The sequence below is a fragment of the Gallinula chloropus genome (assembly GCF_964237585.1).
Source record: "Gallinula chloropus genome assembly, chromosome: 1".
In the NCBI taxonomy this organism is placed as follows: Eukaryota; Metazoa; Chordata; class Aves; order Gruiformes; family Rallidae; genus Gallinula; species Gallinula chloropus.
In genome coordinates this window covers 8,500,629-8,616,829 of record NC_140085.1, presented here as the reverse complement: position 1 = coordinate 8,616,829, position 116,201 = coordinate 8,500,629, and the positions used below count along the sequence as shown (strand labels likewise).

At 43.7% G+C, this 116,201-nt stretch overlaps 1 protein-coding gene across 1 annotated transcript; it reads right to left on the bottom strand.

Annotated features, from left to right (window-relative positions):
• Window positions 1–7,227: 7,227 nt before the first annotated feature.
• Window positions 7,228–104,128, bottom strand: ELAPOR2 (endosome-lysosome associated apoptosis and autophagy regulator family member 2; the record flags this gene model as incomplete). The annotated part of the gene is made up of 22 exons (XM_084279305.1): window positions 7,228–7,287; window positions 11,075–11,240; window positions 12,412–12,590; window positions 13,353–13,479; window positions 15,846–15,947; window positions 17,523–17,619; window positions 21,413–21,602; window positions 22,426–22,599; window positions 23,484–23,747; window positions 24,041–24,178; window positions 25,379–25,481; window positions 26,643–26,733; window positions 27,582–27,710; window positions 28,472–28,652; window positions 31,947–32,035; window positions 33,107–33,259; window positions 34,238–34,343; window positions 36,723–36,809; window positions 38,363–38,510; window positions 39,117–39,312; window positions 54,830–54,950; window positions 104,006–104,128. The coding sequence occupies 22 exons, from the start codon at window positions 104,126–104,128 to the stop codon at window positions 7,228–7,230; spliced, it is 3,024 nt and encodes a 1,007-aa protein (XP_084135431.1).
• Window positions 104,129–116,201: the final 12,073 nt, after the last annotated feature.

The following is a 116,201-nucleotide window of genomic DNA, read 5'->3' as shown; positions in this document are numbered from 1 at the left end:
CTCCCCTACGTATTGAGGCTGAGGGAGCTGGGCTTGTTCAGCCTGGAGAAGAGAAGGCTGCAGAGGGACCTCATTGCAGCCTTCCAGTACATGAAGGGAGCAGAGAAACAGGAGGGGAAACAACTTTTTAAAGGGCAGAGAATGGCAGGACAAGGGGGAATGGATTGAAGCTAAAGGAGGGAAGGTTTAGATGAGATATCGGGGGAAGTTCTTTACAGAGAGAGTGGTGAGGTGCTGGAATGGGCTGCCCAGAGAGGTGGTGGATGCCTCATCCCTGTGGGTGTTCAAAGCCAGGTTGGAAGGGGCCCTGGGCAACCTTGTCTAGATCATGCCTGAAGGTTGGTGTCCTTGTCTGTGGCAGGGTGGTTGGAACTCTCTTATCCTTGGGGTCCCTTCCAATCCAGACCATTCTATGATTCTATGATTTTCTTTGTGCATCCAGATCTCCATCAGCACATACCTCTTGAAGTCTACACTTCTGTGGCTGGTTACACAGGCAGCTATTTTAAGTCCCTGCATCACGGAGCTCTCTAGTACAAAATCCCTGTGGCTTTCCCCCAAATAAGAATTGCTCGGCCTGCATTACATGCAGCTTCTTGGTTGGATCCGATGATCTCTCGAGGTCCCTTCCAACCCCTAAGATTCTATGATTCTTTCTCTCCACAACCACTAGAATGCCTAAAGTTCTGGGCTTGGTTCCTACAGGGGCCAAGTTCTGACAGGTTCGGAGTCCTGCTTTCTAAATCAAGACCCCTTAAAGCATCTCAAGTTGAGCACCTATATTTATTTGACTTTTTTGGCCTTCTTTTTGTATCAAGAGGATTTGCACAGTATAAGAAAAGGTAAGAATATCTGAACATAATCCTGACATACCTGCTTCTACATTGTCTTTATGGAGCTTTTAAAAATGCCTAAGTCAATGACAACTTCTTCTCAATTTTTATAGAAACCAACAACCAGTGTCAAATCCACCTCACCTAACATTCATTAGTATAAATAGCTACACATGAGATTGTCAACCTCTTCTCTCTTGGTACTCAGTGGAGAGTAGTAGGCACAATTCCCCTAGTTTATCTCAGATAGCTACTTTAGGCTGAGATTAATCTCCCCAGACAAAGGCTAGCAGAGTCGGCACATATCGCAACGTTTGCACTGAAAATAAAGGCATTCTGTCAGATGAATTCCACCCCTAGAATCTCAATTGGCATCACTGAAGGTAATTGGTAGCAAGTGATGATCTTATACTCCCAGAACACTGATGGCACTATTGAGAAAGTGGCCCAACATCTGTGTCTGAACAGGTGTTGTCAATACCTAGGTGGTTTGAAAGTCACTTGGATTTGGCTTTTCATACAAAAAAAACCAACAAACCAAACAAAAAAAAAAAAAAAAAGAAAAGAAACCCCAACAACAGCAGCAACCAAAAAACAAACAAACAAACCAATCAAAAAAAGCCCCAAAGCCAACCAACCAAATGAGCACACCAATCAAACACATACATGTGGAGCTCTGGAGTTCCAGCCCCACCAGATGTTCCTGACATTCTTGTACCATACTTGGTTTTGTCTTGAAACCTTTCCACTACTTTCTGTTGGGTGTCCAAGGATGACAATTATCTGATATTGCTTGATGATTCAGGTAATGTAGTTTCAAACCACAGCAAAACAAAAAAGGAAGAAGTTAAAGTCTGGCAGAGGCTTTGCACAGCATGCAGAAGCTGTAACATCAAGAGTACCTCAGCTCTCTGACACAAATCAAGAGCACAGAAAGGTTTCTAAAAAATTATCACCTTTCGTATGTTGTCTGAGCAGAAAAATCATAGTAGGACATTGAAATAAACAAGGTTTAAATGAGTTTTGTCTTCATTCTTGGTAATGAACTGGGTTGGTTATTTTTTTTTAGGAGAGGTGTTTCTTTTTTAAGCCTTGAGTGAAGTTTGAAAGCAAAACCAAAATCCACCATGGTATAGCAAAACATTTTGTCTTCAAGTGATTGTTTTTCCTAATTAATTGAACACAACTGGGTTTAGTAAAAAATGATCAAAGCATATTTAATAAAATCTTGTTCTACCTAAACAAAACAAATCCTAAAAAAAAATCAGTGCAAAAAATCCAAAATAACCTTTCCGCAATCCTTCAGCTAATTAGTCCACTTAGACTAAGGGAGTCCAAACCAAACCCTTAACTTGTCACCAAGTGCAGTCTGATTTCTGTTTTTCTGATTTTCATTGCCTACTTATTAATGCTTTCACTCTGCAAGATAAAGGCAGAAGTTGTTTATCCAGAGCCAACTCAAAGCTTCTCAGCAACACAGGCAATGATGGGTTTTCTCACTGCAAGAAGAAAAGTAGCTGAGGACAGGCTAAGCTGTTCTTGCAATAGGAAAGGATGGACAGGAAACAAAGGCTGAGGGAGACCTAGTGTGCCAATCTTTTTATTTTCCCTGCCTCTAAGAAAATGCCAGAGGCAGGAAAAGCCTTCTCTCTCTGCAGCAGTGACACTCCCCTGCACGCACCAACCCCTCCTTTAGAGGCAAGAACAATTTTGTCACTGCCTACAACCAGATGGAAAACAGAGCACATTATCATTATATTATCATTATATTATTGGAGTACTGTGTCCAGCTCTGGGGTCCCCAGTACAGGAAAGATGTAGAGCCGTTGAAGCGAGTCCAGAGGAGGCCATGAAGATGACAGAGCACCAACCCAAGGTGCTCAGTACAAAGGAGGGACTTTAGAGTTTTCTTCCTGAAGAGATTCAACTCTATACACCAGAGAAATAACCAAAATGCAGTGGCAGCTTATTATCAACCCAATTTTTCTGTCTCTCTTGTTCCTGCTGCATGTATTCAGTGTGGGTACATCCAACCAGGTGTCTGAAGTTGTCATCATACATTGTGACTCACAGCATATATTATAGGATGTGTTCTTACACTCTTACCAAAGAAGCCCAGTTTACAAGAACTCAAATGCGGCAAGAAATATAAACAAAGGGATTCAATGAAAGAAGGGTACAAGGGGAAAGACTAAGAGACAACACTAGCAAAGACAAGGACAACTTACCAAGAATTTATCATTGCCTGTTACATTACCTAGCATAGCTTTTTAAGGCCTTCATGATAGCTGGGAGGAGAAAGGACTGAGAGCAGCTCTGAAAAGAACTTGAGGGTACTGATGAATGATAAACTAAACATGACCAGCCCAGAAATCTTGTGATCTTGTGATCCTGGGCTGCATCACAAGAAGTGTGAGCAGTGGGTTGAGGGAGAGGAGTCTGCCCCTCTACTCTGTTCTCATGAGACCCCACCTGGAATACTGCATCCAGCTCTGGGGTCCTCAGCACAGGAAAGCAGCAGGTCCAGAAAAGATGACCAGAGGTCATCTCCTAGGAAGGCAGGCTGAGATAGTTTGGTTTATTCCGCTTGGAGAAGAGAAGGCTCCCTTCAATACTTCAAGTTGGGGACATACTTTTTAGTGGGGCCTGTTGTGATAGGACAAGGGGTAATGCTTCTAAACTAAAGAAGGGCAGATTTACACTAAGTATAAGGAAGAATTTTTTTGTGATGAGGGTGGTGAAACACTGGAACGAGTCACCAAGAGAGCTGTAGATGCCCCATTCCTGGTAACATTCATAATCAGGTTGGATGGATGTTTATGCAACCTGATATAGTTGATGTCTCTGGTCAGTTCAGGGGGGTCAGACTAGGTGAGCTTTAAAGGTGCCTTCCAACCCAAACCACTCTATGACTCTCTGATACAGACCAACCAGTAGCATTCCTTGCTTAGGAAGAAATGTCATCCTATTTGTGAGTCAGCACCAACTGTAGCTACTTTTATTCTTACATTGAAGCACTTGGGTTGGCCACAGCTGCAGAAGAGTCTACAACCACTGGCTCCTAAATAGCAATATCTGCTGCATCCTGTCTGATTAAAATTATCTCCATTCCATGGGTACTGCTGGCCCTGGCAGGACAGACAAACCAAAAATTGCAACTTTCCCCTTTACTAACAAAGAGTCCAAGAACCTCTTTTTCAAGAGCAAATAGTCAAATCCTGTCTTTGAACAAAGATGACAGCTGCTTGAAGCTACTCACTAACTTCCATTGTGGTTCTAAGACACTTAATTTTCCTAAAACCTAGACTCTTAATCAATCGTATCATACATTACAAACATCAATGAACATAATCAGAGCCAAGATAGAATACATTCTTTGCACATTTCCCTCTGAGCAAGCACTGTCAAAGCTGAGACAATAACATTCTGCTAATTTGCCAATAATTTATACAGAGACACCACTAAAATGTGCTTAATCCTCAAAGACACTCAGTTGCTTGACTCCAGATTTCAAAGAAAAGCATGCAAATGCAGCAATAAAATGCATTCCGTTTAATCAAGTGAACACATAACAGACTGATTCACATTGTTTTATGGCATCAAATAACAGTTTTGGATGTGATTCCATGAGGGGGAAAATGGGGGGAGGTTGCTGCAAGTATATTTTGGCAGCATACTAGAAGAGGTCACAGACAGCTGATTTCTTAATGAAATATTAAAGGCTTCCAAAATTTGTCTCTTTCGGGAAATGGAAACTTCCCCTTTCCACTATATCTTCTTCACAGAAAGAGAAGAATAGCAGATCTCAGCTAAAATACACCAATTTTAGCTTTCTTAATTGTTGGAAAACACAGTTATCTTATTTTAAGGTAAATAAAGTCTACAGTATTGGTTCGTATCCCACTATGTCAGCACTGCACCAGATACACTATTAGATTGCCTGGAAGAATTTTGAACAACATGATGACAAACCATTTGGAAGCAGAGCTGAGAAGGGTCATACAGCAAAGTCTGTTAGAGCTGACAAAAAAAAATGCCAGTATCTGCTTTATTTGGAAAAAAAGAAAAAAAAAAGGAAAGGGAAGAGAGCTAAACAAACCCCCTGTGGTACTAAGCAAAATTAAATATAGTTAATAAAACTTAAGGCATTTTGATGTTACAGAGATATAGGACCAATGATGAAAGTAGAAATTATGTTCTGGAGAATGAACTGTAATCATGGGTTGGAAAACATATAGAAAGAGAAGGGGAAAAATTAAAGGAGATGTAAGCAGATACAATTTGGTGGCAGTGAGAAGCTCTAGCCACCACTGCAGATCTGGACTCTTCAGAAAAGTCTGCAGTTCCACCAAATATCTCAAGTCCAAAATTTCAAATATATTTTCACTTTATTTTATGAATGCCCATCAGATATATATCTTCGATGCTACAGCACACTAGTTGAATAAAAAATCAACAAAAACCCTCTTCATAAAAGATCCAAGTGAAATCCCAAAGCCATAACCATTTACTCCATGAGTATATCATCTTTGACAACCATATATAAATGACATCATGACAACAAATACAACGTACAATAATAAGTGTGCAATGGTACAAAATATACAAAAAGGAATGTGTATTTAATATACATTCAACAATACCCCATAAAAATCTTTGTTGGGAACATGAAGTGCCTTTTCAAGAACAACAAAAAATGTACACCACTTCAGTTAAGATGCCTGAAGTATCTCCATCAAAAGAGTAAAGCCTGTATTCTTTGACTGGAGATAAAATAACCAAGCTGAATTTTCCCTAAAGAAAAAAAAAATCTAAAATTCATAAAATTTTGTCCACATCTATAGCATAATAAAATATTTAGAGTGCAGAAAATTCAGTTTAATTTAAATTTTACTTAAAAAGTGGGCCCTCTTTTATTGATAGATCTAGCTCAGTCATATAAAACCAAAGAAATCTATATTTCTTATAGTAAAAAGACCATTTCTGCCCATCTGTCTTTTCTGGTCTTGATGCATTCCACAGTTCACAAAATTTTGCTATAATGGAAATGTAAATCTGACCAGTGATCAATACAAGAATCATTCCTCATTTTCTCCTGGTTCTATACAAGTCTTGCATAATTTTACTCAAATATTTTTTGCCTAAGTTTCAGATTCCTTTGAGTTTGACCTCAGTGGGAATTTCAGGAATTTCTTACCGTGACTATCACAAAGATCACATGCTCACTCGATTACAAAGGTCGTGTGGCTGATCTTATGAAAAGGTCCACCTAGACTGCAGTTTTCAAGGCACCATCCTGTGCCCTCCTTCCAAAGCTGGAACTTGCATTGAGAGCAGAAAGCATTTAGATGCTGAGCTGCACAAGTATGTAACCCATGCTCAGCTATGCTGGGTGTCCATCCTTGTTCCTTGCATGGGTCCAGGAATAAAGGTGGTTGAGTATTTCTAATAAGCCTCCCAACTGAGAAAGCTGGTCCCTGATCTCCAGAAGTAGAGATATTTGCTTCACCCCCAGAGTTCAGGTGTTGTTGGTTTGCAACCCAGGGAAAGGTTCCATATTGGTAGTCCAAGGGAGGGTACTGAAACTTCCAGCAACCTCTCTTGAAAGCAAAAGCTTCCACAGAGAGGAACAAGTGCAACGTGCACTTGAAGGTATCACTTTCCTTCTCTTTATAGAGATGAGCTTGCTACTGCCTGCTAACTCATGGGCCCAAACCTACAGTTCATACAACAGCAGTTAACACATTTCAATTTCATAGCACCAGGTCTTATCCCAACCCTGATCACCCCAATTTAGGCATCAGAATGGGTTCAGTTTGCAGGTGCAACACCACGCTTCTTGTATCAGAGGCCAACACCGACCATCCAGCCCTTCAAAGCATTAGCATCAAAAGCATTTTCCAAAGTTCAAAGCTCTCTCAAGGGTCATTCCAAGTACCATTAACAATTTTGATTTTAAGAGAGACTCATAGTTACGCTGCCAAAGAACAATACACAATCTTTGCAGGAGGTTTCAGGCCTCTCTGAAAATCATTTTTTATGAGCATGAGTAGAAGGAGTGATAGGAAATCAAAGGTACCTATAAATCATATGGCATGCCTGAATGATGCCCAGGTGAATGCAAAAAAATTAGTATTTGCAGTATGTATATCTCTTCCTGAGTTGAATTTCATTCCCAGTATGGAATCCAAGCATCTGCTTTCTTTTTTGGCAAGGTACTCAATCACATGGTAAGGCAATCCAATTTTCTGGTTTGCTTCCTGACTTCTTTCCTCCTAAATGGCCAAGCATTTCTCACCAAGATCACCACTACAATGTGTGCCAGAATATGTTTAAAATATGGTCCTGTAAAAATAGAAATTAGGTTTGTTTCTTTGAAGGCAGCATTAATTCTTCATATATTCTGGGATCTCGAAGATTTCAGCTGAACGGATTCAAAATGATCTTCCTTTTCCTGCAATGGAAAAGACAGGTCCCCGTCAATTTGGATTCCTCAAATTCACTCCAACTGTTACTACAGACATTTCTTCTCTTCATATCTCCATAGTAGCCTTTCCCAAAGACGACTTATTTTCACCACAGTCATTAAATGCATATCCTGACCTTTTCTTATTAAAATAAATACTGATTCTGTTAAAATTTGCTAAAAGAATGAAAATTCTGCCATATATATGGTTTGTGGCACTTGCTTTAGGGGGTGCAGGGAAAGTGTGTGTTTCATATTCATAGCATAGGATAGGAAATCAAAGCAGGGGAATTGCAAAGTAGCTACACCTATAGTTAAATTTACATATAAATGTGTTTCATACGTTAAAGAAAATGGAGCAAAGCCTGTGAATGCGAACACCACTTCCTCACTCCTGCATTCCCATCACAAACGTTCCTCTGGAAGCCCCACAGGACAAGTCTACAAATCGTCTGCCATCTTAAAGATCAGGACTGAAGGGTTGAGTTTCCCTTCTGGTTTTACTTGCTGGGTGACAGCCTTGGCCAGTTTTGTAATTCTTTACCTTCTATAGTCTCATTTTAAAATAACAGTCATTTCTTTCTGTATTACAGCCCCTGAATTCCTTGGGTACTCAAAACCACTAATAGCTTCATGAGATGTTTTGCTTCATAGAAATGCCATTGCCTGAAGCCTGAACACATAGTTAGGATATTTCAGGCTTTTCTTTATCTCTCCGTTTACATTTTTCCTCTTTTTCTCCTGTGTTTTCTCCACATATTTTTTCTGTATTTTACATGCATATGCAGCAGGAGATGAATTTCTTCATCTTCTGCATAAATGAAAACTGATGCCTATAACATTTGTTTTGGAGAAAGATATATTAAATTCCAGTTATCTGCCGGGATACAGGACACAGATTTCGGTAAGCTAATGAGGTGTTGAGTTTGCCAGCTATGATTATCCAACAGAAAAAAAGGAGAGAATACTCAGGGTGTCTGCTAGAATGGATACAGGAATTTAAAAAGCCCCTCTTTTTGGGTCCAAATAGACATTTGAGTGGTTTGAATACTGAAGTATTAAAGCTTACTTTAAGGAGAGAAAAAAGAAACCCTTCCCCCATGCCCTTGTCTCTGTGCTTCTAATCAAGAAGGAGCCAGCCGTTGATGCTCAAATGAAGTTCCCAAAGCTTTTACAGTTATCAGGCACGCAGCAAAACATGACCCTCACCAGCAGCACTGGTCATTACACTCAGCCAGAGCCAGCCAAGCCATTCCATGGGCAAAAAAAATCAGTATTTCAAATTTTATCCCTATAGGATTCAACAAGGAATCGACTTCCATTTTTTCTACCAAAACCACAAAATTTTAGGCAATTTGATTTTACTTACATTTTTAATATTCTTAATATTGAATTAATAATTAGTAACGAATATATGTCCCTTTCCACAAGGAACAATATTGATTTCACAAGACAAATAGTCAGGCTGAGGTCAAGGGCAAGTACCGCGTATTAGCTGTGTAGTGGTAACATCTCCTAAGAGGGAGATATAAGGAGCAGGTAGCATGGAAAAAGGACAGCAGTCTAACAAAAAAGTAAAAAAAAAAAAAAAAAATCAAAAACCCAAACCAACCAAACAAAAAAAAAACCAAAAAAAAGTTCCCACCAAAGAGAAGAGAAAACCAAGGGGAAAGAAAGGAGGAACACAGTTTTTAATTACATTGAACTCAATCACAGAAAGGGAAACAAGAAATAAAAGAAAAATCTTCACATTCAATGTGCTGAAATATCATTTCTATAAGAAGCAAGACAGAGACTTCGGAAAAAGTATTATGATCTTTCAAGAAACCTTCCTACTTTGAAACAACTTTCTTAGGCAAAACTGAAAGGGAAAATGTCATCCATCTTTATGCTGATCATAACAGATTCCCCATCTGGACTCCCTTGAAGACAATATTACCCTCCCCACTGACTTCAAGGCACTTGAAATAAAGACCAAAGTGTTTGCAGGATCTACCATGCCACATCCTTTTCTTCTCTCAGAACCATTCAAGGGACATCAAAGATCTTTGGGCTATGAAGTCAGACATTCAACAACCCACATCACATGTGTTGCAGAAAACATGCTTTTTCAAGTTGCTGGCTACTGAAACGGAGAAGGCTGGTGTACTGGGGAATAGGCTGTGGCTGATGCCTCCTCTTCAACTCAATCCTACAGTATTCAAAATTGTGGTTCCCCAGTCAGCCATGAAGCCAGCCCAATGTCGCAGTTTTGCGTGGCTGGGTTCTGGTGGAGAGGGGGGCTGCAGGGGTGGCTTCTGCAAGAAGCAGCCAGAAGCTCTCTGCAGGCCCAACAGAGCGAACACCAGGCAGCTCAAGGCTGGAGTTGTTGCTGACCAAGGCTGAGCCCATCAGCGATGGTCACAGCACCTCTGGGAATCACATTTAGGAGGAAAAATCGCAAGCAGCCACTTTTTGCCCCCAGAGAAGGGAGTGAGAATATTTAAGAAACTGTGCAAGCACCAAGGTCAGTGAAGAAGGAGCGGGGGTGGGGGTGGGTAATGAGGCGTTCCAGGTGCTGGAGAGAGAGAGATTCCCCCACAGCCCCTGGGGAAGACCATGGTGAAGCAGGCTGTCCCCCTGCAGCCCATGGATGATGATGATGGGGAGCAGAGATCTCATCTACAGCCCATGGAGGACCCCACGTCAGAGCGGGTAGAGACACCTGAAGGATGCTGTAACCCCATGGGAAGCCCACATTGGAGCAAGCTCCTGGCAGCCTGTGGAGAGAGTGACACATGCCAGAGCAGGTTTGCTGGGGCACTTGTAACTCTGTAGGGGAGAAGGCTGGAGCAGTCTGGGTCTGAAGGTTGGCACCCCATGGAAGGAAGCCACACTGGGGTAGTTGGTGAAGAGCTGAAGCCCTGTGGGAAAGGACACATGTTGGAGTAGTTCACGGAGGACTGGCCCTTGGGTGGGACCCCATGGTGGAACAGAGGAAGGGTGTGAGGAATGTGTGTGTGTTACCCTCCTGGCTAAGAAGGAAAACAACTCATCCTTCCAGTCCCTGCCCCTCCCCATGCCACAATGGGGGGAAGAAGGGAGCGAAATCATGACTGAAGTTCAGCCTGCTAAGAAGGGAGGGGTGAGGGGAGGTGCTTTAAGATCTGGTCACACTTCTCATTACCGGACTCTGGTGTCACTGGGTGTGCAGGGCAGTGTCATAAATTAGAGAGTTTTCTTTCTTTATTCTCTGTTGAGTCTGTTTTGCCCACGACACTGATTTTGGAATGAAGTCTCCCTGTACTTATCTCAACTCCTAAGCCTCTCAATATATATTTTCTCCCCTGTGCAGCTGGAGTGATAGAGCGACTGGTGGGCGCCTAGCCTCCAGCTAGGGTCAAACCACCACACCCAGCTAAACTGCAAGCAACCAGCTGTTGGCTCTATTCCCAGTGTTAATTTTCTGTATCTGTAATAGCTGTGTTTGCCTCAGCAGTAGAGGTGTCTGGCAGGAATCCGGGAAGCGAGGTTCCTGCCTCCATTAACTGCTCTTTTTAGGCATCACCCATACAATAAAAATGCTATTGAAAGCTCTCTGCAGAAGAGGGAGCATTTGCTCAATACCCTGTAACATTTCTTACCATTCTCTATACTGAGGATTTCAACAGATAAACTACGGACTAGGTGATGTGTGCGTGGGAGGCTGCACAAAGCAATTAGCATCACAGCCTCATTACATCAGTAATAAAGGTAATCATTCTTTTTAGTATTAATAGTAGTAATTACTACTCACCTTCGTTGCCAAGGACTTGAGCTTCCCAAGTAGTGACTGCTTATTTGAATATACGACTTCTTCTTCATTATCTTCTCCCTCCATTATAGCACAGCTGTCAGCAGCTGGCAGCTCACACTCTTTTGAGTTAGCTGTCATCACTAATTTGGAATATTTATACTCCAACCTGAAGATATAAAGCCAGACAGGTATAGAATATTTTTTTTTACAAATGTCCCATTTTCAAGGTTTTTGTAATTTAAATTGTCTGTAGTGCTTTCTCACAGCTATTTCTGAGGTATTTATTGGAGATTACATAATTTAAATCATTAAAAACATGTAACTAAAATAGTATTAACAACACATCGAGTTCCTACTCTCCAGATTAGCCCTCTATCCTTACGAAAGAGCCATATTTTCCAAAAAAAAACACAAGTAGGTTGAGAATATTTCCTGCATGTAGAACTGTGATCAGTGTGCAGGATGGGGCAACAGCAGATCTGACTTCCACCTGTATCAGGATCTGCATCACACCCCTGTCCAAGGAGACTATGGGGGAAAGATACATAACAGTGTGTGGTAGGATACAGCAAGAGGTAGGGACTGTGCTAGTTGAGTCCAGTTTTGGTGAAGCTGAATGTGTTATGGGGAGGGGGGACATGCCATTAAGGTGGAATCATGTTTTGAAAGTTTATGGCATGAGATTTGGGAAGCAGGGGACAATGGAGATGAGGAACAGAAAGAATGTTCAGTCTGAGAAGCAGGGATCTTTTGGGTGTATGCTAGACTTGTCCTGCCACATGGACCTAAGCAACACATTGTCAAGAACCCTATTTTAAACCATCTGAAAGGGACGAATTAGACTGAAGAGATCTCTTTCTGGTTTTCAGACCTTGAGAGCACTATATTGCTTCATGACCTAAGGTCAAATTCAAACTCTTGGGGATCAAAAAGACAGTTCCTGTTGAGAAGTCACCTTGTGGAGTCACCATCCATGGAGGTGTTCAAAAACCATGTTAGACGTAGCACTCCAGGACACAGTTTAGTTGACATGGTGCTACTGGACTGGCAGTTGGACTTGATGATCTTAGAGGTCTATTCCAACCTTAAAGATTCTATGATTCTATGAAATTATGCCATAACAAATTATTGTGGATTTCCTATACTTGTCCCACTGGCATTTATGATAGCCATTGTTGGCAGAAGAAATCTCATTTTGGTGGATTAACAGACTGATACAACATAGTATTTCTCATCAACATTGTCATATGGTCAGATCCATGAACAGAAGTGTCCTTCTGTTCACTACGCCAAGCTTTTAGCTCACTTTTATATGGAACACAATTTGAAGTACTTACTTCTGGTTCTTCTTCCAAAAATAGCAGGTCAAGGCTATAAGCAGAACGGCTGTGAAAGCACCAACACCAGCTCCAACTTTTAGCCAAAAGTCCACTGTTTCACAAGTGTTGGTCCTTTTTTCTGGCAAAGGAACCCCTTTAATGCAGTGCTTTGGCTCATTCCATACATATAAGGTTTCCTTTCAAACAGAAAACAGAAAGCACCAAAAATTAAGTGGCTTATAAGAAAAGAGAGAACTCTTACAGTTGATGAAAACAATCTGTTTTGAGGTAGACAGACTAGACATCTTTTCAATGACAGCAAACCAAAACATGCACTTCAGGTTTTCATACTCCAGGTTGAGTCATGCTGTCTATTGTGCTTGCAGGTTCAGGCATTGCAAAAGAATTGCCCCTTCCAAATTGCTCTTCACATGGCACAATATGGGTTGGGCAGCAACTGTGAATGTGTTGTTGCCTGCATTGGGACTGTTGATCAAGAGGAGAGTTCTAAATCTGTTAAAGGGCTTCCTAATATTTGATTAGACAAGGCAGCAGCAAAAAAAATGTGTAAGCAAGGAAGGATTAACCTCTGAATTGAAATTCTGAATCCTTTCCTAGCCTGCCCCTGATGTTTATGGCTATTAAAGGACTGAAGTCTTTTGGAACTCCGTTCCAAATAACGTGCCTACAAGTATGAATGCATACAAAGTTCATATCCCTACCACATAGCTGGTCAGTGCAAGCCAGTGCTTCTCCAGGAACCACACTGGCATTGGCCAAAAAACCCAAGTCTCAACGCAGCACCTCACTAATAAGGCTTCCACCCAGCCAGCTCAGACCCTAGCCTGAGATTTCCCAACTCTATCTGCACTTGGATATAAACTTGCACACTGAAGTTCAACGGAATCCCGAGTTGTGCCAAAGTGAACTCATCTGATTTGGAAACATGGGTCCTGTACCTGAAATCCTTTTTTGCAGGCTCCCTCGATCTCATGGTAGTCTTGCTCTGTGCAGAGGGGGCAAGCTTCTGCACTTTCCCATACAAAGTAGAAAATGCATCCATCGCAGGTGCCTGCAGGGCATGAGCTGGGAGGAGAGTAAAGCTTAGTTATCACTTAAGAAACACTGTGGGGTTAGCATCCTCACTTCATGTTCTGTTGCTGAAAACTGATCATGGTAAGCACAACAATTGGGTAATCATCCAGCAAGTCAGCTGATGGGGTAAATCTGGGGTAAGAGTTTTTCCCAGTTTGTAAAACGCTTTCTCAAGTGAAAACAGATGTTGGGCAGTCAAAGGTCTAAAGTAACTGTTCAGTTCCTAGCAATGAGTGCTACTCATGCACCTACAATGAAGAGAAGTGAAAAGAAAGAAGCAAGTCTTGGAGACCAGCAGAACTACTCCAGCGTTTCACCAGCACCACCTAGCCCAGCGTGGACCTCTACTGCTGTTCTCTTGCACTGGGTGACTGTTGCAGTTGAGTGCTGCTGGTTCCTGCTGTTGTTCTAATGATGTCTGGGTGATTTCATCCATATGGAATGGGCTTGTCCTGTCATTGATAATTACTAGAAAGATGTTCACCAGTTAATGAAGAGATAACAGTCTAAGAAAGACTAATGATGCTATTTTGTATTCAGCCTGCAGAGGAAAGTTGCCCTGGCAATGGCAGGACATTCTCACTCCTTTTGTTACTGACAAATACATCAGATCTTATCGCAGCAGTGGCCAGAAGTCCACTTTTGAAGAAGCTGGGCCATGCAAATGTGAAATATATCCATACATAAAAATTGATGTAAAGGCATGTTTCTGTATCACCTGGAAATCTGTTGTTCTGATTTGAAGGATTAAAAAATCCCCAGCCCAAAAATCCCATTCTGGGTTATCCTGATTTGAGTAACTGACAACTTTCTGGATTATGGAATGTTATTTCATTGACAGATCTTTCTCCTCAGCCTCTGTCATCTTTTACTGCAACTTCCTATGATACTAAACACCATGTCTAGAGGATCAAGGTGTTAGAGTATTATCTGACATGTATCACATACCTCACTGTTTGAAAATAGCTCTCTGACTGCTGAGCTAATCAAAGGGGGCTAGGAAGGGAGAAGTCAGCGAGAACTGAGACAAGTTACATGTCAGCTGTGTGCCATTTCTGTCCATGCTCACACTTTCCCAAGTAAGGTAGATTATTCCTCCCTCACTACTGGTGAGTTATCACAGCTCAGATCATGTTTAACTACGACATTAGAACACCTGAAGGATTTTCACACACCAGCTGAGAGATGGTGGCTTGTCACCCAGTGTAATTTGTAGTGTCAAGTCCCTAAGAAACAGGGGGGGAACATCTCCAAAGATGTTCAAACATCAGTTCCTCATCTGGTGCCTGTGGAGTAGATGCCTCTCTGCCTTCATCCAGGTGAGCATGATTCACCTCTCCCAAGAGGGACGGGGATCAAAGAGGACTCCACACCTCTCACACTGTTAGCTTTTTGGGAAGGGGACTTAACTTTTGGGAAGGAGGATCAGTGAAGGGGTAATCAGCAGATTTATATTAACATCCAGATGGACAAAGATGGGCTTTCACTGCCAAAGAGGCGGGTTATCAGAGTTGGGGGTAACTTCTGAAAAATCACAAGGTGCTGCAGAAGAGTTACAGAACAAATTATTTTATTGGGGTTTTTTTCTCTGCAAGTTTTCAGGTGCAGGAATAAACAGTATTTCAGAAAAAAGAAGGGGGTTTTGTAGTCACTTGAATCAGAGTGAAGGGAAAAAAGGTCAGGCAAATTAAACACAACTGGTACAAGGGATTCAGCGTAGAAACTGGAGTGATGAGACACATAAGTATATACATATGGCACTTGAACTAGACACAGTCAGGGCTCACAGAAGGATTGCAGTAGCTGATTTCATCATTTCTATGACAGGTTGTTCTTTTTAAAAAAAAAAAATTAAACAATCACTTTGTCCACAACCACTGCTGTAGGTCAAGGAAGAAAAATACCTCTCAAACCTCAGGCTAGGCAGTTTTAATCAGGAGGCCAAAGATCAAATTAAGTATATGAAGTGCAGAATTGGAGACAAGAAAACATTATTACATTTGCTTTTGGCTATAAGCTTGGAACAGCCTGCTTGAACTCTAACCTATCTAAACAGTGATATTTCCTAGGAAGCGTGCTTTGGCAGAGGGGTTGGACCCGATGATCTCTTGAGGTCCCTTCCAACCCCTACAATTCTATGATTCTATGAAACACACAGACTAACACAGCAGTTGGTCTGCTGGGAGGAGATGGACACACTTGTCCTTCCTTTAGGAAAAATGAGTGAGACCTCCTGGATGGCTGATGAGGGAGATAGCACTCCTCACTGCTGTTAAGTATAAAATTGCTAGAGAGTTGGTTTTGCCTGAGGAGAAAAGGGTTTTTTTGGAGCTTCTAGGATACATGTACTTAAATACCTGGGCACAGAAAGCTCTCCTTGGTCTGGTTTGTTGGGGTTGCATCTCATTGTCACAACAGTTGCACGGCCATTTTCACAGGATGTTGTCACTGTTGAAGACCTAAAGTCAAATAATAGGAGAAAAGTAATGTGTTTCAGTAGGCACATGTTGCTCTTCCATAGGTCTCTGTCTATTCATGAAACTTCAATACTTAAGAAATGCCCTTTACCACAGCACTTTTGCCTTTGTCAGCTGGAAGAAAAAAAGTAAGACCAACAGAAGCAGGGTAGGTTTCATCACTTCATTTAAATCTCAAAGTGTTCTGGAGTGCCACTCAGGGTACTGCTCTGTTTTTCTAGCTAGTTTGAATTCTGCTGAGGCAAGAAATAAACCTGTCCAAAAACCAGAATATAATGGTTAAAAGAGAGAATTGCTAGTGCTGTTGTTGAGCAACACGCTCTGCTAGAGAGCTTGTGATGGCTCTCTTTACCCAGGAATCTGAGAACAGCACTGTCCTGAAATAGCACAAGGCAAGGACAATAAAAAAAAAAATAGCCCTTTTTGCCTTTTATTCCAACATGATAGACACTGTAATCCAAGTGCATGATGTACTCAAAGTAGGGTCCCTGCTGTTGGATTCAGTTTGAAGAATCAAACCTGTAATCTAAGTGTTTACATATGCATCAAGTGTTGATGTACACAGTACTATAGACAATTAAGAGCTGACACTAAAGCCAACAAAGTCTAGAGAGACAAACAGTAGAACAAATACAGGTGTGTGTCTTAAAATAATACTAGAATCATAGAATCACAAACTGGTGTGGGTTAGAAGGGACCTCAAGGCCCATCTAGCTCCAACCCCTTGCCATGGGTAAGGACACCCTCCACTAGCCCAGGGTGCCCAAAGCCCCATCCAACCTGGCCTTGAACACTGCCAGAGATCCAGGGGCAGCCACAGCTTCTCTGGGCACCCTGTGCCAAGGCCTCACCACCCTCACAGGGAAGGATTTCTTCCTAATCTCTAATCTAAGACTACCTTAATTTAGTTTAAACCCATTCCCCCTTGTCCTATCACTCCCTGATAGAGTCTCTCTCCACTTTTTCTCTAAGCCCATTTAGGTACTAGAAGTACCCAGTAGCTGAACAGGCCCACAGGCTCCAGAGTCCAAGCTTAAAATCCCAGTTCACATGAAGACACCAGCAAGTAGACATCTTTATGAAGGTGATCTTTGAGACAATTCTTACCCAAGCTGAGGTATTCTTTTTATGGAGGAAAGTGAATAGGAAAAGCACACTAGTAACTTTTCAGCTTGGAATAACTATTTCCAACTTCCAGTAGTTCATTGTTGTAACATCAAAGTAAATACAAATGAATGTGAAAGAAAATATGCAACAGGATGTGAGCCCATCAAAGCCAGATATGAGAAACTATGGAAAGGAACAGGACACTCTAAGTGGCACCTGGATGAATCAAAGCTCTTCTATCATTCCCTACAGATCAAGTGTGATTTAGATTTGAGCAAACAGTGTTTGCTGATTTCATAAGATGTTCTTCAACATGTCAATCAATATCAGCCAGATACTGATTGAAGTGATAAAAATTACAGGTGGATTGAACATTTCCCCTCACAGTTTTAGTCTCCTTTAAATAAATGAAGAAATTTGATGTACCAACAAACAGTATTTTTTACCTACTTGTAAAAGAAATGCACGTCAGGTATTTTGCTTGGAGAGGGAGGAAACATATCTGTCTTGATGCTGATGTTTTCCAGCATCGTTTCAATAGTAGCTCCTAAAATTTGAAAAGGAAAAAAAAAAAGGAAAAAAGGAACAAGAATGGATTTCTGAGGGGTTCACATATAACATTTTCTCACTCTGCAAGGTATGGTTCTCACTTAGTACCATTTAATGACACTGCTATGTGTTATATACTTTCTTTTATTCTAAATAAACTTCACAGCTTTGTATGTTGCAGTCTGATTTCCTCAGAGAGACATAACAAAACACAAAATAAAGCAAGATGATTTTAAGTATGTTTTAGTCTTTTTTATGAATTTAAAGCAATCACAAGATATTTACAGAATAGTAAAATAATTTGTATTGGGAAAGGACCTCTAAAGATATCTGATCCAATCAATTGTTCAAATCATATGCCTTGAATGTATGGCCCTTACACATCATAACCATGTAACACCCTGAGCAATCTGCAGTGTTGTGGGAGAAAAACTCAAAGAAGCAATAACAAGAACCAGAAGAATTATGGAGTCATAGGCAAGCCTTGAAGGCACATTTTAGAACAGATGGTGGCTGGTGTAAAGAACAACACAGCTTATACAGCTCTGCATAGATTTTGGAGAAGAGCTGATAAGAGGAAATTTCAAGCAATTCAGGTTCTTAGGGATCCTTCCAATCCCATGGATCAGAGAAGGCAGAAAATATTGGTGTTGCACTGCAACATTTCAGATTAAGAGAGAGCTGTATTAATGGGACAGGCTGCATCCTTCTAGCAATGTGAACAATTGCTAGAATAATAAGAAAAAGTGGTAGCACCAGCAACTCTTGAGAAAATGGAGAAAAGTGAAGAAAACAAGTTTTCCACCTGTTCTTGCAACAGTTCTGAGAGCCTACCTGGATTCTTAGGACTTTGACTTAACTAGTATTACATCTGGGAGGGTGATTTACACAGCTGGAAAATCCCTGTCTGGTTATAGCCTTTTAGGTAAATAGAATAGATAGTGAAGGTGCACTAGATACTACTACCTGGTATAGGACAAGTCAGAACCTGGGATTGTGAAAGCACATGGATCCATGTACTCAGTAACATTTCCCAGGAGGGCTTGCAGGTGAGGGATGGCTACAGAACATCACATCAACATAGAAAGCAAAACGAGCTATGCCACAGCATTCAACAGGAGAATGTGCAGAAAGATGATCAGTAATTGTGAAGGGGCCTCTGTTCTGAGAACATATGCTGATGTCAGCAAGGATGAGCATTTCCTCTCATCAACAACATTGCATCAAACACAGGGCAACTGAAATTCAGATTGCAACACAATGGACAGAGATTAGTTACTCACTAGACTGGAAGATGATAGCTCCTAAGGACCTTATTCTATTCAACAGAAGCAATGAGAGAATTTTCCCATCCAACATGCAGTACTGTAGAGAAGACATCTCAAAGTGTAGTTTCTCAAAAATAAGATCACTAGAAGCAAAATCAAGTGTAAAAAAATAATAATTCTTCAGAGAATGTTAATTATATGGCTAAAAAGCCACAATGACTCTCTCAAGAATGACAATAGCTTTGACTAAGAGTCCACCTTGGATCAGAACAGCAGTAAAAGAGCAATTCAGATAGAAACATTGGCACAAGCTTAAAAGGAGGGGGAATGGAGAAGTTACGAGTTACAGAAAAATTATAATGGCTGTTAAAGACTTCAGGGAAAAGCCCATGTTTAGCAGCACCAGAAATATGTTATGTTTGGAGCTTTTTTTAGAAATAGTCAAAATAAAAGTACATCTTATGGATAGGAAAGGCGAACTTCAAGCATTTTAAAATATAACAATTGTGATAAATAAAAGGCAGCAAAAGAGCTTGATACCATTTCTCTGTATTAGGCAAAAAATCAGGACTATCTCCTTGCTGAACACCTCATTCCTTCAGAGGCAGGAAAGGGTACTGGCATCTACCTGGTACATATGCCTATAAACCGGCAAACCCAAACCTAAGAGTGACCTTTAATAGAGCTTTTAATGATAAGGAAATGTCAGAAGACTGATGGAGAGAGAAAATGTTGAGCCAAATTAAAAATCTGACTAACACAATGAGGCCAAGTAACAGAAATGGTAAGTGGAAGATGGGCTTCAGTTAATGAATAGATACATAATGAGTGACAGTCAAGATGAAATTTGGAGAACAGCTCTTGTTGAACAAATTTGATTTCATTCCTTGAGTGCTGATGAATTTGGTTGCTAAAGAAAATTATGTAAATTTGTAAAGTATTTCACTAATTACCCCATGATAGCCTAATTAAAAAGTTAGCAGTATAATATCATTAAGTGCACACTCTGGATTAAAGATTATTTAAGTAACTAATTATAGAATTATCTGGCCATGGGAAATTGTCATCAAATGTGTTATGAATCCAGGCTGTAGGTATTGATATTGCAGTCTAAAAACGCAAGATTACCATCAAGGATCTGCAAGAAACTATATAATCAGTGTTCATGAAGTGTGCAGATGAGACAAAGATTAAAAGAACAAGAATAAAACACAGAACAACTTGGTTCACTTGGTAAATTGGTTCCAGTCGGACTAAACATGTGCAGACAAGTGCATCAAGGGATGAAGGCCAGTCCAAAGGAAAAAAGATTTTTCCCTTAGAAACTGTAACTTTGATAAAGATCTAGAGTGGACATCAGATCCAAGAAGCCATCATGAAATCCCACAAATCTGGAGCAAAAAGGGGTCAGGGACTGCATGTGAATTAAATTGATAGTGAATTAAATACTGGAGTAGTATCCCATTCTGACGCCGGTGCTTTAAGAAAGTATAACAAGTTACAGAGGCAGCAGCAAGAGCCTGAAAAATTATTCAGATGCTTGAGAGAGCTGTATGATAGCAAGAGACCTAGAAGAACTTGGTCTACTTCATTTATCAGAAGAGCAGACTGGGGAGTGTGTGATGATTCTAGCACACAAAATATTTCTCCAAGGAGGAGAATGCGGTAGCAAAATGAATAAAGAACAAGAAGAAGCAGGAACTGAAAACCAAAGCCAGGCAAATACAAACAAGAAACAAGTCTGCTTTAAAACAAAATACAGAGACAGTGTTTGACCAGTGAAATACCAATGACTGTGGCAAAGGTTTTATTTCTGACAGTCCAGGTTGAATGTTCTTTCAAAGATGTGCTTTTGTCAAACATGAATTTCTGGGGTCAGTGCCAGGGAGAAAGTACGAACACTGAGAGCCTGTAATAGATAGGTGAGCAGACCTAATGACTTCATTGTCTAATCTGGCCTCAGACTCTGGGAACTTGTGAACAGGAGCAATGCAAGACTTAATGATGTGCATGGCCCCATGCTGCCCTAAGCCTACTCCTTCCTTGCCTAATTATGTCCCAACACCAGCTGCTGCTTCTAATACTGCCTGAGTGGGGCCTTGGCATGGGCAGAAACACTTGGACTAATGTGACTACTACAGTGACTGGTCTTGTCCTGCACAAGGTGTGTGGGAAGCAGGACAGAAAACCAATCCGGCCAGATTTTCATGCTGAAATTCTACACATCATGAGACACACTAGACCAAACGCAGGGAGGGTGAGTAATAGGGGCACAGACAACGGAATGAGGGAAGGTCTTACTCTTCACCTGCAGCCATCAGCTGAAATGAAAGAGCAGTGAAAGTAATGGCATCTGTCCAGATCTGGTCCACAGCTCAGGAGCAAAGTGGGACTGAATCATGGGCTTCCCCTTCACTCTTCCCCAAAGGTAATGCAGAACTGCTGAGCTGAGGATTTACCCTGCAGCCCTAAATATACAAGATTACATCCATGATGACAATAAGGAGAAGACAAACCATGTACCTAAGAACCTGTCAGCAAGGCTGTTGGACTGCAGAGCCAGGGCTGTTCGGAAGCCCTTGCTGTCTGATGGGATGATGGTGGACTGGCAGACAAAAGCTCCCACAAAGTTGGAAAAATCTTCAGATTCTGCAACCATGTCCTTCAGAGTAACATCTGTGATATTGTCAGTGCAAATCGCCATCTTCTTCCCCTGCGGACAATCAGGAAAAAGGGAAACTATTGGTGTTGATGAGACATGAAAAAGTTTGAGACAGAAGAGACAGAAAACATCCTGATTGCAAATTGGACAATTTTCATTCCTTCACCTTAGAAACAACTCAATGTTTCTCTCACAAGAGGGGCAAATTGCAACAACAAACTGTGCCACTGTGAAAGCTCCGATTAAAGCCTTGTACAGACCCTGACACACAGTGTCACCTCTGGTATATGTCTTATCAGAAACCTGTGCTGTGAAGCACTCTTCTTTGTTATCTTGACAGTACAATGTTTGCTTACAGAGCATAATAAAATGGCTTGCAAAGGAAAAACACATTACCCTTGCTATTAAATAAAATTTTGTAGAATACTGCTTTTGGTTGGGATTTAATACAGATAAAATATTTTCAAAGACCAAATACATGTAATCCCTAAACAGATATACAGCCTTCAAGTGTGTATTAATGTCACATGTCGAGACCAGTGCTGCAATCTCAGGGCAAAAGCATTGAAAGACAAATCACCAGGCTCAGTTGTCCTGTCAAAACAACAAGCACTTACAATCTAATCATATGTTTGGCACTACTAATCATATGATGGCACTACTGCTGTAGTACCATCGTGGTAGTTTGGGAAAATGAAGACCAGATCCACAGAGCAGTGAGCACATCTGTCAGCAGCTCTAAGCCAGGTGGCACTTAAACACACACTGAAGCTTAAAAGCATGCCAAGCACTGTAAAGAAATGTGACTACTTATTTGACTCAACTCATGCAAACCCTCAAAATCACTTCAACCCTCAATGCCAGCTGAGCTCACCTCATTCCCACACAGGCTGATGTTAAAGAAGTGGAAGAACTTGGTCCCTCGGGAGGTGAAGCTGGGTCCACTCATCAAGGAGCCCACTTGGCTGAGGTTACTAAAATCGTAACTCAGGCTCTGGTTATCCTTGACATATGACACCAGGCAGTCACTGAAGCAGGCAGAATGATCCTTCAGAGAAGGAGAGACATCCATTAAAGAGCAATTACAGACCAGCAGCAAACCATTCACTTAGGATTTAAGGCAAGTAGGTGCAGACAGGACTGCTTTCCTTAGTGAGGACTGAGGAGAACTTTGTCCTATTCCTGTAATTTATCTTTCCTTTGGGTTCTCCAAAGGAAAGTATCAAAAGTTTACTGTTCCCTAAGCCTGTACTTTCTGCTGTCCACTGCATCAGACAAGAAAATGCAGTTTCTTTCTTTGCTTTTGTTGTGGGTGTTTTTAGGATCTCGATGTCTCGTGTTAAAGCTGTATAGATAGAACAAAACATGGCTTCAGTTACACTTGCATCTTGCAAAGGAAACAGAAGAAAAAGCTCAAGATAACAGATGAACCCAGCTGAAGGCAGGCAGAATACGAACAAATTGGAGCATCTCTTCAAGTCCCTCTGCAGTTCCTTGCCAAAGGATGCTGCACATGATGAATGTTTATCTAGTCTGAGGGTTGTTTCATATAAGAGGAACTTGTTACAGATTTCTAAAGGCACAGAAACATGATCCAGGTGTGGAACTCCCTGAGTTTAAAACAGCAGGAGTCTGAGACAGTTTTAGGTGGAACTAACGCATACACACACCTTGCTCTTACGCTGTCCCAAGTACAGCTTCTTGAATGAACCTTTTTTTGAGCTGGTATGGTCAGTTTTATCTTCTTATTGCATATTTGCACACAGAAATTAGGCTAGGGACATATTTGGAAGAGTGGGATCATCAGCTATAATTATACTCCAATGCTCACAAGGCACACAGCTGTAGAAAAGCACTAAAACTGGCCCTCTGAGTGTTTATGTGCCAACCTACTCCATCTTACCATCTCTCAGAGACACTTGTTTTCTGTACCTTGGTGCTCTTGCTTCCAGGCCCACATGGGATGCAGGCCTCCCTGCCATAGACCTGGTGGATGGACAGGAAGGTGTTGGCTGGACACTCCTTGCACTGGCTGGTCTCCTTTTCAATGTAGTGTCCTGCTGGGCAGGGCACACAGGATGAGCCAGACTGCTCTGAGCCCAGCGCACAGGCTCGGCAAGATGAGGCAACTCCATCCACTGCATTGCTCACCGTGATGGAGTAGATCTTTGCCATGTCATTGATGAACTGTCTGCTCTGGAACGAGAGCCAAGGAAATCATGCTGGTGTGATCACACTATTGCCTTTGGACACTACCACAGCTCTCTGCACAAGTGCACTGATTCAGGGATTGACTTATGCCTGCATCTGTGATTCTATGATCTGTCTTTCAACACAGATAATTTACTCATATCTGCCTCCCAAGGGCTACTATTTGTTGACCACCCCTTGCCCATTGAAGCCTGTGAGCTTCAATGGAGGGCGAGCTCTGGTGGTGAGTGTCCAAGGAAAGCTGTGCTGTAAAGCCCTGTACATGAAGAAGTACTTACATCTTGGCCCTCGTTTATTCTCTGAAAGGCCCAGGTGAATGTGAAGGAAGCATTTTTGGAGATTATGTGAGTGTAGGATTGTTTCTCTTTACTTCTTTCCCATGACTCCACCACATTGGTATTTTTTCGATTAACATCCTATAAAATAGACATAATTTAAAAAAATAAAAAATTAAAAGTGTTCTCACTACAGATAAACAACAGGGGGTTTTAATATAGTGATTAATATATATAAAGGACTTAATAATTGCATTCAACATTTAATAAAGAAGAGGGAAAAAAATCATTCTGTTTTCCACCACTGGCAATTTTTAATTGAGAATGGTTGTCAATTCCAAAAGATGCCCTAGTTTACACAACAGTTAAGTTCAAAGTCCTATAGCACATTACAAACATTATTAAGCCAGATTCAATACTAGGGTTCTTTCTAAATTTGAAATTCTGTTTATGTATAAAGCATGTGGGGTCCAGAGCACAGGCAGGGGAAGGCCAACATTCAAACAAAAATTGTAGTTTCCACCGTCTTTGGATACCCACTTTGTTGGCACCTCTAGTGAAACAGAACTGAGCCCAATAAGACTGACAAAGTTGACACAAGAGAAACCTGTTCAGTCTATGTTAATTTCTTTTTCTCCATCAGCTGTAAATGTTCCAGTGAAGGATGCTTTTCCTTAAAAACAGATTCCTTTAAATTACCACCTAATTTCCAGTTAATTCTTTTTAAACTAAGACCACATTCCTTTAAGGTACCACTATTTTTTTTTTTTTTAAAGGACCAGCTTCTCTTTTCAGTGGAAGGGGTGAGGAAGCTGTCACAGCTCCAGTTATCTTCTTCAGCTGATGGACTTTCAGCAGATAAGGAATGTGAAAAACATGGCACTTTGCTTTCACAAACAAACATCCATCTACTGCCCACTGATCCCCCTGGTCATGGACAGGATCAAGTCTGACTTTCCAAATTTTCTGTTCAACATCCCTCTGTCCCACAACTTGATTTGTGACTCCATTTAACTTCTGGAGGCTAACTCAACTGCACGAGAGACACTGAGAATGTTATCAGTTGGTTTAAGGGGTAAATTTTGGCTCTTTGGTGTACAATGATTTCTTTTAAAATAAACAGACACCCAGGAACAGTTCACAACTCATGTGATGGAGGAATTTTGTTGGGTCATTCATTAAATCCTTCCTGCAAGGGCACCACAGATATTAAACTAATGTCACACTTAATCTTAGTCATAATAAACCAAGTGCAACTAATCACGCCTGTGTAGAGGTATTAAAGTGACATGTGGAATGCCAGGCTCAGTCCTCAGTCATGGAGAGAGAGGTCTCACTTACCGCCATAAAGTACAGCACACAATCTGCTGAACAGATGGTCTCAAAAATAAAAGTAATCCGTCCTAGTTCTGACCCAGTTGCTCCTGTCATCGATGTCGGAGGTCTGTTTAACAGAGAAGGAACAAAACATTTACAAGGTGCTCTGCAGACAGGCAGCAGTCAGTCCTTCAGATTGCTTCTCGTACAGCAGTGAAACCATCAAAGCTGTGTCACATAAAGCATGCCCTTGCCGAACCGTGGAGGCCAGGTTTGGCAGTGGCTCTGCACCGGGTATCGGCGCAGCAGGATTAGCTTCTGTCTGACTTCTTTATGGTATAGTTCCCTCCCTAAGACCAACACCCAAATTGGACCTTATTGGTAGGGAATCTTAGAACTTATATGCATCACATGCTTTAAGTGACTTCCACTGACTCAATGGCATCTGTCCTCCACTGGTGGGAGACACGTGGAAGAGTTTCATGCAAACCAGAAGTATTCAGTCTGCTCCTTCAAGAAGTACTAACCACAAAACAGTAAACTGAGCTTTTCCACAGATATGTTTCTTGCTTCTCTTTCATTTTTATTGCTGCTTGCCCACATTGTAAAAATCAGTGTTTGCTCACTGGGTGCAAGAAGTCACAACCCCCGTCCGCTAAGATACAACAAAGGGAGGGAGGGGTTCATTTTGTCATACCTTACCTGTCTCTATATTTGACAGCTGCTCTGATCTAGGAGTCTAAGCTCACTCTTTTGACAAAGACATACAGGGACCTCCAGAACCTAATCCATCCCACCCGAGGGTGCAGGAGAGGTGAGATGTCCTGTTCTCCAGTGGTGCCTGCATCTCTCCATGGGCTCCAGGGGAAGCACAGATTGCACAGGCTGGCTGGAGCCACAGCACAAAGTAGGGTGGGTTTCTTTAAAATACCTTCAGGGCAGGCATCATTATCCACCCAGTGGCAGGTGTAGCTGGTTTCTTTGGGATGATTTAGAAACAGAGGGATATGAATATCTTTTCTCAGTTTTCTCCAGTTTTCAGGCAGCCAACTGACTGGCATCTCAGACTGAAGCAAACACTGTTAAAAAACAAGTTCTTCCAGCATCGTCTGCCACAACGGGATGACTGAGGGCACAGGAATACCACCCTAATTTCCTCTTGTCTCTTACTGATTACATCATTGCACTTCAGAAAGGAAAAGTCAGTTCGCTCCAGGGGTAATGTGAAATAGGGGTAAGAGGCAGAGATAAATAAGAAATAGATGGGAAAAAAAATCTTATTGCTTACTTAAATCCTGGGATGTGCAGGTTCAAGATCAGATAGTCATTGTCAGAGCCTCCTGCCCCACTCTGGATGTGGTCACCAGCCACCTCCCAACCTTTACAGGACAAAAAAGGAAAAAAAAAATCAATAAATGGATGGTCTCTGGGCCATGTGGCAAAAAAAATTATTTCTATGTTACCATACTATTTTAGTGTTTCAGTACATTTTAAAGATGTCTGTTACAAACTACAGAACAGTATAACAAAGCTGTTGAATGAAAAATTTGAGTAATTGTATAAACCGTTGATTTTATAGACAAATGTCATCTTGAAATCAGCAAAGCCATTGAAATTTCCCGACCTGTGCTGTCCAGCCTTAAAAAAGGTGAATCTATTAATCTATGTGTTGAACACTAAAGATTACTTTGGTGCCTCTCTGCTCAACGTGGATAATTCAAGGCTTGAGGTGCGTCAGCCTGACAGGGCAGATCAGATTTAGCAAAACCTTTCACAAAGCTGGAGATGGGAGATTTCCTGAAAGGGACCGTTTTCACCAGTGAGCTGTGACTGCTCTCTGCTGCAATCTTAGCACATGTGCAGAGAGAAGGCTCTCAGTGCTCAGTGATCACAGACATAAGTTTTCCAAAAGAGTTATGCATGAGCTAAAATGGCACGGTTGTCACAAAACATGAGGGGAGAGGATCTAGAGAGAAGTCAAATAGTTGTTGGGGATATTCAGATGCATCAAAGACTATGGTGGCTTAAGTCCTTGGCCAAGGGAACTTCACATAGGCTGCATCTCCTGCCCGCTCCTGGTATACAAGAGGGGTTTCTATTTCTATTGTGTTATTCAGTGACACTGTTTCCTACAGGAATATATTCAAGACTGGTGTAGCTTAAGAGAAGGGTGGAAACTCACACAGGAGAAAGACAGGCACAGAACAACAGAGGAAGTTTGGCTCACCGTTCATCCCATCGCACTTTGAGTTGCCAACATTAAAGCAAGATGTCTTCATGTTGCCTGGCAGGATGTTCCACCACTTGTACTCAAACCCAAGAGCAGGTTCAGTCCCAGCAGGGCAGGCTTTGCACTCTACATGGTGAGAGGGTGGGAAAGGAAGTCACAAAGCCAAAGCACATCTCAAAGCGTGTTTTAAAGAACACAGGCATTACTTTTTTTGCTCTCTGTGGCAAGTAATGAGCAAAGAAAAAATTATTTCTTTATAAATAAACAGCCAAATTCTTATCAGGACCTGAAGAGCGGAACCAAGACCAGCATTTTATAAATTACATACCATAACCTTGTTGTAAGTAATCTGCAACTGATCCCCCAAGCCGCAGTTCTTTTTTTAATGGCTTCCGTTGGAGGTTTGACCATAGTGATAAAAATGAGTTCCCACAAAATGCTGGAGGTAACCAAGAAGTAGCTGCTGTGGGGCCAATACATCTCAAAATCAACAAGCCAGGGTTTAGGCTAGACAATGTTGGCAGGGTACTCCTTTGACAGAAATGAGATTTTCGCAGGGAAGAACTTGGCAGGGACAGGATAACGGATGAGGAGGAATTACTGACTGTAAAAGTTCTGATTCCCTGTTTAGAAAAAATAACCCTCAGGATGTTTACATCAGCCAAGAAATGCATCCAGAACACAGCAGGTCAAGTTAGAGCAGCAATCCCTGATAAGAAGGGACTATAGAGAGGAAACAGATAAAACAACTCCCTCTCTCTAATGTTGTTTGATAAGTATTTTATGCAAAGTGAACTCTGAGTTATGATGATGTTCCATTAAGCTAAATCACATGCAAGCAAACAACTGCTTTTGGGGACACAAGTAATTTCTTTGTGGACTCCTACCTTGTGTCCCATCTGAAAATGTGCCTGGTGGGCAAGGAGTACAGGAAGACGAGGCACTGTTGTAAAAGCCAGGATTGCAGGGTGGACAATCCTTCCTCTCTCCAGAAGGAGGTAGGGTCAACGCATCAGGAAGATCCTCTCTGCAGATCTTTGGTTCGATCCATTTGTACATGATCTGAGTCTGGAAGAAGAGGACACTGACCTCACATTGTATGTTAGGACACTTTAGGAATAGATGCACCAATCAAGGTCACCCTTATAAATTAAATTTGGGTATTCCCAATGTTTTAGGCCAAAACCAGACCTTGCATGACCAGGACAATGAAGGGAAGGGCAGAGAAGGGAAACAGAAGAAACAGGGTTCTTGGGTGATTTCAGGCCTTAAGTGCAAAGTAAAAACATGAAGCAATTTATGTGGTGGATTTTGCCATGAAAATGTTTCTGAGGACCATCAGATAAATAAATCTACATGCTTAATCAATCTCTGCATTTTGACCATACTAATCGTAAATATAACGTCTGCTTTATCAAATCCCTTTGGCAGAAAGGCACCTGTTAGAAGAGAACAGCACAAGTTCTGCATTTCCTCCATACTGGCCTGTTCTTTGAAAGGTCTTAAATTTCCCTCCAGCCATTTTCACTTAATGAGCAAATGACAAAACCACACAAGAACCATCCCAACCCCTCTCCAGTCCCTTCACATTACATAAGGAGTAGTCTATGAACATTAACATGAACCAGTCCTTGGTGTTACCATGTACAACAGCATCACCTCTTTGGTATCACCTCTCTTTGATGAGTTTTCTGAATTCAGGAAGAGGCTTACATGAGATTCATCACCGGTGGTATTGGGTTTCAAGCGTCATCTGACTTTGAGTCTATCCCTGAAAGGGTTTAATACCTCAAGACAAAAATTAGTTGAGTTCCAGAGCTGAAAAACCCAACTGGCAAGACTTCAATTTGGCCAGAACTCTCCCTTGGACTCATTCCACCCCTTGGTCCCAGCAGTGCAACCAGGGACCACTGAGGTCAGAGGTTAACAGGGGAGATTTCACCTTATAAATTTGGTCAGGGCTCTGACCACATGCCTCTGCTATCCCAGGCACTGAACTGCTTGCACTCAAGGATAGCTCCCTGATAAGCAAAGCTGTTGAAGAAATGTTGACCAGCTTTGAACCTGTTTGAAAAAAAATCTAGAAGAAACCTCAGTGCAGGCTCAGGCCTCAGCTTTGGGAGCTGCAATTAAGTTGAGGTTCTTACCCTTTGCACCTGCCTGAGCTGTGTTGCAGCCATGCCCGTGCCAGGTCATGCTGATCCACATCCTGACTGACCCAGTAACTTGATGCCCTGGCTTGACATTGGTCCCATATCATGAGTATGGCCCTGTCTGTCAACCTTGGCTGAATCAGGACACTGATACTTGTTCTGCTTTGCTCGCTTTTGCTCTGGAATTGTGGGACTGCTCCTGCTGTAAGTGGCATCTGCTTCTGCTTGCCTTGCTGTCACACTTGGCTTCTGACCAAGTTATCTTATGGGTCAGTCTCCCCTTGCTGCTCCCAAACACTTAGAGAAGTTTCTAGAGTATTGGTCCAGACATGCTTCAGCAGCAGCAGCAGGGTGCACAGCATTTAAAATAGAAAGGATGAGAAGCTAGTAACGAACCTGTGTGGTTGCCCAGAGCCCAGACACATTGAACACACCAAAATGATCCTACTGCCTCTGAGCAGAGAGAAAGCGGTCAGAGCATGCCCACAGCCATGCAGGTGAAGGTTTCTAAGACTAGGGCTGAAGCAATCAGCCTGGGACTTTTAGTGCATTTTCACAGATAGGTGAAAAGTCAATAGGAGTCAAGTGCCTAAATCTCCAGAGGCTTCTCCTGCTGTAGTGACAGCAGGAGGGAGACAACAATCTAATGTCCAGCAAGAAACCTGGCTGATTTTAGTAAGCTGTGGATCAATAGGCCTTTAGGCTGGTGTTTTGCAGCCACTATTCTCTTGAAGATGGGCTGTGGAGTCAGGCCTTCTCATTGGACTGCATCACATGGAGAGATGGCTGGGATTTCTAAAGATGCAGAGCACAAAGTGGTGAAAGCTGTCCTGAAAACCCAGCCAGTATCTGTGCATCTATGACATACATTCTTGTTGCAATTGGAAGATGAAAGGGGACTGCAAAAAGATACATTTTGTATTCTGATGATGTTCATCAGCGAAGGGAAAGGCCGTTGGGGAGGCAAAAAGAAGGTCAACGATGGGAGCTTATTCAATGTCAGGGGGTTTTGAATCGCACAGAGCAATGACAGGGTGATATGCAGAAGGCTGCAATTAAAGCAATACCAGGGGGTGTAGCAGTGAACAGTGCTGCTAATTCCTTGAGTCATTACAGGAATTTAATAGAGCAAGAATCAATGAGTCAAGACCAGGTGTCAGAGTGTGCCAGCTCTGGGGCTAAGCTCACTGGTGCGTTGTTATTAAAGCATACGAACTCTCAGCTGCCCTTTCGAACTGGCTGACCAGGAGACCCCAAAATACTCCATCCTGACAGCACATACCAGTCCAGCAACCTACAGGTGCTATGGATTTTGACTACTTGCCATCCCATCTAGATCTGATAATGATGGGAAAGGACAGAAAAAAGACAAAAAAAGGCCTGACCATGTGTCCACACCTCTGTGGGCTCCATATCCCAGGAAACAGGAGTTTCTTCTCCAAATCCCATTAAAAGTCCCATATCACTACTGGGACAAAGGGCAGGAGAGATCCAATGCCAGGCTGCTCCATCAGCAGATCACCCTAGGAGAGATCCAGTGGCTCTAAGACCTCTGGGTATAACAGTCTACTTAGAGTACAAGTATTTCTAGGCATCCCATGAGGTGGGCACACTATTAGCAGCTAAGTTCTGCTGCTGCACATGAACAAGCTGTGTATATACCATTATTCAAACAAATCATGGACTCTTCTTTGGCACTACAATCAAGGGTCATGATACACCTCACACCTACATAGACAAAAACTATTCCACCTGAAGTAGGTATGGTAATGTCCGATGCTCCTGCGCCATGGTAGCACCTGAATCATGCCAGAACATTGCTGAAACAGGGTAAGTTGGCATAAGGTAAATGTATGCCAGGAAAGATTGCCAATAACTAAAGAGCTGGGTCTATTCTGGAACAGTACTTCAGTCTGTGCTCCAACCCTGGAGTTTTATGAGCATGGAGGTAGTGCCAATGACCCAGTCAGACTAATCACAAGGGCAAGGAGCTTAACATTTTACAACGACAGATCCCTTAAGCAGACCCAAGACAGGCAGATTCTTACAGATGGATAAATGCTAGAGAGAAAGCAGCTAAAGGACAAGTCCAAAGCCTCAGAAAGACTCAGTTCTGGAAGCAAAATCAGGAAAGCGATTCCTACCTTGTTTTCAGATCAAGAGATCACAGAAATCTCAGTGAGGTTAAATTAAAAATAGTTCTACTTACTTTTCCTTCCTTATCACATGGGGTATGGATCTGGAAAAAGTCTTTGTTGGTGCATGGAGGACGCTGTATACACACACTAGATCCCTCTTCTAAAAAAGAAAAGAGTGAGGAACGGGATGTTAAACTATCAAAGGGTCCCTGGAAATGACCATAACGTGCTTAAAATCTGGAGAGTAAAGTGAGTCAGTAGAAAAATACAAAATAAGAATGAAAAATCAAACACTTAATGAAGTCTATGTGAACCTTCCCCTGAACTGGAGCAGAGGAACAGGGAGAATACCAGCTATGCTTGTAGAATCACACTGAAATTCATGGATTCACTATAACCAGGGAGTCACCCAAACCCAACCCTTCAGCTTCAAGCAGTAATTTGTAGTTTGCCAAGCACAAAAATATGTTCTCACTTGATAAGGAACAAAACCACTCTAACCCATTAAAAACTTCCTTACAACACTACCCCTATTTTTCCTCTCCCCAGATCTCTTTGCAAAATCCCCATTCCCATCATAAGCACAGGCACAGGTTCCCAAGCATTTGCCATCACCTGTAACAGCAGGTGCTGGGACTGATAACCAATTCCTCAAAAGCTTTCTTATAAAATACTTACAAGGAAGAAAGCTGAAGACATTTCGACCATTAAGAATGGATTTTGCCTGTTTTATTTGATGATCACCAGCAAACCACAACTGGGAATGGCAGAGGACTTTGGGGACTAGGGTCTGCAACTAGGTCGCCACATATTGTAACCACACAGGAGGCAAGGACAGGCCAGGAGAGGACTTGGAAAGGAGATTCCTCAAAACATGACAAGTCTGAAGGCAGCGATGAAGCCAGCTCAGGTCAGCACCTCGTAACACGAATTACCACGAGAGGGCACAGCACGGCTGCTGTTGTTCCCTTCCAGGCAATAAAGATCTCCCATCTCCTCGTGTTAGCATAGATGGCCTCAGCCAAGATCGACTGGGCCCCCATATGTATACATGTGCCCTCTGCAGCTTTTAGGATCGTCATTTTTAGATCGTCATTTCCCCTTTGCATATCAACAGGAGACTAAACGTCATTGTCAGGTAAAACCCCTTTCACATCTGCAGACAGACACAGCTCACCACCTCACATACTCAGACCCTCCCAGTTTTGCTTCACCCGTTTGGTTTATGTACCTGCATAATAGATTTCTTCATTACACTTGGTGCACTCTTTAGCTCCTTTCTCAGAATAAGTATTTCTTGGACACACCTGGCAGCCAGATGAACCTGGTTTGTCACTGAAGGTACCAGGCTTGCACGCGAAGCATTCAGATGTATATGCAACCCCTGTAAGATAAAGAACAGGTGAAAGTGCTGAAATAGAGAGAGGCAAGCTCTGTAACTGCTGCCACCCTGCTTACCATAGGATCATAGAATCATAGGACAGACAGGGCTGGAAGGGACCTTAGAGATCATCAAGTTCCAACCCCCTGCCATGGGCAGGGACACCTCTCACTAGACCAGGCTGCTCAAGGCCCCATCCAACCTGGCCTTGAACACCTCCAGGGAGGGGGGCAGCCACCACTTCCCTGGGCAACCTGTTTCAGGGCCTCACCACCCTCATAGTGAAGAATTTCTTCCTAATATCCAATCTAAATCTACCCCATTTCAATTTAAATCCAGTCCCCCTCATCCTGTGACTCCATGCCCTTCTAAAAAAATCCCTCCGCAGCTTCCTTGTAGGCCCTTTCAGGGACTCATGGGGAAAAGCAAGCCAGCTGGACAACACAGATTAAAAATCACAGGCTTTCACCACTCACTGTAGACACTTTGGTTTTGCCTCATAATTTAGGTCTTTAATCTTTGCTCCTCAATGCAAGTCTGACCCATGTAAGAACATTATAAGAAACTCCGAGTTTGCTTATACTTAGAACAGGACCAAAAGAGAAACCCTAGATTAATTAAATTATTTCAATAGGAATTCAACTGTCGCTGTTATGATATATATACAGAGAGAGAGATCCATCTATCACTTACAATAAGCATGTTCTTTATGTGCTACATGAAAGAAAATCCATTTATTCTTTTCTCTCAGTCTATTTGCTAAGCCAGTCTTCTCCAGTAGACGGCATCATTTACCAGCTAAATTAATTTTTCAGCCTTTTCCTGACACAAGTTTTGCTGTTCTGTTTCAACTCTTTAGAAGCAGAATTCAGGGCAGAAGGGGGCTAAAAAAAGCTGCTTCGGTGGCACACCAGTAGAAAGCACTTGGCAAGCACTGTGATGAAGGAGTCAGATAAGACCTAAAAGGCAAATATCACTTACCTTCAATTGTGATGTTTTTCACCAGAACTGGTTTTACTACTTTGGATCCCATGAGAATCCCTGTTGTTCTCCAGTATAATATATTGCTACCTGATTTCAAAGTTACCTGCAGCAATAGATATGACAGTCAGCAAGCAGCCCCTCACCAAGAAATTTCTTTCTTACTTCCATTACTCAGATTTCTTGCATCCTAGCAGCAATCCCGGCTTTTCCTAAGATGCTTAGTGAGTCAGAAGTAATGGGGTGACAGCTAGGCAGCTGTTGTAGAGACATCTCTGAGGAGTGCTGAAGCATGCTTTGTGAAGCTTTGTGAAAAAGCTTCTCAACACCCCAGTTTTATGGAAAAACACCGGGAGCTGTTTCTGACCTTGTCATCAGCAGAACTGGGGAAAAAATACTGTTTCTGCCTTTTTCCAGCTATCCTGGCACTCAGGAGCTTTCATCTCTAACTCTATGTTCAGATACAGTCAATCAGTTTGTTTCTAAAGCCTTGAGATACATGTTCATAAAGAAACCAAACATGACCTAGACTTTAAAAATCCAGGGTCACATGTGAGCTTTTTTTATAGGCTTTAAATATCAAGCTCTGCCTGTACCTAGCACTACAGTGTCCTGATCAGCAAGCCAGGCACAAACCATGAACATCCCCAGCAGCAGTCCCATCCCTCCTGCTCATTTCTGACCCCAAACAGTGAATGAGATGCATAAAACAACCCAGTTTCCAACTGCTTTGACCTACTTGTCTCCGCAGCAGAGTTCGGCAAGCAGCTGCATGGCTCCTGTGCTGGCACAGGAAGGGTGGTGGGTTGGTGGCATCATGGATGGGATGAGGGGGAGGAGGAAGACAGGACCACTTCTTTCAGCAGCAGTGCTGGTGTCTGCTGCCTTCAACTCACCTGCACAACTACATCTCTGATCACTAAAAGCCAAGACCCTGCCTGCCCTGCAAAGCTGTACCGTATCTACTAGCCCACTACAAGATGACTACTGCCACCACCATGATACTGGCCTGAAGGTGCTATATTTTCACATAAGAAGAGGGATAAACTCTACCAGCATAAGGGCCCAAGATACTGAGGTTTAAAGCAGTGTTGCATAGGCCTGGCAGTGTTATACAGGTCTGGCACAATTCTCTTCACCCAAGATAGAGTCCAAAAACTCAGCACAGTGGAAATACAGTATACTGTATCTCCCACTCCCCAAACAGCTATTATCCAGGGGGGCAGAGGAGAGCTTGGTTACCCCAGGTAACAGCCAAACTGGGACCATATTGAATTAAACTTCACATTATGTGGTGTAGAGACCCAACATCAGCCCTAGGGCAGCAGGACTAGTGTGCTAAAAGCAGAGGCTGCAGCAGCTGGAAAACTGGGCTTAGAGAAGAAAGCATGACAGGACTGGCAGTGTAGATAAAAGCCTCAGGGAGAGCCAGAACAACTCACCCAGCTCAGGTGTCTACATTTCGGCCAGTCATCCAAGCAACCTTAGTCTGTGGGCACTTGCACATCCCAGATGATGAGCTCAAATGGCAGCATCTCCTGTGCAGACACTGTCTACATCTCTTGGCTCACCCAAGTTGATGCCCTGGCCTTGGATCTACCTCTCAGCCCATGATACACACACCTCTCCTCACTCAGCTCTCCTGCCTCTTGATGTGACTTGCACAGGGCTTGCACCTGAGCTAACAGGCACAGCCAACCAGAGCTGGCTTGGGAATATGGTTTCTTCTCCAGGACAAGAAGCAGACCATGGAAAACAGAGACCAGGATGCTGTCTATGCCCATAAAAAGCCTTTTTTTCTTCTGGCATAATGTCACCTATGCTAGACCTTTTCTGGAACAGCTCTGGGAATTAGGGTATGATGCTGTAATGGAAGCCAGATGTCACCATGAGCTAATGAGTTGGTTTACATGTGGTCTGTGCAGCAAGAAAACTCAGCCAACTGGGTGACAGGCCAGCCAAAGGGCTGCTGCTCCCAATGCAGCAGGAGCCACCCCGGCGCTGCCAGCTTGCTTTGCAACTGGGTAAGTCACCACAGAGCACAAGCTGGGCACAGTGCAGCTCTTCTGCACACCCTGGAGAACAAAACGCCTGTCCTGCTTGCCTCCGAGTGCACACACCACTCCCGCTGCTCTGCTGAGCAACACGGAATAATCCTGTGTTCTCATGAGCAAACAACTGTTGTAGAAGATTTCAATTACAATCATGCAGAGTGACTGTGGCATGTGGATTTGCATAAATCTGTTTAACCTCATAAAGCACTTGATTCAAAGCCCAGGGAAATCAATAACACGTCTTGCATTTATACGCTTTGCTTTGGGATCAGCCCCTTAGAGAGCTCTTTGCCTTTGCCCAGAACTGGAGAGCTGTGCTTCTCCAGATGCATTCACAGGATCCGGCCCTTATTTGCTCACTCCTCAGAGGAAATCACAGACATTTATAAGTGGGTAAAAAAGCTTCACCAAGGAACCTTTTGCACACTTACAGAGTGAGAACCCCATTCCCCGTTGTCTGTTAGCTTCACCCACTTGTCTGCTGTGGACTCCATCTCTTTGCACTGGTCATTTTGTATCTGTTAATTAAAAACACAAGATCAGTGATCACAATCAGATGCATATTGCTGTCAGCATAATTGCTGCTAGCAAGGAATGATGAGATTCAGCTTTGTTCCTGATGTCTACATATTTACGACAGCAGATGCCTTATTTGTGACAAGAAACATGACATTACCCCAACTTTCAAAACCTGCTAGCAGCTTAACAGTGCCTCCAATGACCACCGCTGATCCAGAGGGGAAGATCTCAGCCTTGTCTACCCACTATCTGGTCAGACTCAGATACTGAGCATCTTGTCTTTCCTGCCTCTTCCTTCTGATCCCACCAAAACCTGGTTCTCCAAAATCCAGAGATCATGGGTTTCTAAGTCTGAGGGGAGGTAGGAGTGGATAGGACCAACCTAGAACACAAACTTCTTTCTCTGCAGCAAATATCTGCTATGTGTTTGGCTCCCTGACACTTGACCTCACTAGGGATGAGAGCAGTGTTATTAAGGGAGAGGCAACATGCCATAGAGCCTGCCCTAGCAGAGGTGTGAGGTTGACTGTCCCTCACCCAGGTCCAGCACAACTCAGCAGCTTTTCCTTGCAGCAGGGTTTGGTGCATGGCCTCACAGCAGTCGACTTCTTACTTCTCATAACTGTCTTCTCTGAAGAAAAAGTATCAAGTCCCTTTGAGGTACAAATTCAATTACCCAGCTTTTATTCCACCAGGCCAGTTCAGCACTTTCAGAAGACCTAGGGTCAACCCTCCTCCTCAAAGTTGCTCCATGTGAAGTCTGAAGTCACATAACCTCACATCCTGCAAAGCATCTGTACGCTTCATCCCCACCTAGACCAACAGCACTGAGGAAAAGACTTGAGAAGCATCATCTAAGCGGAACGTAAATCCCTAATTCTCTTGCACAGTCTGAGATACAGCATCTTTGTGCCTCAGTTCCCATCTGCAGAACAGAGATCATAATATATAGTCTATACTCACAAGGTGTAAAGGGCTTCAAGATGTAAAAAGAGCCTGGGAAGAGCATGCTGCAGAAGCACTGGGTATCTGACAAGAAGCATCAACATTTGCTTCTCATGATGGAGGGCATCTCCTCGCTTACCCTCACACTGGCAGTGCAGCCATCTGTGCTTAGCAAGCCCCAAAATTCCACCATTTCCTGGCAACCTGCAAGCCACTGCCACTGAAATGCCACTGCCCAGAGCTAAAGTGTCATTGTTAAAACATATTTAATCACAAAGATGTGCTGGAGATAAAACAAAGTTACTTTTAGAGGAGTATTAAATACAGTTTCCCAGAAACACTGAGGCTGACCAGGAATTATTTACATGGAGATTTCTATAAAGGACTGCACGACTCATTGCTTCATGAACGGGGAATGATAAATTTAAGGAGGTGAATGAGTGGGATGTGGATGAAAGTAATAATCAAAAAGCCATTTTCAAAGCCAGTGCTCAGAGAAACAATATATTCTCTCCATGGCAGGAGCAGATCTGTCAGCCAGTCAAGGAAAACCTGTAATCTGAATTCTTACAATACAATGTCAGATTCATCATATAAAAGGCCTTACAAAAAATTCAAAGAAGATGTTGTTGTCAATATACTGGTATTCAAAGAAGACAGAACCAGATTTCTTCAGGTGCACAGCATAGATGAGTGAAACTGTACAATCATCCCTGTTCGACTCTATGTAATTTCCTCGAGGTGTCCACGAAGAGCTGATGAACATAAACAGAACAAGCTTCAGCTGAGATCACAGGCACTGAGGAGACTTTTCTTAAACCACTGTACAAACACATGTTACTTAATAAAGAACCCGGAATCCTGCAATAGTTAATTGCAGTGAGTTTATAAAGTTATTTCTGGATTCTTATTCATTTTTCATGTAAATATACTTTTCATTAAAACTGTGCATGGGAAAAGGTACTAGAAATCTGGAACCCAGCCTATACAGGAAAAGTACATTATCCATAGGTCCAACATACTTACAGTATACTCAGAAACAGCCTTCTGCAGCCACCCTGGCTCTCCAAACAGGCTGTGAAAGTACCTTTTAGTCATGTTTACTACACAGTGACCCTGGTGCTTTCCAGTTACAAGTAAGAGCAGCTCCAGGCCAGTCTAGTCTCTTTAGCTGCTGATGAGCCCAAGGAGATAATGACAGCGAAAAGGTGGTTAAAAATTTTGCTCTCCAGACACTCTTGTTTGTCACTAATAGGGCTGGTCAGCCTCTGGAGAGCTTAGGTGAGTCATTAAGTTGGCTTAACGAATTGGCTCGGGTTCACCCATGGCTGCATAACCCAGATGCAAACAGATCTTCTTACTTGTTACAGCTGTCAGCTTTATTCTCAGCCGAGCCAACCGCCGTGTCCATGAAAGTCGCCACGTTGGAGAATCCTGCCGGCAGCTCATCCCACTCATCAAACTTGATCCCACTTCCCAGCGAGTAGGTTCCCTCTGCACATTTGCTGCAAACCTGGTTCTTCATCTCCAGGTATTCTCCAGAGGCACAGGAGAAAGCTGGGGAGATAACAGTTTCCAATATAGGAATTGAGAAATTAACAGCAATTAGTTTCCACTAATCTTTTTTACCACTTAATTAACTAAAAGTGAACTAACACTAGAGGGAACCAAAGAGGAATGCCCCAGTCCCAGGAATACAACAGCTGGACTACCAACACTGGCTGCAAAGCAGAAATATTCACCAGTGCCTGTTGTTTCACTGACGTGGCAGCACTGAAGCCGAGTCTCTGACAACAGGTCCTGACTTGCAGCTTGTCTCCATTGGCAAAACAAGGTTTTAGAAATTAAATCTTCACCCACAGGCTGTGTCCAAAAGCAATTTGTGAAAAAGAGGACTTGCAATGCTGTTCTCCTCACCCTTGCTCACTGACCTGTTATACTACGAACTCAATTAAAACCACCAGCACCTGAAAACCGGAGCAAGCTCTTATCACCCACCAATACGGGAACTGAGTGCACAGCAGCACGCTGCAGGACAACACTACAAACCTCAGCTGAGAGTTGCAGACCTAATCCAAGGCACTCTCCACATGGGCTGCTTACAAAACCTTGAATGCCTTGTCTGACCAAGACAACCATCAACGGGCCTGTGTCTTGGACATGCAGATCTCTGACAAGGGTGATATTAGCATGCTGAGAAAATAAACACCGCCAGCACAGAAAAGACGCTACTCAAATATCTGTAACTAGAGGAAGAATCATTTAGAAGGAATTTTCACAAAGGTTGTTTTTTTTTTTACTGATGTCTCAAAAACTACTTGCTCCAAGTAAATACACATCCTTTGTTCCAGTCTCTACCTGCTAAAGGAAGAATATGCCCATTACATAAAGGAAACCTGGACAGTAGCTAAAGTCCTTTATGCTCCTGGAGTCCCATGTTGTAACTCCAGCTTGGACACTTGTTTCAATAGCGGACCATCCCATTTTCCCCAATCCCACACCATCTCATGTCATCTCTGAGACTGAACATGCTGGGTGGAAAACAAATGAGCGCTTTCTGCACAACATAATACTTCTTATGCTGCTTGCAGATTTTTAGACTTAACTGTGCCAGTCTAGCTGAAACAGGATTCAGAGCAGCTCACATCCCAAGGAACAGCGGGATTTTTTTACTGCTTCACGCATGCCACGTTGTGCAGTGAGAGACATTTCATACACTCACTCTGAGAGACACAAATTCACTAGTCTGAGAAACTGTAGGATGAGACCAGACTGCTAGCCTAACCGGTGAAACTGGCCCAAAACAACTGACACCAGCTGAAGCTGCAACATATGCGGTTTCATAGATGTGCTGACATTCATCTAACTTCAGAGGAACTTGCTTGATTCTAAGAAAAGTTTGATAAAGTCATGACTGCATAACAGCAATTTCCATCTGAATTCAGGCTCCCATTTCTGTGCCAGCTCCCGCAGCATTTCTTTGTGTAACTGACCTTGATGAGCAGCACTGAGATGCAGATAAATGGTCTGTTTTGAGGGAAAGATCTGTCAAGAGATCTTTTTTCCCTCTTGGTCATGCCAGAAGACTCCAAATTTGAACCAGAGGACTTAAAGCCACCAAATCTCTTTTTCTAACCACATTGCTTGCTGGTGATGGACCACAAAGGAAAGTAGAAAGGAGATTAGCAGGGATGGGTGCTGAGGTGGGGATGCAAATGGATTTCCATGAAAGGCTGAGAGATAGGCAAAAAATCTGCCCTCAGTGGGGACAAGCAGTTTTCTGTGGGCAGCGGCACATGATGCAGCCAACATCTCATCTGGTGACCTCTGCAACCTCAGCTCAAGCTGTAGGATGTACCTGCAGCAGGGACTGGAAACACGGCTTCTTCAGAGCCCGGTGTCTGAACTGAGACCACACCTGGTACAGCTTTTCACCTTAAAAGCAAAAAGATGCCCTGACTCACCGCTTCAGCAGCATTAATAAATCCCACTTTATTTTTTTTCCCTTTCAAAGGGGGTGCAGAGGAGCCACCAGGAAGGGAAGTAAAATTTGAGCTCTCTCATGGCACATGCAAATCTGTAACGGTTTCAACGGTTTTTAAAGCAAGTTAAATAGCAAGAAATGGAGAGCACTGCTTTAATCTGTTCCAGATTTGTGAATTTTAAATAAGGAGTCACTAACTGTGAGCGATTTGCTGCCGTAATGAAGACACAGAAGGTAGCAGAGCCTCCTCTTCAATTGCAGTGAGGTTGAGTGGAGATCATTGCTTTAACCAAGCTAATGTCTTTTAACTCCTTGCAGCCTGATCAGTTTAGAGAAAAAAAAAAAGGGGTATAAGAGATCAGGCAGGCTGACACTTTTGGGACTGCCATCCATCGCTCACCTTCTAGGAGAGAGAGAAACCTTTGTCTTATTTAGGTGGAGAATTACTTTCTTTTCCTTTTCTAAGAATCGCATTTCAAAGACAGAAGCATTTCCCGTCAAAACACGTAAGTCTGGAAGCAAACTAGCTCTGAGCATGCCAGCTGCTTGCCAGGTTCAATTTGGGGCTGAACATGGCAAATTGCAACATGAACCACTTTGGACTTTGGAACAGATGCATCATTTGGTCTCGTTCCAGGCGTCTGGGAGTGGATGGAGGGGGATGGGGAGGAAACACAGCATATGATGAGCACAGAGATGGTCGTCTCTGTGAGTGTCACACAACTTGCTCTTCCAGCAAGAAGGGAGACCAAAAGCAAGACTCTAAACTTCTTTAATCTCTGCAGCATCAATTAAGGAGTCTGTCCCAGCTGGAAATGGGCAGGTTGTGGCCATGCCCAGAGGGACACTGCAGAGCAGATGTCCCCTGCAATGGGCCAGGAGGCACTTGCCTGGGGCGGGGACAGGGCACAGACAGATGATCCGTCCCAGGGCACTGGCACTTTGCCTTGCTCGTGGCTGCTCCATCTCACTAAGATGTAGCTGTGCACAGATCTGGTGCTGATCAGCTACTGCTTGTCCACAGAAATGCCTGATAGTATCAGAGCACCGCTGTGTTTGTGGGGGGTGACACATGCAGGATGCTGTCAGTGGGAAGGACAGCATCATCACATAGGAGGTTAAGATGCGATGTGAAGTTTCGAGAGTCTAAATCAAATATTTTTGAGTGTGTGCTCTGATTTGTCCTCCACTAACCCCTCCCTTTTCCTTCAGGTTCTGGAGGGAAAATTAGTCCCCAGGCTTAGAGATTGCTTTTGTGAGCACCAGCTGCCTCCAAACCTATAGCCCATTTGTTTACACACTTGAAACTTAATTTGAAAAAAAACCCAAACCCTCTGCTGAACAGCTACTTATATGCCTACCCTGTTTCAGAAAACAGAACTAAGGCTGCTAAATCACATAGGCAATTCTGAAAATCTCTTCCAGAATCAATGCTATTGATCTTGCTTGCACATCACTGTTCCCTCTTCCTCTCTTACTGCAAACTTTCCTATTACACTTTTCAGATGTCAATTTGGGTGCTACACACCAGTTTACACAGAGCAACGCACGTTGTGAAGACCAAATTTGATCTTCTTTGTGAAGAAACTGTGAAACGCATTAAAAGGTTTCATGACTTGCCCTGCCATGGGCATTTTTACAACTGGGAGGACCTTGTCAGGGGCAGTTAGGAACAGCACAAGTTACTGTGGTGCCAGATACAGTGATGCCTGCAGCGGCTCCAGTGAATCCAGTGTGGTTATTGATGATTTGCAGCTGTAGCTTTCTTAAAATGAATAGGGGGATGAGGGGGTGGGGAGAAATTAAATGTTGTGGTTTGTACATGTGACCAGTCTTGGTCACAAGTGATGCTGTAAAGTACTGTTAGGCAGACGGTGCCACAGGCAGCCGCACACATTCATACAAGCATGCAATACAGCTGACACCGGATTCACTTCATAAAAAATTAACAAGAGCTACAGTACTAATACCCACCAAAACCATTGTACAAGTCTTGTCAAACAGACCTCATTTCATTCGTTAAAAGGATTACAAGTCATTGATAAAGGTGACTGAGTGGATGTAATAGACTTAGGGTTTCTAATACAGTTAGCTTAGTTTTGCATGTCATTCTGATGGAGAAGGTAGTACCGCACGGTACCAGTAAGGCACATCTTAAATGGATTAAGAACTGCCTGAGTAACATATCCCAGACAGGGCTATCAGTGGCAAGCTGTCACTGAGCAGGGAGGAAGGGGGCAGTTCTGCTGCCCCGGGACTGAGCCTGATGGCTGTCTATGTTTTAGTCAATGATCTGCAGGCAAATAGAAAAGGAACCATGTGAAGATTGGTGGGCAAGGGACTGTTGTCACGCCTGAGCCCACTCAAAGTCTGTGTGTTTTAACAGAGCCAAGGGCAAGGACAAGGCGCTGAAGGTGAGGAGTGACGGCCCTGCCTGCACAAGGCTGGACTGTGTCCCAGGGTCACAGAAATGTAGGGGTTGGAAGGAACCTCAAGAGATCATTGAGCCCAACCCCCAGGGTCAGAGTGGACCCACCATTCATTGAGAGCTTCCACTGTCAAGACATACAAAGAGATGCTAGTGAGATCTGTGGATATATTTAGAGGTGTAATTAAAGCATAGGATGAAATGTGTGTATTACAGGCAAGAAGATCATTCTAATACTGAATATAGTCATGACTTGGTATTTTTAAGAGGTCACTGCAGAACAAAAGGACTTAAAATGTTTTTAAAATTAGGGGTAATGTCTTGTGAGAGATCTGATGTGCTTAGTCTATTTAGTTTATCAAAAGAGGATTGAGAGTCAGCTTGATTAATATATAAGCATTTCCAGGGTGAGAAAACACAGGATCCCACTAGACTCTCTAATCAAGCAGGGAACTGCATAAGAGCTACCTCCTGGAAGCTGAACTCAGGCAAATTCAAATTGGAAACAGCACACACATTTTTAATAGGAAGAATGACTGATTGCTGGAACAATCTGTCATGGCATGTGATGGACCCTTTGTCTCTCAAGTGCTTCATACCATAACTGGACACCATATGGAAGAAAAGCTCATGCCAAATATGAATTATCAGCCTCAGCATCAGCCTAACTGGATGCATTTTAATGGCCTGTGAGGTCAAACTAGTCAATCTAATTAATCCTCCTCCTCTTAAACTCTCTAAGTCAAGAGCAATGGTATCTTGCCTCCCTCCTGGGACATCCCTTGGATGTGGGGCATCCTGAAGCAGGAGCCCTGCCCCCTCTGTAACCAATTCCAAAGAGTGCTTGCAATATATTACTTTGCAGATCTAATAGCACTTTACAATCACTTTGCAGACATGGAAACGGCTCCCCAGAGGGCAAAACAGACCATAAACACGCTTGCCTTCTCATTTGCCCTTTGACTGCAAGGCTCCAGCGTCCAGTGTTTTCTTTTTGGTACAGCTGGGGCCTTCCCAGTGATTTTGGAGGACTAGGATCAATGTTAGCTGGCATGTTTCTCTTTTAGAAACTGACCCTAACAGCCTCATGTTGCTTAACTTTCTGATGCTGGGGCTCAAGGCAGGCTTATCACTAACACAGCTGAACTAACAGAGCAGAGCTTAACATCTATATACCTACTCAACTTCTGAGGTCTGAAACATTCCGCTGGAGTGTCTTCTCATGTAAATACATCTCCCAGATATTGCTACACTGTGAGATGGATCAGAGCATTTGTGATTTCACCATAAGATTAATCAAAGCTGCCTCAATGCTCTGCATCCTCCAACTCCAAACCTGTAATACATTCAATTGCTTTCCTCTTTTACACAACACACACACTCGGTCTTACAGCTTCCCTTGGCTAGCTTCCCATCCAACACCACTTGGACCCACTACTTCTATCTCTATCTGTCTCCTCAGTAGACATTTTTCTCCAGATATTTCTTACTTATGATACCTAAAATTATTTCAGCTCCTCTGCTTCTTCTATTGCCACTGAACACATGCACATTCATGTAAATCCTTCTGCACTCCCCATCTCTCAATACACTACAATTTTTAAAAAGACACAGGACTGGATTTTGCCAGATTATAATAAGGGGGGTAGCAATGGAGCAATTCTACCCAATCCATTGAAAATCCAAAGGAAAAATAATCCCAAACACTGGCTTTCCATCTCTCTCCATTCCTCTGTTGTTCAGCCAAAGCCCCACTGCCTGGGGTTCAGGTGAGATGCTGCCACCTCCTGCAGGCAGAGTCTGGGCTGGATTATCTCGGCCTCCCAGTGCCAGACGTGAAGACTGTGGCTCAGTAAAAAAAACAGGAGGATGGCACAATCATGCAGTTGTCCTTCTGAACAGCTGCTGGGTTCAAGAGACACAGGCAACAAACCTGGAGGGGAAGATGTGGCCAAGGACAAATACATAGAGACATCTGTTCAGTGATACCCTGGGACATAGGGGTCCACACAACGTGGAACCAAGGACCAACCAAAATACAGGATGATGAGAAAAAAAAGAAAGCCAAAGGACAAGAGGAAATCATTGCTTCATTATTAATGTTTCCTATAATCGCATCCAGCTTCAGAATGTCTTCCGTGAATAATTTATACGAGGCTTCTCCAATAGACTGTGAATAATTGATGTTCGTTTTCTTCAGTCATTATATCCCAACGTGTTACCAGGAACCAGACTGAATCTTAATTTAAGAAAAAATATCTGTCAAGGCTGTTTAGGCTGGAAATGTGAACACACTGAAAGCTGTTGTAACCTGGGGAAGAGCACCTTCTGTGGAAGAGATCCTTCCTTTTCTTAAGAGTAAATAATTTTTCCTTTTACCCAAGAAATTACAAAACAGAGCAACACTTTTTGCAGCTCACCTCTGACAGGGGCAGTCCTGTTTTCCCCAGCTGGCTTGGAACATAGGGTGGTTTTATCATCACTTTTATTTTATCATTTGGACACTGAAAGGGGTGGGTTTGGAATGGGAATACTTAAAAATTTGTGAAAGGAAGATAGTCATCATCCACGTAGCTCAGCACTGGAGATGGCAGCAAACATGCCTCGAGGTGGGTGAGTAGCTCTCCATCCCTCACTGACTACATCACCTTTATTTTGGTTGCTCACTAACAAAAGTGGTTGGTGCACATGGCTTCTAGTGCCGCTTGTGATGCTCTCTGCACGCATGTGCACGCACACACATGCATACACACACACACAGAGCGTGCCTCTCATCCCTCTACCAAGACACAGCAAATCACAAGGTCTTGCCGGCTGCTTTCCTGTTGAAAGAGAAATTAGTGCCTCAGAGGAAGCTGGGCTTAGCTCATTTAATTACATTGTGTACACAAATAGAGTGAAGAAATCACCAAAAGACAGTAAGGCCAACCTTCCTCTTGACAGTCTCGATCCACATGCCAACATGCCCTTCCTGGTAATTCTTCTCCAGGAAATAAACTCTGTGGGTCCAGTGCAAACTCTTCTGCTTTTTTAACTATTAAAAAGAATCTGTTCTTCAGAAAGCTAACAACAGGACTACTTCTGCAAAGGCAGTGTATTGCACATGCAGAGAGGAAAAAATCTGGAACAATTACTTGTAAAGCTCTGAAGGCAACAATACGCATTGGGAGAACATCCAGATGGAAATGCCATGGCTAAATGTAGCCTTGAGCCCCAGTCCAGGTAATAAACCTAATGCCTTCAAGGGGACTCACCTACCTGACTTGAGTTAGGAACATGCATTAGCTGGGATGTCCTAAGAAGAATGGGAATAAACATCTGCTTGAGCGCTCTGCTGAATCACAACCTTTAGTAGCAACTCCCACACTGTGCCATGCACAGCACTGCTGCCTAAACATCGTTGCTACATGACAGCCTTGCATTAATTCCTCAGCTTCACAGTGCTCCTCAGAGCAGCCTCTGCTGCTGTGTGCTAGTCCCCACCCCAGTGTGAAAGCTTTTCTTTTTCCTTTCAGAACAGACATAAAAAACTTTGCTAGGGATACAAAAGAGACAGAGGTAAAATTGAGCTGCCCAGTCCTGCAGGCAATACACACAAAAGTGCCCCTATAAAGATCATTACTTTGAAATCTACTTCTTGCACATCTTGCTGGTGGTGTGAAAAATGGCTCTAGAGTTATACTACGTTTTTCTCCATCAGACATCCTTAATTACTAGGTAATACATGAGACATCAAGGGCCACGGCCATAGCACATTGAGAAATTCTCAGATTCTCTGCATTTCTTGGCCCATAAGAACCCATTTTTGGGGCTAATTTGGTTTGAGAGAGCAACCCTCCATATGTGACTCTTATAGGTGGACAGGCAGCTTCACAGGAGCTATACCACTGTTCAAAAGAGAGGGGAGAAGAGAAGTTATTAATCAAAACAAGGGAGGATATCAGTATATACCATTCAAGTGAGCAATCTCCAGGATGGAGGAATGGAAGGGGAGATCTTCTAAATACACTTCTGGAACATTGTCTCAAAATAGTTCTTTTCTACAGCTCAGGGTACCCAACAGCATCTGTCACCTTATGTAAGTACATCTATGTGCATATGTCAGACCTGAATGACATGGTTTAACACCAGCAGCCATGAATAGCTTGACCTCATTGTTTCTTCCAAGGTGAATACCCAAAGAAGCAAAGTCTGAATGACATAAAAAACGAAAAAAAAAATATTAGTGCATCAAGGCTGATGAAGACAAGATCCAGTACTTTTAAGCCATGAGAAAAGAATGAGAATGGATACATGCCTAGTCCTCGTCGCTACGCTGATGTCACCATATTTCCTCTCTTCACTTGAAACAAAGAAATCTCAGTCATTTCAAAGCCCATTAATGAGACCAGAAAATAATCTTTGGTGAATGTCAAATGAAAAAGGGGAGAAGAAATAAACCCTCTCTAGAGATTTATTAGGATTTATGTGTTTGCTTCAAGAGGCCGTAACTCTGGATTTGTTTAAGCCCTATAAAAAGTAGTTCTTAAATGCATTTATATATGAAGACAATGACACTGTGGTGATAATGTTTGGGTTTTATAATTACATAAAACTGTTTTGAGATAACATAAATATATATAATCATGCAATAAGTAGCACCATTCTCACTGGAGCATTTGTATGGACATTCACATCCACATGTGAATAATGTAAGCATTAAAGAAACTTTTAAAAATGTTATCATTGCTATTTCTAAGCCTTCACCAGCCAGATTTCAAAACTGTAAGCAAAGCTCCAGAAGAACCGATTCTTTAGCACAAAGACGACACAGAATTTGCCTGAGCACAAATCTAGTTGACAACAAACAGATGTGAACTTAATGCCAGGAGGCTGCAGGTTTTGCCAGACATGGATCATTCATTTTATATTATCCATCTACACAAATATGCAACACACACTGTACATTGCAACATTTGTAGATGCCCACTGAATTGCAGGGAGTTAGAAGCAGATGAACTTCTTACCTGCCTGGGATCTTACCAGGGGCGTGGAGAACATCAAACTGAAAACCTTCTATTTAAGTTTTCTGTTAGAAAAGCATAATTTTAAAGCTCCTGAAGATCACTTAAACTGCCTTAAAGTGTTATAAAACCTGTAAGACTTAAAAAGGTCCATTTGCCCTGATTGTGTCTAAAGTGCACTGCAATTAGCGGGAAGATCCATATCTCCTCCCGTGGTATCCTAGGAGCAGATTACACAAGTTAGAACGAACTCAATGAACACAGCTCAGTAACAATAAATCAGGTCGAATTCTGCTCTCAGGCCCCAGTGAAGTCCATTGTCGTTAAGGACAGTCTATTTTCTGAAGTCAGTGGAGCTTTTCACGTGCCTACCATTTGGCACATGCTCACATGCCTCACCTCAAACACCGATTTCTGATTTCAAAGGTGCTCCTGCCTTAGTGGCACCAGGTAAAGGTGGAGTTTGCTAAGCAGATCCATTAATAACTCCACAGCAACTCCATTTGCAATTGCTCTCTTACTCTCACTACAGTTTCTTTATTATGCACATGGAGCCACTAAAAATGACAGATATTTATGAGAAAAGGTGCAGACTATTCTTGTTTGGAATGGAAAATATAACTCTTGTTCTGTGGAATAAGAGAGTTAATATTAAAAAAAATAATTTTGAGTCAAAATGCAAACACCCTTCTTGGTCACAAACTCTGCCAAGAGGAGTGAATCAGTGCACCTGGGCACAGGGCACACTGTGAACCAGGTATTTGGGTTGTACTTGAGAGAAAGGAGACAAAGAAGAGAGGAAGGAAAGGAGACATGGAAGGAAGGAAGGCAGGCTCCAAATTCAGGCTTTTAATGTGAGTGCACAGCCTGCAGCATATGGTCAGGCTGGCAGAAAAGCCTGACTCTGGCCACCGAAACAGCCTGCAGCACAGTGTCAGTGGGAACACACTGCCAAGTCCTGCTCCCCCTGCCAGGTCCCAAAGGGTCCCCATTAGATACTGCATACAGCCCCCCAAAGGGTTTTCAGAGATACGAGCCATAAAGGGGTGCTGGTAAGGGCCTAGCCCCGAAAACAAACTGCTCCCATTGGTTGCCATAAATAGTTTCCATTGCCCTGATGGCAGCGATCCTTATCAGCTAAATTCCCTTCCTGCTATCAGACTCACAAGGAGATCAGAGTGAGATCTGTAGTAATTAAAAATGAACACGACCAAATTAGTTAATCGCATTCTGTCAAGAATAATGGAGTAATTCAGAGGTCTGCATTTCACCCAAGGAGGCTCTCTGTCCACCACAACTCCAGCACCATGCTCTTTGCCTCCACGTATGCACCTTACCTCCAAAATGAGGGGCTGTGGTAGACAGGGAGCAGAAGAGAGCCAAACAAGGTGGCTACAGCTGTAATAAATATTGCCTTTTTCCTTGCCAAGATCTTTGCTGCACTGTTATTGTGTCTCTTTGCAGGATCCTTTGTAACTGTGATGTGGCGGCATCAAAACTATGACTCATCTCTGAACAAACACAAGCCTGAGAGAGGTGGCTGAGCAGTCTGGCGTGACCATGCCACTGCCTGTCCAGAAGCAGCTCAAGCCCTGAAGCACCACACCGTGCTGAATGGCAAAATGCAGGCCAACACCCTGATGTGGGGGTCTGAAAGTGGGGATGGCTGCAGCCCCACAGGGCAAGGGCATCAGAAAAAAAAGAGGGCAGTGAAATATAGAAGGCAGCATGTTGTCCCACTGCATTGCAAACAAGGTACTGTGCTGCAGAGCTGCTCCTGCACTTTTCCTCCCCAGTCTGGGGTCACTGAATAGCAGGACCTCCTGCAGCATCATAAACATCTATCATGTGAGGTTCCTTCTTTCTTCCCAGCTCCTGGATGAGAGAGATGCGGAGGGGTGGGTAGCAGGAAGGGAAGGTGGGTCATCATGCTGCTCTGTGCTCATGGCAAGATAAAGGCAAAAAACCCTCCCCTCTTAATATAACCAGGTCATAAAGCAGTCAAAATGTGACAGTCCTTTCTACTCTGAACCCCATGACCATTTCTCAGAGGATCCTCTCTTCTCCGCAGGTCAACTTTGCTGGTTGAGTTTTTGCAGACAAAAAAGGGGCTGAATCCTGACATGTTTCTGAGACTACAGCCGTTTCTGGAATGCTGGCAGTGACTCTCAGTAGGTCACAGTCAGCTGTGCTTTGCAGGTCATCACGCACTTCAAAATGCAGCCGAGCACAGACATATCCAACCTAATTTTAACTGGGTTCATTCAGATGAAAAGCAGTAAAACACAGCATCCTGAAAATGAGCACATCTCGAGACACTGCCTGAGCTCTGGTGCCACAGTTAGATTGCTCTAGATACATGAATCACCTGAGCTAATACATTTTTAGCAATCTCAAGTGTCTTTCCACTCCACTGGAGACCCCAGTCTAGACATACTTACAGAGATGATTGGAGACATTCAACATATTGTTATACCATCTTTTGAATTCCTAGTTCAGGCACAATTTAAAGAGCATGACTGTAAAGCATTTGGAAGCTGGAGAGGCTGGCACAGTATTCGAAGGATCCAAAATTAATGACAGCCTGCAAGTCACTGCTGTTTTCAGGGAGCAGTAAAGATCAATAGCAGATACTCTGAAGAGGCAGGCATTTCTGACTACATGAAAACAACTGCAAACAGTTCATCATGAAGTCAGCAGCAGTGGCAGATGAGTTCCAAAAAAAATCCACTTTCTCACCCAGATTCCTCCATATCCACTGTGTCCTAACTGTCACCAAGGAGGGCTCTGCCAACCTCAAGGAGACACAAAAGCACTAAGAGCTCATGATGCTACATGACTACAACCCCTTTTTTAAGAGCAGAGACATAGTTAGGTCTATTACATCTCAGGACTAATATATACTAACCAAAACTTCTGAAGATAACGGGTCTCTAAAACTGGAAATCATCCTAGTTGGAGTAATTGTATTGTGGTCCCCCTTTCCACAGGCTCAAGGACTGAAAGAGATACCTGAAGGAGTCCAGGGCTCTACCAATTGTCAAGATGAGCCCCAGTGTCAGTATGATGTGGCACAGGTAGGATCTACAAGATGTAGGAGAATCTGAGTAAAGTAGTAGAATGTTCAGAAAGACTCATATGTCAAAGGATGTATCATAGTTACGGTATTTCTTGCTAGGCCTCAGCATAAAGTAACATTAGGCCTATGAGAAAAGGAAAGCATCTCATGGAGTCATTAATTTATTGGTGAGATGTGTGGGCAACCCCCAGCCGAGCCTGTAGCACAGTCTCACTGTGTGCATGATTCACTGGGAACGAGATTCATAGCAGCCCCAATACAGAACCTGCCATTTTCCTCAAGCTACAGGAATTTGTGCTTTTCATATAAGAAAGCCTTGGTCCAACTGCTGCATTGTCAGATGAGACTGAAGCCACCAGCTCAGCCAATACAGCAAGTCAAGGAGGAGGTGTGTGTCAGAATTTTCACTACAACTCGTTGCCAACAACAAACCCCCATGTGCAAACCCTAAAGAGCTGGAGGGCACGTAATTTCCAAAAGCTACTTCTCCCAGTACATCCCACCCACTGAAGAATAAACTGTCAGCCAAACTCTGCAGTGGTTCAAGTATTTTGCAGTCAAAACCACCACGTTAGCCGAGCCGAACAGGATGGGTGTTCCCTACACATTCCTGCAGGGATTGATGGCTGTTGAGAGATTCATGTTTTCAGCCTGAAAAATTGGCTGTTCTTAGAGCAAAAAGGTGAAAGCCTGAGAGATGAGAAACCTAAAATGACTTTTGCCATCAAAATGTAGCCAGACATCTCCTGAAGCCAGATAATCTGCTACAGATACAAAATAAGACAGAAGTACATTAACACCGCTGCACTCACAAGAATCAGGAGAGATAAGAATTGAAGGGTTCAGTAAAAAAAGTCCAATATCCAATTGCTTCCCAAACCAGCTGAATTGCCATGGGACTTAACAGCAATGCTTCAAGGAGCAAAGGCAACTACTGATAGAAGTTTTCCAGTGTATTTAACAGAATCCTGTACTTTGGAGTATAATATCACAGCCAACCTACTGGGCAAAGTTTTTCTTTTGTCTACAGGGCTGCAAATGTGGAGAAGCCAGAGATTCAACTATTGTTATAAACCAGTTGAATTTTCATTGGAACTGATTTAAGGCCAGAAAGGCACACAAATAAGAGAAGATGAAAAGACAAGTGCATCATTTGTCAAAATCTGTAGCAGAAAGTCGAGGACAGAATAATGTTGCTGGACCTTAAACCATCTATCACAAGATTTAAGAAGAAATAGTATATGTCAGAAAAAAATTATTTATATCTGTGTACTCCAGAGTACACCAGAAGTGGCTGTGCAGCAGAAGGGGTAACACTATCTGCTCCTTTACAGTGCAGACAGCAAAAAGCAACAGGCTTGATGGGAGATTCAACAGCAGAAAAAACTGTAGCAAGAGGGGAGATGAAAAGAACAAAACACATGAGGAAATATCTGGAGAGCTTATGGGTTCTTCATCACCAGAGGCCTCTGGAGACAATCCAGCCAAACATCAGCTGTGAATGACAGAGTCACTGCTATTTGGGCTGGGGAATGACTTATGGGATTACCTGAGGTGCTCCCCAGCTCTGTGTATCTGTGATTGAAAAAAACCATCATAATGATATACAGACACACATTTATAACCTGAGAAACTAAACCTAAATACCAGGAATGATACAGGCAATTTCTCAAATGATGCTTACAAATACTATGGTGGTCAAAACTGCCACAGAAAGCATATATGTGCCTCACGCTGGAACATAAGTCATAAAAATGAACAATAAAACCTTACAGGAGAGTCAGAAATGAGTAAATCTCACTTCTCCTACAGTAGAACTGAAAGAGGAAGTCAGGGAAAAACACAAGATGAAAGACATGGATCCCTTGGAACGAGTCCCTAGGAGGCCATGGAGGTGATGAAAGGGCTGGAGCACCTCTGCTATGAGGGCAGGCTGAGAGAGTTGGGCTTGTTCAGCCTGGAGAAGAGAAGGCTCCAAGGAGAGCCCCTTCCAGTACCTAAAATGGCTACAGGAAAGATGGAGAGGGACGTTTTATCAGGGAGTGTAGCGATAATGAAGGATGGTTTTAAAGCAAACTAGGTTGTATTTAGATAAAATGTGAGGGTGGTGAGGCCCTTGCACAGGGTGCCTGAAGAAGTTGTGGCTGCCCCTGGATCCCTGGCAGGGTTCAAGAACATGTTGGATGGAGCTTTGGGCACCCTGGGCTAATGGAGGGTGTCCCTGCCCATGGCAGGTGGTTGGAGCTAGCTGGGCTTTGAGGTCCCTTCCAACCCAAACCAGTCAATGATTCTAGGACGCTATGAAATGATGTTGCCATTGTCCATCCTGTTTGTCAGACATTATTTATACCCCTGGTACAAATTACTGAAAAAATAAAAAACTTATAAGTTCTTTTGTGAAGAGAATTTCTAGAGTAAGGAAGTGTGATAGGAAAGAGCATTCAGCCTGGGAAGCTACAAACGAGTCAGGGAGCAGTTCAAATGTATTTGCAGAGCGGCACTTACACCCCTTATGTAAATAAGTGTTTTAATATTAAAAAAAATGCAGGACTGAATGATATGAGAACACTCCAAGTTGTTAAAAATAAATACATAAATAAATAAAATGCAAAAGCTTCATCATGAAAATAACTCCGGCAAATAAGACATTTACCATTACTTAAGCATTCAGCGTCTTAATTAGCTAAATAATGCAGGTGATGAGAATGTGGACACCATGCAATCAGAATTTGGCAATTTACAGTCACCATTTTGGCCAACATAGCTGCATGGTGTAGCCACAGATGCAGTGAGGAACAGGAGAGAGCTGCAGAAGTTAAGAGTAGGGCAACTCAAGGCAAGCAATTCCATCAAGGGGTGTTGCAACAGGCACACCTTATCTGTGAACTGGCATACAAGGGTACTTGCAGCAGACACTGAGTTACACAACTACGCTGCGAAGACAATCGCTGCTCCACAGCTCCAAGGGAAGGACTAACTCAGGGACACTCAGGATATCGCCGGCAGAGATAAGAAGCCGTACAAGGGTAAATAGCACAAGCAGCTATTAACAGTCTGTAAAATGAAAAGTGCCAACGTACTGCATTCCTTCCCTTTCACCGGGTCGGGTAGTCCAGAGCATTCCACCGACGGATTTGGGACAGCCACCCTCCATCTGGAGCCACTGCTGTCGCACTCTGTGTACTCGAAGTGGTAATCTGTCTGCAAGCAATTACAAAGAGTTTCAGTTTCATCATAACATTTGCATATTAAGCTCATTAATCAAGACTGGGATTAGAAAACTCAGTTATAATTAACCAGAAAGGAAGTAGCTGGCATGGAACATACTGTGCAGTACTCTCACTGCTTTCATGATCACCATGTATCATCGCAGAGCAAGCAAAAAAGCACATCAGACTCTGTGCAGCACAAATGCTAAGGCAGAGAGTGGGATTTGCAAAAGCACTTGAGAGACAGAACACTAGACTCCACTAGAATTTTTTTCCCAATCTGTTGGAGCAGGATTGATCCAAAAGTTCTGGCCGTCAGGGTGTCTGACCTACAGCAACCAACCAGGCTTCCTTTTTGGCCAATGGAGCAAGCTATACCAAGAGAACAAGACATCCCATGTTAGGTGGGATGTCTAAAACGGATGGGATGAATATGATTCTGTGAATTCCTTTCTCTCTTCATTAATTGCAGAGGAAGATAAACCCTGTTTTGGGATACCTCTGAAAATGCCATCCAAGGTCAGGTCTGCGGAATGCCTGAAGGAAGAATCATGGCATGAGGGGAGATAAGACCCATGGTCTCTGTGACTGAGAGAAGCCCTGAGCACTCTAAGTGAAAAGAAGTAAGAAACTTCATAGTACTAGTTAGAAAAGAATATTAGCTATCCATCATATTTATAATATTGATCCAGAACACACATACAATCTAGACTCACGTCTAGTTACATTTGATTTCTGCTTCTGTGGTTTTGTTTCCAAATCCATAGCCTGGAATTTTACTATTAAAATAAACCTTTGCAACACCTCATTCTTGAACCAGAGTCTGGGTGAAGCTGCTAGTACTGGAGCATAACTTCCTTCAGAGGGAACAGACCTATATTAAAATGACAGATATTGACAAGCTCCCTGAGATGTCTCCACATGGGTACTGTCACCTCCAGCTCCCTTGGCAGTCAATAGAGGGAAAACATTGACCACATGCCTGTTACAGAAACCTGCTGCAGAGGGGACAAGGAAATAACACATATCCTAGAAACACTTCTTTATCTCCACTGGCTACTGAGGGACACTTCTCCATCTCCTCAGAGGAACCCCACCTCCAACACTGCACAGCCCTGCGTGGCTCATAAAAACAGCACACAGAAACACAGGACTGAGGAAAACAGGATCAGAGCTTTAGCCACAGGTTCAAGGTTTACACAGCTTTAGGGCAGGCTAGTGTGCGAGATCCATGAAGTTTGGTTGGCTCCTTTCAATGTAGCTGGCTTCTGCTGGCAGAACTGGCCATGAACCAAGGAGGCAGAAAGCAGTGGTCATGTCAGCAGCCCAAGTCACAAGCAGAATTGCTCTTTAGCTGGCACGTCTCACTCTCACTACAGCAAAAGCCACCCATGAGGCAGCATAAATCTGCTCTCCTAAAGATCTGTGCCACCATGGCCACAGACATCAGTCCCTAAACTACTCCAGCCTAGGAGGACGTACTCTGTGCACAAGGATTATTTTGGGGGCAATCTTTCCCTGCTCATTCTATGACCCCTTGCAGTGCCAACATCCCACGTGATGACAGAGGATAAGGGAATCAGGTGGATAAGGGTCTAGCTCTGGTATAGATCAGCTCATCCCTGCAAATACTCAGCTGACTTACAAGGGGAATACTTGCATTTCTCCTCATTGGCTTATAGAAAACAAACAATACTGAGTTTAATGTTTTTCCTAGTTACCATAGCTCTCCAGAGATATTAAGATATTAATAAAGTTCTACCCAAATATCATTAAAGCCTTTGCCATTTTACATCTAAGTTGAGATAAAAATCTAGTTTCTCTGGAATTAATATTTTCATGGTTCAATAAATGTCTTTGTGGCTCAGCTTATGGTCTAGGAACCTAACTAACAACACAGTGGAGAGGAAAACTACTTGTCCCAAGACCAAATCAAGGCATAAGAAGATATTGTCAAACCCAGAGCCACACATTAAATCCAATATTCCACACTCTCAACTCTACAGATATACTCAATTAAAATATGCATTTTCCCCTCTTTTAACTCATTATATAATCTTCAAGAAACAGAAAAAACAAACAACAGCCCTGAATCATGTTGATATGAAATCTGCCTATAAGGCAACCAGAAACCATAAATAACATATAGATCCAACTCATAGTTCATATCACATAAGAAAAAATAGCCATTAGATTAAATCTGAAAGACTGGAGTGAACTAAAGGAAAGGATATTGAAATGTTCTAAATCTGACTCATGTTCAGATCTCTTTTCTTTTTCATATCACATAAAAAAATTACAGAGAACAGTTCGGTGTCAGCAATTCAGGTTGCTCTCATAGCCACACTCTCAAAATACCCTTCAGGGATATCTAGCCAGCATGCAATCCCTCTCCAGCTGTAGTGGGTCTCAGAAATGGTGCACATAGGAGGGACACACAATGCAGTGCAGAAGCATCCCCTCTAATGGTTGCCTGATTGTCAGCTATCACCAGATATTCAAAACTCAGGACAGTAATTGAAGTTATACAGAAAAAAGGGTTTCTGTTCTCCTTCCAATTTCAGGCAGAAGACTTAGGTGTCCATCTCTCCTTCCAATTTCAGGCAGAAGACTCAGGTGTCCATCTCTCCTCTTCCAATCCTCCATGAAAATCTCTCCAGTTTTACTCAGTCAGTAGAAGATTATGAAAGATGGACCAAACAGGCGTCCTTCACTCTGACCACCTCCTCACGAGGTGTTACTAGCTGTGTCCACAGAGAAGTCCCAAGGCTAACAAGGAAGGTTATACAGCAGAACTAGAGTTCCTACATGGACCCCTTTCCATTACTTTTTTCTCTACTAAGCTGAGTTCAAATGGGGAAGAGGTGCATTTATTTTTTTTGTTCTCTAACTGACCTTAAACTGAATTTACATCTGTAAATCACTCTACGGATTTGATTCTTCCTCTGCTAATTAACTGTTATGAAGGTTCCACAAATTAATGCTTAGAATCACAGATTTGTAGAATCACAGTCTGGTTTTGGTTGGAAGAGACCTTAATGGATTGCCCAAAGCCCAATCAAGCCTGGCCTTGGATATTTCTGATAATGGGGAATCTCTGGAAAAACTAGTGACAGTGTTCACCAACCACCTCCTAATTTTCCATCTTCCTGAGCATAGCTTTCAGGAGGACCTACTCTATGATTTTGCCTGGCACAGAGATGAAACTGAGCGTCCTGTAGTTCATTAGATCTTCCTTTTTTCCCTTTTTAAAAATGGGGGTTATCATTCCCCTTTTCCAATCAATGGGAACTCGACTGGACTGCCACGACTTCTCAACTATGATAGTAAGTGGCTTAGAAACTTCATCCATCAGTTCCCTTATGACCTGTGGATGCATCTCATCAGGTCCCATAGATTTGTCCAGCTTCAGGTCTCTAAGATGGCCTTGAACCTGATCTTCTCCTACAGTGGGCAGTTCTTAATTTTCCCAGTCCCCGACTTTGGATTCTGTGAATTGGGGGAGCGTGGCTAGAGCACTTGCTGGTGAAGACCAAGGCAAACTCTGTTAAGTACCTCATCTTTCTCCATGTCAGCTGTAGACAGGTCTCCTACTTTTGCTCATTAGGAGGGTACAGTTTCCTTCATCTTCCCTTCTTGTTATATGTACCTGAATGATCACATCCCTAGCCGAGTTCTGCCTTTCTTTTTTTTCCTTTTCCTTTTCCTTTTCCTTTTCCTTTTCCTTTTCCTTTTCCTTTTCCTTTTCCTTTTCCTTTTCCTTTTCCTTTTCCTTTTCCTTTTCCTTTTCCTTTTCCTTTTCCTTTTCCTTTCCTTCTTCCCTATACCACAGTTTTGCCTAGAAACAAACACTGAGGACCCAGTTGTATCCCTCTTTTTTAACTAGAACACATCCAACTTACATCATAGGCATGACAGCAGCTCGCAACTGTGGCTTCCCCACTGGCCAGTTTTACATTAACCAGCTTGGCAGCTTACAGTGGATGAATATAACTGCATGAACCTCTCGTTTGGCTAAACGATCCAGCACCTCACACTTGTTTAGCAGCCATGGCGACTGTCCTCAGCACTCAGTGCAGCCTCTGTATCTGTATCTGTATGTGTAAGCACGCCTTGTCTGCAGCACTGATGCCGTCAGAGTACACACGATGTACGTAGGCGCTGGAAATCACCCATTAACGCTGGCTTACCAGGCTCAGCACTTCTAATCTGCCTCAGCAATTTGAACTTCCAGATATAGAAGGCTGACAGAGGAGCCTCCTCAGCACCCAAACACTTCCAGCACCTTTGCCTTTCACTGAAAAATGCTGTTGCATTACGTTGGGATTTCTTCTCCTCCCTGACGGACAAATTTCTTTACCCACCAGTTCTCTGACATGAATTTCACAGCAAATCCATGGTCAGATGTTATCCATTGCCAGCTATTACTCTGGCTTTGCTTTCAATGCTTTTTTCCTCACTGTCATACAGACATACAGTGTCTTTAAATTTGGCCATGGGCCTGTTTTAATTTTAACTATAATTCTGACTCTGTTTTATTACTTTTCTGTGCTTGGCCTTAATTTTCTAAACATGTCCCTCCCCCACTTCAGCTGTTATTTCCTATAATGTATCCTATTTTATTGCTCATAATTCCTAAGCTTTGGCAAAAGTGGTTTGAATTTCAGCCCCAGAGAGTGCTTTTCCATAGGAAAGTGTCTTTCAGAAAAAAATGAACAATACCCCATTTAGGGTTAATCTTTTAAAAAAAAAAAAACCAGCAATTTTCTAAATGGAAAATTGATGCTGTTCCAAGAAGCTGCCAGAATCAATGTGTAGTCCTCAGCATTAAATTTCACATGAAAGGTTAATAGTAACCTGAGAAATACCACCCAAAATAGGCAATAGGTTTTACCCTGTGCTAAATTTTGCTTTATTGTTCTTGGAATATTAGTGAAATCACAACTGCACTACCATGCAAAGCTGATGTAATAAACTCTCTGACATACATCTGCTCTCTCTGAAGGACACCGTGTACAGAAAAGATGCCCTTGTGCAGGCACATGACGTCAAAGAGATGGTGAGCTGATCACAGCCCTGCCAGGGGGAGAAAAAGACAACAGAATTTATCCAATGTCCTGTGTTCAAAAAACATCGATATTGGATCGATGGTGTGCATCTGTCACCTTAGCACACATCCTCTGTAAAACTCTAGCAGACACCTCTGGCCTCCCTGGGGGCACCTGCACTTCCTTCCCTGCAGCCCTTCAGCTCACAGCCCACCAAGAGCTGGCTGAGCAACACTTCAGCGAGGCATATACCCCACAGCACGTCCTACAACTCCACTGCCCCTTTCTCAAACAACCCTGGGCTTGATTTTAAGTGGCTCCCAAGTGCTTTTCCTTGCCCAGGTCCCCAGACCCAATGCATGTAGCGTTAGGTACCTCCAGTGCAGACTTCTACATCTGAGCTAGTCATCTCATGCTCCTTTACAACAGTTGACAGACACAGGCAATTCCAGGGCACAGCTCCTCTCATCTTAAAGTAAATGCCTGTTTCAGGGCATTTCTGAACATCTAGAAGCATCACTTTCCTCGCCAGTGACTGAAGAGGAGGGCAAATCATATGAGGAGTGGCTGAGGGAGCTGGGGATGTTTAGCCTTGAGAAGAGGAGGCTGAGGAGGAGACCTTATGACCTCCTACAATTACCTGGCTGGAGGGTGTAGAGGGGTGGGAGATGGTCTCTTCAGCCAGGTGACAGGAGATAGGACAAAGCTGCATCATGGCAGGTTCAGATTAGATGTTAGGAGAAAAGTTTTCACTGAAAGAGTTGTCAGGGCCTGGAACAGGCTGCCCAGGGAGGTGGTTGAGTGGATGTGTTTAAAAGATGGGTAGATGAGGTACTTAAGGATATGATTTAGCATAGGACAGGAATGGTTGGACTCAATGATCTTAAAGGTCTTTTGCAACCTTGCAATTCTATGATTCTGTGAAGAGCTTTCTCCTGGGTGAACCCTTGTAGTACTGAGCTTCTTCCACAACAAGAGCAGCAACACCCACTTCCAATGTCTTTCCTATTTTCCTTCACCAATCTTTTCATTCCCTCCTTTCCCCTAGATGGGAGATGCCCTGTAGCCCTTCCCACTGAACTGGAACTGAAGGGCAGAGAGAGCACAGCCCTTATACCTCACTGCACTGAACTGATCTGGGCAGAGAACAATGGATGAAGCCCAGGAGCAATAACCATTTACTATATCTGTTATGAAATGTAATACCAAAAGCCTCTTGCAAATTAACAGCTCACCACACTTATGTTGTTTTCCAGCTACAGACATCACTGAGCCAGGAAAAAAAAAGAAAAAAAAAGCATCTACCCTACCTGACACGATATTACTAAACAGCTTTTGAGAGGTCTATCACTTATTCCTTCACTGAACGTGCGCTGCTTGCTCCACTGAATACTTCTGCTTAACCCGATTAACTGCACACAATGCTATTAAGGTATTGCTTGCCAAAAGAGGCATCTGTAATCTTTACAGACCCATGTGCTATCTATATTTACATGTGCAACAGGGATTAGCTGTGTATCTATAAAAAAATAAGAAAAAAGAAAGGCCCATACACAAATAAAAGCCTCTTTAAGGGAAGAATGAATACAGGAGATAAGAAGTGAGTCCAACCCCACTGAGAACTCTTGTGGCCCCCCGGATTAATCACACTGGAAAGGAGACAACAGTTTCACTTCCCTGGTGCACCAAGACGTGCTGCTTCCCCATGTCCGGCCTCTGGCATCAGCATGCTCAGGAACTGAGCTTTCAACACTTTGAGGCTACTCCAGCACCTTCAGGGGCTGCCTATCAGTCACTTTTCCTAATTCAGGCTTTGAAAGAGGAGATGCAAGTTCCCATTTCTTATTAGTTTTGGGCTTCTAGCCCGTCCTCCTCTTTTAGTGTACTCATTATTTCTAATTATATCCTCTGGCACCAGTAAATATCCCTGCTTCCTCTCCATGCTCCTGTCATCCCCAGCCCATGAGTGAGCAGCAGACTCGCCAGTCAGCAAGGCTGTCAGATCACTCGTCCAGACTTAATGCCCAGCTACACAAACACCTACCACCTCTCCTGAACATGAACACGTTCCTCTTTAATCTCCTTTGAAATGACTTATATTAGTGCTTTTAGACTGAAAACTTGAGCCAGGCTTTCAATTATTTCCATCTGTATTCCTAAATCCCCAAATTCCTAAAGACAAGTATGTGTATTCTGTCGTGTTTCTCTTTCCGGGCGCCTAATTCATTTGTGGCTTTTTTGGCAGGGAGCAGCCCAGCCCTAATTGCATTACTTAGAACCCCACAAGGCAGCCGTGTAGATTCAGACTTTCTGAAAACCAGGCTATTTGCATCTTGAGCCTAATTCAAGCACCAGGTTTCAAACAGCAGAAGCTGAGGTTGAAACACTGCCAAAGCCATCTGCAAAATAAAGATGAACTGAAGAGGTTTACTGACTGGAAGCCAAAATTCAGCAAAAATATATCATCAATATTTGTGAGGAATGAGAATAAATGACATTTTAGGTAAGTTTTTATATAACCTGTTTAAACATAATTTCCAGGATTTTAACCCAAACGTATTAAAACAAATGTCTAGTCCTAAGCCATTGAGTGGAGTGACCTGCAGTGGAGAGATCTCTGCAGAATGATGGGGTAAGTTCAGAAAGCCATGAGCAGCCCTGTCAGCAGGAGGAGGACAGAGACAAGCCTTATCAATGTTTAGAAACAAACAGCTGATAGAAAAGTGTTTGGATTAATATTGTGTCCCAGTGGAAATGAGAAAGGTACTGATTGAGCTCTCACACCAACCAAGTCAAAGGACTTCCCCTGCCCTTGCTGAACATACTGCAGCATGGGCAATGCTCAGCAGAGAGAGGAGGTGATTTTAGCCACATGTCAGATGTCCAAAGCAAAGCATGTGAACTGTACATGTTTTTCCCTCCAGAGCTAGAGGAGCTAGCTAGTCTATCTTGGACACCTATATTCCATGCAAGCATCTGACATTAGGTGGGACAAGTCTTCACCAGGCTGTGATGGGCTGGGCTGCCATTTCAATTTTGGGTACGTTGGTGCAGCCTCTGAACACCTCCTAGTCCAAGAGTCCCCCACCTCTTTACTGAGCTGCACAGAGATGCTCATAGAAATAACGTGTTATAGCTGTGGCAGAGTTTTAAAAAGGGAGCAGGGCTAGAAAGACACTTCAGAAGCCACTGGCCTAAACCATTCCTGAGAGAAGTTTGCCTAACCCCTCAGAAAACCCCCAGTGATGGACATCAAGCAGCTTCACAGGGTAAAGCTCAGTTACTGGCTAGATAAAATTAGGCTAATGTGCACAGACCGTTCATCTGGCTGCTCATGAAGCACAAGAGCTAGAAGAAATGCATGGAGGTGAAGGATTTGTTTGTTTAAAAGCACCTAAAAGGTAGCATTTCAACACAGAGTCAGAGCACAGCTGGCACCAAAGGCTGGCTGTGCCCTTCCAAGAAGCTGCATTTACCATACTACACACTCTGGATATATGGTTCATTAAGGACAGGGCACTCCCATGTGACACAACATCAGTTGCATGAAACTTCAGGGCTGTGCTCTGAGAAGTGTCTTCTCTTGGCCGTCAGCCACGCTCACTCCAGCTGAAATCAGTGGAGATTCACCAGCATCACTGGGCACCAGATGAGGTCAGGCACGATCATCTTTCAGCAGAGACGGTGTGCTTTTTCACTCTGACATTTCTCCAGCCTTTGCCAAATCCCTTTCAGCAGCAGCCCAGTAATGACTAGGAGAGGTTTTATTATCATTATCTTATTTATCCTTTCAATGACCATTTTCAGTCTGAAAAGGTCAGGTCAGACAGCAGCCCTTTGGCTGTGAGAAATTTATTTTTCTTGTAAATAAAACTTCACAAACAAGCAATGTGTAGCCCTAGCCCAGCCATCTTTGAAACTGTCCAGGATTATTTATTTTTGCAACCTACAGAGACAAGTTGACTTTAGTAAAACAGTGACTCTCTCATCCAGGGCCTCATCTGATGCCCAGATAAGTCAATAAAAGATAGCCATTGACTCCAAAGGACAATAGCCTGAACCTTGTATCAGCACTACATCTTAGAAGAACATGATCAACCATAAAATCGCTTTTTTCCCACTAATTTTCAAGCAAAACAGCTCCCTGGTCTGGTTCATGCCACGCTGTGTCAATGTTACTATGCACACAGAAGAGAAGGTGTCAATAGGTGGCCAAGGTGGAAAGATGGAGAGAAGAAAACCAGAGATAGGACTGACCTAATGGCCATGCAGATTTAGACCGGGTTAAACTGATGGCAAAAGTGCACCTTGATCCTGGTGTCTCCTCTCCCAGCTTTCACAGCTGTGTTATTCAAGGCTTTGGGTCTCTCTCAGGCACCACAGAAGAGTTTAATGAATATGGAAATTAAAACAGTCTCTAGGCATACACATCTCCACAGCTACTCAGCAGAATTTCCAAATGCATATTCTGGTTCATAGCAACAAAGCCTTACAAATCTTCATCAAAGAGAGACTTTTTAATGCCAACCAAGCTATAAAAAATAGTCAGTTAAAGAATAAACTTTGTGCTTTAACTGCATCTTTGGTGAAATGCTGACTCCTATTTAATATATTTCCCCCTCCCAATCTTTACATAAAGTAACTCGCAAGAAAGCCATCAGCAAGGAATTCAGACATGATGATACATGCTTGCATGGTATCTTAAGTCCTAAAATATTTTTATTTCTAAAGGAGAAAGTAGGAGTTAAATACTCCCACCTTACTCCGTTGTGCCCCCATTGCTTGACTCAGGTAATTTGGAGATAGAGGAGTACAAGACAGAAGTAGTAAATGGGACCTTGTAAAAATGGTAGAAGATCTCAAATCCCTTAGCAAACAGGAGGATTAGGGCTCTTATAATGCAGGCTTCTATGGACCAGAGTCATAAATCCACCCCTTTGGTCACTTGCTGGCTTGCTGTGGAGTCCCAAAGGAGTTTTCACTCAGCTGCCCTACAAGTATGTTCTCATTTTTCATACCTGGAGATGATATACTTCTCTGCTGATGACTTCAGGAATCAGACCATTTTTTAGTGTCCTACCTAACATCAAATGATGAGACAAGTCAGGAGTGGAACCCAGAGGCTGAGTCCTTCAACAGGTAATGCTTCTTACTCTACAAGCCAAGGGCAAAACCACAGACAAAGGGTAAAACCACAAAACAGATCTAAATTAACTAACATAATTCCACAGAATTCTGCCCACTGCCTGCATAGCTTCAGAAGAAGAAAAGGCTCAGAGCACTTACTTACTTTGCATTTAAGACTCTGTAATAGGCCAGTTACAAGGCCCTTGGAAAGTCAGGATAGAGCTTGTGAAAATGGAAGGATAATAACCTGTTGCTGTGTCCCTGACAGGTCATTCCAGATGAGAGCTGCCAAACACCCACCAGAAAGAGTACATAAGCTGTCAAATAGCATGGTGCAGAAAGCAGCAGAGATTTCCCTCTCTGTTTCTGCACCAACACACCCTTATCATCATCTGATACATGAAATCTCCTCTCTAGGCTGAATCACTCCCTGCAGTCATTTGCTTTTGGGCTCCACTGCCCAGAGCCAGGAAAAACAGTGCTGGTTAATACCTTTGGAGTATGCTGGGTTTAGAAGAGTCAAAGAGTGGTTCAAGGATCAGGAAAAACATTATTATATAGTTCTCAGGTGGGACCTGCTGAGGCAAGACTGGATTTTCTTCACTGAAAGAATTGTTGGGATGTGGAACAGGCTGCCCAGGGTGGGGGTTGAGTCACCATCCCTGGATGTGTTTAAAAGACAGGTAGATGAGGTACTTAGAGATATGGTTTAGTAGAGGACAGGTACAGTTGGACTTGATGAACTTAAAGGTCTTTTCCAACCTAGTCATTCTGTGATTCTCTGATTCTATGATCAAGGAGTTCCATCTTCTAGTCAGAAAACTTCATAATATCTATCCCTGTAACTCCTACAATGACACCAAACTTTTTAGCTGAAAGTTAATCATCTCAAGGGTGACACAACTTTCTCAGGTCACAAATAAATTTAAATAATGATATGAAACTGTCTGGCATGTTTCCAACAGCAAGGATGGGAGAGAAATGAGAGACACGTTCAATACCCAGAGCTTCCACTGGGAGGAAAATCTTCTAGACGTGATCAATTAATTTGTTGTAATAAAAGCACTGTAACCTGCTATCGATCATTTTTGTCTTGTGCATTGTATCAGGTGAATTTCTAATACATGCACCACAGGGCACTGAAAGGAATATTACTCAGCAAGTTTTTCAATGGGCTTTTTTAACTACATCATGTGAGAATTTTGTTAGCAGGTCAGGGATGTGTTAATGTCATTGCATTTATGACCAGTGTCGGGGTAGGGCCTCCAGCATACACCAAATACAAGCAAATACACAAGCAGTCACCTTTAAGTAGTGTGTGGTCACGTACACACCTGCACGTGCATTTTCATGTGCACACACAGAGCACTCACACAAGGACACCTCTGTCACCGTTTCGCCCGCAGGCACCATCCCTCCTCCGCTGATAAAATTCGGTACAGCTCCTCTGTCTGCAGCAGAGTTACACTGATTTACACCCACAGAGACTCGAGCTTCTTGTTTGTTTTCTGACAGAAAGGCAAAGGATGGTTAAAGGTAACACACGGGTCTCAAGCGAAATGCGGCGCATCTCATTGTGGCTCCAGGAGACTCCCCAACCCCCAATTTTACAGCCAGGACTGCAACTTTTTGTCTCTGCTTTCAAACCCTTCCAGCACTGACAGCTAATTAGGTGCTGCAGAATTAACTTTTGCCTTCTCCTGTGTGCCGGTGGTGACTAACTGCACTCAAAGAATGAATCAGAAAGCAATTCCGAGCATGCCAGTAAATTCCGTCATGAACCAGTGCAGGGAGACTCTATAAGGAGCCAGACAGGATGGGACTGACCTCGCCAGGACATGAATGGCAAGGATGACAGAGCAGGAGCTTGACTGATGTCTTTCCCTATATTGGACTTTAAAAATCACTCTGAGAAAGCGGTCCTTCCACAATGCAACATCTCACAGCAGCTGGAGCCCTGGGCACAAACGCTGCTCCCTTCCAGGGTCGCATCACGGTTCTCCAAGGTTTATGGTGTGGCCACATCAAGGCAATGCATGCAATGCTCTGGAAGGAGGGTTGTAGCTAACTTCTGCTTTCTCTGCTTGCTCACACCCACCAAAACAGTGTAGCAAGGTCTGTCTGGATTTCTCTATGGGATCTGACAAAGCCATTTCTCCTATCCCCTCTCTCCCCAGATGCTTTTATGCTGTTACATATCACCGAGGAGCTGGTACTCTGAGAGGAATATTAACATTAAATATAAATATAGGCATTACAACCAAAGCCATCTGTTCCTTTTTGCTGATTACAAATCTCTTCCCCTCACCCTGCACCACCCCAGCATCCTCCTTTTTTTCCTGCAGTCTGTCTCTGTGGCACCCCAACAAACACGCACATAACACAAATTTGACTCAAATCACCTCTGCCCAAGGATTTAGACCAGCATGACAAGAGATTGTCAATAGCACGAAAACAAGTATCTGAGCTTCTAAGGTCTGCAGAACTGGGTATAAAATATCCTGATGTGCAGGGATGGAAAAGCATCACGGGAGCAATGCAGCTGCCCATTCGCAGTACCCTGAGTGCTTCAGCATGGGCTTCATCTCACTACATGCAAACAAACCTGGGACTCCAGTAAAATAAAAAAATCCCACTTCAAGTGAAGCACATGAAGGTCTGAATTCACCTTAACCCAGCCTGAAACAAGTACAGCTCTTTGGAGAGCTGGAAGGGATACAGGTGCCACAGAAACACAGGGGGGACAGAAATAGAACCCAGGAAAAAGCAGAAAGGCATTCAGACCCACGAGGTAAATCAGGAGCAAAGGAAGCAAGGAGCAACCAAAGGCTCCTTCCCTCCCTTAAAGGATTGTGACCTAAAGCTCCAACTAAAACAGCTGTGGTAATACTTGCCCACAAGCTCCACATAATCGCTTTCCCCCCTTTCATTATTTCTATTTCCTATTTCTACGCAAAACTCCCACAGGAGAAGGTCACAACAGATTTGAGCAGAGAGAGTCGTCAGCAAGGAGAGCAGAAAAAAAGCAATTCACAACCCTTTTCCTGGGGTGGTGACAACTCTCTTCCCCTCCCTCTTAACAATGGAGATGCCAAGGAGAGTTTTCCTAGCCTTGTGTCCTCGCCAAGCCAGACCCGCCTCATCCCTCTCTTGAAGAGCAGATGTCAGTCTCCCCATCTCATTCCTGTCCCCCTGGCCACCCCTCAGGATCGCTGCTTACGCCTGCATGAGACATCCAGGCTGTTTGGATCAGCCCCGGGGCAGTAACAATAGCTCAGGAAAGCTGTTTGCTCCCTCAGTTCCTCTTCAGGTAGCATGGAGCCACTGAGCCAAAACCCAGCAAACAGAAGTTCAATCAGTCAGGGCTCGAAATAGAAACAAGAGCGTGCTGACTGTCACAACAGAGCACAGGGAGAGTTGCACGGGCTTGATTGCATGCAAAGCTAAAAGAGGTGTAATTGCTATTCCTGGGGCTGCAGGATTTGCATACGACTCCCTCTGAGTTTATCAGGCATTTTCCCTGTGTAAGGAAGTAAATAAGCACTATTAATTCTGACCCAAAAGCAGAAGAGACTCCTCATTAAACAGGAATCTTACCGAACTGAAGGCTCAGGCTCACTGCGCTGCTCCACAGTCACCAGTGACAGAGAGCCAGGCTTGTGGTCCTTGCCACGCAGCTGGGGAAGGATTTGCAGCTACAACACACAGGAATCAACCCTCAAAAGCATCAAAGGCAAAATTCAGAGCAAGTCTGAAATTATAAGAACTGCTCTCCCCATGACTGGAGCATTCCCTGAGGCATGGGGGTGAGAAAAGACTCAGTACATGCTTAAGCTGGTCTCTGTTAAGCAAGGGTTTTCTGAGCATGATGGAAGTCCAGCATCTGAGCTCTTGACCAGTTCATGACACACACACTGACATTCACCCAGCTGGCTGCAAATTCCTGTCCAAACCAGGATATGTCTGCAAGGGTTCATATTCCCATTTTAACTAGAAAATGTCAAAATCTGAGATACTGGTTGCACCATGCCGAAGTATTTTAAATGGGTGAGAAGAGCCGTGATGGCAATATCTGCTCTAGAAACTCTTCTCAGTTTTTAGATCTGAGATCTGAAATCACAGAATCATAGGATTGTCTTGGTTGGAAAGGACCTTTCAGATCATCGAGTCCAAGCATCAACCTAACCTGCCAAAACCACCACTAAACCATGTCCCTCAGCACCACATCTACCCATCTTGTAAATACCTTCAGGGATGGTGACTCTACCACTTCTCTGGGTAGCCCATTCCAATGCCTAACAACCCTCTGTGAAGAAATTTTTCCTGATATCCAATCTAAACCTCCCCTGGCTCAGCTTGAGGCCATTTCCTCTTGTCCCGTCTCCTGTCACTAGGGAGAAGAGGTCAGTCCCCACCTCTCCACAACCTCCTTTCAGGTAGTTGTAGAGAGCAAGTAGTTTTCCCCTCAGCCTCCTCTTCTCCAGATTAAAAAGCCTCAGTTCCCTCAGACACTCCTAATAAAACTTTTCTCCGAGTGCCCTCACCATCCTCACCACCTTTCTCTGGACACACTCCAGCACCCCAATGTCTTTCCTGTAGTGAGTGCCCATGAAAAATCTTGTAATTCAGTGCTTAGCTTACATCTGCTCTCTTAGAACCCAAGATATCAAAGTACATTTTGGGCAATACAGCACTTTCTATGGAAGATTAGTGTTGCTATCCCAAATTTAGTTCTGCATAGGAGATCAAGTCCAGGATATTCAGGTTCATATTTAAGAGCCTTGCCCCCATACAGGCACCTATTGCTACAGCATTCGGGCTCCTGGTTAGCTTAGTCGTGCCACAAGCACTGTGACAAGGTGTCACACATGAAAATCAAGGGTAGGTCTTCCAAGGGTCTAAAGACTGGATCGATGTCCTCCTTAATAGCATCCTAAATCTGTAGAGTAGATCCTGCCTGAGGTGCTGCTAGAAGAGAGGTGCTTTCACCCCAGGAGGAAATCTACTTGGAGCAGTCCCCAGCGTGGCAATCCCAACCAACACCTCGGCAGAGCTCTAAGAAGCAGCAGAAAAGGAACATTTGGTCCCATTTCTGGCATTCTGCAAAGCTTTCCTGATAATCCCTCTGTCTTCTTGCCAAGGAAAGCTCATCAACTAAAATCACGGGCATGGGCTTCTCCAGCCAGTTAGGCTGGAGCACTGCTAAACCTGCTTTTATTGAGCAAATATGCTTCCCCTTTCGAAGGCACTGGGCGCAGTGCAAAGGCACTTGGCATGCAGGATGCTATGTCAGGCCACCAATATCATCCATCTTATGTCAGCCAGCATGATAATGGAGCCAGCACAAGGCTAATGTATTCTAGATGTAAAAAAATTTAAGATAATAAAAAAAATACACCAAAAGGCAGGGTGCATATAAAGCAGCTGATTTCCAAGCATTGTTAACTGTCTCAGGCTAATGTTGGCATGGGCTTCCACAGCATCTTCCCACCACTGGCCACAGTGTGCTTTACAGGCATTGAAGTTTTAAGCAAGGCTCAACAGTTAAGGCAGGACAAGTGGAAATGATGAGGTGGCATATGGTCACCACATGTTTGCACCTTGCAGTGGGCAACAAAGTGCGTTCTTAATTGACTCTGAAAATCAGAATTAAGCACAGGATTATGTTTCCAATTTTCTCCATAAACTGTACCTATTTCAATCGTGTCAAATCTGCCCTGACCTGTGAGTCTGGAAGTTTGCTGTCCTTGTTAAATGAGGCTGAATGAGTCTTCACTGTCCAAGGAGAGAAGTAGGGTCTCCAGGGATGGCACCTCTCATCTCAGAGGAGTCCTTGCCACCTGAGGGTCTTTTAAGAGGAAACCACTCTGGATGTCAAAGTCATTCACTCCAACAGCTGGAAGGAGGGAAGGTTGTTCAAGTTGCAGGGTTTTCTCAGGTGAAAAGCAAAGGATATTTCATGCTGAAACACCAGTTCAACAGGAGATGGCTTGCTTTCCAGCTGAAAGCATGCTTGTCAAAATGCATCTGAAAACACTCCTTATAATGTGAAAGACATCATATCCCACCCTCCAACACATTTTCTTCTAAGGAAAAAACCCAGCAAACACAAAATCAACCCAATGAACTTTTCATCTCACTCATTTAAAATACTGCAGACTGAAAATTTTGTCAGGACTCAGAATACAACCATGGCACAAGCCATGCAGCAGTTCCACTTCCATATGAGCCAGAAGAAAGCCCAGCCAAAGCTTTATTGTGTCAGATGGACAAACCATCAGTACTAACTCTTCATAACACCCAATACAGAGCTAACCCCAATCAACATGATTTAAGGGTCTCCAGCAGCATTCAGAGAGACCCCAAGGTTGGAGCAGCCTTGCCAAGTCCACCAAAGCCACCCCATGACTTTCCAGCCCGCTACCTTCCACGTGCCTTCCCCTGCGCAATGCCCTGTCCTACTTAGTCACAATTTGTCACATAGCAAACAACTGTCTGGCTAATGCCATAATTCAGTGTTTGTAATGAATCGGCGTAATTAGCCCGCTCATCTCGACTACAGCAAATCAATATACAGCCATGCACCACCAGGCAGGGGGAGAGAGAGGTAATTGCGAGTCCTCTGCCACCAGCCAAGTATTTCACACGCACACAAGCGGCACAGAACCGAACGCAGTAAATCTCAATTACAGCCTTGCTACCTGCCTGCCACCTTGGGCAAGGCTGGAAAATCCAACAAAAGAGATGAAAAAGACAGAGAAACTCCTGGGGGGGAGTTTTTCCTGCAGAAAAAAAAAAAAAACAGCTTTACATCCGTGGGATTCAGAGCAAGAAGGAATAAAGTGCTAAATTATATCCTTCATTAGCAATGCCGGATTTGCCTCTCCCTAATCCCCTGCAGCCTCCACATCGGTCTCTTAAAAAGATCCGTGACCATGTAAAGTTGTTTTGCTTTCGTAGACTTTTACCCCCAGTCTCTATGCAAATTTTCCAAGCCCAGAATTTAAAGGCTGCAATATTTCTTTAAAAGCACTAGACAGAGCGAAAGGCACATGCCAGGAATGAGGTTACTTCCCTTGCCAGAAGAGTAAACCCCTCTTCTCTGTTGGTCTTTTGGTTGAGAGATGCTTGAGTGAAGCAAACTGTTAAAGCCAACTTTCATATCCCAGAAAAACTGTTGTCTCTTTGTCTCTTGATGGAAAACCCTGACTAGTGGAGAGCCACAGCTTCTCTGTCAGGAGCCATTATGGTGAAGGATTACCAGCACAGGCCATCTGCCTGTGCTTGGGGGTTTGCTTTGCTTTTTTTTTTCCCTCTTAGGGTTTTGTTGTTGTTGTTGTTTTGCTTTTTTACTGCATAATGCTGCAGTAAATCACGACAAAATTAAACCCAGGAGTGACCGATCCCTCGGAGGCTAAGCTGCCCCCAGAGCACTGCTATCCCCCACCCTGCCAGGCAGGGAGATTAAAATAAACAAATCCCAAATACAACCCGACCTAGTGATTTATGAACAATGATTCAGCACAATATGAACTGCGTGACCAACATGTTCTCATTAAAAAACATACGCGGTGTCAAACAGAGAGGAGGCCTAAATCAATAGTCTTGATCTGGGCCGCATTAATTCCAAATCACTTTCGCTGTGCAGATGCATTACGGTGATTCACAGAGACAGCCTCAAGGAAGTAAGTGCCTCTGCGTTATTACGCAGCAAAATGTGAGGTGCTTGGGAGTCATCCCAGGCAGACAGATGATGGTATTAGTGATTTCATTGACCCTTACGGATAAAAACGCCTATGAGGAATGGCAGGGCCATCAGCAAGGAGTGGGGCATGCAGAGGCCGTGCCAGCAGGGAGCAGAGGAGGAGTTAAGATGTTTGCCCCACGCTGGCAGAGCAACGCAGCTGTTTGGTCAGTGTGAAAGCCATGGCCAGGGAGGACAGTCGCTGAGGGATGCAGCTGTGTTTAGGCATGGAGAGGCATAAGCATTGTCTGTGGATGACCCGGTCCTGTCCACATCAAGAATCATGTCCTCCTCCTGGAGACCACAGGGCTGAGTGATAGTAATGGTGGGTGATGGATGCCTTGTAGAGTACAAGGAGAGGAGATAATTCTAAGGCTATATTTAGGTTTAAAGAAATTGCTTTGAATCATAGAAGGGCATGGGTTGGAAGGGACCCCAAGGATCATAGAGCTCCAACACCCCTGCCACAGGCAGGGCCACCAACCTCCAGGCCTGGAAGAAGGTACCTGGTGAAGAGCCACATACTGACAGCAGATGTCATGGAGGTACAACCAAAGCCATGGGTCTCATGCTTTCAGGAGGTGCCTTACTAAACCTCACCACTGCAAGTGAGCAGGAGATGCCCTTGTCCTGCTCACAGACAGGACACAAAATGACCATCATCACCTGAGGGTGGAGATACAGGTATGCTGGAGAGTAAGTGTAGTCCCTGAACCCCCTTCTTCTCCCCCAGTCACCAGGGCTGTGAAATGAGACCCAGCATGCTGCAGACAGCCAGCCAACCAATTCCCACCCTTGTAATCCCCTGCCCAGAAGTAATTTGTAAGTGCCAGCAGTTCAGTCCTGCCCGCAGCCCCTCGGCTGCTGGGAGCTGCACACCCACACAACAGCTCCCACCATGAGTGGTCCCAAATGGAGAAACGCTCTGAAGAGCAGGGACCTAAATTCTGTAGGCAGAGGTGGATGTGACTGGACCATTAAATGCCATTCCCGCATCCTGCACAGAGAACAAGCCCTTGCATTTCAAAATAGTAATAACACAGCTGACTAAAAGCTGTTTGTACAGGGCCATTGCACTTACACACTCAGCATAGTTTTTAAAGCAGGAAAAATGGGGTGAGTGATGCTACCAGGCACATAATCAAGTTCTAATGATTTTTTTTCTTCTCCAACCACATGCTACCCAAATCATAAGCTATATCATGTTAGATGACGATAGAAAGAAACAGAAAGCAGTTTTGCAGTGTCTTTCCTTGCCCGTGGGAAACTCATCACTTTGCCAGGTCCCATCTTCAGGTTAGTAGTGATAAACCCGCAGCCTTCAAGACATCTGGCTGCCCAGCTGATTTAGGACATTTCCACTCACAGATGGGTCCTAGGCTGTAACAGAGGTGCCACAGGGGTAAACCACTTGAAGACACCCTGTGTAGTGCCGAACGGGAAACAGTAGCTGAACACCTCAATCTCTGCTGCTATTTGGCAACAAGCAGAAAGCAACATACATAAGAAACTGATACTGTGGGCTGTGCATCTGTGTAGGGGTAGGATGGTTTGAAGGCTCGGAGGCAGATAGACATGGGGCTGGGGGAGGGGAACTGTGAGGCTGCCCACATTGCTGTATTTGGGGTAACAAAGTGGATCGTACAGGCTCTCTAGGAGAAGGAGGCTCACAAATTTTCTCCCAAAATTGGGGTGCCTGCCATGTAAGTACTTGTGTCTGGAGCTTATGGACTTAACACAACACTAACCGGGTGGCTCAGAGAGGAAAATTTGCTTCCCTAATCCTTTCATCCTAAGGAAAAATTGTGCTCTTTTATAAGCACGCTCAGTTGTGTTTAACCAGCCTCCCCCTGAACCAGGCTGAACTCATGGAAATGAAGGTGAGACTAAGCAGCTGAGAAGATTTTTTTTCATGAGCAGAAATTCAGGCAGGAAAGAGGGAGAGGCACAGATTTATTGTGTACTACTAGAAGTCAGGGAATATATAATAGTTCTTAACTGCTGGAGCTCAGGTTGGGAGGTAGATGCAGGAAGATTAGTCAGGGAGTCTGTGCTCCCTGTTTCAGAGGGAGAATCAAATTTCCAGCAATTAAACAATTTAATTTTCCAAAGCAAAGACAGAGATGGGTCTAAATTAAAGTTATGATATATGAGCAAAATGATAATGCGGCAGCTTTGGTGGCCTCTTCTTCAGGTGAATAATGTACTTCCCTTAGCAGAAGGCCATGAGTTTCTAAAGAAAAACCCTCCTGGATTTAGACTGTGCTTTCATGAATACCCATTCATGTGAGAGAGAAAAGACTTGTTTTAGAAAGGATTAACTCCTCAGGCCAAACAAGCTTTAGCACATGACTAAGGATCCTCTGAAGATTTATGCAGCCAGGAAAGCAGGAGGGGGAAAAAATGTACAAAAATCAAACCTCTAGCTTTTGCAGGCCAATAGGCACCATGGCTGAATTAGGTCTGCCTAATGTTTGGTTAAGATCTGTAGCCTCAGGCAATCATTTGCTATTAAACAGATTATATTCAGCACAAACACAGCACATTTGTAAGCTTAATGATAAGAGGCTACACATGAAAAGGCAGAAAATAAATTGTTCTGGGAATAGGAGCAGAGGGAGGACCAGAGGAAAAAAATAACCATTTTAAAACTTAGGAGAGGAGGTGCTTAGTATTTACCAAAGACAATGATGACCCATAAAAGAACACCTTCTTAATCCATAAATACATCCAGGATACACAGACCCTCTCCTGCCTTCCTACCAAAACAGGGAATACAGTGATGACACGGCTTGGGGATATGCTTTCTGAGAGCCCCAGCAGTCCCCAGGGCTCCTACTACTGCTGAGATGCTCCAGACCACTGTGGGACAAGTTTCTTATCCAGGAGGACCTCACTCGGCCTTACACCATGGCAGCAGCTCTGGCTTGGAAAGGTCAGTGCATATGGAGAGGAACTGGCAGGGAGTTTCTGGTTGAAAAAAATTGCTGTCTGGAAAAGCACCAGTTCCCTGAGATATTTTGTGGGAAGTGACCACATTTCTGTAAAATTCTCAAACTAAACCATTTCAGAAAATCTGCATTGTCCACGTGTCCTCATCAGCCATTTTATATGGAGATTATCCACGTTTTCACTCGGTGGCACAGAATAACTTTAACCTCCAAGTAGACAAACTCTTAACATCTATTATTGTCTTGCCAGATTTGTTTTTCACTTTTAGCTAAAAAATAAAGCTCAACCTAATGAACTGGAGTGCATTGCTTCTCAGCTTCCAGTGCTTTCACTGAGCAGGGAAACAGCTGACTCCAGGGAAGTTCAGCATTTAACTGACTCAGGAAAGGGCCACCATCCAAATCCACTAAGTCGGTAACTATCTTTCAATCAATTTCAAGCTGGCCAACCAAAAAAAACCAACCCTCGCTCAGGACCAAGCCATACAATACACCAACCTCTCTTCACTTCCATGGTGTAAGAAAGCTGAGCCCTTTAAAGGATGGAGCTTTGAAAGAGTGCCTGGGATTTGATCCACAGGTCCTCCTGCCAGTGGGGAATTGGCACTCATGTCAATTAGTAAGAGAAAAAAACCATAATATGATCTGTCAGAAAAAAAAGTGTTTGATAAAACGCATGTTCTTTGTTTCTCAAGTTGCTAGAAGAGTCCTCTGCTTCCTGAAGAAGTGGTTCATGCTTTGCTATTTACTGTCTAACTGCATTTGGCACACTTCTGGAGTCCTAAGTAAGCCAAAGTGAGCAGAGCAAAGCTGACAGCAGTACTCCCTCCTTCCCCCATCAATGTATTAATCTAGTGCAGGCAAAGAAAATGAATGAAAGAAAAAATATTTAAAACTTAAGTTCTCCACACAGAAAAAAGAAAAAAAGAAGTTATTTCAGAAGTAGGTCTGAAGAGGATGAATCACCCAGCCCAGACTTCAGCTGGGCTTTAGGCAGAGTGAGAGCTGCAAAGAAAAGCGGAGTGGATTGCGCTGAAAATTAGTTGTTATCTGCTGACAGGGAATCAATAATTAATAGCCACCTGTATCTGTCGCTTTGAAGCTCTGTATCCCAGCAATCCAGAGTGGAGATAAAGTTTATAGCATCTCATAGTCCAAGGGGCTCATATCTACCATGCCCAGTCACATACCATGAGGATGCCACTCCTTACGAGCCTTTTGGTTGGCACATATTGCCATTAATGTCAACAGGAGTTTATGTGCACGTATGGAGACCAAGATTTAGCCACAGCAACCATAAAGTGACAAGTACAGGGAAGGCTATAGTAGCCCCCCAGCACTAGCATCCACAGGATCTCAGCTTCTGCTGCAAAAAGGAAAGGGATGGATCATCTGTAACTCTGCAGTGCTGAATGTACCCAGGACCCACCAAGAAATCAGATGTCCTCAGCCTCTTTCCTTCCCCCAGTCTACAGCAACCTCCTGAAACATGGCACAAAGACTTTGTGCATGTGGCATTAGTAAAGGGCATGAGGAATATGGCCCCAAGAGATTATTATTACGGTGTCTGGGACAAGGGTGTCCACAACCTTGGAGGGCAAGTGAAAAGGTAACAGTGGGACCTCTATCTCCCCTCCCCATCCCCATTAAAAAGAGATCCCTCAGTGCCAGGAACTAGCTCCAAGGGGAGTCCCATGTCTGGGGCAAGAGAAACCAAGAGGAGGAGGAGAGAAAGTTCCATCCCCATTCACTGTCCCTGAAATACACTGGTGCAAAGGTGTAGTAGCAACACAACCTTTGGTGGTTTCACAATATTTTCATGCTGTTCAAATTACAAAAGTCTTCAAGCCCACTGCCCACCCTTACTCCTTTGTCCAGCTGGGAATACACAGCATGGCCAGACATATAGGGACAGACTGAAGACAAGGTTTATTATAGCCTGCAACCGCTCCTACATCCTCGTAACTCTGATGTATTTTAGTCTTACAGCATCTTATGACACTGTTGCAAAGCCAGCTATAAAAAGAGCAGCTCTGTGTTTTCATTGTGAAAAAAGCTACAACACAGCTACAGAACTGAGAGCACAGGCTGTAAGTGAGAGAGAGGAGGAGGGGAGGACATGAAGTTCAAGAAACCCCTGAATTCAGTGGTAAAACTTCCGCTGCCTTCAGCACACTTTGAATCTATCCTCCTTCAGTATAAGTTGAGGGCAATTAGCATTTCAGACTTTTTTTATTATTATTTTTAAACAAAAACCTAAAAATATTTGCTTCAGAGCTCAAAACTGCCCTGGAGTTCAGCTGAGGAGAGAAGCTTTCTTGTTTCTTATCGACTTCGAGGATAACTCCAATGCTTTTTAGGATTGCCACACTGCAATTTGCTGTGAACTTCCAGGTTCCTAGTCCAACTTGGCTTCACTTGTGGTTTCTTATCAGCTTCCTGTTAGTAGTAAGAGTTGCCTTCCTTGGATTTCCCTAATGTGATTTTTTTTTAAATTCCAAAGTATGATTCAATAAGCAAGCTACATTTCCACTCTTTTAGTTTGACTTTAATGAAGTCTTCTTGTAAAAGTCAGAGAAAAGGAAAATTATAAATTCAGCGCAACCCAACCTGTAGCACGTCAGACTTCATATCTTATTTAGACTGGTGAGAGTGTTCTCTAAAAAAAGAGTCAGTTGTTTACAGAAATCAAGGGTATCTATATATAGCACATTTGTACATTAAAAAGATGTAAATGCTCTGTAAATGTCATTTTCTGGGAAAGCAGGGAGAGCTTCCAACGTATATCATCGTTCGAGTGTAAATGTAGAGGTTTCACTCCACATCTAGAAACAACTTTGCATTTAAATCTTTGGGACTATCACCGAGTTATCCTTCCAACAGAGCAGAATCTGGTTGCCAGTATTTGCCTTTATCTGTGTTGCCTGCGTTCTTGTTCTTTAAACAAGAGCCTTGCTCTGTTTTGATAGCTCCTATCTACAGTAAGTCTGTAAAATGACCCCTGGTGCCTTTATGTCCAGCCTCACAAAAACTAAAGTTCTGCTCTAAAGAGCAAGCAGTGAAAAATGCTAAATCACAAAAAAAATGTATACAACTGTCTTGATTAAAAGAAAGCTCTTTGGTCCAAAGCCACCCTGTTGCATCTTTACTGATGCTACAAGTGTTCACGGTGCTTTTTTCCTAGAACATGCATTCTTCAAAAGAACCTAGTCAAACTCTGTATTTGAATAAAACAATGGAGTTTTTTTTACATTGATCCAATGGTGCATTGCAAAGAAAAGAGAGGGGGAAAAAAATTCCATAGGCTTATGAATAGTGCTAACCTTCCCCAGCTTCCTTCAGGATTGATTCTCAAGGTTAATTGGTCTTTTATGTGCAGGTGACTTGCAGGAGCTGGCTCTTTATCTCTGTAAGGTTCATAAAATCATCTCTAAGCCCAACTGTGCTGTAGCAGGGGAGGAAGCACAAGGCTAGTAGAGAAAGGAGATAAATGGAAGGTCTGTAAGGGGAAGAAAGGAAGAAAGAAGAACTAAGATGGAGGCAGAAGACAAGGACTTCATGGCCAAACAGGAGGTGCTGGGCTGCTTTAACTGTAAGGAATAAATTAGAGAGAAGAACTGTATTACCTATCATATTATACATTCACAGAGTAAACTAGGCACAGGCAGCTAACATTGCAGCATGGCTGTATGAAATCAACAGGACAGCTCACATTTATGGTTGGCTCCATCTTAGAATGCTGAATTTTACATTGAGCTGTTTTTCCTCCAATGGGATTCTTTTTTTTTTGTCTTCTTTTCTTTTCTGTCTGTTTCTGGGCAGTGGACAAAGGCAGCAGGTACAACAGAGTCTTCAGCTGCAAAACACAACATCCTTACAGGGATGCATTTTGGTGATTAATTTAATGATCCTGAAACCTAAACACCTCCTGTAATTGGCCCTTTCGTCTCCACTATTGTGAGAGGCAGACTCATTAAAGACTTTCTGGTTTCAGACACTGATGGGAGCTGATGTCAGGAGGGAACAAAGCTTTCAGCCCTCAAGCAGCCTTAGCAACGTGGGGTGCCATCAGAGCTGGATCTAAATGGACTCACAGTCCATGCTGGCCACAACAAGCTGCCTGCTCCCTGCATCCACCACGGCACATAGAGGTGCTTTGACAAGGCAACACAGCAAAGTTAAAGGCTGTGTCAGGATTGTTTCAGTAGCTGTCTTACCTGCAAGTGCTTTTAAAAGACAGCAGCTCCACCAGCAGTGTCCCACAGGACACCTGTGTTTGATTTAGAAAGCCTAACCCCAGCCCATCTTCCTAGGGAAATGTTTTTATGCCACACATTTGCTCCCCAGGGAAAAATAAAATGGCCTCAGAAAGTCTCCATCATTGCCACCACAGGACACAGAGATGGACCCAGGAGCCCAGAAACCAGTCCCAGTCACTACTCTTGTCATCTCGAATTGGTCACTTTGTTAGAAATGAGATGCCTTCATCTCATGCAGTCTGTATTTCCAGCAGTTCAGCTCCAGCTCAGCACTCGGGGGGACATAAACAGCAGAACAAAACTGGTGCCACATTTTCTGCCTCTTACAAGCACTTACAACCTATCTCAATTTGAATTGAATTTTTGAATTGAATTTGAATTGAGTTTGTATCAAATTTAAATTTGAATTTAATTTTCCCCTAAGCTATTTACACTCCTTATTGCTGGTATCTTATTATCTCCTCAGGAAAAGCCACAAGGAGACATTCTGGCACTTTCTGTCACCAAACTGATCTTTTTCACTGTGATGCTTGACAAATTTACTGTGTTACATTGTCACTTGTATCCCTGGATCTCTTTAAACATTCCTCATTTCCAGGTTTCTGCTTTCCACTGAACACATCTTTTAGATGATTTTTTACTACAGATTCTTGAATTATTCACTAGGAGTCATTTTGTCCTGGTTAATATAATCCTCCCTTCTCTAAGAAGTCATTAGAAAGTCATTTTTTAATTATTGGTAGATATTAGGTAGCACACAGGAGCCGAGTCATTTGGGAGAGCATTCTCACTTGCAGTTACACAGGAGAGCACCTACAGCGTGTGCCCACATCTCCACATCCCCCACTGAAACACAAAATATAGAGTGTTCATGTAGTACCCATACCAGCCTCTGAAATAAGCATATACAGAATCATAGAATAGAATTATGGAATCTTCAAGATTGGAAAAGATGTCTAGGATCACCAAGTCTAACTGTCTGTCCAGCACCACCATGCCAAATAAACCATGTCCTGGAGTGCCACATCTACACTTTTTTTTAACACCTCCAGGGATGGTGACTCCACCACCTCTCTGGGCAGCCTATTCCAATGCTTGACAAACCTTTCAGAGAAGAAATTTTTCCTAATATCCAACCTAAACCTCCTCTGACACAACCTGAGGCCACTTCTTCTCATCCTAGTGCTTGTTACTTGGGAGAAGAAAACCCCAGCTGGCTACACCCTCCTTTCAGGTAGGTGTAGAGAGCAATAAGGTCTCCCCTCAGCCTCCTTTTCTCCAGACTAAACAATCCCAGTTCTCTCATCTGCTCTTCATCAGACTTGTGCTCCAAATCCTTCACCAGCTCTGTTGCCCTTCTCTGGACCCACATCTGTAGGGGCTGGTGGATCAGGGGCTGGGATCTGTGCACCTCTTACCAGTTGCATGCCCTGCTATGTGTTGTATTGGTTCCTTTACAGGAGAGATGGAACATTGAAAATTAAAATTATCAAACATGCATGTGGACTAAAAGCTGTCTAAGTATCCACAGGTGGCCTTTTGAAAGGCATGTAAGAAAGAGCTGGATTCCTCTTGCAAATTTGGCCAACGCTGGCTCGGTCTCCTTCTGAGCAAAGCAATGAGTTAATTCCTGTGCTAAGACACATCCAGCTGATTCACTACATACAGGTAACTCTCCTGCATAGAAACACGGGAGGGGTTTTGTGTCATTTTTCTCTGTGTACACCTAAAATCCTAAGCAATAAATAAAGAAAACACTGAGGATGTAAAAATAATTTATATTAGATGCTCTGTCACTAAGTTACACATTTAGCAATGAAATATCTCCTTGCCATGAATTATTCCTTTCTACTTGGTGTTTCTTAAACCTACCAGCTTAGTACCACCTACACAGTTTCTGAGGGTTGGTGAAACTTACCCTTGTCAAAAAAGATGTTAAATAGAATTGGGTTTTTTTGCTCTGTGAACTAGTTACCCTGCTATGAATCTCTGTCTGGACATGTCATGGTTTTGTTTATAGCTCCTCGACCACTTATCAATCTGTGGGACAGGATTCAAAGCACAGGCTGACTTTGTTTTATGAGCAGGTTTCAGTGCAGTATGACCACAAATGCTTTATCACAGGAGAGGCATTAATAACGTGAGCTGTAGTCATCCCCATGTACTGATTTGTCTCTATCAGAAAAAGCAATGAAATTTGTCTGATATTATTTGTTCCAGTGAAATCCATGATTTTGCTATTTGCTAGATAATGATTTTCTGTCCTCCATTAGTGCTTACACTGTTTCAGTCAGGTTTGTGGATAAGTGATAGCTGACCGTGCAGCATTATTTTTCCCATTTCTCAAGAGTTTTACATTACCAGTTATCATACCAATCTTTATGTACATTAACTGAATATTTGTTTTCTAGATTCAAATCATCCTTCCAATTATTGTTGGCTCTTTGCCACTTTCTAATTATTCTTCATAAATGTATTTCACAGGTGAGCATCCCTTCATCATAAAATACTTTAGACATTATCAGTAATGGAATGAGTGTAAAGTAAACATTATTCTCTCTTCTCTAGGAGTCTAAAAGCTCTCACAATTTCCTTGATATATTTTGGCCAACATTGCCTTTTTTTTTGTAAAATACATATAGCTCCTCGGTTTTGTTTGCTATTTTCCCCTATTAGTCAGAGATGCCTCTTTATGTCTTCATCTGGTTGTTTACCTTTCCCAGTGCAGATATTATTATCTCCACTGTTTTGATAATACCACTGCTTTTATTTCTTTTTCTGAAGAGTCCTAGTTAGCTGCTCCACAATATTTTAAGGAAAACCTTACGCCCTTTACTGCCACTGGATTTTTCCTGCTGCTCCTGAGTAGTCCCAGTCCAGTTAAGACCACAGCCACACTGTATAGAATTCCCTGATGCTCTTGCCTTTTGGAAGCCCACAGAGCACTGGGGTTACCAGCCCAGCAGAGCACTCTGGCCATGCTCAGATACCACCAAAATCATCAGTAGATCGGGTTCTGCCATCTGGTTTTGCTCTGGTCAACACAGGTCACAGGAGAGCATCCTTTCAGCGCTATCACCTGCATGTTGCCACACCCCATATCAAAAAGCCCGTTGAATTAAATCACCAGAGAAAGAAACACTAAATGATAAAAGCAGCACGACTCGGGCCATGCTCTTTTCCAGCCATCCCCACACTGTAGCTCACCATGGAAAATGGATTGCAACTTGGGAGAAAATTCATGTGTGGCTGTCTGGGAAAACCTGGAAACATCAGTGGCACTTGAACTGGGTGGCTTTCTCAGCCCTGGTTTTTCTTTTTAGACACCTGCAGGTAACAGTTTCACCATATCACAGTCTGTCATTATTTTAACCAGTTGAAGAAACTACGACTACTGAAATGAGTGGAGTTAGGCTATGAAATTCATTAAAGGCCTGGTTTCTGGCTTACAAGTGAATAGGGCAGAGATTATTATTCACAGCAAGAACATAAATAGCTTCTAGGTTAATGCAGACTCTCTTCCCACTGACCCAATAGCATCTTGCTTAATGAAATAAAGTTATAATGGGAATATTTGACGGAAACAATTTCTTGAGTCATGTTTCCTAAAATGATGAGACTACTGAGCAGTGATGACTGCCCACACCACCAGCTGAAGCTGTGCCTTCCTCTTAAAAGCAGCGACCTTTCTTTAGTGACACACGCTTCATTAGGGACATACAGAGACAGACATAATGATTAATGGCCTCTACTCAAGCAAGTCATCCCACTGACTACAGAGAAATTGCCCATATGAGCCAGAGTTGCTGGAAAATACATCTCATCAACTGATGCTTTCAAACATATTAATCTTACTACAGCTGTTCCTTTTTAAAAATTGTTAAAAGATTTACTGGTGGTAAAACTGGGTTATCTAGCAAAGATTGACAGCCTAAGAGCTGGGGACTTTCCTTTGGCCACGTAAAACAATGGTAAGTCCTGTGGTAAAGCCTGTCTGTAGATCAAGTGGGTCTGAGCAACCCCAGGGCAATACAGGTGGGCAGATCCTTCCTCAAATGTTATGTTCACCAGATGACATTCGACACTAAAAGCAGCATCCCTTTTGTTAGTGCCTGTGTGATTTAACCCAGGTCAGCAGCTAAGCACCACACAGTCACTCACTCACTCCTCACACAGCAGGACCAGGGAGAAGATTGGAAGGGTAAAAGTGAGAAAACTCAGAATCACAGAATGGTCAGGGTTGGAAGGGACCTCTGGACATCATCTAGTCCGACCCCCTTGCTAAAGCAAGTTCACCTACAGCAGGTTGCACAGGATTGCGTCCCAGTGGAATAAAGAAAGTGATACAGATAGCTTCATATGTGGAGCATGACATCATATGGTATGGGATATCCCTTTGGTCAGTTATCCCCCCTGTGTCCCCTCCCAAATCCTTGTGTACCCCCAGCCTACTCACTGGTGGGCTGGGGTGAGAGGCAGAAAAGCCCTTGGCTCTGTGTAAGCACTGCTCAGCCGGAACTGAAACATCCCTGTGCCAGTTTCCAGCACAAACCCAAAACACAGCTCCATGCTAGCTATTATAAAGAAAATTAACTCTACCAAAGCCAAAACCAGCACAGTGACCTGTTCCAGTATTTCTGTCATGGAACTATCTTTTTGGTATCCACACTCCCAGAGCCATGCTGCCTGGAAGAAAGGAGACCGAATCCCAGAGAGACAGACACTTTTCCCATGAATTCAGGAGTGTTCTTCTTGAGGTCTGTAGGACTGGCACAATTCCTCACCCTCTGGTAGGACAGCCTACCTGCTCCATGCTTCCCTTCTGCACCTCGTCCAAGAGACACCTGAGATTTCTGCACGCCCTCCTTGCTTTTCTGCACAATGCCATCCCAGACGCCACAGGAAGAACATGTTAACCCCTCCCCTCAGCCATTCAGAAACTGAATTTGCTGCTGAGGATTTAATTATGGGCTCTGATCAATGTAACAAATGGGGATGCAACCAAACGTAAGGCAGGGGTAAGTGCAAAGCATAGCCACACTACAGCAGTGTGTCTCTTCCTATACATGACATCTCATGTGCATCCACAACCCAAGCTCTTTATAGCATACAGGGAAAATACTGCATCACATAAAAACTCCACATTTTAATTACCAATAAATGACTGCTTGGATCCACCAAAAATAATGGGTTCTTTTCAAATTTGTTATCTCCTCCAAACCATTATTTCTACAAAGTTTGGGGCAGCAGAGTAGTTTTAACATGTTTTTCACTAATTAAAATGTATTAATGTTTTCTAAGCACACATTACCCTTTAAGTGTAAGAGCCATTTCTGTTCCCAGAAAAGATCATTTTAGCTTGACATTTCTAATTAAATGAAAAACTTTGCTCACAGATAAATAATAAATTAGAGTGCAGATGCTCTTTTCTGCATGGCAGAAGGGAATAGGGAATTACTCATGAGTGTGTATCCATATGAAACTACCAGACCTGTCCACAATGTGCACATCTGGGTACCATAACAACGAGAGAGTCAGTGACTCATTTTCCACCCACTTCTCTCCAATATCTCACCTAATCCACTGTGCAGTTTTATTTTTCATCCTGATAAGTACGACCAAAATGAACATCTAAGAATGATTGCTGTTGTTCTTTGGACTGAGGGTAGTTTTGGCAGTCACCTTAAGTTGTCCATTAGGTGTATATTTTTCCCTGAACAGGATAAGCTGCTACAAGTAATCACAGATATTTCCATCATTTCACCAGCTTGATTGCTCATAATGGTATAGAAGAGTGAGTCAGGACTGTGTCTGGGAGGGTTGAAGATAACTGGCTTATAAACATCCTCAGTTTCACTCTCTTGGAGATTTCACAATATAGACTTTAAGCTTGGGCTTTGCATTAGGAAAAGGCACGTTCATTAACGTTTAGAGCAAGCACTGGGAATAGAGCTTACAGCTCCTGATCCACCTTCTGCCACCAGCTTGATCTGTTGTGTGGCTTTGAGACGGTTGCTGGGCTTCCCACTTAAATCTCCCCATTGCTACCAGCTTAAAAACATCTTTTTTTAAAGCTTTTTAATTTTTTTCTTTGCAGGACACAGTTATCACAAGACACAAGAGTATGTGCCCACCTAGGTTTGTTAACATCCTCATGTGCTGGCAGTTAGGAGCCGTAGCACACTGTGTTATGTCTTCACTGTTGGAAACACAGAAAAAAAACCTCAGAAGCAAGGCACAGTTATTTATAGGCTGCTTAACTTCCAGACAGTAATGCAGGTTTCATCCCCATCCATCACCCTGCACGGCCAGAGAAAACAAATCGCTGCCATACCTAAACCATGCAACCATAATAAGAAACCTCAGCTGCAAATCCCAGTTCTCCCAGTTGCACAGGGAGCTTGCCTTTCCCTGGACACCTGGCAGTCTGAATTGTCCCCACTGCTCTCAGAAATCATGGTGGCAGCTCACACATCCACCGTGGCCGCAGCTGCCCGGCCACAGCACAGAGTCAGCCCCCACTCCGGTGGGCAAGGACCTTCCCGATGGCATCAGAGGAGGCTGGAGCAAAACAGAAAATGTCACAGCGTGCTTCCTATGGAAAATTAAGAGAGAAACCTTGCTCCTAAGAAACATTAGTAATAACTTGCTAACATTATTTAACATCATTTCTTCTGGCCTTCCTGACTAGAAAGTTGTTAAGGCAGCAACTTTGGCTTAGTCACAAAAGGGCATAATTAAAATTTCACTGTGGATTCATAACAAATGGATTCACTAAGTATCCAAGGCACTTCTTTCTTATCTGAATGTTCGTTCTTGTTCACATTGTGGAGTTCAACACTTCTATCAGTACTTCCAGACCCTTCTTAACTTGCTCAGGAAGGGTCAGCTTTTACATTGGATTCTGTGTAAGTCATTCCCCTCCTTGTAGGCCGTGCCAGCATGGGGGAAGGGACGTAACCCTTATGTACCATCATCTCCTCAAAATAATTAGCTCAAAGACCTAGAGATAGATTCAAAAGGCAACATCCAATAACAGAGAGAGAATGAGCCATTGTTAAGTCTCCAGTTTCAATAGCACATAACTTAATCCTAAAGGCAAAATAACAACAAGCAAGTGAATAATTTCCCCTATCATTTTATTTTTATTACTTCTCCAATAACAGACAACAGGACCAGATTTTACCACTGCTAACTAAGTCTGCCACTCTGGGAAAAAAAAGGCAAATACTGTGTTACCCTGCGTAGGATGCTGAGAAACTGAGATGTCAATTTTCCTCTTTTGTAGAATTAGAGGAAGAAATTATATTAGGCCATAACATTGAGAGAAAATAACAGCTTTGACACTGAAATTGCCCAAAGGCAGGAAAATGCTGCCCAATTCTAAAGGGGAAACATTTGAGATAGAATAGTGAGGTCATAATAATCAGAGACAAAGACTTCAAGACTGTCGACAGACCTTTAGCAGCACAGCTAATTAATCCTCTAACGATGAGGCGCAAGGTACAAAGTTACCACCTCTCCCCTTGGCTGGAGGGCTCAGAGAACACTAGGATCATTTTACAGCAGATATTCCAGACATCTTCCCATCCAAGCGAGGTAGACCCCAAGCACACAAACATGGTTTGCTTAACCACTCCCATGGGGCTGCCAAAATCTCGGGAATTGAGGGAAACAGGCACAAAACAGATTTAAATGTACTTAAATGTACCCTTTTCAGTGGTCTGTGGAGACAGGACAAGGGGCAATGGCTGCAAGGTAGAGTATAGGTAGTTCCACAACAACATGTGGAAGAACTTTTACACAGTGAGGGTGATGGAGCCCTGGGACAGGCTGCCCAGAGAGGTTGTGGAGTCTCCTTCTCTGGAGATATTCAAACCCCATCTGCATGTGTTCCTGTGTGATTTAGTCTGGGTGATCCTGATCTGGCAGGGGGGTTGGACTAGATGATCTCCAGAGGTCCTAATGTTCTGTGATTCTGTGATTTTATCACAGGTCTCACAAAATTCTTTAAAACACTTTAGCCTTTGTAAAAAGATGCTGCATGCAATAAGCCACAGCCAGACCTCACTTGTAATAGACTTGTCAGCAGCACACTGGCTTATTGTAGGGTAGCGGCATGTCATTTGCCACCTCTGTGAACTGTAACACCGAGCACTTACACAGTCTTTCATCCTCATAAAGCTCTACAAATATTAAAAGAGCCCAAAGGAGAGTTCAGAGCCTTCCCTCTTTAAAATTAACCTCTATGAAAATGAATTCATTGTGGTTAAATCTCTCTCACTTCTCTGTTTTCTTCCCAGGACCATGTCAGTGAAAGTCACTGGCACAAGGGCTCTTGGAAAGCAAATATTAAAAGCTTCAACACAGGATGGCAACTCCACCACCCTGTGAGAGGACAGGGCCAGAAGGCAAGCCTCATGCCCATTCACATCACACAGAGTTTCAGTTTTGGCTCTCCTGATGTCAAGACATGCTCTCAAATGCATTCACGGTGGCCACACATCCCACCCCTTATACACCTCCAAGACGTGACTTCTCCAGCTCTCTAATTCTGCCACTGTCCACCATTGTTGATGGATGAACACCAGCAGAAGGGGGATAGATCCATCTCACACACGACTTGTTAGAGGGTTAAGCAACCTGTGATAGTCTATCTGTGGCAGCACAGCTGTGATTGTTCCACACGACAAATAATCACCCCCCCACTGCTTCATGTCACTTTGCTTCCGCTCAGCAGGAATCAACTTTTCCAGGTGTTATCAGATCCCACTCTTTCCTGTCTTTTCAATGATAATGCATTTCCCTGAGGTTCTCTCCTCCAAAGCAGGAAGCTCTATTTCAATATCCAATAAAAATGTTTTTAAATAATGTTTTCTTCACTTGTTATTGCCCGGGAGGAGAGATTTTCCAGTCACTGCACGTGCTAGTTTGTGGCAGAGAGCAGAGTCACAGTGGCACTGGATGTATCTTCACCTCAATCCAAAAAGGACCTGTCTTTTTAAACACCTTGCTGAAGCAGGTTCTCAGGACTGAAATCTGCAATATTGAAGGCAACTAGCTTGAAAGATCAAGCATTAACAGAGATGTTAGGCTTATGGAAAAATTGTCAGGTTTAATGCCAATATTCACAATCCCATGCAGCCCCACTGAAAGTAGAATTAATGGGCTACAGCCTTTTAACTCTCAGTGTTTAAGACTCCTATCCATTGCTTAAGTACTTGCTTTCTTAACTACCAGGAATTTATCTCATATCCACTTGTTTCTATCAATAAAAAAAGGTAAAAAGAAGTGTAGTGCCTCACACTTGGGATTTTATAGTATTTTCCCTCCCCCACTGTCATAAATTCATACATACAAAACTAAGCGGGAAAACTCACTAAATCCTCCTCGTGTTTTGTCATTCAACTGTCAGAGCACAAAGCAAATAAGCTGCCTGGCACAGAGAATGATGACACATCAACTCCACGTGCCACGTTCGCGTGGCGTTTCCACACCCCACTTCAGCCAAGACCTGCAGCTGGTGTCCATGCTGACCACTGAAGGGTCTTCCAAGCCCACCCACATGGTGACACCCATCTGTATTCCCTACAGCAAGGAAATCTTTGGCTAGTGGTAGATGATGTTGCCAAAGTGCTCTGAGACACCAGGTGCTCAGGCACAGCCCATGTGCCGTGGTACCATCAGGATGGACGGTCCCCAGCCATCCAGGTGGCCTCTGTGCACTCTCTGCCCCACAAACAGAGCAATGTCCAGGCACATGGGCAAAGAGCTGTTTGCACAAGGTCACCTCCATATACACAAACCAGCTTTTGTTTCCAGAAAAGTCAATTTTAATGCCTGTTATTCACAAACATCAGCTACGCTGTATGGCTTATGCAAACACCATGTGCATATGGACACTAGATAAAGCCACCCACAGGATCTCAGAACACCAGACTCTAATTTACACACACTGGCAATGTGTAATAAGCCAAAGCATTCTCCAGGAACAAGATTCATGTTTCACTGCAAATATGGTTAGGCTTTTTATTCAGAGCTATGCAGTTATTACAGTTGAGAAGGCCTGACAGTATCAAAGTTGATCACAGTTCTAATTATAACTTTTAATATGCTGGATTTTATTCTTTCCTCCTCCTTTTCAACCTTGATGTTTTATTGCCAGCTATTCAAGGCTTAAGACTCATAAATGAAACAAGCAGCTTCTATTTTTTTTGAGTACAGATGTTGCTGACTGCTGCCTATTGAGAAGGTAATCTACACATAAGGAGTTCAGGGTATAACTATTTAATAGCCCAGAAACAAATCCCAAGAGGACAATTACCTAAGGTAGTTCAACATCCCATAAGATGCATTAAAGTCCCAGGAAAAAATTGCTGGGTTTTTGCTTACAGAGGAGCCCAGGCCACCAAAAGGTTCCAGACCTGAGATGGACAGCAACCAGGTGAGTCAACTGCCTCAAGGCAAGTCAGTGTACCTCAGCCCCAGGTGGTCTCCACTCAAAAGATGTACAAGCTCTACCCAGACCTCCCACAGGCACTCAGCTCTCCACCCCAACAAATCAACTTTTTCCTTTTTTATTTCTGCCCCCTGCCCTCCTTCTGAACCCCTACACCAATGCTGTGCCAAATTTCAGCAGTTCCTTAAGCACCAGCCAAGTGAAGCCGCTTCTTGTGATGCCTTGTCACATCCTTTCTTTAGCACATGTAAGACAAGTTGATAGATTTGGGCTCTTTTTTATATTCTCAAAATAAAGGACACAGTAAAAACCTTACTTCAGGTGTTCCTGGGATGGGGTAATGCCAACAAACTAGAATCACGTTAGGCATAGAACAGAAAGAAAATAAACTACCTCAGATGAGGACCTGAGTTGATAATTTCAGTGGGAAAAATATCTCTGTGTACTTGAGAAAAATGAGACAGATGGTGCAAACATTAAGGTAAATATTATAGCATATTTATCTATGAGGATCCTCCGATCTGAGTGAACCATTTAGTGCAACATACATATTTCTGGGCACGTGCAAGGGCATCCTAGAGCCTGTGCATCTCCTACCATAGGGCCACCACCTCACTGAGTCACTGCTCTGAACCAAATTTAACTTCTGCAGTTACAGTATCCACAGGGAAAACATGTCTTCAAGGATTCTGCTCACAAACTATGGCCAAGCCACCCATATCATCCTCACATGGCTCCTGACAGCTTCACGTGGAGCAGCATAAAGGTAATACTGTTTTAAAAGTTGTCCACTTTAATCCAGTGAGAACCTGAACTATGGCCAGATTTAATCAATGTGGCCCGTTTCCTCTCCAGCAGCAGAGTTCCACAGCAGCATCCTGTCCAACCTGCTGTCCCAACTTAATTTTTAAAAGCATATAAATGGGCACAATCGGTGAATCTGAGAAGTCCACTGAATGCAAAGAGAACAAAAGAAGTATTTTTATGAAAATCCAGAAAAGATGGCATGAAACTGGAACCAAACTGACTTTAAAGAACGTCAGTCAATGCGTATGCTTTTTCAACACTGCACCTAAAGGAAAGTCTGTGGTTTACCAGAAGTAAAAGGTTTAAATCCAACAATGTTTCCCAGTTATGTCAGCATACTGACTCTCTACAATTCGCAGAGCTCCCTGACCTTAATCCAGGACGGTACTTAAGTATGATCTTCATCTTAAGTAAGGCATTGGCTTTCCAGCTTCCATGGAATTATTCATGTGCTTCAAACCAGGCACACGCACAAGCGCTCTGCGAAGCTTCCGCTCCTGCCCCTCTGCAGCCGGTTATCAGTTTCCATTAGGCGGGAGAGTTTTTCATGCAGCACTAGGCAGCAGAAAAATATTAGAAAAGGAACAGGGCTGTTATTAGAGGGAAGTCTGGGTGATGTTCGCTCATCTGATCTTGTATCATTTTTCTGCCCTGTCACCTCCTCTACAATTTCCTACCAAATGCATTTGCTCCACGTTTCCTTTTCTCTCTTGAGGGATGTTTCTATATGAAAAAAACGCATCCGCTCGCTCTTTGGTTCACACAGGGGAGGAGCAGGTTACAGCTGTGAACAGCCCAGCCCTCATTTCCTCGTCATTACAGACCCAGGTCTGCGTGCTCTTGGTGTGCTCCTCTCCGAAGCCATGGGGATGGATGGGTCTGGCTCACTCCTGAGCTCAGCTTTTCCCCTTTCAGACTGGGACTTCCTCAGAAGCCAAGTTTTAAGTAGAGATGGGGAGAGATTTAGTGAAATAAACCTTTGCTGTGGAAGCAATAACCCCACTATTACCCCAACACAGAGGTTACCCTAACAATAAATATAGTCCCAAGGGGAGACACAAGAGCTACAGGTATTAGTCACTTCTGTGTCGATACAAATGAGTTGCACTACAACGTGAACTCATGTAATTTCTTCAAAAAAGGATTTTAACCAAAATGGTCAGATTGACAATAAACTTTCCCTATAACCAGGACTTTAATGTGACAAGTAATATTATGAAGTAGAGAGAGAGATAATGAGGAAAAGGTGTGCTGCTTTCACTGAGCCTAATTAATCCTTGGGGAGAAGTCAAAATAGAAATATTTTTATTGACTTTAGGCTCTGCTGCCTTTAGTTGTATGAAGATGATGATCAGATCCTGCTTTTTGCAAATACAAACTGAACTCAAAAGTCTTCCGGGGAGGGGAAGAAAATACAAAACCAAAACCCACCAGACTAAAGAGACCCTGCTTCCTTGTCCCATTAGTCATTTTTCAGCGTGTGCTTTGCTGCCAATATCACACAGCATTTTATTTGTTTGCTGACCAGATGGCTGATTATTTTCAAACAGGAAAAAAAAAATAATAAAAGCAACACAGAGTGACTGAGACTTCTTTTGTTTGTTTGTTTTTTACAACTTGTAGCTGAATCTTCATCAATGTTCAACTTTGGGAATGCTGAATGCTTTTATGAATATTCCATTTAAAAAAAAAAAAAAAGACAAAAAAGAGGTTGATGACACCTGTAACATCTGAGCAAAGTTGCATTTAGGAGGTTTAGCTCAGCAACTTCTGCCCGACTTGTAACTACCTGTCTGTCTCAGGATAGGACCATGCCCTTTGTGAGGGCTCAACTGTATTATGTGTCTGAAATAACCCTGTTCATTGAACAAAGCAAGATCTTAAATCACAGCATGACAAGAAAAATACGTAACTGTATATTCTTATGAGGAAGCCCCATCCAATATTGCACTCTTGGGTTGCTTCCAAGCCCACAGAGTCCATTCCCACTGCAAGAATAACTAATAAATAAAACCAAGGACAAGCTGGCAACCCAAGGCAGCCTAAGCGAAGCAAATGATGGAGAAAACACATCTTAGATTTAACTCAGCCATCAGCTGCATTCAGCTCCTGGACTTTTCTTTGCATTCATGCTGCTAACCTGAGTCACAATGACCTCCAGTAACAGGATCTAGCTAAGCCTGGCTCAGTGCACACTTCTGAAGCTCAAATTTGCCCACAGTGCTAAGGCAGCTTTTTAGGCAGCTATGAATCCAAAGTTGTTTGCATTTCTAGCAGCCAGATGGTGCCTGGAGCCATGAGCTTCCTTCTCATGCAGGACCAGGGCTGGGTTGAGGTGTGAGCTGGCGATGACAGCAGCAGGCAGAGCTTTGGCTGTAGCACTATTAAATCCTTTTCAAGGGACAGGGCAACGTGTTACCAAACGGCTGTACCAGTCAAATCAATCAGCAGTGACCCATCAGCCCAGAGTGTGTGGGAAAGGCAGGACAAGGATAAAAACAGAGTTTTGCTCAGGCATGGCTCCTGAGCTGTCCCTTGCTATTGATTGCACCCATGAGATACGATCCAGTCTACAACATAAAGAAAAGAAATGAGTCCATAGCTGTTTTTCCTGCCCAGGTAATGCAGTCAGCCTGTTCTCATGCATGTTGCAAGCAATCATAAATTGAACATCTGCCTCTTTGCACTGGGAAATTAAATCCAAGGACAAGATCTAGCCCGTTTGGCAAAGAGTTGCAATAAATTACCAGCTGATCATTACATGCAACATAACATTACATGTTAGGTGTAATTCTGCATATATCATAGACAAAAAAACTTATGCTGGCATGAGCTCAGTGTTAATTAATCCCTGGACAGGAAGGGACTCTGCTCTGTGCTAACACACCTTTGGTAGGAAGCTGCTACAAGGCAAAAACAATGAGAAGTCTTTACTCACAAACAGCTCTCCGGAACTAAGAACTAAAGCTGTGCTCCTGCTGCGTTTCCATCTTAATTCAGCAGTTCAGAGGCAAGGATGTAGGTCCCTTCTCCAGTGTAATCAGGTCACTGCAGAGACCTAGCTCCACCACTGCCATGTCCCAGCCTTATCAACACACCTTCACGCCTGCGGCTTACAGAGCACTGCAGACTGACCACATAGCTTGTGTAACAGCTCATGTAATGCAGTTGTGGTGGAGATTAATTCCACTGATGAGCCCAGATTCATTTCATTTTAACTTTAGATAAGTTCTTTTCGAGGTATGAAATGCTGGTTCTGCCCAGCACTCAACTACATCCACAACACCAGGATCTCATGCTTGGAGCGAGTTTGCTGATCACGCTGATTTTCTGTTGTCTTGAAGAACTAATAAGGGTGCCACATGCCCTTCTAACCCTGTAGGTATCCAAATAACTGTACCCAGTTTTAGTCATCCCATGACAAAATTGCCTCCGCTCATCTTTATGGTCTAACTGGAGGACTACTGTGGGGGTTGACTCACAGCTTCTACTGCAACATCCCATCCCATGCCAGCTTTCATGGGCAAATCCACATCAGAGAGCATACCAACAAACCTCTGGGTCATCTGGACAGTTTAAGGACCAGAGCTCTTTAGGCCTGTTGTGCTTAGCAGGCTAGAGACTGCCTATGAAAGCAGGATATCACCCCAGTAATACACTGTTACCTCCAGCATGTATGGTGCCCAGTGAGGTGCCACCAGGTCTCCCCATCAGATTATCTACAGTGTAAATGCTGAAGCTGAACAATGGCAAATTTCATTAATCAGATTGGACTTTCAGTAACAGTCACGTAAAGCCTCCCAAAACCTCAAGTCAGGCGTCATTTCTTCCACCCCATCAAATTCACACAACTTATTTAAGTGCCACAGGACCACCAAGCAACTTAACATTCCAGGTTTTCGCTTTTCAAGATTCACAACTTCCAACTCCTCTCTGCAATACTGAGGAGCTGACTTACCTTTTCCTTTACCCCCTTCTTCAGTGAAAGCTGCAATTCCTGCATAACCACATGTTGTGGCTTTAAGGAAATGTTTAGCAAAGCAATTAAAGAGATTAGCAGGCCAGTATTGCAATGGGCAATGCTGAAAATCAGTTGTATTAGTTTTAATTTAAAAGCTTGAACTAAAAAGCGATGACTCTTCAGAGAAGTCAGCTAATATTGAAGTAGGGTTGGTTTTAAGGGCAGTTAAAAATACTACAAAACCAAAAGATATGGGAATTGATTCTTTTTTACATTATGGCTCCTCTTAGCTAGGGTGAACGGGATGATCGATCACAACTATTTCAGGAGCAGCGCAGGGCTCGGTGATGAACTATCTGTGATACCTGGTCTGTGCAACCCGAAAGGACCCCCTGATGCTAACAGGCCAGGTTGCCTTGGTGCAGGACTGAGCAAGGTCTCTGGGTCCTCTGACTCTTGCTGTGCAGAGGCTAACACACAGTACAGTGGGCCTCCAGGCAAAAAAAAAGGACAATTCAGAGTCCTGGTGAATCCTATATTCAGCATTAAAAACTGGCATTAATTGACAGTCACCCTGTCTGGTGTTCTAGAAGAGGAGCCAGTGGCCTGGGTTCAGCTCTTACTCAAGAAGCTCTAAGGGAGACAGCCATTACCTTATTAATGGGAACACTTGACATTCGTCACAAGGCAAGGCAAGCTGCTCATCAGCAGGTCTGCAGGGCAGATGCTTGCCAAGAAAGGTGCAGCATGAAGAGCTGAATTGTTTCTCCACTGCAATTCTACTGAGCAGCCTCCCCCCACCCAGCATCCCTGAGATGCACATCAGCTCACATTCCCTCCATACAAGCATAAATCCAGCTATAAAGGAGTCTGGTTAGAACCCCTGTTTCTTTTCTTTTGAGAGAAGTCTGGGGTTTTTTGTGTTTTTATAAATTGGATGAAATAAGACCAAACAGAAGAAAGAAGAACTGTCTTGGGAAATCTCTTTTTCTTCATTTGCTTTAAGGAACCACAGAGATGGAGATAAAAAGCAGCTAACCAGAAACAAGCAGCATTTGATCAGCACTGTTGACCAGCCAGCAGGAGGGAGCCATGGATATAAAAGCCTGGAAAAAAATCAGAAGTCGTTTATTTCTGATGCACACCTCGCAAAAGAGGCTGCACCACCCCTGTGTGTCTATAAAACACGGGCAGCCTGTGTGAAGTTCTTCCTTTGAGAAACTTAAGAGAGCAAGTACAAACCCAGGAGGATTTCACATGCCAGGAGAAATGCTATGGGAAGTTAACACTTTAAGAGTCAAACCACCTTTACCCTTGATTTTGCTGCTAAAAGTCGCCACCTCCGTACACTGTAGTATTCCAGGACAGTGTGATCACTTTAGACACTGATTTCTCTGTTATTAAATGTATATTGTACTTTATCAAGCCAACAGCAATTAGGCTGAAGGCATCTCCAAGCTTTGCGCTCCCCATAGCTGCTTCCTCTACCTTGGTTATCTGATGCATTTACATTTTCTGACCTTATTCATTGCATCAAAAATACCTCTAAGCATGTTCCAGTCAGTTCCAAACTCAAAGGGAAAGTTCACCCTTTCCCCACAGCAGGGTTTTTTCATCAAATTGGATTATACGATTAGCATTAGTAACCCACAGCGGTAATTATTGTATAGAAAATAGCTCTTTTGGCTGTGTCTACCCTGGTAGCTAGAAGAGGGTCAGAGGTCAGCCCAGTGTCATGGGCTGGCTCACCCTGCTTATATATATATCTTGTCTCCTGATGCTCCTGTGCTGGGTAAGATGGACATAGCCTTTCAACCGATCCCAACCACCCTGAGCCACTTTCCTATGGATTATCCCTGGAAAATATTTGCAGTCCTAAGGTGGAATAAAACCAAAACTGATGAAAATTGAGCCTCCCAGCATTTTCGCCGCCAAATAACCCAGTTCCTATCAACTTTTATAGGGACTTTCCAATAATCTTCAAGCATCACCATAAAACCTCCCTGTTATGTGTTGTATTTCTTGACCATAAAACACTGACAGGTAAGAGAGGTTAATGCCATATCAGCGAGGGAAAATGGGATGAGTGATTTGCCTTCCCTTTGTAGCAGCAAAAAATTCTCTGCCAAAGAAATTTTATAGTTGGGACTAAAAATTCACCTGAAATTATCCAATTTTCATTGAAAGCCTACCTTGCAGTGAACAAATCTCCCTTTCCTTGCAGAGAGGGCACTTGTGTCTGAAGCCAGAGCACAGACCTCCGCAACAGAGAGTGGCAATTCTGTTCTTTCAGACCTTTAACATACACATCTCTCAGGTTCTTCTTCCTACATCATGAAATGCAGTCCTCTTGCCATTACCTCGGTGTAAACCCAGGCTAGCTCTATCCAACCAGATTTTTTACATTCCAGAACTAAAAGAAGAGGGGACCAGCCTCATGCCTGGTGGGTCCTAAAGCCTCCTGCACTATTTCTAGCCCCCACAGAGACTAAACACTGAGTCATCTCTGCCACTCGCCCAGCTAAAAACTCACCCTTTTCCTTTTTCTTTTTTGGCAGGTTAGTTTTCAGTCAAATCAGTGTTTGCTGTGACTCAGCACACCGTGACAGGATCCTCAGCACCAGTGCAGGGGAGCCAGCAGCTCAGCTGCACGTGTCACCCTAGATCATCTTAAATCAGCTGTGAGCCCTTGTCCCAGGCGTACAGCGATTACTGTCGGGTGCTATTTATAAAAGTGGGCAGCACAGTGTTTGTGAAACAAGGTCATTATTAGATTGGGATGATGTTTTGTAATTAAAAGGTTTGGGCATTTTTTGTTGGGTTTTGTTTGGGTGGGTTTTTTTTTTAAGGAGGCTGTCAAGAACAGAGGGTTTATTCCTCGTCTTCAAAACCAGAGATTTTCTCTTTCAGAAGACTGAAAACCAAAATGTTTCCCCCACCAGCAGCAGACAAAACCTAAACAGATTTTCAGGTCCAAGACAACAGTTGAAATTTACCACTGGGGAGTGGGAGGGACACACTTTTCCAGGCATGTTTAAGAGTTATAACAACATGGCCACTCTGGATACCAGCACAGGAGCATTGCAGCTCCAAGAAAACCTTGGCAACATCTGGAGACACATAGGATCCACTCCCTGATGTGCTCCCAAACACCGATTCTTTCCTATCTCAAGCCTGAGGAGTTCAGGGCTTCCTTTCTCATTACCACCTCTTCTCTAGTCTCCATTGTTTAAATTTCTTTTCCTAAACTCATGCTTACTGCTTCCTTCAGCGAATGTCTATAGCAATTTATACACATGACAGGAGTGAAGCCTGCTCTGATGGCATCTCCTCATTGCCCACAAAGCCCTGACAACCCCTGGCCCTGCCCCACGGTCATTGCAGTCAGTGGGAGCCCTGCCAATGACTACACTGAGTCAGACTTGCAGGTAAGGGTTTCCTTTCAACTGATTCCAGAATTTCTGACCCAGGTCATCTGCTGGCATAAAGCAATGAACAGTACTGCTAAACGTTTCCCAACCAACACCCAGTGGAAAATAAGGCCTGGGGGAGGCAGCTGGTAACCCAACTCGTAGTGCACACCTATTCCAGCACCCAGCTTTCTCATGGTCCCAACCAGCACCATGCATGGATGTGTTGGGAAGAAAATAATGAGCTTCTTTATAGGTGAGATACTCATCCTAATTGATCAAGAGGTGTTTGATGGTGGAAGAAACACAATCTTGTGTTGGTTTAATGTCTACTACTCTTACAAGTTTATGGTCTGTTACAGCAGGTTCCACCATGCCTAATTTTCTTATTCCTGAAACATTACAACCATGGCTCCCTTCCTATATTTTATATCAACATCTGTCCTCCTTCTCAGGTTTCAAATTTGAATTCTGACACCTCACTATTTGCTCCTGTCCTTCCTCCAACTCCCGTCTTGGTCTGCCCACGTGCTGCAGTGATGGTGCTTTCTGCTGAGGTACCTGTGTCTCAGCATCTGTCCTCTCACCTTTTGTGCACCTGCTTCCACTTCATCAACTTTATCACCAGCAGTTTTATAGCATGGGGTTTTGCTCTTCTTTCCTCATCTTTACGACCCTCCATCACGGTGGGAAATGGAAGCTGTACTGTTCCCTTTTCACTTCACAGACACAAGTCTGCATAGCAAGAAGTGATAAAAAGTATGTGATATGTCTACGAATCTTTCCACAGCCTCTTCTGTTGCCTATGAACTGTTCATAAATTAACAGTTTAAGATCTTTCAGAACCCTTAGAAATCAGGGAATACAATGCTGGGCCCTCCTCTGGTGTAGGCAGCTCCTGCTTTGTTGCCAAAAAAGCCAGTGCAGGTGTTTCAGAGGAAAGGACAAGGGTACCAACAAGGGACAGTGAGGGAACCTACTTAAAGGAGAATGTCTTCCTAAATGTTTAGCTGTGGGCTAATCCCTTTGGAGATTTTGAGGCCAATAATGACTAAAAGAACCCCAGAGATCAAGAAGTGCCGGAAGATGTTTACAGATACATGAAAATAAAAGTTTTACTTTTTAACAGTAACAATATTTAGCCTTTCAAGTGCACAGAAAACCCTTTGTATTTCTACCTTATCCTAAAGATTTGCATCTCTTTAATTTCATCTACCCTGTGCATCAATGCCTGTTCTTCTTCCTCTCTAAAGTTATTCCCTCCTTACTTGGCATCACCCCTATGCTGTCATCGCTGTGTGTGTATCAATCAGTCTGAGAACAAACACAACATTCACAGGTCCTGAGCTCCAACGATAAAGCACAAAAAACACTCTTACATGTTTTATCCTTTTTTTTTTCTAATCATCCACCCAACTTACTTCCCCACGAGCACACAGACTGTCTCTACAGAGCCACCCACAACAACCCCAACCATTTCCAGAGCAGGTACAGTTCACTTACAGCCTAAGAGAGTGTGAGATACTCAGACTCCTTCCAGCAGACATCCCTGCCATTCCTGCCAGCAATATTTGGTGACAGGCATGCTGGCTTTTATCTAGCTTTGTTACATAACGTGCTCCCAAGACAGACACGTACCTCATCTCCATCCTTTACATGGAAAGACAAAACATCACCTTGCTGCTTAGCTTAGTACCTAGTATCTTGATTTAATCTACTAGCATAATTAAAATACCCCACACTTAACTCACACCCTATTTTTTACCCTCTTCTCACCATGAAAATTGACATTATTTCAACACCATCCACTGTACTTGACCCAGTTTCAAGTTCACACTTCCCCTCCCTCCTTAAGACTCCCTTGGCTTTGTCCTACAAGCAAATTCAGAAAAGATTACTTCATTGACCAACTAAATTTCTTCTATCATTTCTATCTCCTCCAGAAGCATTCCAGCAGACTAGTACAAAAATACTTTCCCTTATAGAAGGCGTTTAGCATTACCCTTTCCTCTTACAATTCTGTATTTGGTTTGCCTGAAACAGCAGGGAAACCATCCGACGTAGCAAAATCCCATTTATTATCAAAACATGTGTTTTCTCTCAATTTGCTTTGTAACTTTGAGTCAAACAAGGTATATGAAAGAAAATATTTTTGCCAGCAGCTCAGACACTCTGCATCTCTCTTTGCAAACCATTTGGCTGGATGGGAAGTTAGAGAAGAGTCACTTGATGATTTTTATTTTTTTTTTATGTTTGCAAAAAACAACAGAGGGAAAGGAATAATGAAATGAAGAAATGATCCATTTAGGCTGAGTATCAGTCCTAAAAGCAACATCTGCTCAAATTCGGGTGAATCTCTCAGGGGAAGCCAAAGAAGATTTATTCAGCTGAAAACTTTAGAAAACGCACTCAACACTGTAAAATAAGATGTAGCAAAGATGCTCTCTGCAGTGGCAGGGAGGTGGGCATGAATATCTTATCATTTCCATCATAATAGGTGAACATGTATCTAATACCAGTGAAAAACAAGGGTGTCATCATCAAAGCCATAATTCATGCAACACATGAAACATTTGCATTAGTGTCCCGTTCACCACTGGCATAAGCAGGAAGAGTTCACCAAGCAGTTATTCTTCTACCACTGTCCCAACCTGAGTCACCAAGTCACCAGGAGCATAGGGTACAGGAGTGGGTCTCCCCAGCTTCATGACCCCAGGGGTACCCCAGATATCCAAGCCTGCCTTGATGCCCCTAACACCTTCAAACTAGCTACTGGCATCACAGAGCTCAGCAAAAGTTCATGGTGTCAATGGGCATCACAGCCTGGACAGAACGCAATTTTGCCAGAAGCTTATTGGTGCATCAATTTACTCCCAAAACTCATAGGAATACTCATTTGAGCTGCTTGCACATTTGCTTTGCAGCACAAATATACCTTTCCTAAAGTGCTGAACTACTACAGTCCCAAATGACAGGAGCTAATGACGAAAAGGTTTCTGGAAAGTGACATTGCTGTACATTATTATTTTTACTATCTATGTTAACAGAGCACCACGGAGCCTCAGGCATAGCCAGAGATCCCACTGCTCCAGATGCTGTACCAGCACAGAAATCTCACCAACTGGCAGGTACCCGTATTTCTCCTAACAGGGAGTAAACAGAAAAACAAGCTGTGAAGGAAGGAGGGGGGGGAACAAGGTGCAGTAAAGGGAACATCCCCTGCAGATTCAAAATTAACTACTTGCCAGTGCATTAAGCCCTGTGCTTCTCAAGCGTTTTGAGGACAAAACAATAAGACCTTTACTGAGTCTCCAAAGGACTGCAATACCCTCTCACAGGCTGTGCTATCTCATCTGCTAGCTTCATCCCCGAGTCTGCCCAAACCAGACTCGATCGCAATGGCAGCTGTTGTGATTTTTAATGGCAATACACCCACATCACTTGAATTAGGGCAAATGGCAAAGTTTTGAGACCATCACATAACAGGCAGGTATTAGCAATGTTTTACACGAACTGTTAACACGTTCTCTTTTGCAGACCAGCCAATCTGCTACCCTGGTGCTTTGCAAGCATCTTTTTTTTCTTCCCTCTCCATCCAGATATGTTTGTAATTATATTCCCTGTGACATATGTTGCATGGCTGCACCCACACATCAGCACAAGTAACGTACAGCTTTTTAACCATGTGAGCGAGGGATGTCTCTGTCTCAAACACTATTCGAGTGAAACTAAAGTAAAACAACATTACCCATCCTTTTGAAAGGAAAGCAAAAGCACTCAGGTCCAGATCCAAAGGGGCACAGAAGTGGGGCTCAGGGATGAACCTGTGCACCTAAAGCCCAGTATATAATCCTCAAAATACCAGCTCTCTGTCTCTGATACTTCTGCTGAGATTCAGCTGCCACATTTAACCATGAGCAGAGGTCCATTCTTTTAAGCAATGACTTTAGGAAGAGATCAGCTCTAGAAGGTCCTGTTTTCCTTCACTAGTTGAAAAGGGACATAGGTGATTCAAAGCAGTGGCAACATAAATCCACCTCTCTGAGGATGACTGACATTTAAGACAAACAGCCACCAATTTGGGTAATCCACATGTTCTCCTATGGCAAGATTTCCCACGCTAGGCTAACACTGAGCTCTCCCACAGAGGATCAGCTACTTGAATGACAAAAAGTTGATTCAACGGGAAAAGAAGGACTATTCCCCAGGTCAGGGATGTCTTTATTCACCATAGGGAGGAGACAGGATTCTGCACCCCCAGCTGAGGATGTCCCACGATGCAATAGCCCCCAAGCCTGGATCAGGACCCTTCACCAGCAAGTGCTCTGACCCACCTGCAGCCACCAATCCAGGCTGAGCATATACAAATTATTTCCTACTAAACAGTGCAACTGCAGTGGAAGCAGGGAGGGTGCTCTCTGTTCTGGAGCATCATCAGAGGGGTAGGAGAAAGGGGACTAACTGCTTTCAACCCACTTGCAGGTTTTTGCTTGCTAGAGCAGTGCCCCAGGCACTGAGACCTGCTTGGGAAGGAGGCAGTACCTAGGCTCCTCACACCTACACCAAGAAAGGAAAGATCTACTTGCTCTTTAATAGTAGGAAACGATCTCTCTGCATGTACAAGTGAGGATAGAAAGGCTGGAGCAGAGGGTCAGCATTGGCCCCTTCCATTTGGGCTCCTTCTGGGCCACCTGGAGCCAATCCAGGGCTAGGCATCCCTGTCCGGCAGCCTCAGCTCCCGCATCCCGCACATCCCTGCAGAGCGGTCCCAGCTGCGAGGCGCCGAGTCCCTCCTGTTTCAGGTTCTTACAGCAGGAGAGAGGCAGAAAGTTTCCATGTCACACACACGGCTCAGCCCAGGACACCCCAGGCTGACACAGGGGCTCGGGACAGCCTCCTTACTCTCCCCTTTTGCACTGATTTCACGGGGCATTAAGGAAAGCAGTGAGGCCAGACGAGTTCCCCTCATTTGGAGAGGGGCTCTGCTATTTCCACGCACCGGAGGGAACAGAGACAACCGGAGTGGGGGGGTGGGGGGGGGGGTGCTTCACGACCGACGGCTAAGGGAGCCGGTCCACGCGTGATGGGAAGGGGGACTCCGCCGCCCCGCAGAGCCCCGGCAGCACCCCGGCGGAGGGTCCTTCTCCATCTATCGTCCCACGAACAGCCCGGGGGATGGTAGTGCAGCAACGACCAGCAATAACCCCTCCGGGGGTGCCACCCTCCCCCCCCCACCCTCCCCGCCATGCATGGGGAAAACCTCGGAGGAGGAAAATCTCACCTCTTCGCAGGGCGGCAGCTGCAGGGCGGCCGCCTGACAGCCCAGCAGCCAGCAGCACATCCAGGCGCTGCCCGGGTACCCTCGCTCCGCTCCGGCCCGCCGCATCCTCATCTTCATCCTCATCTTCCGCCCCCGCCGCGGAGCACCCGCGCACCCCTTCCCCACGCCGCACCCGGGGGCGGGGGAGAAATCACCGCCCCCTGCCCGTATCGGAGACCTCCCTGCCCCGGCCGCGGCCGGCGGGTCGGGCTGCCCCTGGCCCTGCGCCCCGCCTGCAGCCGGGCATAACCTCGGGGACTGGCACGGACGGCAGCGGCCCCGCCGGCCGCCAGCTCCCGGCAGCCGGCACCGCCAAAGCCGGGAGGAGGGGCCGGGAGGAGGAGGAGGAGGGAGGAGGAAGGCAGGCAGGCAGGCAGGCAGGCAGGCAGCGCAGGCGCACGCTGCCGAGGCTCGTCCAGCCCCGGCGTGGCAAGCGGGAGAGCGGCAGCACCCTCCTCCCAGTTGCATCTCCCCAGTCCCGAAGGCTCTGGAGTGGGGGCGGCATCCTGCGGGATGCCGGCCTGACGCCGCTGGCAGCCCTCATTCGGCTGCTGACACCCCCGTCCTTGTGCACGGCAGCGCCAGGTGATGCGGGGTGCTTGCACCCATCTCCCCGCTCTCTGGTTCTAAGGATGTCCGCGTCCACCCGAAAGGTGGGATGCTGACGGGGACATGCAGTGGACCAACTGCCTCCTCTCCAGACCGTGGCAGGAACCCTCCTGCGTGGGATGGGAGAGCAGTTTATTCGTGGCCTGACCCAAATTATAATTATCCCCAGAATTATGCGGACTTTTCCCTCCGTGCTTGCCTTTCACGAAGGATTTTGCCTCCCCTTCCCCAGCAATGTCCAGCCACCCACCCCAGAAGCGTTTTACTGCCTCGGGCACTGACTGTCTCTGCCTCCCGGGCATCGGCCAACTTGCTCTGTTCCCCCCATTTCTGCCTCCTCTTATCTAACCAGCAAAGCCCAGCACAGACACAGCACTCTCCATCAGTAGCACATTATGTTCCTGTCCCTATCGATCCACCTTTTTGAACTCAAATACATACCCCTCCCCCCTTTTTTTACTTCACTTCTAATTTGAGTGAATTTTTTGAGCCATTTTACCGCAATCCCCGCTCACCATAGTCCAGGTTTGACTCAGCCTTTATTCATCTCTTGGAAAGAGATGAGGAGTATAAGAGTAGAGTCAGATCTTCGCCTACATTGTGTAACCCCTCTCACGGTCCCCGGCTGGTGTCATCGCTGTGACTGTACACTAACACAAAAATGGATTTGTTTGCTCATTTTATGTCGTTTGAGGATCATGCTGGAGCGGTCTGGAGGGAGCTCTGTGTCATCCTACTAATGGAGACGAGTTTGAAATGTCCTTTTGTTCTCAGCTCTAGCTGGAGGAAGGAAAATGCCGTTACCCGTTCCCCCGATGGTCCACGTCCCTCACTAAGGTGCCAAATGGAGCAGCTTATGTAAACTGTGACATGAAAAAATCACCAAATGAACAAGGTTGGAAAAGACCTTTAAGATCATCGAGTCCAACCATTCTTGTCCTATGCTAAACCATATCTCTAAGTACCTCATCTACCTGTCTTTTAAACACCCAGGGATGGTGACTCAACCCCTTCCCTGGGCAGCCTGTTCCACATCCTGACAACTCTTTCAGTGAAAAATTTTTTCCTAACATCTAATATGAACCTGTCCTGGCGCAGCTTAGTGCCATTTCCCCTTCTCCTATCAAATTATCTTTCCAGAAAAAATATGGAGAACAGAATAGAAACTGTGATGCTGCTTTATATTTTGTGCTCCTTGGACCAGGTGGATCATAGAGTCTGTCCCAAGGATCCATTGTTGACCTCAACTGTGGGATAAAATCCATTGTTTGAGGAACATTGATTTCAGCTGGAGCAGCAACTACGTCTGCTGAAATAAAACACACAAAGCTGCAGGCTCTCCTAGGCACACAGCTCACCCTGAAAACACGTGGAAGAAAATTATATTGGTTGGATTCAGTATGGATTTCATACAAGGAACATGGATATAGGGTCAGCTACCAGAAAAGTGCGCTTCTTGCTGCAGTTGTCAGCCTTGAAAAAAAATTCAGGGTGGGAAGTAGATCCATTGGGGTAGGGGGCTGGATTGCTGGATTGCTTTCCACAAGACAAGGGCTACTGCCCCGGTGCACCGCTGACTCCCAGGGATCTCAAGAAGGCAATGGGGCCACTAACACAGTGACAGCAGGCAGTTCAAGTGAGCAGCCTTCCCGTCTGGCATAGGGATGGGCCGGGAAAGGGGCTACCAGTGTGCTCTGTCAGCTGTGCCAGCACCCTTTTGTTTCACTAAATTGTTTAATTTTAAACCTCAGAATGGGAAGAACTCAGTTTACAAGTAAAAAGGCTAGATAGCCATCTTCAGTGTGTATGGTACCGACAATTATTTACTGCCCCCTGTGGATTTGCTGTCTTCCTAGTGAGAAAAACAGTCACTAAGATCTGAGAAAATTTGTTGTCTTGCTTTATGTTTACAAACGACAGAAGGTCCAGAAATTTCTTGAGCTTTAAAAGCCAATGTCATCGCTTTGGTTGCTGTGCTATTTGAACAGGATCTGAAATGCCTGTGATATTAAATCCTGAAAATCTTACCTGAAGGCAGCATGGCAAAAATTCTGCACTGTGTAGTGAGCATGAGGCCAGCAAAAAAAAAACCCCAAAAATTAAAAAATTAATCAGTTTAGATAGGCATGAACAAAACAAGGTAGAGGAAAGTGGTGTTGGATTTGAGAAGCATCATGGAACTTTAACACCAAAAATAAAGTAGCACCTATACACAAGGGAGCAGAGTTAAAGGTTTTTTAAATCAGATCACAGGTAGTGAAACCAGGAGTTTTGAGATCTGCATCTGAAACCTCAACCTAATATTTTGATAGAAGCGAGAGGATACTAAAGTAATTCAGAAGAATCATGTAATCTAAGTTAAAAACAATTACCCTGCTCTAGTGTGTTCACAGATACACAGAATTTTAGGGTATGGAAGAGACCTCCAGAGATCATTGAGTCCAACCCCTAAAAGTCAAAGTACGCAAGAAAAAGAAAGAAAGAAAGATAACTAGTAAGTAATAATTTATACTGCAAGAACTGAGAGATGTGCTTCAGGCTACATCTCCAGAATTCCCTGTGTTTTATTGTGCCTCTCCATTAGTCTGGGTAAGTTAAAGATGCTCTCAGAAGTGTACCTTTGTTGTTAGCTGTGCCCAGTAAAACCCAACAGCTTTCAAGCATTTAAGATTCAGGTCTGTAAACAGTTCTTCCTGACATCAGTGAGATGCTTCGAGTTAATCATGGAGGTTCATGTTTGCAGAACTCAAGGCATAGGTTCCTCCAGTAGCCGTTTAACCAGGGCAGGGAAGCAGCCGTATGTCACTAACGTTAATGACACCGAGTGAAAGGGAAAATTAAATGGCTGCCAGCTCCTGTTTGGATGCCAGCAATTAGTAGCTACGCTCAGGATTACTCAGGCCTGTAGGCTGACACTGGCTTGCATGGGAACACATCACAGGGTAAATGAAGCTGTTAACCCTTTTTCTCTCTGCCTGCTTCTGATGAAAGCACTTTAAAGACCTTGACTGCGCTTGCATTTCACTGAGGCTTTTGGAAAAGGTAATCGATACCGAGCAATTTCAGGGAGCTTCTTCACTGGAACTCATTTTCCCATTTTGGTGACTCTCCATGTGGTTGAATGACACGATTCTTCTAAAAAGGTAACCGTTGGCTAACACATTCTTTTATTTGCCAGCACAACATCTTTTGTTCAGACATCCCCTTTTTCTTATGGACCATACATTTTCCCATATAACCTGGTCATCTGCACACTCCTCATGAGGGCACACTTTATCAGAGATAAAGACTAACATGTGTTCACAATGTAGAGTTGTCCTGGTGCTGTGCTGACTGCGGTTCAGGATTGCCTTAGTATGTTCTTGCTTGTGCTCACATTCTTACTGCTGGATTCCCAAACTCTTCAAGCCCTTTGGAAATTCAAGATACATAGCAATCGCACACCAGTGCTTTGTACCTGCACCTCTGGTTCAGCTCTGACCTACTTTGACATCACTTTTGCTTTCATGTCATTCAAGGACCATGCTGAGTCCATCCTTGGATAGTCTGGAGAACCATGGTGAGACAGCTGATATGCCAGGCCAGAGGCTAAGCAGTCACAGTCGCTGTAAAATGGGTAACATTTACAGTCATATCTCTGGTTCTCCCAATGCTGGGATGCATCTCACTTAGTCATCACCAACAGCTTGGTGTACTTTGGGACTATCATTCACCCTCTCCTAAAAAAGAAGTTGCAAACACGTCAGATACCTGTTTGGAAGGACACCCAACCAAAAGTGTCCAGAGCTGAAAGTGATGGTAGCACCCATCGGACTTGCTTTAGTCACCAGTTTTAGGAGGAGCTGAATGTCACCCTAGGAATGTCTTTTCTCTCCATTAACTGCATAGGTAGCTCAGATACAGACACATAAATATGGTCAAATGAAGCCTACCCTAGATAAATGTCTGCTCCATAGTGTTCTTTTCAGACAAGGTTCATGTCCTCCACCTTTAGGTGTATATTACGTGGTCCACATCCCACTGGTCCATACAGCACACTCTACAGCCTCATTCGTATCCAAATCAGAGTGCAGCACAGTGGAACAGACCCGGGGCAGTGGTTGCTGCGCTACAAGACCTGGGTTGTGCAGGCTTCATCACCCAGCCATAGCCTCCATACACAAACCCACACCAGCAAAACCCTGGGAAGAGACTCTCTGGCTAGAGAAAAGCCAGGATCAGCTTGTACTGCCTTTTCGTAACTCCCACTCCCACACGTAACACTCAGCATTTATCCCTTTCCCTCCTTTCTTAATACCCTTGTTTCTGAATGCTGTATTTTCACTTCTTCTCCCTGGAGATGTTTAGAGTGCCCATATTTTTCTTTTCTAGCAAACTTCATCTTTCTGATCCCCTTTAAACCTCTGGGAGCCTTCCAGATGTGATCTCTTTGTTCATCCTTTCTCTCATTGGGCCTTTAGCTGAATTTTCCTGTAAATCTTGCTCATGGCTTGGCACCAGAAGAGCTCCTTGAATGCATACAATTTAATATTGGCTGTGCAAAGGTTAGGCTTAAAAGACCCAAAGCACTCCTGCACCATTCTAATCTATGGACGTGGAGAAGAGAGGTTAGAGAGGTGTGCTGCCTTGCTTGGATCTGAATCACAAGAAATTCAACCATAAGAAAAGAATTTCTCTGCCTTTGAGGTAGCCACATGATTTGACAGCTCCTTCCTTGCTTTCCAGACTAAGGGGAAAATATTCATTTTCAGTTTCAAAATGTATAGGCCAGCTGATTTTTTTCCTCCTGTGCATATAGAATAAAAAGTGTCAATCACTGCATTAAAATCAGCTTGTTTGTTTTGAGTAAGGAGGACCGGCAGCGGTAAATATTTCCAGGATAACTGATGATAGACAGCAGGATCAGCATCCAAAGCCTTTTACTGTTACTATTAGTGTTTCTCAGCCATTCATCCACAGACACCTTTTCCCAGCAGACCTATTTATCTGCTATCGAGTAGCAAGAGTTTGTTGAGTAATGATGATTCTCTTGACTTTGTGTGCAAAACTGAGCCTCATTAGAGGATTCTCAGGAACCCATCGTGGCATGGTCATGTCCAAAGAGGACATGCCATCTGGGGGGGTTGGGTGAGCAAGCTGAGAAGCAACATAGTTCTCTTTATAGAGCACCAAGTGCAAGATGTTAGAAAGCTAAAATCTATATGCTCTGGCTGTGTTGATTTGGGGTGTGAAGTTAGGATGAATGACACCAAATAAACAGCTTTCTACAGTACAGAAAGGTTATTTGGGCTAATCCTGTATTCGTTTCTGTGGTGATACCAGGAACACTGAGGATGGTTGTTTTCACTGTAGGTTAGCAAGAGCTTTGCAGATGTGCATCCTTGGCTCTGAGAAAGAGCAGAAAGCTGAGCAGCCTCCACGCAGTGCTGCATCCCTGCCCAAAGAGTCCCTATATTACCTGACTTCTCCAGCCACCATTTGTCTCTCACACCATCACCAAAGTGTCAGGGCCACTATCCCATGGTGTGGTAGAGAGAACTCCCTTTCCCATCCACCCCACCAGAAGCATCTTGCTTCCCCAGGAAAACAAAAATGTCACAAGGCTTTCACACAGTTGGACTTGACCACCTTCCAACCCCTTCCAACCCAAACCATTCAATCATTCTATGTTAGTGTCCCCTAGAAGGAAAGGGGGCTCATATTTTTTATTTACCATCTTGATCTCGATGAAGGCTTTTTGTGATTAAAAGGCTGAATTTTTGAGGGTCTTCTCAAAGGTCTTTCTGCTTCTGCTGAAGCAGCGACAACTCCTCACTCTGCAAAAGCTTCAGAGAAAGCAGCACTGGGCTCTCACAGGGAAAGCAGTGGGAGCTGTACTGAGCCAACATTAAAATGCTTTGAAAGTCCCACCTGTTTGATAAACAGGAACTTCTGTAGATACGACGTATTTTATTACCATATTGTTGCTATGGTTGGCAGCAAAATTAATTGAGCTGACACTGCTGATGGTGTTGACACACGTAACCGCAACAAACGACTGTAACTCAGTATGAACAACAGTATTGATTTTCTGCTCTTGGGAGAGCCTTTGTAAACTTTGAAAACCCAGTTTTTCCAGATAAAAAGCACCCAACCAAATGTCAGCAATTGCAAAGAAGTCATTTTAGTAGAAGGCAGAGATGTAATTTATCATGTGAGAAGACTGACTCTGATCTCTTGCACACAGGTGGGAAACTGTGGTGACCCTACACAAGCACAAGATGAAACAGCTCTTTTCAAGGCACCTCCGAGGCGATGCTATGACCAAGCAGCCGTATCTACCCTGATGGGCTCACCTACAAGTCAGCTTAAAAGTCCCATCTATATTTGGGGGGGTTCAGCTGTAAGGAAGCTATGCACTGGCTTTGCACTGGCTCCTAATGCTGTGAAAGCGTGGTAAGGATCTGTGTAAGTTAAAGCAGAGCATGTGGCATGAGATGGTCTTGCAGCTATGACAGAGAAGGCTTAAGATGCGCAGCACTGTTCGCAGCTCTCAGCATCTGGGAGGCTCTTGCTTGCATCATCTCCAGTCCCAGAAGCAATAAATACAATCAACTGTGTGTGCTAATGCAAAACCTTCCTAACGACCTCTTCTTCTCTCTGTTGGCTATGATAATTAGGTGAGCACAGCCAGCTGTCACACACGTCATGTACTTGAGAAGTTATTTCGTCCTGTCCCAGCGACAGTCACCACTCAGGCTCACTGTGTGAGTCAGAGCATTTACCCAGCACACTGGGTCTGGTTGTGTTTAATTTCTGAAAACAATTTCTGCAGCCATTCAGGTGCCGCAGGCAGATGCCTGAGCACTCAAACACAGAGGCTGAAGAAACACTTTGCCTGTCTTGCTGAGTTTCCAGCCTCTCCTGAAACTTCCACGCTTCTTCTTTCATTGAACCAATCTCTCATTATTGATCTTCAGGGAAAGAGGGAGGTTTGGGGCAAAAACCAGCAGAGGAGCAGACCCCCATCTTGGGGGTTTTCACCCCTTTCGAATAGAGGGAGGGAGGACCAGTCGCCTGGGAGAATGGATGCACAGATCTGGAGGAGGACTGGGCTTTGTGTGGTTTTTCCACAGGAGGAGGGAGCAGATGTGTACATACCACAGCAGCCCGGTCCCCACCTTCAGGAGATGCCTCAGATGCAGCCTAGGTTGCTGCACACATGGTTTTGGGGCTAACTGTCTCTTAAGCAGATGGTTCAAGTCCTATAGATTAAAGAGTATTATGGCATCTTTAGGAGTATAAACTGTTTCGCTCACAAGGAATATGGCAGTACTTGAAGGGGACTATACCTTTGGATGGACATTTTTACCTCTCCAGCTCCCTCAGGAGCTCCCTTTATATCATGTTTTGACACAAAGTCTCAGTTTGATTTGGTCCACAAAATACCAGTTCCTCTGTCAGCACATTCAAATTTGGTAACACGCCACAGCCCTCAAATTAAGGGGTGATTTGTCACACTATAAATAGCATATTGAATTAACATGCTAGTGCTCAAGTGGCACTAACCTAAGTAGAATACTTGTCATTTTGTTCCCTTGTGGATTTTCTCTCCTCTTTACCACTTTGCTTGGTGCCTGATTTCCACTGAACCCTCCTTAATCTGCTGTTCAACTTGCTACTCACCCAGAGATGCATTTTTTCCCCAAGTCTTTCCCAGTGCTCCCTTTCCCTACAAACTCACTTGAAAGAAAATATTTTGAATTTAAACCCTGTTTTCTGAATATGGATTCAGCTCACATGCCAGCCCCACTTGTTAAGAAGATGTACAGCAGCACAGTGAGGACAAGTCCCTGCAAGAGATCTGTGTCTGGTGGGTAAAACAAGCACTCCAGGGATGAATTTTCCACTCACATCACTGCCACTGACTTGTTATGGGTAAAACCTTTTCTTTTGCAGAACATCAACCTGAAACCTATATCTTATTTGGGCTCAAGGTGGGATTTCAACAGTCTCAAGAGATGAATGATGCTTTTATGGGTCTTCCTCCCCAGACTGAACCGTGGCTTCTGCTCTCTCAGGGAAGCCACTTCATACTTCTTTATTTCAATTTCTTTCTCTGTTGATTATTTATTCAGCCTTTGAGATGCTTCGATGAGGACTTACAGCAGGCCAGAAGGGTTTTATCTGCCAACTGATTATGGCCAAAAAAAAGTACAGTATCTAGTAAGCGAAGTTGGAGTGCAAGCCTCCTTGATCCAAATTTCTATAGGATCACAGATGTTCCTGCTGGAGCACTTGTCTGCATGTCCTTGCTATGTGGATGCTCATTCCAGCCTAAACCTGCCCAAGGAGAGATGCAGGATGACCTGCAAAGAGCTTGGTCCTAGCAAAAGCTCCACAGGGCTCCAGAGGACTGGGCATGCCAGGACAGGACAAAAACAGCCAACACAGTACCATTCCATACTGAAAAGATGGCAGAGCTGTGCCTCTGCTTTACCTGTATTTTATTACCTGCTAAGGGCTGGAAAGATTTTTTTAAACCCCTTGTGAGGCTATGCATTAACTCATCCTTAGATATTTCTGAGAAACAGTGAAGGGGAGAGCAAGGTGAATCTTTAGTACCCTTGGCTTTAAAAAATACAAACATTAACGTCATTAGAAACCCACAGACATGCAAGAGATCAGCCCAAGTGAATTTGAAATTAACCTTGCCAAGTGAATTGTGTGTTTGAATTAATCTCTAAAAACATGTTTTACCACAGAGGTAAGGTAAAATGTCAGCCTGAAGTTAAAAGCTTTGTTGAAGCAATCTCTGTTTTAAGACTCAAAGTGACCCTTGATATTTATCAAGGTAATGAAAATACTACAGGCCTTTTCAAAAGCTGATGAGAGGTTGTACTCAGCTCACCCATCGTAATAACTAGGTGGTTTTGCTGTAGCTGGACGTCTCGCTTCTCTAGCACTTTCCCACATGTGGGGACAAATCCTGCAGACTGATTATTCTTTTTTCCCAGCATATTTCTGCTAAACTGTATACAATATACGTGTATTTTATATTTTATATATACATATATATAATAAATAAATAAAATTATATATATATAATGAAACTATATATATGTAGTATATAACATAACCCCAGATATATTTTTGGTGATTGAAATGGCCAAACAGAGGTCAGCCAACGTCAGTGGATAACTCAACCAAATGCTCTAGATGAGCATTTTTGCCGGGAGGCAAAAAATGCTTGAAGCAGCAGGGACAACAGGGGTGATGCAGCCCTCTTCCAGCTGTGCAGAAAGCAGCTGAACAGCAAGGAATCTCACCTCCACAGGCATGGGCACAGGCAATGAGCTGGCCAGCTCAATGTGCAGGCTGGTGTTGTATAGGTAATCCATTAATGCCCGAGGCTGATGACAATAGGTCTTTAGTTTGCTGAGCACAGTAAAAACACAGAAGACAAAAACTCATGAAGCCAAATCACAAAGAAATCCTATGTCAGAAATATCCAGTGAATAAAGGTATAATTTATTTCCAGACACACCACTTCCCTGACTAGTCAATGTAGCTGGTTTTATTTGCTGAGTACTTGCCTTTTCTTCTCCCCAGGAACTCAGAGGAAAACATTCAACTCTCATTGGAAGAAAACAAGGAGAACCTACCACATGTTTGTCTCCCTGATGTGAGGCAAAACACAGACATTTTGTTGGCACTTATGTAAGAAGAATTTGGTGTTCAGAAGGGATACGCAAGGAAGGAAATGCGTAAGGGAGAAGGAAAAGGAGTAGGTTGGGTAGCCCTGGCTTTGACTGTCTAGAGTTTAATGATGGTGAGAATAGGGTTGAGTGGTTACAGGTAAGAATCAGGAGAAAGTATATATCATGGTAGGAGTCTGTCATAGACCCTCCCCAACCAGGATGAAGGAGGTTCCTGGAGTGTGTGGGAGATAACTTCCTGAGACCACTGGTGAGTGAGCCAACTAGGGAAGGTGCCCACTGGACCTGTTTCTTGGGAATAGAGAGGGACTTGTTAATGATGTGATGACTGGAGACTGTGTTGGGCACAGTGAACATGAAATGATAGAGTTTTTGATTCTTGGAGGAAAGTCAGCGTAACTGCCACCTTGGACTTTGGGAGGGCAGCCTTTGTCCTGTTAAGGAGACTGCTTGGCAGAGTCCTCTGGGATGGAGTCCTGAAAGAAACAGAATCCAGGAGGGACGGACATTCTTCAAGAAGGAAATGTTAGTGGTGCAGAGGCAGGATGTTCCCATGTGCTGAAACATGAGCCAGCAGGGAAGAAGACCAGCCTGGCTGGACAGACACTTTTGGGTGGAACTCAGAAAAAAATGAGAATTTATGAGCTTTGGAAGAAGGGGCAAACAACTCAGGAGGACTACAAGGAGGTTGTGAGACTATACAGGGAGAAAATTTGAAAGACCAAAGACCAATTAGAATTTAATCTGGCTACTGCCACAAAAGAAAATTTTAAATGTTTCCATAAACACATTAGCAATAAAGGAGGGCTAAAGAGAATCTCCATCTTTTATTGGATGTTGGGGGAAGCACAGTCACAAAGGATGTGGAAATGCTGAGGTACTCAATGCCTTCTTTGCCTTGGTCTTTAGCAGTAAGACCAATTGGTCTCCAGGTTCCCAGTCCCCTCAGCTGGAAGGGAGAGATGGAGAGCAGAATGAAGCTCCTATAATCCAATATGAAATGGTCAGCAACCTGCTACACAACTTAGACACACACAAGCCTATGGGGCCAGATGGGATCCACCAAAGGTACTGAGGGAGCTGGTGGAAGTGTTCATAAAGCCACTTTCCACCACTTATCAGTAGTCCTGGCTAACCAGGGAGGCCCCAGTTGAAGGGAAGTTAGCAAATGTGACAAGAGTCTGGGGCCCATTAGTCTGCCCTTGCTGCTAGGGATGGTGATGGAGCAGATCATCTTGAATGTCATCACGTGGCATGTATAAGACAACCAGGTGAACAAGTCCAATCAGTACGTGCTTATGTAAGGCAGGTCCTGCCTGATCTCCTTCTAGAACAAGATGACCTGCTTAGTGGATAAGGGAATGGCTGTGGATGTTGTCTACTTGGACTTCAGTAAAGCTTCTGACACTGTCTCCCACAGCATCCTCCTGGAGTAACTGGCTGCTCATGGCTTGGATGGGTGTACTTCTTGCTGGGTAAAATCCTGGATGGATGGCCAGGCCCAAAGAGTTGTGCTGAATGGGGTTAAATCTGCTTGGTGGGGCAGTCACCAGTGGTGTTCCCCAGGGCTCAGTGCTGGGGCCAGTTCTTTTTAATATCATTATCAATGATCTGGACGAGGGGATCAAGTACACCCTCAGTAAGTTTGCAGGCAACATCAAATTGGGCAGGAGTGTTGATCAGCTTGAGGGATGGAAGGCTCTGCAGAGGGACCTGGACAGGCTGGATCAACAGGCTGAGGCAAACTGTGTGAAGTTCAACAAGGCCAAGTGCTGGGTCCTGAACTTGGGTCAGAAGAACCCCAAGCAATGCTACAGGCTTGGGAAGAGTGGCTGGAAAGCTGCTTAGAC